This window comes from Dryobates pubescens, chromosome 33 (assembly GCF_014839835.1).
Source record: "Dryobates pubescens isolate bDryPub1 chromosome 33, bDryPub1.pri, whole genome shotgun sequence".
NCBI classification, from domain to species: Eukaryota; Metazoa; Chordata; class Aves; order Piciformes; family Picidae; genus Dryobates; species Dryobates pubescens.
In genome coordinates this window covers 4,663,787-4,780,697 of record NC_071644.1, presented here as the reverse complement: position 1 = coordinate 4,780,697, position 116,911 = coordinate 4,663,787, and the positions used below count along the sequence as shown (strand labels likewise).

Below are 116,911 nucleotides of genomic sequence, written 5' to 3'. Positions count from 1 at the left end.
GTCCTCAGCTACACAATACCATTTAGCAGACTGCAAACAGAAACCACTATTTAACAGAAGTGAAGGAGAAACCAGTAGCAGCAATAATTAATGGCACAGCAGCAGTGCCTACAGGCATGGTTAACAGACAAGGACCCAGAGAGGACCAGATTTCCCCATGGCTCACTAGCTGCTGAAATGATCCCATCAACACATAAAAGACATGGGCTTTATACTGGCTAGGAACAAGGGAAGAGAAAGAAAACTTTGCAAACACTCAATCTCCACCTAACTGAGCTGGTGCCTGATTCCCGCAGACATAAATACTTCCAGAAGCTCTCACATCAGGTTTCCTGCTCAGTTCAGTAGCAAAGGCATGGAGAGTCCATTCTGATCTTAGATCTAAAAAGGTCTGCACAGCCCCAGAATCTGATAAGGCCCCTGAAGCTGCTATTTGCTGCCTAACATTGAAATAAGGAAGCTGATTTAATGAGCTGTAATCCTGCAGACTCTGAGACTGAGTGCCTCCTGCACATACTGGCTTTCCTTTGGCATGGTCTTTGGAGAGCAAGGCCGCTGTGATTTTGGTCCTCAGCACCTGATACAAACAATGCCAAAATGTTGTCCGTATTTCTTTGCCCAGGAACCTTCCACCTCTCAAAGGCTGCTGGGCATTGGCTAGCCAGGTACAGCAGTACCCTGAAAGCACCGATAGCTAACCTCAGCCCCCACAGATGCTCCTCTTGCCCACAATCTCCCTTTTGTCTGGATAGGACTAAGCCAGCCTGAAGGCTGAGTGGACTTCATCCATGTCACTGCAGTTCCCAGCACTCTAACTTGCTGAGTTACTGATCCACTTTAGGAAACCTGGGTGTTATCTGAAATGACAGACGCCTCTTGACAGGTCTGCCCAGCTGCTTGCCTTTGCCCCTGCCTCCTTCCACATTTGAAGGCTGAGGTAGCACAAAGGCAAGCCAGCATTTTCAACTGAACAATCAACATGTGAAAGTCAAGGTTCAGAGAAAAGATTTCTCCTGGAAAATAAGTAATCACCTTGTGTGGAATGAAGGAATGACACAGAGATACTGCAAAGACCTCAGAGGAGTCCACCCTTACTCTCACACCCTGCAGAGTCCCCCAAAAGATGCTTTTACTACTCAAAACTGAGGTCGTCTGTCAAGGAATGGTTTCAAATCCCTCCTGTGGCAACAGCAAATGCAGACAGCTAAGCCAGACACATGAATAAATCAGGAAGAGCAGAGCACCTCAGCCAACACAGTGCCCCTCGGGCTGGAACCACTAAGATCTCAGACCTATCTCCACTTTCCTGCAAAATCAAAGAGCAGCAGGATCCAACAGAAAAGGTGAGAAGGCTGGAAACCAGCTGTGCAGCAAGGGCCTTCATCAGAGTGGTGTGAGATTCAGGCTAAGTCCCAGGGTAGCTCTTCAGTTCAGATTTCCCTCTGATCCCAAGTCTTGAAACTGCAAAAGCATCACCTGAGATAAATTCTGCTAAATCTCTGCCCTGCAGAGAGCTTCAGCTGTGACAGATTCTGAGCTCCTGCAAAAATGAAGTCAATGCATCCCCCCACCCACTTAATCAAAAACATTGCAGACATCTCTGTTCTCAAATGGCCTGTGCAAAACCACACACTGCTTCAGAGGATCATCTTGTGCTGGGGGAGAAAACCATCTCTGGGCCTTTGAAAGGCAGCTCTTGTGTTCCTGCAGCAGTTCCATGAAAAGCACTGCACTGACTGATCACAGCCAGGCACAAATGTTTCAGGGGCAACACAGAGGGCAGTGACCCTCCAGAACTGGAAGAGAGGTATAGTACCAAAGCAAGAGGCTGGTGAATGAGGCAGGAAAAGCATGCACAGACCTTCCTGCCTTCTGAGATGAGGCACTGCAGTCCTCTGCCACAGCAGAGGCTATCCCTGCGTCACAGACCAGGAGAGCAAATGAACGCAATAGCTGCTCGCTGCGATCCCTGAAGACATTGCTCCCCACTGCCCCTTCTTTCTCAAATGCCAGCTGCCTCTGTAGAGCCCTAAGAGATTGCCTGGATGCTTGCTGTTGTGTGGCTAAACCAAATCCTCACGGACTGAGGGGTTCAGAGGACTGGGGGGAGCACATGCAGCAGAGAAGGCGGCATTCTGATTCCTCATTACAAATCAAATAGCGTGACTGACATCAAGACAAGCACACAGACGGAGCAAGCAGAGCATGGAGTGGGGCTGGGGGAAAAGCCTGGCTGCTGTGAAACAGGGGAAAAATACTCATGCCAAGGGAAAAACAGCAAACAGAGAAAGCTCATGAAAGGTGTAAGATAATTCTTCAGTTTGGGCATGCTCTCCTCCTTCCCACGCTGCCAACTGCCACATCCTGGTTTCATACTGAAAGATGGACTCGCTGCCACAGAGTGCTAAGACATTTCTCCAGCAGCAAAAAGTCAATGGACTTGTTTGCTCTGCTCTGCACTAACTGACCTCCAAAGGACCAATTGTACAGCAATTGAGCTGCAATTGTACAGCACCTAAGAGCACTTGGACCTGAGCTCAAATTGTCAAGGAAGACAACAAAAGCACTGGAGTAGATACTGGTCGACAGCTTTGCTCCTCCGGCATGACCAAAGCTCGCCAAACCAAAGGTAACCCTCATCTATCTGTGTGGCTGGTCTCAGGCTGTGAAACATGACCTCTCCAGGAGCACCACAAAGCTCAGAGCGCAAAGCACTCATCTCTGAGCAGGTGTCTCTGTGTGTAAGCACACATTCATGCAGATGGGAGAGCTCCCCCTCAATTTATACACTGTGTTTGTACCCACACTCAAACTGAGCATGTGGAAATACCTGTGTAATCTCTGTTCCACTACAGGGCTGCAGAATCCAACAGACAGCATCTTCACCATGCCAGCCCCTTTCAGCCACTACATGGATGCATGGGAATGGATTTACACACAGGGCTATAGGAACCCCAGGGCAAACCTCTGCACTGCACACACTCATCCCCTAGGGAAGAGAGTAAGACAGCACACAGATAAGAGCTGCTGGTCACATTACTCTGCCTGGAAAATGATCCCACTCTGCCATGGGGAAGCAGTGCAAGAACTGTGTAGGTCAGAACCTCTCCATCCCTCTCCTCTCCCCAGTCCCATCAGCCTGCCTCTAAAAAGCTGAACTAGCTCACAAAGCTGCCCGCTCACTCCCGCCCACATCCTTGGTAGCTGCAGCACGTCTGCTGGGCTGGCTCCAAGTCTGTGACTTCACTGGAGCAGCTGTTTTTGCTGGGAAGAGAATTTGGTTCCAATTCAGATGCAGCTAGAGCCAAAGCTATGAAATACAGTGCTGTCTGCTCTCCAAGCAAAGATGCTGTGCACGTTACAGGCACAGCCAACACACTTTCCCAGAGTAAGTCTGCTCGAAAGAGCTCAGAGGAACAAAGCGGGTGGCTGAGCAGCACACGTCTAATTTATCTCTTGTCCAACATGAAGCCTCAAAGCAGGGAAGGCAAGACTGGGGGTGACAGCAAAGCAAAGCAAGAAAAATATGTCAAATCTCTGTACTAGAGGACACAAAGACCAACCAAGGACCAGCCCATCAGGAATTCTCTCTTGTGAATAGAGTGAGGCTAATCAAAAGCCTCCTCTGAGCCTACCCTAGCTTCATTCAACAAGCAGCTTGGCCCTGCAAAGTAATTAGTAGAGTTTCTGGCTCCCAGAACCCAGCACTGAGGAATGGCAATCTCCTGTAGAGAGAGCAGTTTGGGGTTACACACCTGCCACATCAACTGCAAGGCCTGGAAGACCACTTGCCAGCCTAGAAGAGGCTGTTAGCATGTGCCATTCCTTCCAGCACACAGTCTCCAACAAGAGGATCCACTTGAGCAGTAGCCTCTCTGCAAAATCATTCACTGTCAAGGGAGAACTGAAAAGCAAGCTTGGCAGAACAACTATATCCATCTCCTGCTGGAGTTTCCATATAATCCTCCACTTAAACAAAGTCATAATCCTTAAGAAAGGATTATCCTTCCTTAAACAAAGCTTAAACTCTTTCCACAAAACCAGACTCTGCAGAGTACAGCGACCACCAAGGTTTAGATGAAGCCCTGGTTTTTCAAAGGGGAACCCAGACTTCTCCACACCAAAACCACAGCAGACAAGTTGCTCTCAGCTGAGAGCACAAGCTCTGCCTTTGGAAGTCAGACCTTGGCTGCTTGTCTTTCTGTCCCACTGTCATTTCTTCCTTCTTCTATCATGACTGTTCTTTCTCTACATCCCATAATTAACAATGTGAAGAACTATATTCCGCTCCCAAATGTATGACTTGTGAAGACTGGAGACAGTGAATTCCTGAGGCTCCCTCCCTGCTCAGGTGGAGTGAGAAGCTGAGAAACATGCTGAAGAACAGATTTCAACAGCATTAGGACTGGCAGATTCATTAAACCTCCTTGTCCATATAGACATGCAAATGGATTTTCTACTCCCTTATGATTGACTCAAAACCATTCTTCTTCCTCTGCAATTGTCCATAACCTCATTTTTTTTTCTAACAACGAGGCTATTACTCCACTAATCTAAATAAACAGTAAAGCCAGCCCAAAGCACTCCCAAAAGCAGAGCTATTGCTCAGATATTAAAGAGTGAATATGATCCATCGAAATGGACAAATCTTCCCTCTGGCTAAACCCCTCACTGAATACACACAACCTCATTCCTGCCTTGGAGCAAACAGATTGAAGCCGTGTCAGAGCCAGCAGTCACATCAATCAGAACCTGTATATTAAAACGTCTGCAGCACTCCAGGAAAAACCCAAACCTAGCAAGCAATCAGCTGGGTTATCTTTTGCTTATCACCACAATATGCCCTTACCAACTGTTTCAAATCAACCCCCCTTCAAAGAAGTCTGGGATCTCTGCTTGTTCTCTCCAGTGAGGAGAAACTGGAGATATCTTCTAGGTACCTTCTAGATGCACTGCCTTTTAGAAAGACTGCCCTTACCTAGCTTATTTTTAAGGCAGAAACATCAAATCTGTTTCTGCCCAAAAGACCTGGCAGTGTTCAAAACAAGTACTTTCTTTCAGCCTAGATCTAAGCTCCTTTTTACCAGAATTCCACCCTGAAGCTCTTGTTTCTTGCCCTAGGGAAAAAAACAACCAACCAAGCCCACCGAAATGCAGGGCAAGAGTTCTGTACTGCACACTTTACTCCTCAGCTTCTTTGCTGGTTTTTGCTTCTCTCACAAGAATCTTCACCAAGCTATAACCAGCAAAATATCCTTTTGATCCTGTGTGCTTTTTTTTGGGCAATGTCAAACACTTGGATTTGAGGTGTGATTGCTGTTGTTTCAGAGAGCAATTTAACTTTGTCCTTTAAAGGAGTGGGATGCTTACCTGGGCTTCCTTCTCCTCACTTTTCAACATGGTTAGCGAAATTCACAACACTGAAGTTTCAGCAGGAGTCGTGACTAAAGCTTGAACAATAGAGGGAATCTGCAAAAAGAAAAGAACAGCTTCTAAATACAGTTTTCAACAAAACACAATTAGACAGAAGCATTACAAAGGAGGAGTGAGCTCGTGCCAACACAGCACTGTGTTCTGTCTCAGACAAATCTGCATTTCAGAGACAGGAAGAGCTATAAACCTGGCTGTACAAACCCAAATGCTCAGGTGTGGGCACTGAGATATTCCCTGGAAGAAGAGCCTACCTAACTGTAATTATATATGTGGCTTTTGCACATCTGCTGGACATATTGCCACCTGGCTTTACCTACTACCAACAGGCCCACCACTTGTTGAGTCTCAAAACTCTATGCCGAAGAAAACCCCACTATAAACTGTTGACATACCCTGGAGGCGCTGGGCCTGCTGGCAAGTGAAGGGAGTCTTGGCAGACACTATAGCCCTCTAATTTAAAATTAGGCACAGAGCCTGTGAAAGTACATCCTAAATTGCCACAGCCATCATATCTGCCAGGGACTCCCACTAGTCACCAAACAGTTGCAAGAGCTTGCTTTACTCCACTGGAAAGGCAAACAGAACCATTTGGCTACATGCAGAGTTAATTTGGTACAAGGATATTGGATTTAAACCAGATTCCAACCTGAATGCCAAAGCACTCAGAGCACGGAGTACACTTCATGGTTTCAGTCCAGCTCTGAGCCTCCTTAGCTAGCAACTAAAAATGAAAGAAGAAACTCATGGAGGTCAAAATGAAACTACTTCAGGTACACCTCTGTGGGGCAGGCAAAAGTGAAACACTCTGGCTATAGCACATCTTTATCTAAAGTGGCAAGAGCCACACAGAACCACCAAGCAGCCAGCAAATTAAAAGATCATTGCACGCTAATTTAAATGTTTGGCTGGGATCCCCTGAGGCCTGGTGGGAAGAATCTCTGAGGGAAGGAAGATATTTTGTTTGATGTACGTTAGCAAGGAGAAATCTGAGCCAAAGCACTCGCATGGCTGGAAGAATAATTCTTGCTGAAGTCAGATTACTCTAACTTGTCTGTTAGCCTCTGCTTAGCAGCACTGTAATGACCCAAAATTGCAGCTGACAGATTGGTGCTGAGAGTTTGTCTGGTTGAGGCTACTGCATGTGGATGGGCCATTATTCTTTCAATTTTGGTCTCTGATGCCTGTTAACATACATTAGGTTTTTCCATATGGTGCTTTTTAGCCTGGTGTCCAGGCCAGCTGCCCGGGCCTCTGTCCCCACCCACATGCTCAGGCCCTGCCTAATGAAAATGGATGATGGCCCCAGCTTAGTAATGGGACACAGATGGACAAAAAGCTTTTTCACTTTGAAATGCATTTTCATTTAAGAAAGTCTCCAGACACTGGGAGTTTTTTATTCTTTTATCACTGTAATATTCCTCCCTAATACACTGCAGTCTTCAGTGAGGAATTCAAAGCAACAAACTTTCAGTTTAACTGGATCTGGAAGTCTACAGACCTGTGCCCTGTTCTAGCACTGCTATTCTGCTCATGGCCTGACAGTCACTTGCCTATTCTTTCACTCTTTTCTATCTCATCTGTCTTCTACTCATCTGGAAGATCACCAGCATGAGAAGCAACATTTTTTGGGGCAGATCTGTTAAAAGAAGGCTTGACAAGTTGCTGAATCAGCCTCAGCTGAGGGACTGTACTGCTTCCTGCAATACAGAGAGTAATGATAAATTAAAAACTCTTTTATTGATATGAAAGCCTTGTGCAGACACAGCAAAAGGAGCATCCATAGCCACAAGTGAGAACACAGGGCTGAGGGACTGTGCAATGGGCATGGAAGTCAAGGGGCATTCCCCAGAAGGACTCCTCATGCTTCAAGTTAGTCTTTGTGTTAATAGTATTTGTAGTCCAAGAACAAACTGGCACAGTTGACAACAGTGTAAAACTATACATCTACCAACAACTATGCAGAGTCAAGGTAAGCAGCAAGCAAACACCTGCTGCAAGATGGAGCCATCTCTGTCTTGGGTCCAGTGTCCTGAGCCCCTAAGTTGCCACTGCAAGACTACAGCCCAGTAGAGTTTTGCTAACAGCATCTCACACACCTCCTCTGATACCTTGTTTTCGGTGGGCTAGGGCATCTCATACTAATTCCACACAGACTAAACAGCACTCAGTTGCAAGCTGCATTGCCACAGTGGTCCGGGAAGTCACCCAGAATGAAGTCCCCTGTACTGCTGCTTTGTGACAGACATTCTGCAGTAACCCCTCTAGGAGATGGAGATCCCTTGTGTTCTGTGTCTGCACTCTGCATTGGGAAGTTCCCGAGGGCTCATGAGGCTGTTCCCAGCTTTCCAAAGCACTCCTTGTTATTTATGGTTTCTGTGCTCCTGCTACATCTTTTCAAATAGTTTGGCAATAATCCCCTTCATGCTGGGGATTTCAGCTTGCCCGTGACATCTCATTTAGCAGGCAGTTCATCTCCTCTGAGAGTTGAAACCTAGTTAAATGTTTCTGAGGGACAGGGTGAGCGTCTGCATGTGCACGTGTGGTGATGGGATGGGCCTCAGGAAAACAACTCTCTTTCAACCCCTCAGCCTTCATTACAGTTCTGCTTCTAAGTGCCAGCTCTGATTTATGGCCTGCCATTCAGAGGTTACAAAGGCCTGCAGCCAGAACTGACCAGCTGTCAGAAACAGGAACCCATTAACCTGTCTGCCTGGATCCCATATCTAATACAGGAGCTGGCAAAGATGGGCTGTAGTCAGCACGTGACAGCCACCATCGCTTGGGGCTGTGACTGGTCAAAGGTCTCAGAGACACACAGACCCAGTGAAGAATCCCCAGGTGCGGCAATCTGGACACAGCCCTATCTTGTGCCCCAAGAAAGAGACATCCTGGATTGTGGTCCTCACACTCCTGCTCGTTTCCTGCAGGATCTCTGATACATTGGCTGGCACTGTTTTGCCTCCTGTTCAACAGGAACAACCATTCTTGTTTGATGCACCAGAATACTGCCAAAGATGGATCACCTCACAAAGACTCCTTCATCAAAACTGCTGGTCAAATAAAAGGGGAAGCAACTGCTTCTCTGAAAAGAAGAATATGCACATGCAGACATGCACAGCCACTTCCTCCTTGAAATAACACTCAGTAATTTCATATTTTATATCAAGAAAGAGTAACAACAGAAGACTGACAAAATGCAAGCCTGCCTGTGACTAAAGTGGAGGGAGACCATTCCCTTACCTCACTCTGCTGGGTTTATGCACCCTTTTCTGAGCCAGACACTATTTAGACAGCTTTGCAATATGGAAACATTCAAAGTTTTAGTCTGGAATGGAGCAAAAGGCCACCAGTGGCATTTCTTGAGTTATTCTGCTTCTAGCCCACTCTGTCCCATGGCATGAGAAGCTCTTCCAGCACTGAAGAGGGTTCAGTCATCCTTTCGGAAGAGCAATCATGAGGCACTTTCCAGCCCGCTGGCTGCCAGCAGGGGGTAAATTCATCAGTTCACAGCCCGACATGAGCATTGCTCGGAAGCCAATATTTCAGAGCACAAAGACTGCTGTTTGCTCCCCATGCTTCTGGGCTCCTAAAGTGTAAATCCACAGCTTGTTAGGCAGCTGCATGTCTGTACACCTGCACCTAAGCTTCTGGCGGGGTACTTCTCACCAGGGGACTGATTTACCTCTGACTAGATGAGCCTTGTGTTGGCCAAGGGCAGAGGCAGAGCTTTCAGAGCAAACAAAGCTTGTGTAGAGACACATCCTGACCTCTGAGGACTCCCTGCACAGAGCCTTGTCCCAGTTGTAGGACTTAGAAGCCCTGTGTAAAACATTACCACAGAAATACTCTCCCTTCCTTTTATCTGTTAATTAAGCTGTGGCTGTGCTAGGTTCACCAATACAGACCAACACACCTAGTGCTATCTAGACAACCTGCTTTTGTTCAACCACAAATATCAATCATATTTGAAGACTTTTCCTGCTATGCAACTGTGACTGAAGCTACAGTATGTCTAACATGATGTCTAAAATCATCATCTAAAGGACCAAAAGTGTCCTGAACAATTTCTGGAGTGTACAAACCAGGAGTGGGCAGCTTTCCACAGCATAAATCTTTGGCTGTTTCCCCTGTCAAGAAGAGGCTAAACCACAGGAGCCAAGCACAGCCCAGTGAAACTAAAGCTATTTTAACAGCAGACTTACCTAACCAGTAAACCATCTTACATCAGGAAGCAAGCCTGACCTCGAGCCAAATTCAACATGGTCCCAGCTGTAAAGACTGCTTATAATTTCTTTCCTTTTTTTTTTAAATTTTAAACAGTAAACACTAATTGGTTTAAAACAAGAGACCTCCAGGTCCCCAAGGTTCTGCCAGAACAGAAATTCTTCATTCCCAGCTGAATGCCCAGAGCCCAGGGAAGCAGCAGTATGCTCTCTGCTCTGGCGCAGCTAGCTATTTATTCCCTGGTGTGATGTGGCAACCCTTATCCAGCTCAGTCTACCATTTAAGCCTAAGACATTCTCTGGGGAAGTGGAAGACGTGGATTTAACTGTTTAGATTTCCTTCACCCCCCAAATGCTTCCTCTGAGTGTTTCTAAGAGGGAAGCAGATTTGCTGGAAGGTTTGAATCTAGATTCAAACAGCTCTCTCTGAAGTATCTTAAGGGACAGAAATGCCTTTTTTTCTTCTGGTACTTCCCTCCCAAGTCTTCAAAAGACACAAATCTGAGAGAGAGAACTCAGACTGCTATGAGGAACACCTCTGCCAAAGGAGCTGGCATTATTCAGACTAGAGAAGAGTCCACAGGGACCTTAGAGCTGTCCTGCAATACCTGAATGGATACTACAGGAGGGCCAGAGAAGGATTTCTCATGAGGGTGTCTAGAGAAAGGACAAGGGGGAATGGTTTGAAGCCGAGGGAGAGTAAGGTTAGACTGGATCCTAGAAAGAAGTTCTTCAGTATGAGGGTGATGAGGCTCTGGAACAGGTTGCACAGGGAGGCTGTGGATGCCTCCTCCTTGGAGGTGTTCTAGGCCAGCTTGGATGAGGCCTTGGGAAACCAAGTTTAGTTGGGTGCCCCTGCCCAAGGTGGGGAGGTTGGAGGAGATGGTGTCTGAGGTTCTTTCTAATCTAAGCCATTCTAGGCATCTATGAAGAGCAACAGCAGAATTCACGCAACAGCAGAGAAAAGATTCCATTTTAACCCAGTTACTCCTTCCCCAGTTCGTTCCTGACTGCTTATATACCATCAACCTCAAACCAGACTTTTTTACTGGTAAAATAAATGGACCCCCTGCTTTTCAAACACATGTTCAGTGTTTCTGAGCAGAGCCAAATACGCAACAACCTAAACCAAAAGCCACTGTGCAATTTTATGCCTCATTCTGCCTGTGACACTAGGTTGAACCTGCATTTTCTCTAGCCGTAATCGATGCTAAAGGTCACGAGTTGTTTGGGAATGACAGACAGAGGCAGCACTGTTGTGCTCCTACTACCTTCAACTCCATTTGCCAGCTACCTGCAGACAGACAGCATCTTTGTGAAGTCAAGTCAGATTAGAAATGTCTGTCTGCACACAGGGAAGCACTGACTGATTCCCTGCTAGTTTACCTGACAGTATATATTAAAACCAAGATGTTTGTTACAAACAAGCCAGCATGGAGGGTACTAAATTTCAAATTAATACTTCCCTGGTTCTCCTGTCCTATCTGTCCACATATGCACATGCCTTGATCTTAGAGTAAATCAGATTTACTCTGTTTTCATGGAGGAATAAGCTATATTAGACTGCTTCGCTTTTATCATGGGACAGGATATGCACAGACAGAGTTAGCCCTGTGTACTGAATATGCTGTAGGTTCACAGCTAAGCTTGTCCCCACGACAATTTCTTCACTTGCCTGCAGCTTGATGCATAAGCATGAGCTAGCCTGAGGTTAAAAAAATAATAATTAAAAAATAAATACAGTGAATACCACTGGATCAGGCATTAAAGTAGGTGAGGTCAGCATTATGTGTGCTAGTTGACTTTAAAGGTTTGCCTTCTGGCATATTTTATACTTTTAAATGTGCCTTTCTCATTTTTTTAAAGATCCAGAGATAGCTCATAGGTATTATCCACTTACTCATACACACAGAGAATTATTTTGAGCTGTGACAAGATTTTAAAATGCACTGGCTACTGTATGTAAAAATCCCTACCATACTCTCTCTTCCTTCTCCCTGACAGAAACCATTCTAAGACTCACGAATTCTTTTGTGAAAATTTAAATAGAAAATGCTCAGCAATGACAGGTTCCTGCTGACTCTTTGGTAAGCCCCTCCCACAGCATCTGATTTATCCTGCTCTGCTCCCTAATGTTAAATGCCCTCATTAGGCAGGACCTCACATTGCTTCAGCCTCAGCACGCTGACTTACCAAAGAAACTGCAAAATGAAATCCAACTCAAACACTTATTTCAGCACTGATGAAAGGAGCTCCCTCAACTGCCTTGGCCCCTATCCACAGCACGTGCACTGGCGATGCAGGCTTCCTGCCTGTGCTCAGCCCATGTGCCTCAGCCTACGTTAGCAGGAACCAACTGCAGGGATGAAAGAGTCAGAGAATCGGAGAATTGTTAAGGTTGGAAAAGACCTCCAAGATCACTGAGTCTAAGCATAACCCAACCACCATGACCACTAAACCATATCCTGAAGCATGACATCTACAGCCTTCTTGAACACCTCCAGGGATGGTGACTCCACCACCTCCCTGGCCAGCCTGTTCCAATCTCTGACCACTCTCTCAGGAAAAGTTTTCCTAATGTCCAACCTAAACCTCCCCTGGCACAACTTAAACCCATTTCCTCTTGAGCTATCGCTTGTTACTTGTGAGAAGAGACCACCACCAGCTTCACTACAACTTCCCTTCAGGTTGTAGAGAGATATGAGGTCTCCTCTTAGCCTCCTCTTCTCCAGACTAAATAACCCCAGCTCCTTCAGCTCCTAGTATGAAGAAGAGTTCAACTTCCAAATTTAATTCCAGCCTTGAGAGTAGCTGGACCATTCTGTACTCCAGAAAGCACTAAATAATAAAACATACATCATTTGCTGTACAAGTAGCCCCTGTTAGGGGTGATCCAGGTGCATTATTAGCACAGACAAGATTTAATCGTGGATGATAAGGCAATTTTTATGAGAACACTTCTAAGGCACTAGCATCCTGGTTGGTCTCATTGTGCTAGGCAGGTCTTAATAACAATAATGGCTATAATTAGCTCTTATATAGCACTTGTCATCCACTTATCTTAAGGAAACAAGAGCTATTACCCAATTTTAAAGACAAGGAAATTGAGGTTTTTGAGAGGGAAACTGAGGTATTAAAAAAGAAGTAATGATAAAATGCAAACACCAGCAGCAAAGCGAGGCATAAAACCAGGTCTCTGGCATCCTGGCTGGGTGCTCCAGGCAACACAGTTGGAAAGCTCCATATCCCATTACCAATATACTGAGATGCTGAGTTCCCCCAGCAAAGATCTTATTTTTCATTATGGAGTGAAAAATAAAACAAGCCACAGGGCTCTACTCCTCCTGCAAGCCAGAGACACACAGCCAGAAATTTCGATGGCAAACGATGCAGTGAAAATGCAGTTTGACAAAGAGCAAAGTGGTGGTGGTAAGCCAGCCCACCGAGGCGCTGCAGTGCTTGTACCACTTGTTATTCAGGGAAGGAGACAGGAGAGTTTCTTTAACTGCAGGAAAACAGGCTGACTGCTGATAAATCCAAAATGCTGCTGCACTGAGTGACCTCATGGACACTGGCCTTAAACCAGCAAAATGTAAAGGTTCAAAAGCAAGACATGACACGCAATGACCTTCTGGTTGTCACCAGCGACCAGTCACACCTGAGAAACAAGCTCAGTAACACAGCTGCAGTCTGCTGCGTTATGTGGTCATTCCCAGAGATGTACTACAGCTCCAACTCTCACCTTGTTAATACAAAGAATTAAATTGAATAGAGCAAGATTATTTATTTATTTACTTTGTTTCCAGCCTGTGAGACCAGAGCCTCGGCAAACTCCTTTAGAGAGATGTGCTGAATTCAAATGTGCCTGCTTTTCACCTCCCCATATTACTTGTCAGTGTTAAAACATAAGGTTCAAAAAGCTTCTCAGCAAGCCTAAAGAATTAAGCCAGCAGGCCCTACTACCCTCCAGACAGCAAATGGCACCCAAGAAGATGAGAAACTGAGTGTTTGGTTGGTTTGTGGCTTTTTTTTTCAAGCAAGGTAACAAGACACCAAAAATCAATTTAAGCTGCTGGCCCAGGGATCGCTGCCAGTTTGTTTTGATCACTTTCAGAGGCAGAGCCTAGTATTTCGATGAACATGCAGCCCCAGAGCACCTCGAAACTGCTCTGGAGGTAACTGGGGGCAGAAGTGAGTGGGGCAGGGCCAGGCTCAGGGCGTGTGTCCCCCTCCCACAGTCCCAGACCCTGCCCTGGCCTGGGTGCTTCACTCAGCCACACCCGGGACAGACTGGAAGGAAAGGAGCACATGGGGACTGGTCTTGCACGTACCCTGGACCAAACCACCCTCTCCAACTCGTGAGGCGTCTCCTCATCCCGGCGGGTGGCTAACACGGAGAGGCCTCCCCACAAGCACAATCCCGGCTGCCCAGCACCTGGGTCTCACTTCCCCATCCCCCTGTGGCACAGAAGGGACACACACACACACACCTTGACTCTCAAAGGCTGAAGGGGCAGCTACATCAAGGGTGCTCCATGCCTACTCCCACTGAAGGGCTCCTCCCGGTGGGGCAGGGAGCCTCGCCGCTGCGAAGCCCCTTCCCAAAATGGCCGCCCCCCCCGCCCACCCCTCAAGATGGCCGCCGCCTCCGACGGGACCTGCAAGGCCAGGCCCGCCCCGCACCACCCCGGCCCGGCCCTGCGGGGTGAGAGACGCAGAGACGAGTCCCCGAGGCGCCATGCTTTATTCTCAGGGGTGCAGAACAAAAGGAAGGGAGCTCGGGGGACAGTGCAGCTGAGGGGAGAGGAGGGTGTTTGCAGGTGTGCGGCCCAGTGGGGCCAGGCTGGGGCAGCACTAGCAGGAGGTGAAGGTTTTCCAGAAGAAGTTTTTGCAGGGAGCCTTGCGGTCCCGCTGCGATAGCTGGGCGAGCCGCCCCAGCACTGCCCGCTCCTCCTCCAGCTTGTTCTCCTCTTCCATGTCCGGGGAGGCCACCTCACGCCCTGTGTCCACAGTGTCCAGCAGGCCTGCCAGCATCTTCAGGATGGCATCTTTCCGGACTGTGTTCTGCTCCTGCGGGCAGAGAGCAGGGGAGAGTAACAGACAAAGGCCCTGGCCCCAGTGGCCATCGAGGCAGGGAGTCCCTTCTGGTTTCCCTGCCTCTCCTACTGCTCTGTCCTCAAGAGTTGATGCTTTTCCCATTGGCAGAACTGTGTTGGAGCTGAGCAATCTGTGCCTGCAGATTCCTCTTCTCCCTTGGCCCGTCCAGCTCAGCTGGCACGTGCCATGTTCTAGCTGGAAAAGAGCTGCTAACAAATCGGCACGAATTGGCCGTAAAGTCCCTTGCTGCCTGCACTAATTAAATTTCAGTCAATGCCAAGTTGCCTTCTCTCTTTGCAAGCCCTGCTCCCTCCACAGCTCTGACTGCCCAGTGGCTGCTGTGGGAAGGTCAGGCAAGAGGCAGAGTCCCGAGAAATGCAGCAGAGGCAGCAGCCCACTCTAAAATGCTGAGAACAGAATCTTAACAGGGGAGAGGACTGAGACATCCTAAGTATCTGCAAAATATTTAATCAGTGGCAAGTAGCTTGTATTTCAAGAACAAGACCCCATGTTTCAATAGCCTGACCTTGGGGAAAGGCAGCAAAAGTGGAGTTGCCAAGCTCCATCCCTTTGCCATAGCAGGATACAAAAGAGCAGAGCCTGTGGTTTGGGGCTTCAGGGATTTCCATCAGTAACAAAGCTGTGAGTTTATCTTCTTTCTCTTAATTTTACGTCCAACAAATCTGAGGAATTACCTCTTGCCTGAGCATTCCTGGTCTCAGTGACTCATTAGCACAGACAGCTGTTACTGGACAAGCTGGAATAGATGGTTTGACAGGAACAGATCCCGTTTCCCATGTGGATGGGAATCTTAGAAGCACATTTCTCCCATCACTTTTTACAAATGCCATGTTTACTTCTGGGACTGCGGTATCTATCCTGCTGTCAGCACCAGCATTTGCCAAGGGCCACTTGGTGAGCAGCTCAAAAGATGGATAAATAAAAGGCAGCAACAATTATTTTCAGTTTACATTACAGAATGTTTATGGATATTTTCAATCCCTTTCTCAGCTCTAGTAACTAACCCTGCTTCCAAGAGATACGGAGGCATAAAAAAAATCAGAAAGGTAAAAGACACTTTGTTGACTCTTGTGCTACAAGTACAGAAATGTCTTGAGCCTTTGGGAGATGGACTGGGACTGGTGAACCCACCTAAGTGTGTGTCCTGGGTCATGTCTTCCTTGTAAGCGTCTTTCCTAGCTTAAATGCTACGTTTTGAACTGACCTGCTCCAAGTAGAGCCAGCAGCTCCAGCCTCAGGGCTGGGGAAGGCAAAACTCATCCTGCTGTTAGGGGATATTCCTTCTGCATGATCGGCTGTGGCTGTTAGCAAAACTAGACAGCTCTTCCCCTGCACTGATCCATTGCTAACATCCTTTCTGCTTTTAGCTGTAAGACTGCAAGACTCTTGGGCAGCAGCTAGAGATCAGAGCAGAGGTGGGTTGCAGTACACCTTTGGGTAGCTGCTTAGTTCCCTGTACTGCATCCAGCACCACATCAGAATGTGCAGATTTTTCCTTTGCTGTTGAGCATTTTATGTGAACCCAAACATCCTTCAGACTTAAAACATTTGTATGAATTACAGCAGTGGTGGCTTTAGGGTTTGGTTCATCAGTATCAACAGTTTTTCAGTTTGTTGAATGCTCCAAAGAGAATTATGATATTGATTATAATTAGATCATTATTTTGTAAGCAATGGTGTAGAAAAGACTGAGAGTCATTACACTTGAATTAATTTTTACCAAAACCTTATTTACTGATTTATGCCCTACAACTTGTTTCTTTTTTTCCCCCAGCAACCAGCATTTGCACCAGAAAGAGTACTGGATTTGTTATTGTAAGAACATACAGCTGAAAGTTCACAGTTATCCCCACAAGGGTTAATCCCAGCCAGCTGCAGAAGCCTTGATCTCTAACAGAATGCTAGCCCTAGCACCTCACACTGTGTACGTTTCTTCCTTGCAGGCAGTTTTGTTGTTAATGGGATGTGAGCCCACTCCTGAAGCAGCAAGACACTGATGGATGAGCTGGAGCCAACACTAGGACAGAAAAAACAATGTGGATACGCACAAAAGAGAAGTTAGTGCCTTTGAAACCAACACTGGGATCCTTCCCTTCTCTAGGCAGCTCCTCTGCAGGACTGGAATAACAGCAGCAGCCTTAGGGATACAGCTGTGAACAGGACTGGCAGAGCAGAGGAAGATCAGGGATGGCAAGGAGCATGCAGGTGAGAAAACTGCGGGGTGAGGGCAAGCAGAACAGAGTACTTGCTTGTGATGATGTTATGCTACTGCTTCCTACCTCTTTGGCCTCTTGGGGAAACAGTCCAGCAAAACAAAGTTATTATAGTGCTATAGCCATTATAATATTAGAGTTTTGCCAGTTGGTAGGATAATTATATTGCTATAATAAGTTCTGCCACTGCATTGAGCTGTGCTGGTTCAGAGTGTAATTATTCTAGCAGAACTATGTCAGTATAACCCCCCTTGTGAATACTACTCTGGAAAAAGCAATTTTATTCTGATATAATTACTTCATTTATTATTCCTCTGTTACTTTCCTACTGAACCCATCTTTTAAACATTTGTCCTTCCCAGGAGTCCTATTTAAAATATCATCTCCCTTGATCATTTTACCAATTACAGATCTTTTCTCTCCCTCCCTAGTACTCCGTTTTATTCTCTTGCTGTAGTCTTTCAGCAATATCATTTCCCCCTTTTCCCTGTCCTCTCTGCTCTGCTCTTTTTGCCAGTTTTTTTTGCTTAGCTCAGACTTCACTTTTGCAGTCCTTTGGCATCTGCCCTGGTACCTTTCCTAAATAAAGTGGCTGTTAAGCTGTAGTAATAGCTTGTGCTTCAGCAGTGCATGAGGTGAAGTGCCTTGGAATATATAGGAGTGGAAGAGTTTTCAGCATCAGGTAAAGCCCAGTTGTCCTTTCTACCTTTATGCCCTGGCTCCAGCTTGTTTCTGCATGCTCCCACCTCACCCAGCTCCTGCACAGGCTGCATGATACTCACCCTTGTGCTCTGTATTGCGAGCCTCTCTTCCCCGGGCAGCGCCGTGGCTCTCACACTCCACACCAGCAGCAGAACGGACACCAGGCTGGCCACCAGCTGCATGATGTGCAGGCTGTGACTACTGTGCTGAATGAGGAAGACTGGGAGAGGGAGCTCTTTCTGGGCTCTCTTCTGCCTCAGACAATGGCTGCAGCCCCTTTTATAGCCCTCCCCCTAGCCCAGTGGGTGACGCAAACAATTAAGTCTATATCAAAGGCAAATTAGACTTTGGAGAGGTTGTTAACACTTGGCTGCTTGAGTGGGATACTTCAGTGCCTCTGGGCTTTCCATGTGCCAGACCTGCAGAGACTGAGGGAGCAAAGGTTTGGGACTCTCCAGTAATATGCTGTTTCTTCACCCTGACAAATTGTAGGCACTGGCTGTGCCTCTCCTGCTTGGCTGAATTCTGCTTGGGAACACAATGTTGGATAGAACAGGCCACCAGCTTGCACAAACCCATGGCCAATGCTGGATGAATCAGAGGGAAGAGGTAAAACTTCTGGCCATCACTACTTAGATATGGGCTTGGACCCTCAGCCTGTGTGTCCAAACAGCTCCAGACTCTAGGGGTATTTGGATCTGCATCCAGTGATGCATCTCACTGTGGAATGCCAATCTGGCAATGCCAAATATCCCCTTTATGGTAACATGGGGACATAGGTTACAGCTATGCAGTAACATAATCTGTCTGGCACATGAAACTAACACCACCTGGAAGCCAGTTGGAGGTTACTGGGTTTTGTTCCTAGTATTGTTTGAATACATCTTGAACCTATCCCAGAAACATGGGTCACCACAAAGAATCCTGACTTGGAGATGTTTGCTTTAAATGTGTTAAAGGGGAGGCAGAATACTGAAAGGCTGGTCAGAGCTGGGGCTGCAGAAAAAGGCTCATGGTATGCTGGCTACTGCAAGCTGCTTGGAGTTAAGTTCCTACCATTTCTGATCGCTTGGTTGGCAACTGTAAACGCTGCTTCTCCCTCTGCCCAAAATGCTGTCCTACCAGTGAGGCTGATTTGTGGGCCAGTAGAAGGTGCTACTAAGCACTGATATCTGCTTTGCATTGTCCCAGTCAGGCAGGAATGGCATTCAGTGCCACATGCCTGCGAGAGATGCAGAGATAAAGCTAATATCCCATTTCACCACTAGCCCTTTCTCCAGAAGCACTGCCTCAGGGCAAGTCCTCTTCTGACCCTAACTACAAAAGGTAAATTGTTACCCTAATGTAGCAGATACAAAAGCCCCCCAGGGAGGTGACTTAGCCAAGGGGATGCTGTGGCAGAACTCAGAAGGCAGAAACCCCCACTCCCTGCTTTTACCACTTACCAGAATTAGAGTGCCTGGAAACAGGATGATGAAGCTGTGCCTGCAAATGATCCAGCTGCTAAGCCATCCCCTGGATGCTCCTGAGGGGAAAGATACCATCACTTCCTTGTGGGTTTGAAAAGAAAGGCTGGATTCCTCCACTGAAAGATACAAAGAAAAAGCTGTGTCTGAGTGAGGTGGACTCGTGGGGACAGGTGACAATGTCGCAGTTTCTAGAAATGAGTGTTCCTCTGGAAACTTTGTCTCCTCCTTGTGCTTCTCCCCCCTTGTGAGAGCTGGAAGCCTTATCTGTTTCCTTCTGAACTATCTTGCTAGTTAATCGGAATTGCCTTAGCCCTTGTAATGGATTCTGTCAAACCCTTCCCAGCCAGTCTGGGGCTCCAGACAGAGCACTGAAGTTCCAGGATCCAGCAAGCAGACAAATCACAGGGACTTGCCAAACGACCCACAGCAGATGTGCTCCAGGAGAGGTAAAAGTGGGAGGATAGCAAATGGAGAACGCACACTTGGTTGTTCAAGAGGAACAAAGGGCAGGTACCTGCAAGTGTGAGATGTGCCTGGGCTGACAGGCAGGCAGGTGAATGCCATGATGGTGGTTATGAGGCAGGGCTAAACCTCATGGGCCCAGCAACCCAAAGGCTAGACAGAGAGCAGCAGCAGTGCAGCCAGGTCGCCATGCTGGGGGCCATCTGGTCCAACCAAACTGATAAAACTTGCTCCTTTTAGTAACTGAACAACATGAAGCACCAGGATTGTTCTGCATCCCTATTGTTCCTTATTCCATGTGGCATTAGCTGTCTGACCTTTAAGAAATGCCCATTTGTTTTTTTGCCAACCCTTAAATGCTTATCACTCTGTACAGGAAAGGTTAAAGGTCTTCCCTTAGATGAATAAACATTTCTGGTAATTCTTTCCTTGATTTCCTCTTAACACTTCATTATCTGACTCACCCCTTTAGAAGACTTCTTCCCTGATGTTGCACATGGCCTGGGTGGGTTTCTACCACCTTACAGGGAGGCAGATCTGTCTGAAATCAGCATGCCTGTGAACACATTCATAGGTAGGGGCCTGGTGAGGGTGTGACTGCTCCAGCAGGTGGTTCAGCACACAGTGAGATGAAAAGGTCTGGTTGTGCAAGGACTTTGGTTGTAGCAGACGTGCAGAGGTGGGTCAGAAGTACAGCAGAATGTACTTACACAGGAAGACAACCTCCATCTTCTTGTGATTACGGGTGCACAAGCAGTATGTAATGGGAGAGGTTTTATCTTTTGACAAAGAGGTCTCTGACCTCTCCTCAGTGCAGGCACTGCTGGAATACAGAAGTTAAGGAATGAGAGAATTTCTCACTTGCTTGCCTCTATGGCCTGGGTATTTGCCATCTAATGCCCATTTGTTGCCTGGTCTGGGTTCAGATCACCATGTCTTGAAGCATGTAGTAGTACATCAGGCTGCTACAACCAAGTCTGGTTCCCAGTGGTGAGGCACTCAGCTCCAGCTGAAGGAATGGTTCAAATGCTTCTGCTTTCCTGTTTCTGGAACCCCTTTTCTCTGCCCTCAAGAGTCCCTAGCTGCAAAGGCCAGTGCAATAAATAAAGCAATAGTCAGCTGACGGTTATGTGCCTGCCTGGAAGGGGAAACCAATTTGTTCATGGGCCTGAAATCACAGCTCATTTATCAGGCCAAGCCTGCAGAATTCCCTGGCACTGTGCTCCCCAGGGGCCTCCAAGGAGCATGCAGGTGGTGGCTCCAGCCATGGCTTTTCATTGGCACTGATCTGACAGACCCGAGGAAGAGGCTGCAGGAGTGTGGGCTGGAGCCTGCTGCTCTCCCTCAGCTCTGGTAGGAGCTGCAGAGCAGGTGCAGGGAGGAGGAGGGAGTACCGCAGGGATGCTGCTGTCAGAGCATGCACGACTACAAAGCTGTTACAGCTCTCTGGGGGGATGGAGGGGGGGAGCTGGGCTGCCTTCTCTGTCTGTCAGCCCCAGAGGGGCTGCAGGAGGCTGAAGGGCAGGTGAGCATAACGCTGCAGTGCTGTGTTCAAAGCCTTTTGTTACTCCCAGATGCAAAGTTAAACAGTTCAGTGATTCCACCAAAAATCATCTTCAAAAATAGCTGCTTGCTCTGGAACACTTCTACTGCATCATACCTCTGCTTTCCACCCAAAATGTTTTGCCTGGCTCCAATTAGGAGGCACTTCTGGTGGGAAGCTGGCTGAGGAGCTGGGGTTACCAGCTACTGACATCTCAGCTGACCTCTGGTCACACCAGACTCGCCCCCTTGGTGGCAAGGTGGGCTGGAGAAGACTTGGACAGAATGTTTCTTTACCCCGTGGACATCCTGAGGGATTGCCCACACACTGTGCCTCCTGGGAATTCAGTCAAAGTGCTCTCCAGGGATGTTAACAGCAGGGCTGCCAGCAGCACAGGGAGAGCTCTACACAGGAACTCAGGCACTCCATAGCACAGTTCTGGATCTTCCTCTGCTGCAGATGGAGGGGGATGAAACACACACAGGGTCATCACAGACCTCAGCTTGCCCTTATCCCTGGCACACAATTCACTGTTAAGCACATTCCTTCCCAGAGAAGCCTGACTGCAAGCAGCCTTCAGAACCAAGGAGAGGGCAGTCCCCCTCTGCAGGGTCCCCCTACCCCAGCTCTCTGTGGTTCCTTCTCACCAGCAGCACTTCAAACCCCATTAGCCATGGAGTTGGTGTCCTCAAAAGGCCTTCTACTGGAATCCCTAACATTTGTAATAATCCTCCCCACCTTATCTGCTTCACACATCGCTGTGCTGTAATAGAGATTGCCTGGCTCTAACTCATCACCTTTTGCATATTTTAAAGGCACTTATTTCAGCCTCCACATGGAGCATCAACTAAGCTTGTCAGTATTTAACTTGGTTACATTTCCCATCTTACTTTTTTAACATTTTGTCTGACCCTTCTCCTACAAGTGCACTTTCACACTTCCATCCACTTTCCCCTCTTCTTCCCCACTGTTTTATCACAGGAACTTTCCTCTCTCCCAGCTTCCTGGCACTTGTTACTTTTTTGGACTGCTTGCTTACTGAAGCTGCTGTTGTCTGGTGAAAGATGACTTTTCTCCCTTCAGCAGCCTCTTTCTCCAGCCAAGCTCCATCAATAATTCAGCCAGGCCTTGCTACCATCAGCTCTGGATGGATAAGACACTCATGCCAATGAACTGGCTGAAAGGGCTCAGGAGACCCAGGCAAGTAATTTCTCTTAATCTTTTTAAGCTCTTTTCTGAACTTATAAAAATTGAGTTAGTTCAGTGAGTAAAGCATAGAGCAGGGAGTCTGACACAGTTCAGAAGGTGCCAAGATGCTTAAGCAACTGATGTGCTTTAGCCCATCAGGCTCTGTTCCCTCGCTTGTCTCCACCTGCTCTGGTAGCACCTTGTACATTACTGGGGACAGAGCCCATCCCTGTTCACATGCTCCTGGCTTAGCAAGATGCTGGAACATGACTGCAGCATGTTGAGACAAACATAAGCTTTATGGATCTTTGCTTATGAACAGCCTTGCTTGACTAGCCTTGGGCAAAAGCCAGCAGCTCCAAAAAGGTTACTCAAGTCTTTCACTTGCCCACTTAGAGACTCTGCAGATTGCTTTCTAGTGTTCACTGCTCAGTTCTTCTGTTTGGGCATTACCCAAATGTCCAGCCTCTTTTCAGTCCCTGGTGTCCTTGGCCACAGCAGCCTGCAGCATAATAGCTCAGACCTCATAGTTCTGTGGGAGGGACAATCTGTAGGCAGAACTGCCTGAGAAATGACTGCTATGCCAGACACCATTCTAGTAGCTTAAACAGCATGTGGAGTCTGTGGCAGCTCCAGCACAGGGGTGACCAAGGCATAAAGCTGCTCAGATGGAACCAGCTATAGATGCACAAACTCTTGGTGCATTAACAAGTGCTTGATTCAGGCATTGATCTCTGCAGCTATTGCCAGGCACCAGAGCGCTGATGCTTCCTGTCGAGAGCAGCCATTTGGAGTGACTTGGAAGCTATAGGTAGGACCCTGTGGACAGAGGCATGTGTGACTCCCATGGCAAACAGCCTTGTCTTCCTGCTCTCCTTGCTGGCTACTCACTAAACTTACACATTTGGAAAGAGCTCAGAGAAACAGAAAGAATAATTAGCTGTGTGGAGGGTAGTAACAGGTTTGAGGAAGCTCTTTCCCTTCTGGGCATTGTTGTACTCACCGAGGGTGGGTGGAAGGCTTGAACTTGTTACTAGTTGGCAGCTGCTCTAAGGCTTTCCTGGACTACAGTCATTGTCTTGATTCCCATTCCAGGGGAGAGAAAGTGCCAGAGGTAGTTTTCTGTCAAGGATGAAGAGCTGAATAGGGTTCAGGTCCTACAGCAATTTGAACTGGAGTAGCTAGAACCAGCCTTCATTACTGGTCTGCTCTTTACAGTATAAATACAAGAGTTGAGCAATGAAAATGCCTCCATAGCCCTAACTAATCAGTAGCTGTGGGAGAAGGGAGACAGCTACTCAATTAAGAAACCAAAGGGTGCGATATTCTCAACATGAGAACACAAAGGAGATCCAGACTCGGCTCTGCAGCTTAGCAGTGCTGAGCAAACCCTTACAACCACAAAGCTCTACTGATACTGGCAGTAGAAAGAAGGGGCGAATCTCACCAGAAAGAGGAGAAAGGGAGGCTGGCACTGACACCAATGAAGTGCCTTTCTGTAGGCACAACAGTGGCTGCACCATCCATGCTGTTTGTAGGGTCACAATTACGATAAAAGTCCAACCCCAACCTTTGCAAAAGCCTGATCCTTCTAGTTTCCTCTTTTCAAGCCAAAAAGCCTCCCTTCAGGAGGAACATTTTTGTCTTCTCTGGATGCCACCTAGTGACCGCTCCCAGCCTGTTCAGCTAAAGCTCAGCACTTGGGTCAGGCTGGGAGCAACCCCAATTGTAGAAGAGGGAAGGATGATGCAGCTTTGTGGGGCCAGCGATTGACAGGGATCACATGATGCTAGCACAGAGATGGCAGCTAGAAAACAGCTTGGAAAGCTGTTCAGGGGCAGCATTTGGAGTAGAGAACAGCTTAGTCTTAAGGTTCTGACATCTGCAGCACAGAGGACAAGAGAAGCTGGAGCTATTTTGCAGTCAGGTTACAACACAAACCAGGCAATGGAATCACTCTTCACAGCTTATTTTTGATAGTTACTTGTCCTCCCTAGAGACAATGGAGGGAGGAGGTCAGACCAGCTATGGAGCACCTCTAGCTGTCTTCTGACAAGCACAGCAAACTTTCAGGGACTGTTTCCACCCCAACACTCTCCCCAAAGAAGGACACTGACCCAGCTGATGTCACCTTAACCAGAGCCGAGTGTTTAATGGATTGCAAGGGAGTGAGGCCGTGCAGGGGATGTGCTGGGAAGATCCCCACTGCACAGTGGTGCCACGGAGCCTTTCAAACAGAAGTCAGGAGGTGGAGGCAGATCCATCTCACAACAGAGTACAACAAAAACAGCTTCAGCATCTGGGGGCAGCATTAGAAATAATGATGCCTCCTAAGGACTAACAAATACCCAGGCCTGAGGCATCTCAGCATGACTGAGATCAGAGAAATGTCAGCACAAGTGACTCCCCAATATCAGTACTTAACAGCAGGCAATGATTTAAGGTTTGTTTTATATATATATATATTTATATTTATATATATAAAGCGCCTATCACCATAAACATTCTTTGGAACCACTCTGCAGCAGAGGTAAGAGCAGGGCTCAACCTGTCCCTACCTCAGCAATTCTGCTTCCAACTGATTTAAAAAACAAACAAACAACAAAAAAAAGCCACAAGACTTTGCTGCCAGCCTGCCTGGCTGGTGTTTAATACTGCTACTCCATCAGGGTTGGAGAGAGACCTATTGTGAATGGCAACAGTTTGCACCGTGACTTCTCCAGCTGTGCTGCAGAAGAGCGTAGGTGTGGCAGGAGGGCAGTGGGACAGGAAGGCTCAGACCCATTACCAGCAGCAGGGAGCTCCCAGTAGGAGAGAGCAAAGCTAACCGTGCACAAAGCTCTCGCTCTCTGTGCTTAAGGCTGAGTCAGTGACCCCTCTGGACTCTTCCCAGGTGTCAGAAGATCAGCAGACAGAAATAAGTGTCAGTTATAAATACATCATGTCAGTTGGGAGAGGGCTGGAGGTGGGAGGAGAGAATTTAGAATGGGTGCAGGGAGGAGAGAAAGGAAAAAGACATCTTACGTTTCCAGCACTGGAAAGAACAGTTTTGACCTCACGCAATAAGTCACTGGACCTTTTCAATAGTCTTATCTGGCTTATGCCCCATCATCTTTAACACATCAAAGGGAATGTTGGCTGGCAAAGGGTTAAAAAATCCCACACAGTGGAGAGCAAATCTGCAGTCTGCTGGGAAGGTCCCAACCACATCACTGATGATCTCAGGGTCCAACTTGAAGGAAGGAAGCAGCTTCTCAAGTCTCACACATCGCTCAGGGCCTGGAGACAGCCAAAGGCAAAATAAGTGTCAAGACAGACCTGCTGCACCTCTGCCAGGCTCTGTAACACAACCATGGCACTGGCTTTCATCCCCTAGGATGCTCTAAGGAGGTTTCTTCTGGAACCTGCAGTTGCAGCTCAGTTAGGAGATGATGGAATGATACAGAAATACAGACTAGCCTTCAAGGCACACTGAACCACACCAGAGCATCCCTTCTTTACCCTCTGTTTGCACTAGAAACCACAACCATATCCTGTCTAAGACCTTTAGGGCTTTCCAATGGCAAACACCAGTTCTGCAGACTCTCTGACTTCATATTGGTAGGTAAAGTAAAAGTAATCTGCCATCAAGGCATGGGACATCAATCCGAAGAACAATTCCAAACTGAACTCCAGACTTCCCTGGCTGATTCATACTCTCCTTTGTCATACAAAATGCTGTCCTGCCCTGACTTGCTCACAGCAGCCGTTAGGGCTGCAGTCCTATATGCTCCTACTGCTGCTTAAGAAAATTCATCTTGCTCTTGCTGGGGCAGTAGCACACAGCCTTGCTTACCTTCCGTGCAAACTCTGGTAGAATGAAAGCTGCCCTGTGAATGTCAGAGTTGTAGTACTTCAGATTCCTCTCCTCCACCTGCTGCTGAGAGAGTTGCTGCACAGGCTCCCGGAAATTCGTGTTCTGCAAAAACAAAGCAGGTAGCTCTGTAGCATTTGGGTAAGGAGCAAAAAAGGCTGTGTGACAGACATCCTGATGTGTGGCAGAGAACCAAGAGGGCTCTTATAGGGACACAGATGACCTTCTGTTCTAGTATGAGGTCAAAGGCTCTGCAGAGCTCCAGCCCCAAGGGCTGGAGTTTGCACTCCGTACCTCATGTGCCTAGCCCTTATTCACAGATGCCAGCACATGAGGTCAGGCTTACTGTGAGCCACGTGCCAGATGAAGCTGTCAGACTGTGCCTGAACAACTGAGAAGCAAGGCTTTTGCTCTTCAGAGCAGCATCCACATCTGCATTAAGTCAGGCACAGTGCATGATGGCAGTGCCCCAGATAAATCACACAGAGCAGAAGTGCTGCTGGCTCCCTAAGCCAACGCGATGGTTGCATTACAGGCTGTAGGCAGCAGACTGGGGAGAGAGCAAACCCCACATCCTAACACTGACTCCCATATGGAGGCCTCTGCATGAACACAGTACCCATTGCAAGCCGATTCTTGTCATCAGATGTCCACTTTATATCTGCTGGTATCAACAAAACAATGCCTTAACAGGCTCTGGAAACCGGTAGTGGCTTCCTCCCTTTCAAGCCATTGTACCAGAGAGAGCAATACCCTTTCCTTAGGCAACTGGTTACATCACTGGTCAGTTTTGCACTTCATTCAGCACTGAGCAAGCTGCACTGCAGCTCTGGGGCCCTGAGCTGGCAGAACTGGAGCCCAACATGACTCCAGAAGCCCCAGAACTGTGGGAGCTCAGCACCACAGCTCAGGTTCTGTAAGGGACAGCCTGAGACAGGCTCCAAGGGTGTTTTCAGGGAGTGGAGAAGGGCACTTCAGGTGCCTGAAGCTCACCGGGTTCTTGCTGCAGAGCATGAAGCCAATCTGCCCGCTGGGGTACGTGGGGATGGTGCAGTAGGCGTATTCCACCACGGGGAACAGAGACTTGCAGAACTGACGCATCTCCTTAATGAGATCCAGGTGCAGCCACTGGCACTCACCTACAGGGAGAAGGAAGACAAGATGCAAGGTGAGAGCTGCCCCTCTGCTCTGTGCCAGCTCAACAGGGGTTCCAAGTCCCAACCTGCTCCCCTCCACACAGCTCAGGCGATTTTAGAGGCAAGGTAAGACCCTTGCGCCAGGCTTAGCGAGCGCGGTGCAGCAGGTAACGAGGTGATGCACACAGATCAAACCTGCTTCTATGGCTGGGAGCTGGAATCGTGTCTCCCCCAAGGCCCTTTGTGCCTCACGCTTTGCATGCCAAGATCTGGCACCAGCCTCTGCCCAGAGCATCCTCACCTTGGCAGCAAAGAATCCCATCCTCTCGCAGGGCTGTCTTCATCAGCTGGTAGTAAGATTCTTTGAATAAGCTTTCTGCAGGACCTGCAAGAAAAGTGAGAGACTAAGACAGTGAGCTTCTGAGTTTTCTGAATGCCCAAGCTGCACAGAGAGATTTCAAATGGCTTTTTAGTGATCACAAATATTGGAGATAACCTGGGAGCAAAAAGTTTTTACCCTGGGAGAAGCCCAGGAGCAGTGCCAAATAAAGTCCCAGCAGCTCCCTCTTGCTGCTGTGAGCACCTGTTAACCTGAACTCCTGCTCCCAAGTGCCTTTTAGGGATGACAACACCAAGAATAAATGTGAGTCAGGCACTCACCTGCAGGTCTCTAAAATGAGGCTCTGTAATGTTTGGTCACTCTCACCACCAGTTTTCCCTTTCAGAATGACAGGAACCTCACTACAGCCAACTCTAGGGTAGGCAGCTACAACAACAGCACGTGAGCTGCTGCTTCATTAGCAGGCGCATGTGCTAAGCTGTCTTTGCCAGCACGGGGCTGTGTCCCTCATAGGATTACTGGACTCAAGGATCAGCTCTCTGCCAGAAGCAATAGCTGCTGGAGTTGAATTTTGAGGAGGGAAATGTGACAGCTGGCTTGAAGCCTTGCTAATACAATTTTCTGGTCTTTATTCTTCCTTTTCTCTACCAAAAGAACTAACCCAGTGATGGTCTTTTCACGTGAAAGGACCTGAGAAGGTTGGCACTGCTTCCAAGAGGAAGGCAGAAGAGAAAAGGACAAGGAATGTGGAATATGGCACCCTTTTACAGCCCGAGTTCTTACCCATGGGGTCAGACGAGTCTGTGATAATCACATCAAAGGCTTCTTGATTCTGTTTCATGAACTCAAAACCATCTCCCACGTGCAAGGTCAACTTAGCACTGGAATACCCCACCGCCATCCCTGGAAGGTACTTCTTAGATACCTGGATCACATCCTGCAACACAGAAAGCACAAGCAGGTCAGTAGGGGCTACAAGGAGCTGCTTCTCAGGCTACTGTACAGCTGCAAGAGCAGCACAATGAGCTGCTTTCCTTCCATGTCTTCAGCATAAATCCAACTTGCTAGCCAGATTCTCAAGAGCTGTCAGCATCTTTGGCCAACAAGCTACACTCAGCCCTTTCCTACGGCCCCAGGGTTCAGCGACACTGTTGGTCTGTCCTTGCCAAACTCAACAAGAACAGCTTGGAGCTTCAAAAGCTCCCTGGGGAACCAAGACAACACAATTACAGGTCTAACTACTCTGTGCTCCTTTTCCCTGCAGACATCACTTGCAGAGATGATCTCAGCTAAAGCCTTTTTAAATTCTCCCTCAATCAAACCATGCCAGCAGGTTTCTGGATGCAAGGTGAGAAATATTTCCACCTCTGATCTACACTCGTATCAATCATCCTAGAAGACATAGTATTCTCTAAATGGTTACACTGCCCTAGGCCCAACAATTGCACTGAACATTACCAGCTTCTCACTGCTGGTAGAAACAAAAAAATATACTGGTGTCAGGCTGTGCTTGTTCAAAATCAGGCACACATGCCTACTTAGCGGGGCACTGAGAGGGCACAGCCTCATCAGCCTCTCACAGCAAGCTTTCTAAGAGAGCAAAATATCAGAATAAACGCAGTGAGAGGAGAAGGAGCAGCCCATCTATCACAGAAACAAATCCCCCCTGCTTATTTCCTGCTTCCAGTTGCAAGAGACTGCTTAACAAAGTGACCACCCTGCTCCATGAGGAGCGGACTCTGCTCTGCATGGAGGAAGAGGGGAAAGCAGCACCTTGCCAAAGCCAGAGCTCTGCTTCTCCAGACCCCGTGCTTGGCCCACACTGGCCTGGAAGGGCCTGTACCGTACGTGTGTAAAAGAAATCACATGGAAGAGGCAGCCAGCTGCCACGTAGATGACTCGCAAGGCAAAGAGGTGGCGCTGTCAGTGTCACGCCAGCAGAACCAGCACCGAAGGCGCTTGCTGCTGACAAGGGGCAGCAGGTGAAGCCGCAGCTCCCAGGGATGCTGTAAAGGGGGGCTGCCTGCCCGTCTGGACGGAGCCCCCGGGGCACCTCCGCACACAGCCGGCAGCCCAACGCACCTCATCGATTTCGCACTGCACCACGGACTCCACGGTCGGGTGTTTCACCACCTCCCGCAGCACTCCCCCATCGCCGCCACCGATGATCAGCACCTAGGAGGGAATGAAGAACGCAGAAAAACGACCATCAGCGGGGTCGGCTCTCTCGCAAATATTCACGGCACGGCCTAAAGAGAACGCCTTAAAACCCCGCGATCCCCCGGGCAGGTCCTGCCCAGGAGATGCGCCCCGGGAGCTCACGAGAGCAGCCTACCCAGCTCTGTCAAGCACCGGGCGTAGATGCGCCCGAAAAGCCAGCCCTCACCAGCCTCTTGCCGCCGTAGTCCTAAGGGGCAGGTTGGGAGGCCGGGGGCCGGTCCGCGGGCTAGGGGAGACCCCGCAGAGGAGGCCGGGGTCAACTCACCTTGCGGGGGTTGGGGTGGCTGCAGAGGGGCAGGTTGGCGATCATTTCCTGGTAGGAGAATTCGTCCCGCTCTGTGCACTGGATCACCCCGTCCAGGACCAGGACGTTGCCGTAGGTGGTGCTGGGCAGAGCGGGGAGGCGCGGTTGGAGCCGGCCCGCGCCTCGGGCCGCGCTCCCCCGCATCTTCCCAGCGCCGCCAGGCCCCACCGCATGGCGCTGGGCGCCGCTTTTCCCCCCTCCACCCCCCACCGCCGCCTCCCGTAGACGCCCTACGGGCCTCGCCGCACCTGCGGAAGACGAGTATCTCCTGGTAGCGAGAGCGCTGGTGGTGGAGGAGCTCCTCCACCTGCAGCGACATGGCCTGCCCCGGCCACAGCCGGCACGTCTCCCGGAACCAGCCCTCCTGGATCAGCGCCGCCGCCCCGCGCTCCATCCCGGCCCGGCCGCCGCCGCCGCCTGACCCCGCCGGCGCGGGAGCCGAGCTGAGGGGCCCACGCGCCGCCCCGCCCCACCCGCCAGCGCGCGGCGCCGCAGAGCTCCCATTGGCGGTCCGGGCGCCGCAGCGCTCCCATTGGCCCGCGGCAGCGGCGACGTCGGCGCTAGCAGGGTAGGGCGGCCCGAGCCCCGGGGCCACGCGAGGCGGCGCGGCAGCAGCGGAGCCGCCCCCGCGCCGGCGGGGAAAGGGCGCGTCCGTGGCCCCCGGGGCGCCGGGCCGCCAGGGCACGGTACGGCCGGCTTCCCGCGCCACAAAGGCGGAGCCTGGGTGCAAGGCAAGGCGCTGCCACAGCGCCCGGCTGCGCTCCGCCGGCTGCAGAAACGCGAGGTACCAAGCGCACTCGGAAACAAAGTCTCGTCTGCGTGTCTTAAGGGTTAGAGACTGGAAAAGCAGGCTCCGGTCTACTGTTCGTGCCCCTCTATGTGCAAGAGCTGACTTCAGGAGAAACAAACACACCGAGGTTGCATGAAGCAGGTGGTTCACCCCATCGGGTTCTGCACAAATCTTCAACAGCCGCTGCACCACAGTTAAACAGTCCCAGATGATGGGGTCCTCCTACTGCTACAACCCCATCTGACTCACAGATGTAATCAGGTGAATAAAATACATGTGGACGTACTAGTCATCTCCATCAAACATTTTGAGACCCTGTGGCAGTAAGCCACAAGTCATAAGGGAGAAGAGAGACTAAATGAAGCTCATTCCTGAAACATCACCTTGCTTGGAACCAAGTAGCAGAGTTAAAGAAACTATAGACGTGACACTATCTCTGCAGCCAGCAGGACTTTTGGTAAGCACTGTTCTTTCCTCAAGTCAGAACCAGTGGAAGCTGACAATAAGGGGCTGCTCCTGAAACTGCACTTAGAGGCAACTCCTGCTTAACTGCTTCTTTTCAAACCCTTCTCCAACATCCAGCCCTGCAAGCAGGTTTTACAAGCAGAAAGGAACTCTCTTTTGCATCACAACGCTGCTCAGTTAGCACTGCTCAGACCAAAACACTCAGAGGAAAAACCCTGTTCTATTCTCTCCAGTCCTCAGATACATAGGAAAAGACTGAAACAACCCCCCCAGATCTCCTCAGTCTGTAGAATAAAGCTCTTAGTTTAGGAAGGAGAAGGAAGTTTTGACTGCTCCCCACTCAGTCCCTGCACCTGGCCTAGTGGTCAGAGAAGTAAATCCTGTCATTGCCAAAATAAGTCAGCACACAATGGAAAATCCTGAGTTAGAAAAGGAAAACATGGATTAAGGACAAGGCTCCTAGGAAAGGAGCAAGGTCTACTGCTCAGCACACCAACCAGTAACCCAGGAAGCAGCTCTGCCACTGATTCAACCTGGCTTCAAGCAAAGCCTCACCAGCCTTACCTTTCAGTCCTCCTGACTGGTAACTGCAGTAGCTTTGCCAGGCTTCAGCTGTCAGCATATAGAATAAGCTCTTTCACCCACCCATCCATCCATCCATGCAAGTACAGGCTGACACTCTTTCTACAAAGACTTCAGGATAACTCACTGTAGGTATTTAACTCTTGGACGTGTTAGTACAGCTGTGCTAGACTCAGCTGCAGCACAGAACTTCACTGGCTTGCCCTTAACCCAAACACTGCACTCTTTCTTATTTCTACCTAATGGCTTTTACTCTATGACTTTACAGTCAAACCACTGGTGTCTGATCAAGAAAGCAGCCTAAGCCTTTTTCTCCCTTAAAATCTTTGCTTAAAAATACAAACACTGCCAGGTAAACACACTCATTTTTCACATTACCTTGTCTTGTGCAAGATGAGCTGTGCAGTTCAGTCTGTAAGCAAGATCTATCACAAAAGAGCCTGACTTTATTTCCTCCTCAGGAGTGCTGGGGTTTGAGTCACATGTGCTGAATCTCTCTATTACTTTTGTGCTGGCTTTAGATACCAGGAGGTTGCTCTTATACTCCACTGACATGCTAGACTTGAAGCAGCTCCAAGCAGTGAAAAGTTTCACCTAACTGTGTTAGAGGACACAGGATAAACTTTCAAAATTAGAAACAAAGCAACACTCTGAGTGTAATTAGGAACCCCCCAATATGAACAGAGTAAGTGACATGAATTTAGATGTTTTCCCTTTTGAAATAAAAGGATTTTAATGGCTTAAAAAAACATTTCTGTACAAAAACTGTTCAATGACCAGTGTTTTGCTTTCCTATGGTGACAATACTTCTGACTATTGTTCTGTTCAGCAACTCCCACAGGTCCTGCAACAGGAACTATCTCTTTGGCCAGTGGTGCTTGGAACCCCTGCAAAAGACAGTTACAGAAAGATGTTAACTCATGCTCTGAGTTCATTCAGGGCTGAACACCTGTCCTAGATAACAGTGATTCTTCTGAGAAAGGCTGATGATGCAGACAGCACCTTTCTCCCTCCAGTGCTGCCCTTATGCAGAGTTGCTCTTCTAGGATAATACACAAGGATCACACCTCATAAGCCACACTAAGTGTCTATTCAGACCAAGAACGTTAGCATTTAGCAGTACTGATATTTATCTTCCTCCCAAGCTAGGCAAATGTTTTTCCCACCTCTACTTATCTTTGTGGCCAAAGAAAGCAACTCCCACATCTATTAACACAAACGTTTTCCTCAGCATTTCAAACCTTCCACCCAGACATGTCTTTGATTGCATTAAGCCTGACTAGGCTTTTTTTTCTTTTTCTTTTTTTTCTTTAAACTGACGTCAAGCCCTGATGCAACCTCTTCCCATTAAACATGTGCTTAAGCTCCCAAAGCAATTGAGGACAATAGCTGTGCTCTGCCCATGGCTGCAGGGCACAGGTGTGACAACACTTCAGCAGAGGATCAGGCTGACAACCCACCGATCAGCTTTCCCCACCAGGTATGACATGCTTCGGTTTCCAGACTGTTGAAGTTTGTTTGCTCCAGCTCCAGCAAATTTCTGCACAGAAAGAAAAACACAACCAAAAACCCAATATAGGCACACTGAGGTACCTGCCAAAGACAGTATATTCCATGAGAGTCAACTGCTCTCACACCTCTCTACCTTCCAGGACCACGGAGCGCTTACACCAGAAGCTTTCTGGTTTAGGACTTCTTTATATGCACATGGACCGAATGCTTCTCACTAAGTGCTCTACCACTGGTCTAATCTTTAGGCACCTCTCACTGATGCAAGACCTTACCCATCTATCCAGAGAGATCTGTTCAGGTTGTCCCCAGTTCGCCCATCGGTTTCTTTTTTACCTTCTGAAACGAGTTTGAGGTGACACAGCAAAGGGATTGCACAGGAAGCTGCTTCCCACACTATTGGGCATAAACTTGCTCAGCTTCTGAAAGCTGACTTGTAATGAGTATCCAAGATGGTCCCTGGGACCATTTGCCCTCCAGTGAAATATACAGGAAGGCAGCACACACAGGAGAGGCTGAAATGCAAGAAATGAGCTTCAGAACTTTAACGCTCAAGTTTCCAATGAGCTCACGCATGGACACACCAAACACTCCATGCATGAGCACTGTGCATGGTGTACATAGGACCTTAAAGATCATCCAGCTCCAACTCTCCTGCCATGGACAGGGACACCTCCTACTAGACCAGGCAGCCCAAGGCCCCAGCCAACCTGGCTTTGAACAGCTTCCACAACTTCTCTGGGCAACCTGTCCCAGTGCCTCCCCACCCTCATGGGGAAGAATTTCTTCCTCATATCTGATCTAAATCCAGTTTCTTCCAGTTTGAAGCCATCACCCCTTGTGCAGTCACTACATGCCTTTGTAAAAATTTAGTCCCTCTCCAGCTCTCCTGTAGCCCACTTCAAATCCTGGAAGGATGCTCTAAGGTCTCCCTGGAGCTCTCTCTTCTTTGGGTTAAACAACCTCAACTCTCTCAGCCTGTTTTCATAGGAGAGGTCCTCCAGCCTACTGATAATCTTCACAGCCTCCTCTGGACCCACTCTAAAAGTTCCATGTAGGAGGGGAACCTGAGGGGATTTAGAATCTGAGGTAGCCCAAGAAAGCTTTTCCTGAATGAAATCCAAAGTATGAGTTTGTGATTGGAAGCTGCACCTCAGCACCAGGAGCTGTTAGGGAACATTCTGCAGAGCCCAGAAGTCATTTGCCTTCATCCCCAGCTGGATACCTGGTATCAGAACAATTCTGTTCCTTCTTTCATGCCATGTCCCTACCTTGCCTGTGTGAACTTGCTTGGCAGGATCAAATTGTGAAGACTGCTTTGATTTGCTGCTTCCTAAGGGAGAGAGAAGAGAAGCTGTCACCAGTTTTTTCCATAAAGAAGAGTAGTACATTGCACAGTGTTTCTGTGTCTCCCACGCCCTAATAAACACAACAGTCTCTTAAGGGCAGGAGATACTTCTGAACAGAAACTTTACAGAAGAGTCAAATCTCCTTTGCCTCCTAGTTCCTGGGGTCCAGCTAAACAGACGACTTTCTCTACAGAGAAAAGAAGCAAAATCCAAATCCACAATTCCCCTGGGGGAAAGTTTTCAGGATTTTGTTTCTGAACCAGGAAAGAGATCCCTCAAGTTAACTTCTTTTAGTATTACCCCAGTGTGAATTAAGTGCTTTGTAACAGTTTGCACTGCCTTGGCACCTCCATTCACACACAGGGCTCAGCTGGCAACGTTTTCCACAGCCTGCAGCACTCCAGCAAGAGATGCAGATCTTACCTGCAAACACTTTGAAGTTGGACTTGCTGTAATCAAAGGGGGTGAACTGCTTCGGTGCTTCCAGCTCCTCTGCTTGCTGGGAGGCTTTTGGCCGTTTCTTCTCTTGTCTTGGCAACTCCGTTCCTGTTTCACTCGTGACTCTCTCCCTCTTCTTATTAGCTTGCTCCTGCTGTGAAAGCAACCCATAGGACAGAAACAAGGGCAAATTCAGCAGAAGAGAATGAAACATTCTCCTGTGCAGGCAGGAACACCAGCATGCAGACCAACTGCCTGATGGACCTAGGCCCCAGGGACAGCTGTTGTCTATGGTGGTAAGAGCACAAGAAGAAATCACTCCAGCCCAAACTGTTTATTTCCTCCTCACAGCAGGGCCTTCTCAGATGAAAAGCTAAGTTGTCATTTCACAGGAGGCTAGAGGCTGAGATCTGCTGTAGCCCCACAGGTGGATTTGGGGGACCCTAAGCAAGTGAGGAACAGAGAAGAGCAGCAGTGGAAAGCATTCCCTACTGAAGACAGGGAGGGATGTGAAGACTTGAGCAGCACAGTTGCTAGGGGCCTGCTGCTACACATAGGGCAGAGCCACAGAAAAACTGCTAGCAAAAGACTGACATTTGGGTATTTCACAGTTACAGGGCTCATGGTCTCATTCTGAATTATGCTACAAGGGTCAAAAGGGGCAAAGGCTGGAAGTGGGGAACTCGGTGACGTACCATAGCTTGCTGACGAACAGACACAATGTTTTCTGTTGCCTCTTTATGCACCTTCTGTGCCTGGTCACGAGCAGCTATGGAAACAAACAAGCATTACTGTAAAAGCAGGAGTAAGTTGGCCAAGAGCTTAGAACAAACAAGCAAACCAGCTTGAAGCAAGTCTGAAACTAAACACAGTACAATCAATCTTAAGTCAAACAATCTCATCTGGCAGGAAATCCATCATCTAAGGTTTCCTTCTAACTGGGAAACAACTGGTGTGTACTGGGAGAGGCAGACTGGCCGGTGCATTGAGGAAGGGAAGAACAGATGTACCTGACTGCTGGGCTGCTTTCTTTTTGGTTTCATCCTTGGACTCCTTCTGTACCGGTGTCTGACTCATCAACTTCCATCGATTGCTGATCTGCAATGATAAAAGCAATTACCTGGGATCACTTTCTTTGAAGTGTTATGGCAAAAGGGAGTTTGTAAACTTGCTACCACACGCTGGTCGCAAGAGTACAAAAAGATCAAACTGGATTGTAAAAGAGATTAAGATCTGCTGCACAGGTAGAGTAAACCCATGCACTTTAGAAGTTCTGAGCTACAAACAAGCCATAAGAACAAAGGCAGATACAGACTTCAGTGGCAGTCTGTAGCTTTGACAGACAGGGAATATGCACTGGAATGGCTCCAATCCCTGCATCTTCCAGGAATACGAATGCTACAGAAACAATGAACCACAGATCCAGAAACATGTCAGGCTTCTCAAGGCTTACACTGTTTTTCTAAGAATAATCCAAGGAGCAAAAGAAATGTATTCTATATTGCTGAGGCTCCCCAAGGACAATAATCCACTTATTTGCTTCTTTCGTACAAGCTGGCAGGAAATTTTAGCATGAGTCTTACTTCATAGATTTTTGATGATGGGTCAAACTTTGCAGATTGAGAGACGTAGGCAGGGTTCTGTTCTGAGGGCAGGTACTGTGGAGAGGATAAAAACCCATTTTGCTTTAAACACAGCACATGACATTTACCTCACTGCTAAAATGCTACTTTAAAAGGCTCCAAATCACAAAGTTTCTATTTAAGAAACATTCTACAGACAGAATGAAAGGAGGAAGTTACCACAGCTATGGCCAGGAGAAACGTTTGGAAAAAGCAATTAAAAACCCAAGAAACCAAGCCCCAGCCACACATCAGAAAAAGTGGTTCCTAGTAATTTGCCACTCCAAATCTATGACAAAGTATTCTATTGTTCTGCTGATTCATTAGGAGAGTAAAATCAGCTCACTAAACTCTAGCCATAGAGATGAAAATAGGATGCAAATTAAAAAACCCTCAAAGCTGATTACAAACAAGCAATGAAAGGTCTGTTTACTATGTAGAAAAATATCCAAGAGGCATTTCAGTCAGTTTTGGAAACAAGTCCACACGTGTGTGCTTTGCAAGGACAATCTCTGCTGCAGGAAGAAAGCAGCAGCTGGTGCTGTATCAAGCTCTTTTGGATGTGCCTGGAAAACCATCTCAGAACACTGGACTAGGGCAGTTTGAGTCCCACCAGGAATGTCTGTTGGGAGCTTTTACCATTCTGAATGGATTTTCAAAGGACTCCATTATGCGCTGCGCTTTCTGCTGGGCAGTGGTCAAAGGCTTCTCACTTCCTTCATCTTCATCACATTCCTAAAAAAAAATAAAAAGGAAGAAATAACAACATGAACAATTTGGGGCTTTGGCTACTGCTATTTCATGCAGGATATTTCTCACTCTATCAAAAAATCCATTGATAGCAGCAACTCTTCAGAGAGAAGTAATTAGCTGCTGGTTTCTTAAAGCTACTTGACTTGGTTATGCTTGGCCATCTGCTTGACAGGAAGCCAGGATCATTACCATGCAAGTGGACGAGAGGAAACGGTCTCAAGTTGGACCAGGGGGACGTTTAGGTCAGACATTAGAAGAAACTTCTTCACTGGAAGGGTTCTCAAACACTGGAACAGGCTTCCCCAAGAAAGGGCTTGAATCCCCATCCCTGGAGGTGTTTAAAAGCCACCAAGATGTGGTGCTAAAGGACATGGTTTAGCACCAGGCTTGGTAAGAGTCAGACAATGGTTGGACTTAATGATCTTGTAAGTCTTTTCCAACCAAAACGATTCTCTGTGTCTGTCTCCCACCTTCCTATTACTTGCACTACTTTCACAAGTTCTTATCAGACTATTCAATTATGTTTTCTAACACGCAAATACTGACACCACCACAAACAGGTTGCTTACACTGAATATGCTCACAGTGGTGGTAGCAACAAGACATATGGACTCTGGCTGAACATCCATTGTCCTCTCACTGTCTGAAAAGAGACAACCATGTTCCAGAACTGGGGCAGGCTCTACATGAAAAGGAGACAAAATTTTTATTAGACACTTGTATATTTTACTGCTCTTTTATATAGTAAGATTTCACTGAAAGTTTCCTCAGGGCTGTTTATTTCTCCGTGCCAATGACATGGTGTGGCTTTATTAGCAGAGTTTTCAGGTCATGTCCAAATTACCCAAGGCAGAGCTGTTCTGGATGCCATCCACAGGAACACGGGAACTGTCATGTGGTCCAAAGAAGGTACTCTCCAGCTTCTGCAGAGATGCAGATGACAAACACCATTAGCACACTACTCTGAGTCTCTGGAAGTTTTCACATACTGCAGAGACACATTAATGAAAATTCCAACAAAAGGGTGAAACTCAGACACTGAATACTCTTAAGCCAGCTCACCTGCCAGAGCATGTTGCATCTAACAGCCAAAGGCTCTCTGTACAGCACCCACTGGCTAACAGAGATGCTTTACTTCATACACAAGGAGAGTAAATGACCCAACCTTAAACACTCATCTGAAACTTCTCTTCTTACAGATCAGTCAATACAGACTAACACACACAACACTGCCCAGCAGCCAGACTGTTTGCTGATGACACCTTAAGTGCTGTTATATAGTGGTCTCTAAAGTACCAATTTACAGCTGGTAATGTTGTGAGTCTAGCACAGAAAAATAATGTGAAGCTAAAGTGGAGAGAGCTGTAAAATGGATGAGAGGAAATAACTTACTAGAAGCTAGAATTCTGCAGCATGTGTTTCTGAGTTTAAGGCTTATGTCATTAGGCAACAAGTATTAAGCAGCCAGTACCTCAGGGCTGGTTAGAGGTGCTTTCTTCCTGACTCCTGAAGCGATCTCCGACTGGAAGGGAGAGAAAGGTTAAGTCACTTAAATTCACGTTCCCTATGCCTTCTGTCAGTGCTTTCAACACACTTATTACAAGCTAGCAGACTAATTATATTTTCTTCTCCTGGAGTGCTTGCATATGGACACACTTTAACACCACACACAGAAAGGACACACTCGTGCTCACAAATGGGTTTGTTTCACTCTAGGAGGAAGACTGCACTAACACCAACATGCTGACAATATATTTTAACTAATGAACCTCTCACACCTAGAGGCATTTTTGCTTCACCATAGCTGTAAAAGATTTATGAATTCATTTACATGGCCAAAAAATTCCACAAGGTCCAGTTCTTCCTCACACATTGAAATATGATGTGCCTGCTCTCTCACTGTTCTGTTCTCCAGGAAACTACGATGTCTGTCAGCCAGTAGACAACAGACAGGCAATTAGTTGCAATATATCTCTCTGATCTCATACAGAACACTATATTCACAGTGTTCAAAAAGCAAACTTCAGCACACACATCACCACAGGTCACCATTTAGCTCCAGTCCCTGGCTTATGGAAAGCAAGTGATGAGTCTCTTGTGTGGTACAAGCTACTCCTACCTTGAGAAGAGGCATCTCCCGGGCCTGCTGAATGAGAAGATGCAATTCATTAATCTGCTGGCGAACTAGTGGTGGGATGGGATTACAGCAGGCAATGATGCCCTGGGGTTCTCTAAAGAGAGAGGAGAGAAATGCAGTGTGCTGTATTTACGGCCAGGTTAGGCATTTGCATTCAAAGGATGTGCAACCAGATATAACCATGGTCCTAGCTGTGACAGAGAAAGGCAAGTCAGATTCATCTGTCAGACTTCAATGAGAAATTCTGTACCAAGCCTGTGCAGAGAAGGAGAAACCATTAACTTAACTCTCCTCTCACTTACCTTCTCTGTGGTCTGTCTGTCCCCACCCTCGTTTCATTCCTTGTTCAGTATTCATCTATGGAAACCGAGCCCAGCAGTGGACTTGGGCTTAAAAATGCATTTTGATTGTTCTCAAGTACAGATGTTAGATGGTGAGTGCCAAGTGTCACATAAAATTGGGTGTTCTAAGGGATCTGCCCCTTCCCCCTGCCTCCCAGTTCCTTTAGGAACTGAAAATAGTCCAAATAAAGGCTATGAGGGAACTCATCCCTCTCTTGCTCTCTAATACCATAGGAATCTCAGTGGGACATGTGATATACAGCAATGCAAAGGAATGTGTTTAGTAGTGGAATAAAATCAGAGAGATGTGTCCCAGAAGAAGCCTTCTGAAGGACTGCTATTTATTTCTCTTCCAAAGTGAACAACTATAGAGAAAAGCAGTACTGACAACTGGAAGGAGGGGACCAGCTGCAGAAGTAATTACACACTAGGAAACAACTCATGGGATATTAAAATCAAATAAGACTCCTCAAAGGGTGAACAAAACTTACTTGGGCAGCTCCTCTGCTATCTTCAGTAGCATGTGATTTGGTAGCACATATCTACAACACAAAAAAGTGGGGTGAATGTAACAATGTTAAAAACTTTTACAAATACCTTCCAAGTGCTCAAGTCTGGCCCAGTAACAAGGTCTGAAAACTTAAAAGTAAATTAAGTAGGTCTGATCTAGATACTGGTAAGAATTTACTGGTACTGTAACAGGATTTCTGTGTAAAAAGTAGCCTGAGGTTGTACATGATTAGTCTGTGCACTGATTTCTACAGGTATCAAAGTGGTTCCACCTCAGGGCTGGAAGGGACACAACCCAAGAGACTCACTGAAGTATTAAGACAGTGCCTGTAAGGAAAGACTTCCTACCCTGTGCTCTCATCCTCTTGACGTGCCATCTTGTCTCTCCACGCAAACAGTAACCTAAATGCTGCTAGCTGCTGTGTGTTGAGATGCTTTTTCTGCCTCCTGTACAGCTCAAGGTAGGATTCATCTGAAAAGAGGGGCTTGACATATTTCTGGGCAGGAAAAAACAGAAACACTCATGATTGGAATCAGATTTGTGCTTTCTAGTACACCTTGCTTCACAAAGTCTCACCTTGACAAATTAATTCAGGTATTACTTGTCTTTTACCCTAAAGTAGTAGCCTATTCTTGAAGAACACACATCTCATACATCTTTAGGGGAACAGATTTCCAGGAGCAGCTTTAGACATACAGTATCTTCAAGCTTTAGTACATTAGACAAGGCCTACTTTCAGTGACAATATGTTCCACAAACACAATAGAATTATTTCATAACACAATTGCAGCTAGGCTTTGAACTTCTAGGAACATCCAGCAGAACTGGAAAGGTAACAGCTCTCTTGGAAAAGATATACCTGAAAGCACTGGGAGGGTGAGGAGTGCTAACATTCAAAAAACAGGAAGACAGCCTCTGAATCTGAGGATTTTAGCTAGCAAACAAGTGACTGCACACAACTGAGTCAGAGTTGATACACCCGCTTTCAGACAACCTTGTGTCTATGCAACAGAGGCAGAACAGGCAAAGGGCTTCTTGTTCTACTAAGCCCATCCTTTGATTCAGGTAATCCAACCAGGTGAAGCTATACCTTCAGGCAGATGTCCCTGCTGCGCTGCCACACCACCTGCAACTGTGTGGGCTGCTCGTTGCCTCTCTCCCACAGGGCCTCTCTCACTTTATCATAGATGTAGAGCAAGTAGTGGGTGTCATCACGGGCATAGCGAATCATGTCTGCTGGCAAAGGGCTAGAGAAAGAGACAGAGTTACACTGAGATGTTCTAGCTGTTCCACCAGACTGTCACTTTCCTCTTGCATGGCCTATTAGGGCAAACTGCACATAAACCATTCCAAGAACTAATAGGACAACTTTTCTGTTTCCTCACTGAAGGCTCTTGGGTTGAGCAGCAGTAACATGCTGTGCCCTCTGCAGCTTGGTTGGCACCATGTTCTTGTGCTACAGAGCAGGACAGCTGTGGAACTAAGTCAGGTGGCAGAACTGCTTGCTATGTTTTTTTGTCAGAACTCTCCTGCCTGCAGAGCCTACATAAGTAGACCTGGGATCTCTGTGGTGTGCAGAGTCCATCTGCACAGCCAAGCTCACTGCTCCAAGGGCACACTGCTTTACCTGCTGCAGTGGGGGCTCCAGACGAGCAAATACTGACTTTCTCCATAATACTGCAGTGGTTAAACACTGCTCCTAAGAAATGAGCTTCCAGGAGCTCATCACCTCTTCTTTACTTAATCTTCCCTGACCTTCCCAAAAGAACCCACTTTCTAAAGAAACACAGGGAAAATATGACACTCACAAAAGAACTAAAAGCACAGCCAGGTAAATGCTGTGCTTGCTCACTCTGAGACTAACCTACAACTGTGGGGATTGCAACTAGAAGGATGCTCCTCTCTAAGAATACAAATAAGGATAAGTGCTACCTGCAGCTCCAGCCCATTAATGGGGTCAGTTTTTACCGTATCCTCCAGTCAGCCAGCTGGTACTGCTTGTCAGCATCAACATTGCAATACAGCTTTAGTAGGTGCTCCAAGGAATGCCTGCCAAGATTGAGGAGACGAGCGGCTTGGTGAGTATCAAACATGTTCACCAAGTACAGACCAAAGTCTTTTTGCAGCCACTCCACATCTGAATCAGCACCATGAAGAACCTTGAAAAGCAAAACAAATTGAGAAAGGCATGAAGAATATTTCTTCTCCAGGCTGGCAGTGCTATGGTTTCAAATTCACGTGTCTAGGACCAGATTTGTTTTATCTCTGTCCTTCACTCTTAAGTGCAGAACTACTGCTTGAATGCACTTGGCAAGTAACTCCCCACTTAGATAGGGGAAACAGGCACATGAACAAATTACAATGAAAGCAGAGCCAAGTGACCAGTACAGAGCACACAATGTGCTTTTAAGTATAATAAAGCTGAAACTAAGACAAGAGAATGGAATTCTGCTGGTGAAGTGGTGAGCTTGGCAGCTGACCTTCACAATTGCAGGGTCTGTGAAGGTCTCGTTGAGAATGTTCATCTCGCTGCGCAGTTCCAGTGTGTCGATGATGAAGTCTTCTGTTCGGGTGGAAATCTGCATCAGGCAGGTCAAGCCCAGGAAGCTCCTGTAGGAATGATGCTGAAAAACAGGAAGGAGAGATGTAAGCTAGGATCTATTACAGAAGTAATACTATAAACCAAATAGCACTCGAAATGAAGAAAGAAAAGTAAAAGAGGACTTCTTCAAGAAAAAGACAATTGGATAAGCAGGTTTGGGTTTTGCAGCCACTGACATAGCCTAAAACCCCATGGGTGAACAGAAAGAAGATCAAAATCAGTACTACCACTGGAACCCTGTAATATTGACACAGGTTAATTCAGCCTGCTAGATACTATCTGACAGGTCAGTGGCATGAACTGCCTTTACATGCCAGAAAGCACAATGAGCAGGAGAAAGAAGCCTACAGACTAGAAGAATACAATGGTCTCCCAGGTACTGACAGTACACATGTGACTTTTGAACAGAAAATGTCATTACCTCCAAGTCCAGGGCAAATTCTTTACAGTTCATGAGCTTTTCATTTAGCTCTACCAGCTCATCCAGCGTGGTAACAAAATGGCAGGGTGTTTCCTCCATGGGCCTGTACATCTGGAAGAGCAAATTATCAGGCATGGAATGTTCTCTGTCAGTTCCCACCCCCGACTTCCACTCTCAACTCTGAGATTCAACAAGTACAGGGTCTGTAAAGTTACTGCATCTGCAGAAGATTTCAATTAACATGGGCACCAACCTGGGGTTCTGGTTTCTTCAGAACTCCATCTGGTGGAGAAAAATGTTCCAGTTCGTACTGGTAAGGGTGAGCAAACCTGCCGAAATCAGGAAGACAGGCACAGACTAAATTTCAGTCGTCTTCATGAAGCCAGGGCACAGAGACTTTTGAGAGCTATGGCAGCTCCCCTACTGAGCGAAAATGTTGTCTCTTAGTAAGCAGAGGTTTAAAACAACTGCAGATGTCTACAGCAAATCACACACAAAGTAGTGTGCAGACACAAACACATGCAGAGCCGTTACATGTGAATAGCGTCAGCACAATGGGACCACACAAGTGCATATCTACCAACGGTACTCAAAGCACCTGGCTGTCAGTTTCATTTCTTACATGTCTTGCTCAGTTTGCTGTGTCCTCTGCTGGTGTATGAAGTCTGCCAAAGCAGCTGGCACATCCAGGTCCTCAGGGCGCTCCTTTCGTTCCCGTCCACTTTTTGTGAGGGCTGAACAACCAATATGGAACAACCTGGCTGAGCCCCACACATAACATGTTCTCAGCCCACTACTCTCTCCTCTCCACCCACCACAAGATCCTATTAGAATCATAAAGTATCAAAAAAATCTTAACAATTCAGACTTGCAGCTTTTGCTGTCAGTGACAAGTCTGTGACTAGGTTTTACCAGGCTGCTGTTAAGCAAGACACAAGGTGGTTTTGCTCAAGAGCTTGGAAGGACATTGAAAAACCTTCCAAAAAATGTTTCAATCATTTCCAGTTACTGAAAGCACAACCACCTCAGTGCAGACTAAAGATGAATCACCAGCAGAATGACATGTTGTTGAGACAAGGTGTTATGCTGGTGGCTTTGATAAAGCCCCCAAAGCAAAAGCAGGTCTGACCATAATGCTGCTGCTCTCAGCTGAGGAGGTAGAAGTATCTGTAAAGCAAATTAGACCAGTCCAGACCACTTCTGGTGTCAGAGTGACTCTCATCATGGATGTTCAATGTTGGCAAGGAGAATCTGTTTGGAACAGATTATCTACTGTACACCAACAGCAAAATGCTGTCTGCTGACCTACCCTTGTGTTACATGCACATCAACAACAGTCACAGAGCTTACTACACCTGCATGGTCAATACCTCCTGCTGGTGCTCATTCTTAGTCACCCATTATTTTCTAGACTGTGAGGACAGATTTGAGTCAGACTCTCAAGAGGTTACCCAAGAAAACATAAACCCCTTACCTTGAGGCAAAGGTTTCAAAGCATTTGGCTTGATAAAAAGTTTAGGTACAAAGGGAGTGTTGGAATTGTCAATCTTCTCCCGAAACTTAAGCTGTGGCCGAAGGATGTTCTTGGCGTGAAGCAGTCGGAAAGTTTCAGACTGAGTTTTCTTGTGGGAATCTCCTGCCTATTTCAAACAAGGGCAAACTACAGGTAAAACTCAGCTTTCTTAACAGACATTCAGAGCTGCTTTTAACTCAGCCTGACCCAACATTCAGAGAAATAAAGCAATACTCCAATCTCAAAACTAAGCCACCCTTTGCACTAAGTCCAGCACCTGAGACAGAAAGTTTTCTGAATCAGGATCCCAGATTCCTATGAATAAGACAAAGCAAGGCTGTTATGTGTGTGAAACTGAAATGACAGGTGAAAGCACATAGACTCCAGAGGCAAGTCTGAATAAACAGGGAAAGGAAAAAAGCCTGACAGAATATTTAATTACTCCACTGGAAAATCAGGAGTGCCATTGCTCTAGGAAACCCAGCAAACTGAGCTCCAAGGCCTCACCTTCCGGTTCCAGCTGGAAATGATGGTCTGTGGGGGCTGTAACCCAGCAGGAAGGATTGGTTGCTGGTTTTTGTTCACTCCTGCTGCTTCATCCAATAAAATACCCTAAATTGCAGAAACGTGAGGTGAAAACCAAGCACCTGTTAAATTACTTTGGTCACCCACTCTAGCTAGACTGAATAAAGTCACACAGGTAGATACCTCCACTGTCACTACACCAAATTCTGTTGGATCCCAACAATTCTCTACGTCTACCAAGACTAGTGCTAAACCATGTCCCTCAGCACCACACTTCTGTGTCTTGTAAACACTTACAGAATCATAGAATGCACTGATTGGAAGAGACCTCTAAAGGTCATCTAGACCAACACCCCTGCAGTAAGCAGGGATACCTCCAACTAGATTAGGTTGCTCAGAGCCCCATCAAGCCTGATACAATCAATGTCTCCAGGGACTGGATCTTCGCCAACTCTATAGGAAATCTGCTTCAGTGTTCCACCACCCTCATAGTAAAGAGCATATGCCTAATGTCCAATCTAAATCTGCCCTTCTCTAGTTTAAAACCATTGAGCCTTGTCCTACTGATTCCAGGGATGGGGATTCAACCACCTCTCTAGGGAGTCTGTTTCAGTGAGAATCCTTTCATTGAAGAAGTTTCTTCTAAGATCAAATCTGAGCCTCCTGTGGTAAAACTTGAGGCCACTTCCTCATGTTTGTGAGGCTTGTGTACCAAACTGTATTTGGTTTCCTCACAAGTCATATATCACCCTCCCTCCCCTTTAGACCATAATCCATCTACCTTAGCTTCTGTACTCCCTGCCCCAGTACATGAAAATATTTTTTAAATAAAAAGGAAAACCACCAGAGTGCAGAAAACACTAAATGCAACTGTGAAAACATTACTGATGAAATTCTTGCAATGAAGAGTAATTTGTGGCAACTAAACAGCATCCAGAACTAATCTGCTTACCACTCTTTCAAGAATGACATCATTGGAGTCAACCAGCATATCAAATTTATCTTCCAGCTCTGTCACCTTGCTGCGATCTTTCAGGTGGCTACGACAGCCATGGTATTGCATCACCGTGCTCATGCTTGCAAGAGAGCAGAAGAGCTATTAGCAGTTTAAAGCAGACATGCTGAATACTAAGCCATCCAATTTCCTTCAACTTTCTAAGTCTTCAATGTTCCAATCAAATGCAATACCTATAGATGACAGTACAGGAGCAGCAAACAGCAGAAACACCTCTGCAGCATTAAATGTTAAACCCAATTTCCTACCAGCCACGTGACTTTTAAAATACATAGCCTAATGTGTTTTTGACCAGCCTGTGCTCTGCACAGCTCTTTCTCCAAAGCCTTATACAAACCTCTCTTCTAAAATTGTTACTTAAACTGTCAAGTGCTAGAAAAGTAGCTCAAATTAGGCATGTGAAATAAAACAGCTAATCCACAGCAATTTTAGAGGCCCTAAAGAAGAGTGCTACCTTCTGGTTTGGATTGGAAGCCATTAGCAAGGGCCCAGAGCTGCAAGAGAATCCTTACCAGCGAAGGAGATGATCACCCTGCGTTTCACAGTACGCCCGGAAGCCAGGGAAGCTTCGGTAGAAGTCATACTCATCACCAGGCTGAGGAATCCCATTAGATGCCTTTGTTGCAGCTACCACTGTGCCAAGAGCATACTGTGCAAGAATACCACGTTATTACCATTTGTTCACTCTTTCCTTCCTCTGTTTACCCAGGATACCATTTGGTAGAACTGCATTTTGCCTTTTGTGTTTAACCTGCATGGTTCTAACATCATGGAGCTTTCAAACATGAGTAAGTCTACAGTCATTTAGTTCACACCATCTATTTAGAGACCTTTTAAACGATGGTAAGCTAATTAGGCTTAAAAATCAGTCTAGTGCTCAAGGTCCAAAAGAAAGATTGTTAAAACAGCAGCAACACCGATTATTACTTTATTCTATTAACAAAACCCAACCCTGCCATGCTCCCTGCTCCAGAAGCGGCGGGCGTTCCCTTTCTTGGAAGCAGCGGTGTGCACAGGTGAAACACAACGCTGATGGTGTTGAAATAGGGGCCATGCCCACCGCCACGCGTCCAGCAATGGCACTCGCTTTAAGGACTCGGGCCGGAGTGGCGCCAAATCCCCACCCAGGGACGATGCCCTCACGAACCCGCGACAGGAGGCCTGAGGGCCAGGCAACAACAGGACCTAAGCTGCTGCTCTACCCCCCGGCCCTCGCGGCAGCGGCCCGAACTCTCCCTGCTATCCCCTTCCATGAGGGGTTCCTCTCCAGGGGTACCTTCTCAGGGTTGGGGTCCCTCAGGCACCCCATAGAATAGAACTACAGTTCCCGGCATGCCCCGGGCCGCCCACGGCCCGCCGGGAGCGGTAGTGCACAACGCCCGCCCAGCTCCCCCAGGCCCCGCCGCCGCGCACCTTGACGAAGGCGTCAGCATCGTCGAAGCCAGGCAGCACGGCCGCCACGCTACCACCCTCCGCGGGTCGCCCCGCCGCTCCGCAGCCCCCATCCTGCCCCGCGGTGCTCTCCGCCGCCGTGTTGCCGCTCTCCCCACCGGCGGTGGCCGCCATCTTATCCCCGCAGCCACGCGACACTCACGGTATCGCGAGAACGAGACAGGCGAGGGGCGGGAGGACCGCGCCAGGGCTACCCTCTGGCGCCCCCAGGCGGCCTGGCGGTACAAGTCCCTGGGTGAGCAGACATGCGTGAGGGGATGCTGAGAGACACCCCTCAAGGTTTAAACGTTCCACTTCCCACACAGCACCCACCAGCGTGGCCCAGGGATTGCCCATTGAGTACTCTCCATGACAGTCACACCAGTGCCTGGAAAGGGGCCAAAGCCCCTGACTGCCATTGCCAGTTCCCATTTTCAGGGTGCACTACAGGGACAAATTGCAGGGGGAGCCCATAGAGCCCCGGTGCGGACCGTGGCACACCCAACGCTATCCCTTGAGCTGTGGCTGTGCACCTGAGACCAAGAAAATTGATGTTCTTACCGTGTGGATGACATCACATCTGCTGGAAACTAAAATGCAGGGGCTGACTTCAGTCAGTCCTGGTTAATTTTGCCTCCAGCTGCTATCAGAAGAGAAATAGAGCCAACCACCTGAACTGATGTGGAAAAAGACAAGTCAAATCCATGCCAACTGCAAACTTCAATAAATAAAATTCTTAATCTGCTTCCCTGTCTCTTCCCAGGAAATACTTAAGAATAAACAAAACCACAGGCAAAATGTTAACATTTTTGGTGTAATTTATTGGCACAAAAATATTCAAATACAACATGGCATCTAAACATGGCTACTCTGTTGTATTTTGTGCATTGTTTTTAATATGTTTTAATTCATATATCATGACTTTCTCTTCACCCTCATGTTTAACAGCCATTCTTTCCCATTTCAAGTTATGACCAGTTCTACCTCCACCTGCCTGCTATGCCAAGCACTAACTTCCCCTAGTTATTTCCCCATACAGCTTTTTAATCCAGACACAGGGAAAGTTCCCAAGTGGTATTTCATTTGTATCCTGCATCCAGTTTGCCACCGATCAGTCTGCACAGAGGCACCTGACTTTGCTCAAGAACTTCAGTTCTGGGTCTGCTCCCATATCCTGAGCCAGTTTAGAGCATAACTCCTGCAGAGCTATAATGAGTAGATATCCAGCCTCCAGTTTTGGGACAAGAATCGAGTTTGAAAACAAGGTAACAGGATGAAACGATGGTAAAATCCTGCCTCACTTCTCTTTCTTTCCCATTATCCAGCTCACCTCCTAAATGAAGCCTCCTGCACAAGTGCACTGAGCTCGCTGCAGCCACTCCAACAGGACTGACCAGGGCAAGAATTAATCTGCAAATGACTTGGTTACATTGCAAAGGAAGTCAAAACCCGTATATTGTTATTTTCATGTATCACCAGCTCCCCAAAGACCAAGTGGAACCGTAGACATCTGTGGTACAATCAGTCTTCACTGTCCTGGAAACCCACATCAAGTGTTGTGTTTCAGACAGCTTTGTGTTTTTTCCAACAGCAGCTATACATTGGCTTACACCAACTTTTAATATACAATAACTCTTTTCATTTACATTGCAAAATATTTGACAAGGGCTGTATTTCAGTCCAATGCTCAGTTTGTGTTTGTAGAAGAGCAAGTTTGGAGTGCAAAAGCCTCCAGAATAAAAGACTTGTAGATACTTTGGAATCTTCTGTTACCAGAAAGGACACCTAAAGGAAACAAAGACATCGTAGTGAAGCTGACTTGCATAGAGTTTCACAAAAGCAACACTGAAAAGGCCTGAGGTTCCCTACTAACTAGGTACCCTTTCAGTGCAGAAGTTGACAGGTGATCTCACTGAATCACAGAATATTAGGGGTTGGAAGGGACCTCAAAAGATCGAGTCCAATCTCCTGCCACAGCAGGATCACCTAGAGTAGGTCACACAGGAACACATCCAGGTGGATTTTGAATTCTCAATTGAAGGAGACTCCACAACCTCTCTGGGCAGCCTGATCCAGGACTCTGTCACCCTCACATCACTGAGCAGAGCCTGGCTCCGTCCTTCCAACACTGCCTCACATCTTTATCAACATGAACAAGGTCACCCCTCAGGCTCCTCTGCTCCAAGCTAAAGCTCCAAGCTCCCTCAGCCTTTCCTCACAAGGAAGATTTTTCCACTCCATCATCTTTGAGGCACTTTCAAGCAGTTCCCTGAGGTCCTTCTTGAACTGAGGGGCCCAGAACTGGACACAATACTCCAGATGTGCCCTCAGCAGGGCAGAGCAGAGGGGGAAGGAAACCTCTCTAGACCTACTAATGACAGCCCTTCTAATACACCTCAGGATGCCATGGGCTTTCTTGGCCACAAGGTCACATTGCTGGCTCATGAAGAAGAATTTCTAAGTTTTTTTCCAGCTAACTAATGTTTAAAAGCACTGAAAAAAATCCATTTTCTTAAGCATAGTCCCAAGTTAGCTAACTCTATATGTGACAGTAAATTGTTCAATTTAAAACATGTGGGGCTTCACTTATTGCAAACACTCAAGATGTTGAAGCTGATTGTGGTTTAAATGCTCTAAAGTCCCTGACACTACTTATCACAACTTTCCTCCAGAGGACTGTCTATAGAATCTGTCACAGGCTTGCCAGAGCAGATGCAACACGTGGTAGTGCTCCTACGCATCCCTAACCACACAAGTACCATTTTCTTTGGCTGTTCTCTGCTCAGATTATTCAGAGAAGAATTTTACAAGGTTATCTGAATGACAAACTCACCATCCAATGTAGCACTGGCACAGATTCTCATGAGAAGTAGCTTGCTTAATGAGCAGTTCTACTTGAGTGGGTACATCAAGAGTTTCATCATGAGAGAAGTCTCGACCTTTGAAATGAAAGGGGGGGAGGGGGAAATCCATAAATGGAAGTCACAAATCATATAACATAACTTGCTCTGGGTGACAAGTTAAGGACTGAGAGGACTTTAAACTACCTTTCCCTTTTCCAAACACAGGGAACCTCTAAAGGCTTTCATAGCCCAGAACTTGGTTTTGCCTATTTTTATGGCTTCTTCCTTTTACATTCTCCAAATAGCAGATAAACCAACAACAGACAAATTTCTAGTAGCTGGAATCTTGGTCCTAATCCCTTCAAATATGCTATTTGGCAGGTGGAAGATAGCTCCTTATAAAGATTAAGAGCAGAAATTTTCACAACTAAAGGCTGCAATTGTAAAGCATTACAATAGAAATTCAACTTCCACTAACAAGCTAAAAAGTGCAAAAAGAAGCCCGATTAGTTACAAACACTTCTGTACTTCATAAACCAGGCTCCTTTGTCTCTAACTTGCAGGCACCAGTGCCTGGGTGTTAGACAAAACCTCGTCCACTAAATCAGAATGTGTTAAGTTCAAGGATTAACACAAAACACAAACACTAGAAGCAGTGCTGAGCCATCTCACAGGATTTTCATCTTACATCAAAACATGCTCACCAGTGAGCTTGTCTCGAACCCTGTTGATGATTTGAATTGCCTTCTTGTTTAGAGCTTCTGGCTTCACCAGACCATCTCCTACTAAAAGGCAGAAGGAAGAAAGAGAATTAGAACTTCATCTGAACAATAAAAGCATTTGTACTGCTGTTACATTTGCCCTTCCCAAATACCACAAACGCCATTTTTAGAGCAAATCCAGTTACCAGTACATTTTCTGTCGCTTTGTTTGGAGTTGAAAGCACAGATTAATTATAGTCCTCATTTATGCTGACAAAGAAGTGCATCTGTCCCATCTCAGGTAATTGTATCTGGGTGCCAATGGAATTGTCTGATTGAAGAATCATTTCTCCATCAGTATAGAAACAACAATGAAACTTACTGAAGGAATGGATAGATTCAGGCACTGTGGTCCCAGTTTTCTTATGGGCTGTCTCACCCAACTCCACACTGTCCAACATTTCTGTTGAAAAAAGCATGAAAATGGAAAAGCTCAAATGTAAAGCTGAAAAGCAGATAAAGCCAACAACTGCTAAGATTCAACACAAAGCTCTCAGTGTTCAGATGAATCCTTGCAGGTTTTGCATGCTGATATTTGGTAGCTAAATAAATAGTTGTAATTTATCAGTTGTACCTTGGACTACCTCAGTTCCTATGTGCTCCACTTCCAGCCCTAAAGCTAATGACAATGAGCTGTTTATCAGCCTACTTTTGAGAAAGGGACTGAAAATATCTACCCAGTCTTGTGCACTGCTAGAAAAACCCCACTCCAAACAATCCATGGCATACACCATCTTTTCTACTCACCTACTGACTGACTAGCTGAGTAGGAGTCTGTTCTCGTTCGTGAGCGCTTATTGCCCTTTGTATTTGCTGCAAGAAAACACGGAGTTGAAAAGTATGAACTGGAGTTTCAGTGTTTCACAGCAAGTGTCCACAAACAAAACAGATTTGACTGCCTTTCTCCAGATTTTATGTCACCTGAAAATAGCTTTCAATCTCTTGATGACAATGAATACAAATGCAAGCCAAGTAATCATGCTTGTAGCTTAGTTCTGTGTCTAAAGGCAAAAGGGTTTTAATCACAGATTCACAGATTGCATTGGGTTGGAAGGGACCCTCAAAGGTCATCTTGCCCAATGCCCTGCAGTCAGCAGGGACACCTCTAACTGGATCAGGCTGCCCAGGACCACGTCAAGTCTGATGTTGAATTTCCCCAGTGACAGGGCCTCTACCACATCCCTGGGAAACCTGTTGCAGCATTTTACCACTCTCCTGATGTCCAGCCTAAATCTACCCTGCTCCAGTTTCAAACCATTGCCCTCTGTCCTACTGCTACAAACCCTTCTAAACCACTGTTGTAAACTCAGATTACAATCCCTAAAGCAGTGTGCATGCAGAAATAGCATCTGCAAATGAATGGTTTCACCAGGTTGTCTTCCAACACACATTGGATTTCAGGCTTCTGCATTTCTGGTATGAAGTCAAAGTGATTAGTCTCTCACTGTCACTGCTCAGAATCACTTACTGTCCATCAACCTCCAGTTCAGTAAGGGATCATACACAAAGGCTTCAAGCACAGCCATGACGCTGTCCTTATGCTCACGCAGGACTTCCATCACAGTGTGGCAGGTGATTCGGTAATTGCCATCGAGGCCTGTCACCTTCAGAAGAGAAAGGAGTGAATCAACCACGCTGCTTTGCTCACTGTGCTACTCCAACCCTAACATTCAGGGAGCAGGATGTGGCTTGTGCTCTGAACTGGAATTCTCAATGCTTTGTTCAGTTACAGAACAAGACTGATGTCCATTAAGAGCCAAGAAGCTTTCTTCTGACGTTAAGATGATCTTGTGAAGTCCTAGGCCATTGTCTGTATCTGCTTGATGCAAACACCTATTTAAAATGAGGAAACTAAGGAAGGCCTAAGAAACTAGAGGAATTTCATGATTTTTTAAATCAATGACAGAGTTGCTCTTGACTGTACCACATTGTAAAGATCACAGGTGATATTTTAAAGTACAGGAAACACAGCTACAATATTAACACCTTTGTTTCTTACAGGAGTGGTTACGTTTAGTCGCAACAGATAATACAGGAAAATCTGAGAAACTGGTGCCATTTTCCCTAGGAACAATCCCCTTCATGGTAAAGAGGGGATGCTTACCTCCATAGCATTTGTCAGCATTCTTGTTAACCTAAAAGGAATCTTCTCAGGGAACTTTTCTCTTGTCATTGCCACCTAAACACATGAGGATGGAAAATCAGTAAATTAATAGCTGATTTATTACTTAAGAGTTAATAAGTGTTGGCCTTTTATTTTTTGGCTACCACCTTGAAGGCTGTATTCAGAAATAATATAGGAAAAACAGGGAAATAAAATCCCAACTTTATGTTCCTCAGTTACCACAAATCTGTGAGAAAACCCAGATAGTTACCATAACAGGAAAACTCCCAAGTGTGTGCCCAATTGCTAGTGTCAAGTAACAGGTTGCCTGTCAGCAGTTAAATTGTCCCAAGAAATTTTAGTGGCTTGCTGCAGTGGTTAACTGATGCTCAAAAACATGCTTCTGAGACAAAACATCTATTATTTTCATCTTGCCTGTAGGTAAAAGGAAGCCCAAAACAGAGCCAAAAGGCTTGGCCAGGATCACACTCCAAGGACAGTTTGTCCTGGTTTATAGATTAATTTCTGTTCTACTAGAAAATGTGAACTATTACAGGAAATTCAATGTCCAAATACAAAGATTTACCTCAAAACAGTCCCCAAAGTCGATATGCAGGATCTTTCCACTCAGCCTGTCTAACATCAGATTGGATGGGTGTCTTAGAGAGAGAACAGTGACAGATCATTATAAAAACCCAAAGTAAATCACAGCAGCTCCAGTCTGATATTTATCTTCATGAACAGGAAGAGTCAGCGACAGCTTGTCTGAGATCTTCAATCTCAGGGTGAACAGAATAGCTTCCTGAGAGTGCATCTATCACATTATTTTTGTAATTACCTTTCAGGAGTTAGAGATCTGCTCACCTTGGAAGACAAACAACCTTTTGGAGAAGAGCCATCAGTAATTTCTTGGATATGAACATTTATTTTTCAGTTAGGATAAATCCTTCTACTTGTTTTATGCTTTTTCTTTTTTCTTTCTTTTTTTTTTTTCAGTATAGAAAAAGGTAATGATTCATAAATCACCACAGGTGAAGTAATGCAAAATGGATTTACCACCAGAAGGGAAGAGAATCAATCCAGACTAGCAAACCCATGATGCTGCTGTTTGTGCAGACCTGTTCCAGTTTTGGTTTAATTGTTTTCAAAAGTTTATAATTTCATTATAAAGACCTTTAAGTTCAGGAATAAAAGCTTTCCTTATGGAAAGGGTTTAGCTGTTCTTGCCTTACAAGCCTTAAATCTAAAATATGTTGTCTCCAGAAGTAGTTTGGAAGATATGATGTCCCCTTTTGACATTAAGCCATATATTAAATCAGACATTAGCTCATTCTATCTCTTTTTTCCCCATTATTTACCCAATCCATTTGGATTGTATATATTTCCCTCCAGAGCATGTCTGCACTGCAGACCAGAAGCAGTAGCACATCAAGTAATAGTTAAACCAACATTAACTTTCATTTGCTTCTAGTCCAGTGCAGTCTTTGGGGAGTATTTATGGGGACTTCACGTGTCTCTGCCAACTTCTCTGAGCATGCATAGCACTGGAGGTTCCTGCTTCACAGAATAAACATCCATCAGGTGAAAAAGTATGCAAAATAAGTTACTGAACCCATTGGGAGGAAGAATCAGAAGATCTCTGCCACTAAGTACTTCCTGAATTTCTTTTTGCCACTTTAGGGAACAAAAGCTGATGCTTGACCATGGTGCTTCTTTCCCCCCTCCCCAAAAAGCTGGATGTGTGTGTAGAGCCCTAACAGACTTTGCAAAAAACTTGCCACCTCATATGCATGAAGCACACAGAACCACATAGATTGCTGGCCAAAGCCAACAATATTTCTGTTTTATAGAATGGATGGAGAAAGATTTCCCACTCTGCTGAGTGAAAGGAAAGGACAAAATTAGAACTCTGAAGTAATTCTGTGAGCATTCCTCTCAAAATGGAAGAAACTCTTATTTGTACTTGATACACAAACCCTGTGTCTCATGCTTACAGTGCACAATTACGTCCTGAAAGATGCCATCATTACAAGTCAGCAATAACAATGTAGGGAGTAATCAGAAGAACAGATCCAAGGAGTTAATAGACAGACCTACAGAGTCTGTGTTTTCATTGAAAAGAAACCTGTGCAATTTCATTTACCTGTCCCCAAGGCCCAAAATGTAGCCAACCATTGACATCACAGCTAGTGAACGAGTGTAGTTTGTTCTTCTGTCAAACCAGACCTACAAGTGGAGACAAACCAGAAGCAGTCAGGCAGGCATGTTGCACATTTCAGCTTATGTTTTAATTTATACACCAGCACTTGCAAAACTGTGATCTGCTTAGGTTTAACACACTCTATAGCCTGAGGGGGTTCAGACATCCTCCGGTCTTGAATTAGATGTTTAAGGCAGTAAGAGAGCATAACGAGGCTCCTGCTTTCTTCTCTCCATGCACAGTATATGGAGCACAGTCTGCAGTCTTGGGCTTTGCATTGCACTTCAGCAGTCATTGTGACCTGAGCCCTCTAATGCCCCTTGTGAGGGGACACACGTGTGGCTACTCGTTCTGCAGCGATCCATCTGGAGTCTATGATGAGTAAACACCATCTCCCTCCCCCTCTGCAGAGAAGGCAATTCCCCATTTTGCTGCCTGCCAAACACAAGCCATTATATGAGCTGAATTCACCTCTGAGCTTGGGCTTTTCAACCACAGCAGTTTGGCAAGGTCATCCCCAGCTGTGTTGTTGACAGCATGTTCAAATACTTCTACTTTCTGCATCAGAGTCAGGTGGTCATAATCTGGAGCCATCTGCAATGGAGAAGTGACAGTCAGAAACTGAACAAAGCCTCCAGGAATCCCTACTTGTACCATGAGAAACAGCAATCACAAAAAATTTCATATCAACTTTAGAATGAAGCTATTAGTAGGCTGACCAGTAAGTTCCCAAATACAGTGAGATGACCATCCAAAAGTGACAAAAGTAGTAATTTTAAATGGCAAGCAAATGATTTAGCAACCACAAAGTACTCCATAGCCATATTTAATTAGAATACTGTGAAGTAAATATGTTTCAAACCCCATTATCCAAGTAAGTCTTCATGGCTGGCACACACTTTCCTTTTTGGCAGCCAGCTCCAATTTTTCTAGTAACATTCAGTTTCTCCAGTCTGTCTAATTTTGGCCCTGTTGCTTAGGCACAATATTTGTAGATGCCAGCAGCATGGCACCTTGTACAAGGCACATCATAGGCACACAAAATCCCAAACACATTTTATTCACCAGATGGTAACAACTTGTGGCTGCTGCTAAAAGAGGAAATGAGAAACAAATAAATGTGTGGCCAATTTTGCTTCTTGGTAGCACTTTCTAACTCCTATCTGATATTTTTGCATTTATTACTGGTACCAATAACAACCAGAGAACAGGCAGTTTGTTGCTGTGCACATTATTCTTCATTAAGACACTGGAGTTCAAATAGAATGTACCCCAAAGTGGCAGCTTTAAAGCTCTGTCCTTTACCCTCAGCATGATGCGATGCTCAATGTTGAGCAGGATCTTTTTCTTCTCCCTGTAATCTCTGATGAGTGCATGCAGGGTGTCACAGTGGGGCACCCAACCAATCAAGCCTGAATTTGTAGAGAGGGGAATGACAGCGTATCTCTGGATGCTATGGAAGAACAAACCAAGAGAAGGAGAATCAGAGCTTAAATTGTATGTTGTGAATAATTACATTTTGAGATGCTTAAAACAGATACTACTAAATCCAATTCTGACCCCAAATTCTCTCTTCAGTAGCTGCCCTACTTTTCTTCTTCTCAAACAGATCTGTAGCATCCACTTGGATAGGCTGCTGCCAGATAACCTACAGACATTGTCAGAGCTTACATGGCTTCCACTGCTTTCAGAAGGTACAAGTTATGTCACCCACGATGATCTATTATTTGCACAAGACATTTGATATGTTCATGCTTGAAAGATACTGTACAGAACTGCAGTCAGTGACTATTCACCAACCTGTTTAGTGACTACTGTAAAAAATTGTGGACATAAAAATCTGTTCTCAGACTCCTAAGTCAGTGCTCAAGCTATCTTGAAAAAGGAGTTGCCTCAAAGACCATAATTACCAGGTGGAACTTCAATTAAATAAAACAAATGATCCTCTCAAGATCCCTTTCCATCAAGTTGGAATTCTAAAAACGGGGGCTTTTGTTTCCTTTTGCTTTTGTAGGCGTTGGGTTTTTTGATTGGTTGATGCTGTGAGGGCTTTTTTTTGGGGGTGGTGGGTGGGATGTGGTGATGGTGTTTGCTTTTGTTTTTAAATGAGCTCAGTTCCATCTCCTCACAAACCAGCTGCTTGTGCCAAGAGTAACTTGGCAACTGCACCTGTGTGGGGAGTCACTGTGCACAAGGACCTTCAGTGATTATTCCAAGAGGTACCTGAGGTTTTTCCGCAGAGAAGTTGGGTCATTTGCTAGCAGAGTGTTGACCAACCCAAAAAGCTGCATCACTCTTTCATCTTGGCGAAGGTCTTCATGACCTTTCAGAAGGAACACAAACTCATGCCCATTGCTTCCTGTGAAAGAATTAACATGCAGAAATTTACTCTTGCTGAACAAAGAGATGAGAACAAACACACATGGCATCCAATACTGAAAAGTGTTGCAGTCAAACTGACCAGACCTCTAAGAAACACCTCACTTGAAAGGAGATGTTGGAGATGTTTTACTACCTGCTAAATATGCAGTTTGACCTAAAAGCAACAATTGTTTAAATAGTAGAATAGCTGAGTGCAAACCGCTGTCTCTTACCCATTAATGTTAACTTCCTGGGCCGCTGTTTGGAGGTGATGACCTGCAGCGAGGGAGCGATGGACTGGATGCGTATGATGGGCTGGTTGGGATCGTAGGTTCCTGGCACTGCCAGTTCCAGGTCCCGACACATTAAGAGTTTTGGAGACACATACTGTAGTTCCAAAGAAGTCAGCTACCAAAAGCCAAAAGAAATACAACCCTCAGTTAAATCTCACTGAAACACTGGAAATGTTCATGTTGAGGGACCTGGAACAGTTCCGTTGTCAATACTTCAGATGCGAGCACGAAGTGCTGCATGAGCAGAAAACTTGCAGCAAATCATATGCAGGTGTTTCTGGAATGTTAAATTTGAATGTTTTGAATAGCCCAAAAACATGAAACAAGACTGGTGTTGACGCCTTGCACTGTAAGACCCACAACAGAACTGTCAGTGTCCCCTCACCTGAGGCAGCTGCTTTGAGATACGCCGGAACACGTGGTAATAGAGATCCCAAGCCTGAGTCAGGTCTTTGACATTCCCTGATTTCATGTACTTCCTGCACCATTCCTGAGCTTCCATTAGATCTCTGCCGTAGGCCTAGGGAGGAAGTGAAAACCAACAGAAGAAAAACATTTCTACAGATGGAAGTGGAACAGCTGGAGATGTCTTAACACAAAGAATATCACAATCTATCTTCAAATTGCATGACAAATTCTTGATCTTACATTCTTGTTGCATAACAGAATTAAAGACCCAGAAATTCCTGGATCCAAGAGATACACTCAGTTTATTAGACAACATTGCTCAGAGTCTTTATGATAGGAGGCAACAGAAGGAAAGGTGCCACCCTTTATGGTAGGCTCACAAGCTCAAACTAATTCCTTTTGTTGGTGTGAGAGAGGTCATCTGTACTACCTGTGCTGGTGGTTACTGTGAAGCCAAGCAGGCTAGATTTGGAGAGTTCACTACAGAGGTGTTGTATGTTTTTCAAACCCCATCAGATACCCAGCCAGTATAAGACTCCAGGGCAACCACCATGGCCCCAGTGGTTCTGTGGTCACCAACAGTGACACAGAGATGAAGACAAATGTCAATAATAAAGTCTGCAATTAACATAATGAGTCCCAAGAGATTCATTGTGTATTAGACTGCAAAAGTCCTTGTAACACATCTGGGGCAGGTGGCTATCCTGCCTGGTTTTGAGGGCATGCAGGAGATGATGCTCCTGGCTGTTTGCTGATACCTGATTGAAGGATGTCTCTTTTAAAGTCTGAGGGCCACGCTCCATCATTGCATGAAGTGGTTCCAGCACCTCAAACATTCCCTTCACATTCCTTTCTCCAAAGTACAGACGAGATGCTTCTTCCAGCCCTTCATGCCACATCTCATGCCATAGGATGGCTACACGGATTAGCTCTTCACTCACCTGGTTTAGGACAGGAAGTAAAATTAAACACCTATAGAAAATGCTTTGCCTGTATACTGACTTACAAATTAAACCTTTCTTCCTCAATCATTCCTTGGTTATGAAATAGTTGTTGCTGGCCGCTAGAGGGAGCTACAAGAACTCCTTTTCTATCTGCAAGAAGCTCACCAGGCTTTTCTCACCTCATCTGTTGCCTTTGAAAATGTCTGCGTATTTATGTAGCTTGGCCTTAAAGCATTTCATTTATTCATGAGCATCTTCAGCAAATGAATGAAACTACTCTTTCCGTGCTATGCTCTGTAAGTTTTCTTTCCGCTTTCCATTAAACCAAAAATCTCTCTTTATGGAAGAAAAATGTTTCATTTCCTCTCTAAATTTATTCATAAGGAGACAAAATAACTCAGTGTTATGGTCCTTTTTAAATTAAAATATTATTCTCTTTGAATTATCTCACTACTGTGTTAGCTACCAGTTGCAAAGAAAACCCAAACAAGCCACAGATTAATTCTGTTTGAACAAAGCTAACAACTGATAGTGATTTTGTGTTATTATACTTGTGGTACATCCACCCCTGAAACACAGAACGCTTGATGGCTCCCCAAGAACTCACCATCATTGCCTGCTGCACCAGGGTGTTGCTGTGCTCACACATGTTTTTCAAGATCTTATTTGCAGCATTGTGGCGAGCAGTGGTTGTAGATTTAGAGGCCACAGTCAAAGGATAGATTAAAGCCTACAAAGGAGATCAACCCAAGAGCATTTTAGAGCCACACAGAAGAGCTACATAAATGGGAAGATTAGCAAAGCATTAATAAGTAGCAGCCTTAGGGCTAGACAAGAGAAAGCATGACTGCTTCTGGGAAGAGGTGACAGTAATTTGCTATTCAAAGTCTTCCAATCTGAAAGCTGACAAGACTCTAATTTACTGGGTAGCAGAATGACTTTGAAAGCCTGTATCAGACTGGAAACCCTATTTTCAGCATTTCATGATTTTCCACAATGTATGAAGCAATTCAGAGAAAACATCTGTGAGGCAGCCTCTTAATAGTCATTTAATGAGGTTTAAGAAGGTGATTTGCACTACCCAGTGTTCTGTCAGATGGAGACAGCTTCCCCTTCTGCATGGCTCATCCACCTCTTGTTTGCATTTTTATGTCAACAGCACTGAGGTGGAAGCGGCAGCAGAAATAGTTCCCATCCTCACTATCCTCACTTGCTGTGATTTCCAGTGCAGTCATCTAGCCTAGGCAAAACTGAACAGAAGGAATGCTCCAACTGGCTACCAGTCTGTGGAAATTCCTCCTCCAAGCCAAAGCTCACCTGGGGATGGTAGCGTCCAATGTCTGTGAGGAGCTGGTGAATGAGGCGTCCTACCAACGGCCGAGGGGTGTCAATTCTTGCTATGAGCTGAGGGATAACCTAGCAGCCAGGGTAAGAAAAATAAACATCCCTGTCATCACATGTTTAGTTCACAAGCTCTTCTGCCCTCTGCTAGAGACCTCAAAATCTCCAATGGAGATAGAGAGGCCCACCACTCATGTTTCAGATGGTCAGAAGACAGATGGCCCAGAGTTCCAAACGGTGCCAGAAACACAGAAGAGCTCAGTGAGCTCACAACTGCTCTGCGGAAAACTGTTAGAGGATCCTCTTACAGAAAGAGGAAGATGTGTTTTGAACTGTAATACTCAAATAAGAAATATTTACAAGTCATTCTACAGGATAACCCTGAAACAGACTGACTGTGAATTACATCAAAGCAGCACAGCAGGGGTTTACACTTGATCACCGCTGAATGCACATCATCTTCAGGGTAAAAATTTTCATTCTTTCCAATTCATATGCACTAATCTGCATATAAATACCCAAATGCATGCAAGAGTGTTTCTCATGTCCCTGTTCAAGATGTGTGTTAAATCCTCTACAAATTGTACTGCTCACTGCTCTCACCACTCAGCTACACAGGTTGTTTAACAAAGGATCTCATCAGGAATCTCATCTAATAAAGCCCCAACCACCTCCATAACTGAGATTTGTCTTAGTCCCTTGGGTTCCTTACCTGCAGCCAAGTGTCTATTTGGATTGCCTTGACTCCTTCTACCAAAGCCTCATTCACATCAGGCCAGTGACCATAGTCAAACCACAGAGTAAGGACTCTGAAAGCAAGAAACACGTTCCTTAGGAATGAAACACACACACAAAAATCACCCCCAACATTCCAAACATCTTCAGACCCCTTTACGAGTGACTCGTCTTCCCAGAATCTACAGCGAGTAGGATAAGGGCTAATCCACCTTGCAAATTAGCTTGGACTGAAGCATTCACTTAGTTAAACCATAATGAAAAGCAGACAGGTTCTACCTAGCCTTAAACCACATGTCCTTCTCAGCTGGATTTCATTTACCAACTGCTTTATTACCTTAGAGTATCTTGCAGGTTGTTTCCTCGAGACAAAGATATGGAGCGGAAGAAACCCTGGACAGCAGGGACTGTGTACATCAGGAGGGTCTTGGATAAATCCTTTTGGAATGAAAATTGCTGCATTAGTGCTACACAAGCACATCAGTCCACAAGAATCCTAACTTAGCAGGGAAAAAGGAGAAATATGTAGAAACCCAGATCTGATCCAAGTTATAATTGACTTCTGCTCACAATCTTCACAAGACATACTGCTCCTGGAATTCATATTTTGCTGGACTAAACCTAGGTCTTTCGGCCTGGAAGGAAGCACACTGTGAAGTGTTTTCATACTTCATTTTGTTGGCAAAGCTATGGACAGCAAAGCAGCCTAAAAGCTATGACCCTGCTGTAGCTGGGAAGCAATAGAGATTCCTCACAGTGTTCTATGGAGGGCTTCAGAAGCAGAATTTGTCAATGGACACAATGCACACAATGACAGCCATCCATGCCTTTGCTTGAGTTCACAGCTAACTTGGGATCTTTTGCATTAATTCCTTTAAGCCTAAACTAACCTGAACCTCCTCACTTCTGCTATTAAAGAGTATGTGTGTGCATACTATATACATACAGACAGCTTCCACAAGCCAGCTGCACACAGCAGCTTGTTCTCCACCATAGCATCTTCCTGCATCTAACCAGTAGGCACCAATCTCCCATTACAAACAAGGAAGAAGGTACCTCAGTGACTTTCTTCTGCACTGGAGAAGGGATGGGACTGTTCTCTGCACTCTCTGCATCACTCTCACTGTTGCTGCCCTCTGTGTTGGCACTCGTGATGCTGGCTCCACTAGCATGACGTAGTTTCTTCTTCTCATCTCTGGCCTGGTTTTGATGTTTGTAGTGAAGCACTGCCTCAAAGTTCATCACTGCCCAGGCATGCCAGGCCTGCCAACAAGTGAGAACAAAAGTCAGAAGGAGGATGAATCCGTTCTGCAACCTGTACTTTCTAATTATTAGAGATAATAATCCATCCATTAAACCATCACATCCAACCTTTCTGAGTCTGTAATAACCTGCAGACAACACAATGGTTTGCTTTCTCTAACCACTTGTACTTTTAACTGTCTTATTATTTTAACACCATGGGAAGTTCTCAGCCAGGAGCTCCCTGTTTTATATTCAGGCAAAGGAGCTGTGTAGCAAAAAAAAAAATAAAAAATCCCATTCCACATACACCTTCATTTTTCAAATCTTAAAATGAAGATGAATGTGTTAGGACCAGGAGCAGCACAAGAGGAAGAAACGCAGGAGATGGTGCCTCAGAGAAGGGCTGGCACCAAATATTAATTGAAATTTTACAACCCTGGAATTAAAGGCTCTTCAGAGAATTAGCAACCAGGCTATTTTCCTAGTTCAAATACACTGAGTGAGAACAAATTTCATTTTCCATCCTTTCTCCTTCTCTGTTAACTGACAGGAGAGCAAGAACAGAAACTGAATTGTGGCCTTGTTCTGCAAGTCAGAGAAAACTCTAAACGAGAATCTCACAGTTGCCTTGGGATGCTTTCTCTTGTTTTGTTTTTTCAATCCTACAAGGCAGGTAGTCCTAAAAGATCTTCCTATGAACATCTTCCTTTCCTGCAGCATGGGCTATGATCAGATTTACTGATCTCTCTGCAATGCTGCCTGGAACCTTTCCCTTACCGACCTTGTACCAGTTGCGATCATGCTCTGTTGCAGCACTGTAGTATTGCAGGACTTTGGGGATTGTGCTCTCATTGATGCCTTGCAGGTTCAGCTGCCACTCACCCAGTTTCAGGAAACACCTGGTTAAGCAAAGGGATTATTGACTCAGAAGCTAAAATGACAATGAAGCCTGCTGGATTAAGAGGCAGACTTCTTATCTGAAGTCTGAAAACCCTTCCATGTAGTAAAGGCTCTCAGCATGCCTATTCAGATTGGGAGTGTATGTGTTAAGAGGTAAGGTACAAAACACCTACATCCTGCTTCCAAGTGTGGAACCAACTAGTTAATGGTTTAATTTTTTAGGGGAAAGGAAGGTCAGGGTCAAACTTTGTTCCTCAGTTGTATCAGTTATAAAATAAACTTAAGTAGCTAACAGTGGCATGAGGAGAGTTCATCAGTGTTACCAAAATGCACACAGGATATGTGCTGGCTAACTGGAGTTATCAGCACACAAACCAACCTTCTGGAGAGAACAGACAAACAGTGGAAAGAGAGCAACTGCTCTTCCTCCAAGCCAGAACTCCACTAAGTCATCCCCTCCCAGTGGAAAGGAAAAACAGCATGGTTTTACTGCAGCAGGGTGGAGCTGTGAAGGCTTGTGCAAAGCTCAATACTTTGCTTTAAATACCACAGTTACCCCACTCTCCTTTCTGTAGTTTCAGTCTTCCAGAAAGCACTGTGCAAGAAAAATGTTGTGGGCAACTCCTGACTTTCCTCTTAGCCACTCTGAAAAACACAGGATGGTGTTATCAAGTTGCCATTCTCATAAAAACAAATTAAGTGTCTGCCTCCCTTTAGTAAGCACTATGCAATTTCTTCTCTGAATTGGAAATGACAGATCTGGCACCTCCAGATCCACAGAGGAAAATGGAGATTATCAGATGTGTTTTCATTGCAACAGTATTTTAAGAGCCCATCACATGCTGGGCATCTATTGCCCAGAGCACACACACTGCCAAGCACAGATGTGTTTCTTTCCTGCTGACTGGATCTCCTGAAAACCAAAGGAATAGCCATGCTGGGAGCTCTGCCTTCTGCCAGTGAGCCACAGGGATGGAAAAACACAACCAGCCACAATCACAGGCTTCTTTACACTGATGTGTCCCAACAGCATTTACTGTGGCTGATAAGATAGGTAAGGATGCAACATAAATGGGGCTCTACCAGCTAGATGAGAAATCCCTTGTTCATTTTAACCAAAGCATGGCTCATGCCTGAAACGTGTCACCTGCATGTGTTCAGTTTTGGGCCTCTCACTCCAATGAAGACATTGAAGTGCTGGAACGTGTCCAGAGAAGGGCAACAAAGCTGGTGAAGGGTCTGGGGAACAGGGCTGGTGTTGAGCACCTGAGGGACCTGCGGTTGTTCAGCCTAGAGAGAAGGAGGCTGAAGAGAGACCTCATTGCTCTCTATAGTCCCCTGAAAGGAGTTTGGAGCCAGGTGGGAGTTGGTCTCTTCTCCCTAGTACCAGGTGATAGAAGGAGAGGAAATGGCCTGAAATTGTGCCAGGGAAGGTTTAGATTGGATATTAACAAAAATTCCTCTACTGAATGAGTGTTCAGGAATTGGAACAGGCTGCCCAGGGAGGTGGTGGAGTCACGATCCCTGGAGGCGTTCACAAAACACACAGACATGGCACTTTGCGACAGGATGTAGTGGGCATGGTGGTGCTGGGCTGAAGGTTGGTCTTGATGATGAGCCTGCAACCTCAGGAAAGAAACTGATTGCACTGTAAGCTAAAAGGTGTCCAAGGACCAGGGTGCTGACCGTGCCATGAGCTTGTGGAGTTCCTGCTTGTGCTGCTGGTCCTCAGTTGCAATGGCATGCTGTGCCTGCTGCTGCATTGTCTGCACGAAGTGCTGCATGTGCTGGAACGCATCGATCTGTAATGGGATGAGAGTTACAGTAAGGACCACAGGGGTCAAACACAACTTCACAAGAGAGGAAAACAGTGTGAAAATAATTTTTCACTGAAAGCAAAATCCTCAGTTTTGTTTTCTTTCAAACCTTTTGAGCCATTTGTATCCTTCTAAAATATTTTTTTTCTCTACATATGTAGCACCAAATAAATGAAGAGGTTAGAAATTCTTGATGTGTCAGAAATCCAGCCACTGAATTGCTACACTGAGGAACAGGTAACGGTATCCTTCTGATGCTGAGCACACCTTCAGGTCACACATACAGCCAAAAGTCTGAGAGACCATAACATAAGCTAACACTGTGCTCTGATGTGCAAGAACTTTCCTCTGGCAAAGTGTGATGGCCACAGAGCAGCAGCAGAGAATGTCCTGCTACTACTCATGCAGTGACACTCCAGTAATGATAGAGATGTCTCATTTGCAATTAACCATGCACATGAAAGAAACCAGGTCACAACAGACAGGAGGAGCCTGTTCAGAATTTTCTATGCCCTGAATCAAAATCTCACCAATATGAAAAACAAAGCCTGAAGGAAATCTTGCAGCTTCCTGTTCTTCCAACTCCTCACCTTTGCTAGGCTCACATTACATATTATGGGATGTGAACTTTGCCTTGTTTTATCAAGTTAAAGTCTACATTTATCCTAAAGTTGTTTAAGAAGTACAAATGCAGAGTATGCATGGCAGCAGTGCTAAAGTAACTTGCACAAACAAATTCTGAGGGAAGACTTTGTCCAGAGTGGGTGTGGAGTCTCCTTCACTGAAGACTTTCAAAACCCACCTGGATGTGCTCCTGTGTGACCTACTCTGGGTGATCCTGCTCTGGCAGGGGGGTCAGACTTGATGATCTCTGGAGATCCCTTCCAACCCCTAACACTACGTGATCCTGTGCGTGTGACTTGCACATCCTCACATACAGGCTCCCCAAACTCCTGCATCAGTTTATTTTAGGTACATTCTCTCCCCCCATTCCTTTATTCTTTGTACCTTTTACATTCTGTTTTCTACAGCTGCACTGGCTTCCTGCATCTTGTCTATCCTTTATCCCAGCCCAAACTCAGAAAAATCCACTTCCACTCAAAGAGGGAGGCAGAGAAGGCCCATATACTTCTTAGGTCATTTAAGAGACCATTAGACTGTTTTAGAGAGCCAGCTGAACAGGGCCTCAGCAGCAGCTCCTTCTGGATTTTAAATTCAAATAAAGAAGAGTTAGGTCATGGCAATGTTCTCATAGCGATGGCTCTGCTCCAGTGCTGGCAATCCCAAAGACAGGAAAAATGAAAAAGATGTGGCAGAATGAGAGAATAAATGGAGGCTTTAATGTATATTAAAAAAAAAAAAAAAAAGATAAGTTCTCCAGTCTGGAGTTTATTGGCTGTGATTATGTAAATTTTCCCTGTGTTGCAATGTCAAAAACATTCACCCTAGGCTCTTTGGAGCCAAATTGTCCCCATGACAAAACCCTGTGTGCTTTTCAGCTGCTTTGCAGTTAGAAATTTTCAATAATGTCCTTAATACAAGTCAGTTCTGCTCAACAACTAAGTACAGACTGTTCAGGATATATTTTTTAAACTGGTAATAAAACCTCCTTACTCTTTCAGCATGTCACTCTGGTTGAGTGTGGAGAGCTGGCAATTACAACAGGGGATGAAAAGTCCAGTAAAATCCTTGTGAGGACAGAAGAGCTACTATTCACCACCACTCATCTTGGCTGCATCCCTTGGATACCTGATACTAGTTTAGAAAAATAATCTTTCCACCTAGGACACAAAACCAGGGCCAGGCCTCCCCTGTGCTCCAGAGTTGTAAAGGGAAATTTCACAGGCTTATCCTCTGAATAAGAAAAGTTACTCTAATAAGGACTGGTTACTCTTTTGCAGGTGAGCAAAAAGAAAACCATCAGCCTTGACTTGGTTCTGTGGGGATTATGAAGAGCTAACGTGCATGTCACTGCCCAAAACCTGAGCAATGAAAGGCAGAGAGCCCTCTGCTCTCCTGTACCTTACGGGCGCTCTTCCACATGTGCTTCATGTAGGCGTAAGTCACTTGGGGATGTACTGTGGGCAGGGGGTGATCCAGCTGTCGAGACGGATCTACACCCAAGAGCAGGACAAGTGTCTTATGGGCCAAAGCCTGGAAAAAAGTTACAAAGAGAAAAAGCAGGTTAAACCAAGCTCATTCTTACTTTTTCATAATGACTGCAGAATTACTGGCCACTGAAAAATAGCTCTGACCCTCCAGATAAAACACAGACCGAGCAGCCTTATTACCACTCCCTGGACTTGTAAGAATACCACATGATAAATCATAGGTCTTCATTGAGATTAGAGGGTTAGATTCTGTTTTCAGAAGCCAGTAGAGAGTGTGAAGTCTCTTGTTTCAATTGCTGTTGGTAATAAACCTTGGGGTGAATGTCCAAATAGGGTTGTGATGTTCAGTGATAACATCGCATTCTAGATGAGAGAGAGTGCTTCAGCAGACAGAGCTATCACTAATAACTATCACTACTGCATAAGAACTTTCAGGTATAGCATGCCACAAAAAATTGTCTCTGAGGCAGAATACAAATCCCACAAAACTAGCCTTGGCTACAAGCATGAACTCTATACTGATTACAGTTTCAGCATTTCAACAATTTCTGACCAGTCTTCTCCTCAGAGGAGAGCCCATCCCACTTGGGCAATGAAAGTATTTGGAAACGCTCAAGGTTGAAGCCAGTTGTCTAAAATCCTGCTGTAGAGGGTAGAGCTTGACCATGCTCACCAGTCTCCCACTCTTGCCACACAAGCTGGCATACTTCAGCCAAGTTCTCATGTCCTCATGAGGGTTCACAACAAGAGATCGGACCATCAATATCCTTTGCCAGTCTTCCACAATTCGTTGACAGCCCTGCAAGAAAAATAGAGAGAACCTGTTAGTGTCCTATCTCCAATTTACTCCACAGAGCCTTAATTCAGGATCTGAAGGGACTTTTCCTAAGATGAAGAGCCTTCAGCACCCATAACTCACAGCAGGCCAAGGCTATGAAGTAGATGGCTACTTCTTTAACACTTCAAGAAGGTTAAGTCCTTGACACTCTGCAGCCAGCTCAGTTTGCAGTCTAACAACATCCTCTAAGGAAAAGGGAGACAAGCTTCTAAAGCAGAACTGCACCCAAACCCAGAAGAACTCTTTGTGCAATCCCAAAATGAGTCAAGAGTTTTATAATCCCTCTCAACCTAGTTTTGAAGTTATTTTGGGCTTAAACAGTGACAAATCTCAGTATGGAGATGGTACAAAACCAAATGGTTGCAGAGATATTTTTATTATTGCCCTTTTTCTTCTCCTTGCATGTGTTGCTTTTAGAGGCTGGCACGACTCAACTGATAATTCTACCAGAATCTGCAGTTCCAACTGCTGTGTTGCTTGTGCAAGCATTGTCTGGTTCTTGTCTGTCTGAAGGGAGAGGCACAACATGGTCAGTGAGAGCAGGATGTGAGGCTGTATTTCAGATGTTCAAGGAGGCTACAGAGAAGTATAAGTGTGTGAGAGTAACAAACAAATACATGGTGCTTGCTGTAGTGGCCAAGTGCTTCAAGGCAACAGTGATACTCTGAAGTTTGTATTGATCCAGAGGCAACTTAGACCTAGTTTGAGGTAAACTAAGGAATGGCAGCAAGCACCTTAGCACGGATTTGTCTATTTCTTTGCCCAGAATGGAAGGCTGGGAAGTTAGGCAAAGCTTGTTCCCTGGCACCCAAATAAAGCTCATCCAACAGACATTTACAAATTACTAAAAAGCAGCTCTAAAATGTGCAAGAACTGTATGTGCTGCTCCCAGCACTATTAACAGCTGCATTCTCATCACTCTCAGTTTCTCCACCCCAGTCCTGAGCTTTTCCAGAGAGGAATGCAGATGAGAGACTAAAAGCTTTGTCACAGTTTCCCAAACAGCAAAATATCTGCAGCAGCAACAGCCTTTCTAAGGAGGCAGATATAGCAGTCACAGAGAACAACCCTGCAGAGGGAGAAATTCTTCCCTCAGGCACCATATCAAAATAATGAGAGCATTTACCAGAGGCACCTCTGATACTGCATCCAGTTCTGGCGTCCTCATCGTAAGGACACAGAGCTGTTGAAGTGAGTCCAGAGGAAGGCCACAAAGATGATCCAAGGGCTGGAGCACCTCTGCTATGAGGACAGGCTGAGGGAGCTGGGGGTGTTCAGCCTGGAGAGCAGAAGACTCTGGGGGGACCTTAGAGCTGCCTTCCAATACCTGAAGGGATCCTACAGGAAGGCTGCAGATAGACTTTTCATAAGAGTGTCCAGAGACAGGACAAGAGGGAATGGCTTTAAGCTGAGGGAGAGCAGGGTTAGACTGGATCTTAGGGAGTTCTTCAGTATGAGAGTGGTGAGACTTTGAAACAGGCTGCCCAGGAAGGTTGTGATGTCTCCTCCTTTGGGGGTGTCCAAGGCCAGGGTAGATGAGGCTTTGAGCAGCTGAGACTAGTTGAGAGGCATCCCTGCCCATGGTGGGGAGATTGGAGGAGACAATCTCTAAGGCCCCTTCCAACCTAAGCCATTCTGTGATACTCTGATTACCCTTTGTTAACTTTTTCTTTGCATGAATTACCTCTTTAAAGAGTATTCCTGTCTGCACTACTTCATCTGATGATGTTCCTTTTCATTGTAGGGATGCCTCTTGTAAGGAAATAATGGCAAAATATTTGTCTGATGTAAATCTTCAGAGGTGCTTTGGATTTTTAGTATTTAGAGTAAGAAAAGCACAAACTTGTCTTCTAATACAGGAAAAGCAGCACTGCTAAAGGTCTCTTTGAAGAGTACAAGGCTAATAGGCTAATCATGGAATCATTTAGGTTCAAAAAGACTTAAAGACCATGGAGTCCAACAATAAACATAATGTCAAGTTCACCTCTAAGCCATGTTCCTAAGTGCCACCAATCAACTGGAAATGTTCCTGTAAGAGGTCAGAAAGGGACTGGACAATTTTTAACAATTATGTGAATTCTCTGTCCAGTTTTGTAGCATCTTGAGAGAATTCAATTCTCCTTACAAGGCAGCTAGCCAGGTAAAAAGTTCAAACTGGTCTTATCCAAACCAGTGTTTCCAGGTGGGATCCAACTCTGACATAAGCAGCTTTGGAGATATTACTAGTGTCTCCATTCTGTACACACCTATTTTAAGGTTTAAATCACCCTACTATAGCGTCACCTCAGGAACACTAACAGAAAACTCAAACCCAAACCAACCAGGACAAAGGGAGACAGAAAGCTTGCAGCCACGCAAGCAGATGCGCTGTTGGGATAGAAGGAGGTATGGCAAGACCTGCTGAGCCATCACACTGACTTGGAAGGGGAGCTGTGCATGCCAACACATCAGCATCTCCATCCTTGGTCCTTACTCAGACATACCTGCAGCCTTTCCCACCAGATCTGGCGGATGATCTCACGGCGTTCTGGTACAAGTTTGTACTGGATAACCTCTTCCAGCTCTGACAGCATCTGGCAGGATACCATAGCCTGAAGGAAACAATCACATTCCATCCCAATCACTACAGCACAAATCTATGATTAAGGAACAGTATTTTGGCATCAAAATCTGAAGTACATGTGCTGCCCAACAGGTAAAGAACTGACTGCTAGATACTGGGATCTAGACCATCTGCTGGTTCAAACTTTCTAAATGTCAATTCTTACTTCTTTTGAGGGGGAGGAGCTCACTTCACTGCTTAATTTATCCCAAAGCTGCTCCTACAAAGTTATATTTCTTACCTGACTAGAGCCATTTAGCTTGTGGGCCTACACAGGTCTTATGTTTGACACTAGAGCTGCTCACATGGCAAATGCAGCTTCTAGAGACAGTCTGAAGCAGCAACAAGGACAAGGAAGGCTGAGAGTTAGACACTTACCCCATAGGCTCGACTATAGCTCTCTCCTGCCATGGCAGTCAGCTCAGCATCTAGCAGATCTCTGGCTTTGTCAATGCACTGAAATAAAACAAGACATATGGGGTAAAGATCTTATGTTTTACCTGGAATCAACTCCTGGAACTGCCACATGTCTGTTTCATCTCACAAAGCAAGCTGGCACTGCTCTCATTTTTCCACCAAGAACAAGGAAAGGATGTTATCAGCAGAAAGAGTTGACAGAACAGGTATAGGGGAAGTCAAGGGGGATTCATTTATTACCTACAGCCTGAAGTTTGTCTCTCTACCAAAGTTTGTAGTATTTCTAATCCTGCTTGACAGCAGAGATCATTCAGAGAGAAGAAATATTTAGAGAGAAAAAAAGAAGTTGACATTTTAGTGCAAGAGAGTCTGTTACAAAAAGCCTCAAGAGAGGTATCTTGATAACCCAGAATGACAGCAAATAGCTTGTGCTGCTTTACGTAACCCAACAGGTTTTTACCTCTTTTACAGGACAGCAAATTCCATTTCTCTTACTCCAACTAAGAAATGCTCTTCAGGCATGAAACAAATCCTGCTCTGGTTCCAGTCTTTATATAATGTCTCATCTATAGCTTTTTCCCATTTCAAATGTTAAAGGTTAAGCACCAAAGCTCTACTCCTTTGAATGTCTGGCTAATTTTACTGTGCACATCACCTCAAATCCTATGGATGGGATTTGACAGAACAGACTGAATTAGTTCTTTATCTAAGCTGGCAAGGCAGCACAGAGTTCTGAGAAATGGTACTTGAGCTTCCTTGGAAAGTAAACAACAGACTTTGCATCTGCAGAGGGGAAAAAGTCACTCTGCAAATCTCCTCTGCGACAGACAAGCAGACCAATACAGTTCAATAAACTCATTCCTTGTCTGAGATGAGATTTCTCATCTCAGCTTAAGATTTAAGATTTATCACTGCAACCAGAAAAACCAGAGGGAAGGCTCTGGTACATGATATGTAAGCACCTCACGAAAAAGCTGCAACAGGCAGAAGCGCACAGAACACCAATGAAGAACCTTAGGTGTGTGACTTTGGCCATGAATGCCTTTTACCACACAGTCCTCTGTAGGGTGGAACCTCTGCTGAAATAATCCTTCTGCACTGTCTGTCTAGAAAACAGACATGAAAGTAAAGCAGCCAAATAATGACTAAGGCTTTCTTGCACTCCACAGCACTGTACCACTACTCTTTGTACATAGATTCACTGCTGTGTGTCTGGAAATACAAAGGCAAGCTCAGTCACTGAGGTCTAATCTATCAATGGAAAAAAGTTATTGGGTAATTCACAGGTAACAGACAACTGCTTTAAACTGGGACATCTTTCCATGCAGCAGTATAGCCTAGTTCAGCTTAAATCAGGTATTGGGAAGGCAGCAAAGAAGATAACTACCTGCTGAGCCAGTGAGAAAAGGTCCTGATGAAGAGCCAGTACTGCCCTGTAGAAAGCTCCATCATGGGTGTCCCTTGGGATCATGCAGGTATACTCTTCCATGCTATCCCACTGACCTGCAGAGAAACAGATATCCTTAGTACCACAACAGCTCTCCCTGCAAGATGAGAACAGAACCATGCTATAGTGCTTTGGCATAAGCAACTAGGCCTGAATGTTGTGTGGTGCTTCCAGTCAGCTCTCCAGCAGCTCTCTTTTGGCAGGGACAGTCTGTGTTATGCACTGAAACTCCCTGTGTGCATACACACAGGTAGACAAAAGAAAACCAGATGTATTTTTTTCTAGACAAACTGTTATCCTCATGTAAAAGGTTCTTGCATTCCCTGTGATGAAAAGTTGAAATGCTGACATTTCCAGAACACTTGAATGATTTAGTGTCCTACACAGCAAAGCATGAATTCTCCCTCAGCAAAGGCTGGCAGACAGCAGGTGATTTATAAGCTTCTATAGTAAAATTCTGACTACCAGCAGAATGGATATTTACACCATTTATGGATTTATTCTACTTAAAGACTGTCTACTCAGCAGAAACAACTTACCAAAATGCTCAATAGATATGGTTCTGGCTTGTAAATAAGAGTCTGCCAACAAATCTGAGAAATCCTATTAATTTCATCTTGAGCCTGAGCTCTGTTAACTGTAAAGCTAGGCAAAAGGGACTGGTTAAAGTAACTGATGATCTGCTCAGACCAGTAAGGCAGTCTGTTACTTGAGATCACACTGGGAGATCTTATGTAAATGCAGATTTTTCCAAAGGGCTTCAGTGCTGAACAACTCTTACTTTGCTTCCCAAAAGAAATAGTTTTGTTCCTGATTTTGCCACTTCTTGTATCTTGCAGTTCTGAAGTTAAAGTAATCTGTGCTTCCACGCTGAGGGCTGTCACACCAGACAAGGATACATTACCTAGACCCCAGGCAGCAGCAGCAGCCATCCTAGCCATCTTAGCTTGAGTTTCATCATTGACTTGGGTCCACTTTTCACAGCATTGCTGGTGAAGCTGCCCCCTAAGAAGAATCCACAATTTCTGATCAGCAAAAAGCCTCTTCTAAGAATGTTGCCTTGTTAAACAACCACTTTCCACAAACAAGATGACAACCAGCCCCATCATTCTTTTTATGGAGTGCTGAAAAGGATTCCTCCCCTCTCAACCCTGACAGGTTAAGTCTGATGACAAATATCCCATCATCAGAAAATCATTTAAAGTCAAACTACGCTTTGAAAACACAAATTCAGACAGGTTTGCATTTGTTCCTCAGCAGTTAGCGATGCCTGTTGGCAGAACTGAAAAGGCAACTCCAGACCACAAATACAGAAAAAACCTCAACCCACCCCCAAACAAGGGATGCTGAACATTTTTTGCAAGTACCAATGCAAGAAACATATGATCTGAAGAGCTCGTGGAAGGCTCCTGCTATCAAACACTTTGGATAACACATGACAGACACTAGACAATCGATGCTGCTCTAACCTAGGAAGAAGACTTGTCATGGCAAGATCTTGGAGGGGATCTGAATCTTTCATCTCCACTGGAGAGGAAGAATCAGGGTTTTTTTATATTATTTCCTTTAAATCAGCTGTGAATGCCCCATTAATCAAACCAATTACTGTGGGTGTTGCAGTTCCAGAATTTCTCAGGCTGGATACTCTGTAGCAGTGGAAGAGCTGCCAGCTGTGAGGAAGGCCAAGTGGCCTTCTCTGCTGTCATACCCTCCCAAAAAGGAAGATGATTAGTCAAACAGAACCACAGGCAGGATAGTCATTCTGACAGCTTAATGGCCCAGGAGAAAAAAACAAAATAAACCCAAACCAAATGCAAACCCAAGCCAAACCCAGCAACAGCAGTAAATCAGGATCTCACAGATGCTAATCAAGTAGTATGGCTCTTGCAGACAGAACTGCATCAGGAGACAGATGGCTAGGAATATTTTGGTTGTACTTTCAACACCTCACTGGACAGAGCACTGAAATCATGATGCTGCAGCGTACCAGTTCTAGATTAACTGTCATACTCTGCCAAGCAGACTACAGCAGCACAGTCAGGCAAGCTGAACCCTGCTGAAGTGTATCAACAGCTGAAGCGTGGAATTTCCAGTCTGGATGAGGAGGTCTGTGTAGTCAGCTGCAAGGTAGCACGTATCACCTCGCAAAGGCACTTCTGAATTGTCTGCTCAGGGATGGAGTGCAGTTCCACATGAGCAAGCACATGGATCTTTGTGAGGCTGTGATTGCTCTCATCACTACAGACTATCAATAGATGTATCCTATCTAGCTCCCACAGAAGGGAAATAACATTTTGCAATGTATTTGTTCCTGATGTGAAGAAGCAAGAGGCTCAGAGAGGGCACTTTACACAAACACACATCCTGCAGAGGGGAGAAATTCTATAAATCCCTGGAAAAGATGACTGAGAAATGCTCAGCAAGAGGGTCTGTTCTTCCTACTATGTGGTGGTTTGTGTGTATGCCAAATGTGCCCCATTCCTCATCTAGAAAAGGGCAGACAACTGCTGTCAGAATGAGGTTCCTCAAACAGCTCTGGTTCTCTACCAGTAGCTTCAGTGAAGCAGAATCTCCTTACCCTGTGCCATCCCCTGGGTTCATGTCAGGACCCATCAGGAGAGCACTCTGGTGACATGAAAAGTTCAGCAGCAAGGCAGAACTTGGAGCAAATCAGAGCTGCCCCTGGGCACGACTGCATGCTGCAGTGCACAGGATGCCTTCTCCAATTAGCTTCTTCCAATTGAACACAGAGGAAAACAGCAGCCCACAGCTAACCGGCAAGCTCTAAGTCATTACCAGCTCACCCTCTAACCAACACTGCCTCTGATCAGTTACATGTGGACAACACACATTTAACACAGGGTTTGAAATACCACATGTCCAGAAAGACAGTATTTAATGAATGCTAAGAGAGAGCAATAACAACAAACTCAGCTTAGGGGGGATCTTATGAATGTCTGTACATATCTGAGGGTGGGTGGCAAGATAAAGGTGCCAGTTTCTTTTCAATGGTGCCCAGTAATAACACAAGGAACAACAGGTATAAAGTGGAAGCCAGGAAGTTCCACCTCAACATGAGGAGAAACTTCTTTACTGTGAGGGTGCTGGAGCCCTGGAGCAGGCTGCCCAGACAGGTCATGGATTCTCCTTTTTGACAAGTGCTGCCCAGTCAATGTTTCCTGAGAGGTCTCCTCTATTTACAGTTCCTTTCTCAGTTACAAATGGGGTTGATCTGGCTGTAAGACTGAAGATTCTCTTTCAGAGGGACCTGAACTCATCAGATGGCCCATCCCATAAGGCTCTGACTACAATGAACAACGGGAGAATTTGCTGAAAATACTCAAACCATTAAGTAATAGGAATTCAGGCAACAAAAAAAGTCACCTGAATGCCAGCACCCAGAGAAGAGATAAGCACTATTTTTAAAGACACTGCTTTCCTGAGTCTTTAGTCATTCTCCTCTTACCATTCGCCAAGTGCTTCCAAGCAACGCATCCGTCCCAGCATCAGCTCAGGATCATCTTTGTTTGTGTCCATCTTCTTGTCATAGGCCACCAGAGCATCTTCCCATTCATGAAGCTTTTCATACCAGGTAGCTTGAATTTCCTAAGGGAAGGAAAAAATAAATCAGAATTAATAGAAGGATTAGCATTTATCATTCTATATTAACTACCACAGCTGTCCCTGAAAAGTTCTGTCTGTGGTGACCACCTCAACCTTCTTTCATTCTAAGTATCCTCACAGACTTCTGGGGTACAGAGAAAAGCCCTGAGCTAGATCAAAACAGGAATCCTGAGCACTGCTGAACCTGCACAGGAATGAATTAATGTTACCAGAGGGATCAATCCATCACCATTCCCTTCTTCAGTACCACTGAAATACCAGCTCTGTAGCTGGTACTTTTCTTCTCAGAGAAGGGGACTGAGTGGAACAGGATAAAGGGTAAAGCTATCAAACATTCCACTTCCTATTGCTGCATATGCTTGCATTTAAACAAGGATCACAGTGCTATGCTCAGGAATGGAGTGACCAACTGGAATAAACTCAAACCCCAAAAGCACACTGTGTGCCTGGCTACTGCTAGGCCATTTCTGAACACAGCAGGTAGCTGATGTTGGGGTCTAATCACAGCCCTCACAAGGAAAGGCTGTGGTTTGTAACAAAGACTTTACAAGAAAGCCAAGCACTGATCCTTATCAGCTGCACAAACTTCTCTTCAGTCTTGGTTTCAAGATTTTGTTTCTAATTTTCAAGAAATAAAAGTGCTTTAATGTTTTTTCCATACTTCTCTCTGCCAACGTCTTCCTGCTCAACCCTTGGCAGCTCAAGCCTTGACATAGGCTGCAGAATATTCCTCTCCTCACCCTGTGGGCAGGGTCAGTATAAACCATGCTCTGCATGCCAGCTCTTCCACTTAGGACATTTATACACCAGCTCTTAACTTCTCAGCACAATCACAGTATTTCAGTCAAGTTCCTGAAAGCAGAGCTCACAGCTCCTCTTAATTTCTTTTCACTGCCCATTCTGGCAAATTTTGTGTTTTGAACTCCATTTACTGCTAGAGCTACATTCCTGGTAACAAGTGAGGTCAGGATTAGGTAACACAGAGCTTTACTCAATCCACCCAAGGAATCATAAGAAGCTGTGAGGACTTTTCCAGTCTAAGTCAAACCCACACATCATCCTGCACCAGAGGAATTCCACCATTTTGTGTTTATATGTGTTCCCACCATTTAGTGGTCCCTTACTCTGCTTCCAGGGCTGCCTTCCTTTCCCAAACCACCTTAAGGCACTGCAGAATCATCTTTTTAACAGAGCAGAACTGGTAGGAGACCCAAAAAAACCCCACACCCTAGAAAAAGAGCAAAACATAAGACATGAAGAAGGGAGTTATCCAGCAGGACTCACCAGCTCCCCAAAGTGCTTCATGGCATATTCCAGTACTCCAGCAGCTGCTTCTGGCTGTTGCAGTTTATTGTTAATGCTGAAAAGGTAAGAAGAGAAAGACCATTTAACACAGTTGGCAATTATCAGAAGCTGGTATGAGCTTCTGCTTGCTGATAGCAAGCTCTGTCACTTAGAAATAGCTGTGGACCACCCTCCTTTTTGTTTAAAGCCTCCAAGTGAATGACTGGACTACAGAAGGCACAAAGAGTATGCATTCTCTGCAGGTATTCTCAAGACCAAACCAGTGATTGTATATGATTAACAGCTCTTATGCTAAACCCAAATTTAAGGGGCAAATGAACTTTTTATGAAGCCCCTGCTAATTTATAATGGTTATTTATAAACAGCCTCTGGTTTATGGCTCTCCTCTTTCCCTTGTGGTGCTGGTGAACGAGAAGTGCAAGTTGCTCAAAGCAATGTCACAATACCTGAGCATGATACAACACACTCTGGTTCAATATTAATGACAGTTAACATCTGCAATGGAAAAAGCACAACCTGAACCAACACACATCAACTGAAAGCAATGCAAACAGACTTTCAGTGCCCTTTGAATTTGCTGCTGTAGTTATGGGCAGCTTTCAGGAATGTTCCTTCCTGCCAGCTAGCATCAGTATGACTGCACATTTTTCTCCCCTATAACAGGTTTGTTGATCAGTAGGAGAAAAGGAAATCTATTATAGCATTAAAGGGTATAGTCTGAAAAGACAAAAAAGGAAACATTTTCAAATGAGTGCTAGATTTCTGCCTGTGGAAGTTTCCTTCCCTGACAGCTAAAGAACCAAGCTCCTAGACACACTCTGGATATCTGGGAAGGTGAAGTCTATTGGAAACAGGACCACAGAATGGCCTGAGCTCAATTCAGATTCAGTCAAGCTAAGAATGCAGCACAAGCATGGTTCAAGAAGCCAGGCACCCAAAAATGGGAAGCACTTGAAATACATCCATGCCTTTTTTTAGCAAGATAGTCAAAGAACAAGCTACCTCCACACTTCCCAAGGGAAAGCTAGGCAGCAGTGCCTCATAAAAGTGATAAATGGCTGCCACATTTCATATCCTGATGATTTAAAGAGCCATTGGCAGACATCACTTCCAGCATGTCAGGCAGTTAATAACTTCAACTTATCTTTCTTGTCAACGCTTCCTGACAACATTGGCTGTTAGCTTTTACTCTTCAACAATTATCACTGCTCTTTTGCTGATGCTCCCTGCTGCACTCAATTACTCTTTTTGTTGCTGTTATTTCACACTTTCTTGGCCATCCAAAATAAAATTCAATGTTTTAAAGCTGCCTATGGTTTAAGCACAGGGAGGGGAAAGAAGAGAAGGGGAAGGAGAAGTACTTTGATTAAAAAGAATACACAGAAGTAGAAAATATGTTGTGTTGTCATTATTATCCCTAAATTACTCTGTTGTAACATTTGAGGAAGACACACGGTGAGTAAAGACAGGTAGTTCTATGGACTTTAATAAGCCACTGACTGGAAAACCTCCTCTGCTTCCCCACCCCTTTCACCTTCCTACCATTAAGGCATTGCCCCTCTTGCTGCAGATCTGAGAAGCTCTGCGTTCAGGCAGAGCCTTCTCAACTTTTCTAATACTCAAAGCATTGCAGAGATGTTTTCTAGCTGTGCTGGAGAGTGGACAGAATGAGCAATGCCACAGAAAAGCATCCAGAAGAGGCCCTGAAGGGCTGATATCCCAGGCAGGCAGAGTTGCCAGAGGGTTTTAGTCAGTGTTGCTACTGGAGATCAGGGCAGTTTACTGGATTACAATCAGGAGGATAGATTTCTCCTTGTATTGGGAAAAAAAATAACTATAAAATCTTTCAGGATTAAAGGAGAAGGTGGGAAAACATCTCTCAAGACAAAAACAATGCTGCTGGCTAACTCAGCAGACAGTTAAGTCTTTGTTTACAGGGTGATGTCCCTGCAGTTGTTCCTAATTCAGGATAATACGAAGTTTAATGGTAAGGTGAAGATCAATTACTCCTCATTTCACTGAGGGTACAACACAGGCATGTTTATTTTTGTGTAGAAACTGGGAAAAAAGCCACCACTACCACTTTTTTTACTTGAAGGCTTGGCAGCAGGCCACAAGAGATGACTTCTTTATCTCCTCCCCAGAAAGTTTTTAGGCCACAGGTTAAACACATCACCTTTCAGGAAAGGCCCAAGTACATAGTTGTGCTGCCCGGTATAGACTGGTAGAATCTTCCAGCATCAATGCACCTAAATCTCCTCTTGTCTAATTTCAAACCATTGCCCCTTGTCCTACCACTGCAGGCCTTTGCAAACAGTCCCTCTGCAGCCTTCTTGTAGGCCCTTTCAGGTACTGGCAGGCTGCTATTACATGTCCCTGGAGCTGCCTTCTTCTCCAGGCTGAACAACCCCAGCTCCCTCAGCCTGTCCTTGTAGGAGAGGTGCTCCAGCCACCTGATCATTTTCATAGCCTCCTCTAGATCCTCTCCATCAGGTCCATGTCCTCGTGTTGAGGGCACTGGAGGTGGACACAGAACTCTAGTTGAGGTCTCACCAAACAGAAACCAGGTATGAACTAGGAATGAAAGACAACTTTGCTGTCTTCAGTAGGAAGACAATTCAAATGATGGTGTTTTCTCTCCCACAACCCCCAGGCATAAATATCTAATGTTTACTAGAAATACTGTCTTTTATACAGTCCTGGGAGCTTTCCAGCCTTCCATTATCTCTGAGGGTCTCTAACATCATTCTCTGCCACTCAAAATACATTTCAAATTTTCAAGAACTCAGAGGTAAGGGAGAGAACCCTTCCCTATCTTCCCATAAAAAATGAAAACCTCTCTTTTACCAGAGTCTTTTCAGGGGGTCCCAAGCCTCTGTTGCTAGAAACCTTCATTTTTTGCACTACAGCAGCTTGTGTGCAAAGTCCAGACAAGAAGCCAAGTCTTCCTAAGTTTGTTTAAAAAGCTCCTCTTGTGTGGCAGTTAAATCAAGTTTGGTTTTCCTTCTGAAGCACTGAGATCTTGCTTCTGGGCTTAGAAATGGAAGGCACTGCTACTTTGTAGATACTTTGGGGAACAGATAATCCTCTGGCACAAGGAATTGGTTTTGTTGGCCCGGGTGCCCAATTCTACAGTTTATTTCTGTTCAGGCATCCTTCACTCCTAGATTCAACAAAGCTCAGAGAACAATCAATTGCCCCTCAAACAGCTCCAAACCCCAAAGCACTTCCATCATGCCACTGAAAATTATTCCCATGCTGGGAACAAATATGTTTGAGAAACCAACAGTGGCAAAGGACTGCTCTCAATCAGCAGCTGTGATGGTTGACTGCTGCCAGGTCAGAGTAGCAGCCCCTTCAGCTTTGCACAGTGAGGGCACACCACATTGCCCACAGGCATTAAAACTCCAAATCCCCAATTTTTATATAAATGTTCACAAAGTAAATGAAAAACTTCATGAGTTTTGAAAGGCAAAGCAGTGAAAACTACTACAGCAGTGAGAGGGTGAGGGGCAATGGTTTTGAGCTGGAAAAGGGAGATTGAGACTGGAGATTAGGAAAAAATTCTTTACATTGAGGGTGCTGAGACACTGGAACAGGTTGTCCAGGGAGGTTGTGGATGTCCCCTCCCTGGAGGTGTTCAAGGCCAGGTTGGATGAGGCCTTGAGCAACCTGGGCTAGAGGAAGGTGTCCCTGCCCATGGCAGGGGGGGTTGGAATTGGATGATCTTTAAGGTCCCTTCCAACCAAGACCATTCTGCGATTCTATGAATCTCAGGCTGCAAAAGGGTTTCTGTCACCCAAGTCTTTAATAACCAGATTCACTGACACCCAAGTCTTTAATAACCAGATTCACTGACACCCAAGTCTTTAATAACCAGATTCACTGAGGACAGAGAAGGGAAAAAAAGTAAGTAAAAAAAAATAGCAAAAAAAGGTAAAACAGAGCATCTCCAAAGCCAGAGGTCAAGTTTCACATACTGTGGGAGGGGAAAGCAGTGCTTCCAGAGCTCTGACACAGTATGGACTGCTGTGACCTGCCAGCAGAGAACTGAAGAGCCTTTGCCACCTCAGCAAGCACCAGGAATGCTGAATGCTAAGCATTTGCCGGATGCCTGTTGAGGGTTTTGCAATGACTGCCTACCAAATAAATAGCCACAGGGTACTGAGCTTTTCTTCTTGTCTCAGCTTCACATACACCTGCCAGAACAGCTTCCCAGACCTCTGATTTAATCTGGCCCTCCAGGGACATGAGATCTCTGGTTCTAATCACATAATACTAACACACTTGTATTTGTAACATCACCCAACACTGTAAGCAGAGGGTACACACTAACTGCAGCCATGGTTAGGCTCAATTCTCCCAACCACTTCTACATCATTCACAAAATCAGAAAGGATTTGCCTCATGCTCTTCACATTAGGGTCTTATCTTTTCAGCTACCAGGTAGCAGAATATTTCCACACACAAAATATAGTAGAGGAAAAATATGGTGATGGATTTCAGATGAAGTGATACTGGATTTCTCTATCAGTACTGGGGGAAAGGGAAAAAAATAGGACTAGGATGCACTCAGTAATCACAGAACTAGTTTCTCCCTAGATTCCCAAAATGTACCAGGACCTGAATTGTCAGTACACAATTACATAACAGTGGCATTGCTTCCAACAGCCTGCCAGCTTCAACAGCTGATCTGATCTGGCAGTGACTAGCATCAGTAGCTGTTGGTGCCTGAGAGCCTACATTCAGTTCTTCATGAAACAGGAGGAGATTCATCTTTCAAACACTCAGAAAGAAGTCCAATTCCATAAGGGTAAGGTCTCTGCCAAGACAGACCTGTCTGCCCAAAGCTCTCTTAATGCTTCATCAAAAATAATGACAGAAGATTTGTGCTCTTTTCTATTCCTGCATAATTTGTCTGTTGTCAGCACCAGAATGAAGAAGCATTATGTCTGCTTTAAATCAACTAAGTATGCAAAACAAAGATGGCTTGCATTAGGATACACACACCAGAGGCTGAACCCAAAAGAAAACCCTGGCTGCCTCATTTCCAATTAAATACTCCACTTTAAAGAGGGCATTTGGAGGCTTTTCTGCACTGTTTCATAGAATACATAGAATAAACCAGGTTGGAAGAGACCTTCAAGATCATCGCGTCCAACCCATCACCAATCCAACTCCGCCCAAGCAACTAACCCACAGCACCAAGCACCCTGTCAAGTCTTCTCCTAAAAACCTCCAGTGATGGCGACTCCACCACCTCCCCAGGCAGCCCATTCCAATGTGCAATCACTCTTTCTGTATAGAACTTTTTTCTAACATCCAGCCTGAACCTCCCCTGGCGCAGCCTGAGACTGTGTCCTCTTGTTCTGGTACTGCTTGCCTGGGAGAAGAGACCAACATCTGTCTGTCTACAACCTCCCTTCAGATAGTTGTAGAGAGTAATAAGGTCACCCCTGAGTCTCCTCTTCTCCAGGCTAAGCAACCCCAGCTCCCTCAGCCTCTCCTCGTAGGGCTTATGTTCCAAACCCCTCACCAACTTTGTTGCTCTTCTCTGGACTCGTTCCAGCAAGTCAACATCCTTCCTAAACTGAGGGGCCCAGAACTGGACACAGTACTCGAGGTGCGGCCTAACCAGTGCAGTGTACAGGGGCAGAATGACCTCCCTGCTCCTGCTGGCCACACTGTTCCTGATGCAGGCCAGGATGCCATTGGCCCTCTTAGCTGCCTGGGCACACTGCAGGCTCATGTTCAGTCTACCGTCAACCAGCACCCCCAGGTCCCTCTCAGCCTGACTGCTCTCCAGCCACTCTGACCCCAGCCTGTAGTTCTGCATGGGGTTGCTGTGGCCAATGTGCAGAACCCGGCACTTGGATGTGTTAAATCTCATGCCGTTGGACTCTGCCCAACTGCCCAGCCTGTCGAGGTCCCTCTGCAGAGCCTCTCTACCCTCCAGCAGATCAACTCCTACGCCCAGCTTGGTGTCGTCAGCAAATTTACTGATGATGGACTCGATGCCCTCGTCCAGATCATCAATAAAGATGTTAAAGATGTTAAAGAGCATGGGGCCCAGCACATTTCATAACATCTGTGTGCAACAGTTTGAATTTTGGATCCTTCCAAAATCTGTATCAAGAGAGAATGCATGGACCTACAAGTGGCTTCACTCTTCCGTATCTGCCTCTCTTGATGTGTGTGAAATTCAAACTGTACAAGACAGAAGAGTTTGAGTGAGAGCAGCAGCAGAATGAAGTCCTGTGTAACACGATGGGGGTGTTAGCAGGGTGGCTTTTTGGGGTGGAGAAGCCAAAGTCTGGCCTGTCCTGTTCTTTGTTCCAACTTTGACAAAAACATGTTTCTCATCACAGGAAGCCTGAGAAGAATTTGCCCCTGGGAATGACAGAAGCTCCAGCTGGAAGAGGGCTCAGACAGGATTAGAGGCAGAACAAAAAGGTCAGGCTTTCATCTGGGTGCAGTGACACTTTCTGGTCTGAAATATAAAAAGCAATTTTGCTATGGAAGGTTTCTGGAATGCCCATGACAAAAATGTGGCTGAAGCCCACAGTCTGCTCTGGAGGTAACCTCAATGCTTTCATCAAATTGTACTTGCATATCTTGGGCAGCATCTCCACACAGCAGCCTCACCAGCTGATACTCCAGGCTGCAGCTGTACCTGAAGCACAGCACACAGGCAGGTGCCCACAACAACTCAAAATGCTCAGTGCTGCCTCTTTGATCTTTTGGAGGAGGTCAGAGTTGGAGATCATCTCTTCCTCCTCTAAGAAATATCAGATTTATGAAACATTTCCATTCATATTCTACTCCTCCAGCGCTTCCTAAATCTTTACACCCTGGGAAGTCTTTCCTTACTGTTCTGCAAAAAACCTTCTAGCCAGCTGTAGTGCATGTCAAGTGCAAATGGAGCAAGATTTGCTTTGTTTTCTTGGACACCAAGAAGCTTTTTACCCCAGGAGCATTTACCTGAGCCATTTACTTCATTTCCACCTTAACTCTGCCAGTTACCACAATCAGCAACTCTGCAGAAGATGCAAGAAGCCACACGTTGGGCAATTACAGGGCAGCAGCAAGAAATTCTCTGTAAGGATCTAGAACAAAAGTTGCAAACCACCTGCAAAAGGTTGTACCATTGCTGAAATGCTTCAACTTTGGGATCAAACAGCCATAATCAGCTGTTGAACTGTTAAAAGATAGCAATTTCTAGTCTCCTCTCATATCTCAGGCAGCCAATACTTGACCTATACTCTGAATGCCTAAAGATTTAAAAGTAAATCTTAAATCTGCACTTTATGTAACTGGACATTTTAGTTAGCCATAGATTTTCTCTTCAAAGGCTGTTGTTAAACTGGTCACCATAATCCTGCTGTGTGACAGATCATACTGCCTGTAAAAACTCAGCTCTTGTCAGTTTTAAATAGACTGTCCTTCAGCATGATATAATGTCCCCTTGCTTGTCCACTCTGAACAAACAGAGGCATGGGTGCTGACTTACGTATTTTGCAGAGTTCTCTCCATTCCACCCTCAGATATCCCATCTCTAAAGAGGACAGCACTGAATTCCACAAAACCAACAGTGCAGAAGCATCAGTGTGCAGAGAGAGGAGGATTAGGTGCTGAACTGATGAATTTGCTACAATATTCTCTAAATTAAGAAACACTGCAATTGCAGAGTTCCCCCTACACCTTCTGGGGAATGTATTAGTAGGACTCATTGCAGCCAGGGCTACCTGATAGGGAGTTACCTTCCTTGAACTTCTATAAACATACTCTCTTTGGAACAGTCTTTTCACATCCTGGACCTCTAATATTACTGGAGTGCCAGAGCTAGTCACCAAGAGGGCTACAATCCAACAGGCAATAATTGTTGGAAATTCTCCTCACTGCCCAGTCCTCTCCCACACCCCTTTCAAGACAGAACTGAGTGAATTCTCTCCTGCTTTCCCAAACCCTTCTTGGCTGAAACCTCTTCCAATTTCACCCTGTAAACACCTGATATGAGCAGCTGAACTGGGAGGGGCCAGAAAGCTCTTCATAGCTTCAGGGGGGTGGAGGTAAACAGAAAAACTGTATATATGGAGCTTTGAGACAGATTTCCAAAGTACAGAGACTGACAGGAGAGGGCTGAAAAAAAAGCTACTTCTTCAGGCTCCACCTTCAGAGACTGACTTCACTGGAAGGAAGTTAGGTACCAGTCTGCTGGAGGACTTGCTGAAAGTTTCATAGCTACCCCAGCTGCACTCAGACTACTCACAGGCAGCTGGAAGTTTTCTGTTGCTGTAAGCAAAAATGCCAGCAAGATCCAGTGCCCAGCTGGCATGGCTCTGCTTTGTCACTGTGTCTGTGGCAATCTACCCTGCAATGCTGCAGAAGCCTCCTAAAAGGAGAACAATCAATGGGAATGCACAGTCCAAGATGACAGCCTGCTGCGACGAGATCAAGGAGCTCAAGCTGCAAGTAGCCAACCTCAGCAGAATGCTGCAAGAGCTGAGCAAGAAGCAGGAAGGTGACTGGGTGAACGTGGTGATGCAGGTGATGGAGCTGGAAGGGAGCACCAAGCAGATGGAGTCTCGCCTCATTGACGCCGAGAGCAAATACTCCGAAATGAACAACCAAATAGACATCATGCAGCTGCAGGCGGCTCAGACCGTCACACAGACTTCAGCTGGTAAGCAGGGAGTCACCAAGCTCCCGACACACCTCTTAATGCACAACATGAACTAACAACTAGGTCTTGATGCTAGCGTGCCCCACTAATGTGAATAGCAAGTATGCAGACTGGATGTGTATGCAGCACTGCTGTTGGCAGGCGATCCTGAGAGAACCAGGTGTGAATTCATCTGCCAAAGCCCAAAGAGGCAGCTGTATTTTAGTATCTGTGTGTCTGTTATCAAGGAGGAGAAAAACTGAACAGGTGCTGTATGTGTACAGTGAGGAACCTGGCCTAGTCTTTCATTTTCTGACAGTACAGTACCAATCCAAAAAGAACAGGATCTGGCTGTGTCAGGGAATGGCTCTGGCAGTAATATCCTGCAAGTTCACAGTGCTGACAGGAGACTTGAAGTTGGCAAAACACTTAAAAGTGCTCTCCAAGCACTACCGAAGATTTCTAATTGTATCTTTATGACTTCCTCTGAACCAGAGTGAAAGAGTGACCCATAATTTGAATGGTCATTCTCAAAACCTCAAGGCTTTAGATGAGGCATGATGCAAATTTTGTATAAGCCCAGGCAGAACATAGTTAAATTGTTCCAAATTCTCTTCCCCGAGGGAGAATTTCACTGCGCAGTAATTGCACAGGCCTGGACTCACCGTGGAATGCAGGTGCAGTTTGTAGGTCAGCTCCTGTAAAGCTGCATCTAGAAGATGAAACTGTCCTTTTTGTTGACTTTTCTCCTCAAATGAAATCACTGCAACAAGCTTAAAACTTGCTTAAAAAGAAACTGCTGTTGGCTGGGATAATTGGGGTTGACTGGCTTTGCCAGAAGGCTGTTTTAGATGCCAAGGAAGAACTTCTAAGTCTATTTACTGAATTCTTCCTACAAAATTAAAACAAAAAAATTAAAAAATGCCCTTGGCTGTGGTTTTGACACACTACTGTTTACAGTGTGTCTTAAACTATTGGGTTTTTTTGTTATAATGAATCTCTGTGGAGGTTTGGAAAAAATAAAACATCACACAGAAGAAGGTGGCCCTGAAGGGTATGTAAAGCAGACACATCTCACCTCACCAGGTAAGAGATGTTCAGGTATTACAGTGAGAACTGTCAGAATGGATAAAGCCTTGCTTCAGCTGCTTTATCTTCCTCAGAAGGAGATGGTAACATGCACAGCAATTCAAGTCAGCTCCTGCATTGACAGGAAAGGAAGCTTGCAGAAGCTAACAGACTGACTGCAGCTAAAAGCCACCACCTCTGTCACAGGCTCTAGCGTAAAACGTGTTAAGCAAGTATGTCTCAACCCCAAACTCAGCTAACCTGCTCAGGCACACAAAGCAAAACAAATCTGGCAGCAGACAGCCATTCTAGAAGATATGCCTTTGTTACCTGGGAGGGGAAGGAAACATGCACTTTTAACCTTCTAACAGACACACAGCAACAATGTGAAGAGAAAGGAGAGAGATGCCTCTTGGGATAGGGAAGGTTAACAAGACAAGGTCCCAGTGCTCCACTCTCTTTTCCTACCACATGCACAACACTTGTGGGAATCTTCTTCACTTAATTATGCCTTGTATTACAGAAAGCTTTGCAGAAATCACTCATATAGGGCCGTTGTTGCTGTTCAGATTCTTACTTTCTGGTTCTGATTCAAGTAGATGCTGTCTATGACTGCTCATCACTCTACCAGAGGAACTACAGAATTTCTGGTGTTTACAAGCTACCTCCTGATGAATTTTTGGGGAGTCCAGATCTGGAGGTAAGGATGTTAAGTACAAAATGTAAGCTATAAGTACTTCTCAAATGTAATCAAGAAATAATTGTCTATCACAGAAATGAAAAGAGCATATACTGAGTTATGACACTGCACTTGGAATCATTATCTTTATGCAGTCAAACTTCAAGGAAGGGAAGAGTGAACATTTAAGAGGGAAAATAGAAAAGGGTTAAGGATTTTTTTCCCCCCCATTACTTTTAAACAGAACAGGAATTTCTCCAAGTAGTGAGAGAGTGTTAAGAGAAACAAACCTTCCTAAGTCTACCGAGAAGTAAACACTGCCTTTTGTCCTGTCCTAGGTGTTTTGTGACATGGAAACAGATGGAGGTGGCTGGACTATCATCCAGAGGCGTAAAGTTGGTTTGACATCTTTCAACAGGGACTGGAAACAATACAAGGATGGATTTGGCAATATTAGGGGAGATTTTTGGCTGGGAAATGAAAATATCTACAGACTCTCAAGACGCCCCACTGTTCTGAGAGTGGAGTTGGAGGTAATTAATAAGCTCTAAGTTTCAGCAGCAAAAGGGTTTTTTGTACAAAGTGATTGCCTAGAAGCAGAAACCATCTCAACAGGAGACCAAAAGAATTTGTGTGCTTTAATTACAGGAGAATAAGGTAGGATGGACTTTGTGATCCATTCAAGTATTAGATGGAATTGTGTCCTCCACTGTGCAAAGTCAGTAGGACAACTTTCTGTCTGCACAGAGATTGTATCTTAGGGAACATGTGGGACTCTAGAGAACCTTGCAGAACTCACTGCAGGCAGACAGCAAACTGCTGACCACCTCAGATTTCAAGACTCACAGAGTCTTTGGCCCCATGAAGTTTAAGGCTCTGGGTGTTCTCCTTTTGCATCACTTCCTTCCAGCATGTGTGCAAAAGAATTTACCTTGTATTACCCCAAAACAACTTACAACAGTCTGCTAAAGGCTTGGGTTTATCTTAGACTCATTTATAGTTGGTCAATACCTTTGAGGGGTGGGATATATACAATCCAAAGAATGAGTTGAATGGCTTTGGATCTAAAAGCCACTGTTTCAGAGAGGGAAGAAAATCACTTATGGCAGTGCTTTGAGATAAGGATGTTGAATACCAGAGCTGCACACCAGGTTTCCATATGCATTGTTTACTACCAGTGCAGGCAAGACCTGGAAATATGATGCCTTGCTGTGGGAATTTTAGGCTGCCCAGGGAGAAGGTGGAGTCACCATCCATGAAGGTGTTCCAAAAATATGTAGACATGGCACTTTGGGATATGGTCTAATGGCCATGGTGATGTTAGGTCAGTGGCTGGACTGGATCTTAGAGATCTTTTCCAACCAAAACAATTCTAAGTTTCTGCAGCCTGTGTCCAAAACAGAACATAACTTGTGAAAAATCTACAACTGAGAAAAGACACACAACTGCACTGTATGGAACCACAGATGGTGGAATCTTCTCCTAAGTGCTCTCACAGGACCTGTTTCTTCTTCCCTGTTGCGTGGCAGGACTGGGAAGGCAACGTCCGCTACGCGCAGTACCAGCAGTTCACCCTGAGCAACGAACTCAACAGCTATCGGCTCTTCGTGGGCAACTACACCGGCAACACAGGGCGCGACTCCCTGCGCTACCACAACAACACAGCCTTCAGCACGAAGGACAAGGACAATGACAAGTGTGTGGATGACTGTGCCCGGTTCCGTAAAGGTAAAGCACTCACAAACACCTTCCTGGCCCCACAGAGCTGCCTGGGTCATGCAATCATAGAACTTCTTTGGTTGGAAAAGACCTCTAAGATCATTGAGTCCAACCTTTGACCTAAGACTAGTATTAAACCATGTCCCACAGTGCTGTGTCCATAGGTTTCTTGAACACCTCCAGGGATGGGGACTCCATCACCTCCCTGGGCAGCCTGTTCCAATGCCTGACCACTCTTGCAGGAAAGACATTTTTCATAATCTCCAACCCAAACCTCCCTGGCACAATTTCAGGCCATTTCCTCTTGTCCTATCCTTGTTCCTCTTGTCCTGATACTAGGGAGAAGAGACCGCTCCAGCCTCCTTTCAGGGAGTTGTAGAGAGCAATGAGGTACCCCCTCAGCCTCCTTTCCTCTAGAACAAATAATCCCAGGTCCCTCAGGTGCTCAACACCAGCCCTGTTCTCCAGACCCATCAGCAGCTTTGTTGCCCTTCTTGGGACATGCTCCAGAACCTCAACATTCTTCTTGGAGTGAGGGGCCCAGAACTGAACACAGTACTTGAAATGCAGCTTTGCCAGTGCTGAGTACAGAGGCATGAGTCCTTTGTAGAGAGCCTAAGGCTCTCTTTCCAAGTGACAATGGCAAGCAAGGGAGAGGTGACCAACTCTGGAATACACACTTCTGGGTTGTGTGGGAAATCTTGCAGTTAAGACTGATTTACAGAGAGCCAGGCTGCATCAGTACTTGCCAAATGATTTACTGTCTGTTCTCACCTACACACATTTATCCAGCCCACTCTGTGCACCTGACAATCTGCCAGACTATCCCAGACATTGATGTAACCCAGAGACACAGAAAACTATTTTTCTGAAAGGTCTTTATTTTTTCTTCTATTTTTATGAAGCTTCAAGCTCTAGAATTAAAGATTTGTAATTATTCTCCTATATTATCCTACATACACCTCAAGATTCAACCTGAATTCTAATCTTTTATTCCTAGTTTATATTAAGAGCTTCTAATGAGGTTATTCTCTTCACCCAATTTACCATCTTTATATGAGGTCTGTCACAAGTAACTGTCTTCATTGTGTCTTGACCTTTATTTTTAATTTCCCCACTGTGCCCCCACATGGCATGCAAACAAAATTGCTGTCAGTCTCAATAAAATAGTGCAGCCTCCTTGCAGAGTCCAGAAACCTTTTAAACACTGTAAGATGCCCACACTAAGAACCAAAACTGTTCTCCATGCTCATTTTGAGTCAGAGACAGAAACATGTCAAGGAGCAACCTGGTCTAGTGGGAGGTGTCCCTGCTGCCAGTGCCTGGGGGATTGGAACTAGATGATCTTTAAGGTCCCTTCTAACCCAGACCATGCCATGAATCTATGAAATACTCTAAGAGGAATGAGCAAGTGGATGAAAAGCTACTGGACTAATTTGACTATGGAACTGTAAAGGCTTTGTGTGTTCAGTATCTATCTGAAGTTCTGAATTTATCTGCAATCCCAGCTAGCAGGACCATAGGGTCCAAGGATTAAATGCTGCATTCTGGTCTCTCTCCTCCAGAAAAAGCAGTCATTCTTAACACAAAGCATGCCTGTTTTAAGTAATTGGCTCACCAGGAATCTATTCATTTTCTGACAAGGTGGCTACTGGTACAACTGCTGCACAGATTCCAACCTGAATGGGGTTTACTACCGCAAGGGAGAGCACACCAAGAACATGGATGGCATCACCTGGTATGGGTGGCACGGCTCAACCTATTCATTGAAGAGAGTTGAGATGAAGATCCGGCCAGAGGACTTCAAACCATAGAGGGAACCAGGATTTGTTTGTACAGCTATGTGATGCCACTGGTGAAGGTGGGCAACGGAGAGCTCCAACTCACCCAGATAAACGCTCATTTCATCTAATATGTGCAACAGCTACATACTGGCTATGAACACAGAGGCACACTAAGCACCTGCCACAGCCACTAGTGTCATCAGGGCTCAAAATTATTTCCTCCTCTTATGACTCTTTCCAAAGGGAAAAACGCTGTATTAGAATAGGTTAGGAGAGAATGCACTTACAGCACCTTCAGAACACCCACTGCTGTATTAACACTAGCATTGTGACTGGTGAGTTGCCTTAGCATTAACCAGCCAGACAGGGACTGAAAAAAGGCCTTTTTGTCACCTTTACTTTAGTGTCTAAAAGAAGCATCCCTCCTTCCAAGCGGGACTCACATCACAAAATATTCATTTCATACCAGAGGAATCAATCAGAAGTGCCCCTGATGCACCTGTTTTTAGTGTACAGTAAGTGGCTTACATTTCCACGCAGGAAAAAAGCAAAGCTGAAAAGTTTTGGATCAATTAGGATTGCCCAGGTTCCCTCCTGAAGTTTTACTGCCATCTCCTACTGCTGCCTCAAGTAGGTCCCCACAGAAGTCTGCACCCAGAAGACAGTAACCCTGGAGGAAGGATTTCTCCTGTATGCTCTGTGATGCTTATTCCTATCCACAGATCACCCAAAGGCTGGTGAATTACAAAGCAACTTACTGGGCTGTCACAAAATTGTGTTCAGGTTAGACAACAGCAGGTCAGCAAAAAAAAAATAAAAATCTCCAGAGCCAGCCACATAGCCAAAAAACTCAACAATTAAAACCACTGCATCCATGAGCAAAACACTAACACACACTAGAAAATCCATTAAGTGGCAGAAGTTATTCCAACCTAAGGGTATATGTGCTAGCATACTACGCTAAGGAACATTAACATCTGTTCTGAAGATCACTCACTTACAAGCTACCTAGAGATGTTCTGTCACCTATCAGTATCCTTACATAACACAGTGTTAAAAAGAACAGTTACAAAAGAGAGAGACTCCTCCTGTAGCCATATCACTCTGAGTGTGCTGGAAAAAATAGTCACAGTTAATATATCTATTTTTATTCATCTGAAAGAGAGTTTGAATCTAATTTAAATTGTTCAGTCTTGTGTGAAATGGGAGATTAAGGTGTCTTGGGAATTGCCTTAAATATGTTTGATTATTCATGCTGTAGATTTCATCTGTGTGGAACTATAGCTGGAACTATTTTAACTGTGGTCTGTCAAATGAATTTTTAAAGGTTTCTAAACTTTTTCATTTCTAATAAATTGCCTTTCATTTTTAGTCCTGCTTGACTTTTGAGTCTTTGTGTATTAAAAAAGCACATTAAAGAGCAAACAGCTGCAAAGTGATTTGGGCCAAGAAGGAATACACTGAATTCTAGATTTTCCTCAGAAAACCAAGAGAACGAAAACAAGGTATGAAAGAGAGGGGGGAAAAAAACCAACCAAACAAACCAAAAAAGGAAAGCACAACTCCAAGGAATTATAAGGCCTGAAACAAAGCTAAGGTTTTGCTCAACCAAAATCAATTTGTCTAGCTCAGATAGCAGAGTTAGCATTTCTGTGATATGAAACTGATTCACCTTTTAAAACAGTTTAGCCTTGTACCTAAGGTGTTTCAGGGTAACATCTGTCTTGTTGACAAAGCTCAGGAAACAATCCACTCTTGTTCTATCTTCTATTTGATATATGAAGAATGAACTCTTCCTGAACTAGATGAGAATTTTTCACCAAGAGCTTTTCTTCCTTATTTACATGTAGGTGTAGAAATCTCTGATCTAGCTTACAGCCACTCCACAGCATTCCATATTGAACTTGACAGGTGAGAGGCAGAAAGCAGAAGACTCTGCTTTTTCCTGTACATCTTTCCATGGCTTCTATCATAATTTTGAGCACGTAACAGAAGGACAGAAGTCAGCATCTAGGAGAGTGCAAGCTAGTTAGCCTACAGCAGTCTTGTGGTAGAGAGTGGAATCTTAAGAACTGTCTAGATTGATCCTAATGCTGTCCTAAATCTGGCAGTGATGTAAGAGCAGAAATCTCATCAGTTGTGGTCCTACCTGATAAGAGACTCCAGAATGGCTGGGGTGGGGCCCTTCTGAAATTCCAGCTCCTTGTAGTGAAGGGCCTTGGCATATGCTCGACACTTGGCAGCACGTTCCCCCAGGAGCACAATGCCATTGTCATCTCTCAGAGGCAGTGGACCCTGGGCAGAAGCACGTGCATTAAAAGCAGGATGAGTATAAAAAAGAACAAAGTAGACATAAACCCTTCAAACCCATTCTATAAACTAGGCATTGGGAAAGAGTTGCTTCATAGCACCTCTACCTTGTCACTGTGCTCCATGAATTCTGCCAAGTTCAGCAGTGTCTGAGTGACTTCTGCAATGTCCTGAGAAGTCAGGGCCAATTCAATACTTCGGATCAGCTCGTCCTGCTGGTCCTCATTCAGTTCAGACCAGCATGAAACAAAAGCAGCATTGAAGAGATCACTGAGGAGGAAAACAGAAGAGAGTGAGAGGTGGGAATTCATTATTCATGAGAAAAGTCTGTTTGACAGTGTACTTGCCCTTGCATTCAGAGAAAGAGAGCTACAAAATGTGTTTATATGTCTGCCTGCAATAGAGAGGGATTAGCTTTTACACAGTTAGTGAAACTTGCATCTTAAAAATACCCATAATAGGATGCTACAATAGTAGAAACACTGTGCTATCATATGCCAGCAAGAACTTTAGGCAAGAACAAACTCTTCACAGCAGCAAGGATGCTCTTCTCTGCCTGGTTTCTCTTATATCACAAATGAATGCAGTAAGAAAGGTGATTGTACATTTCTCTGGACAGAGGCTACAACACTTGTGCCTTCTCTGCTCTCCAGAGAAGTGTGCTACCTGGAGCTTGCAATGGTGGCAAAGCTTGAGGAGAAAAGGCAATGAAAACCAGAGAGTGACAGCCCTAGTCACTGCCAGTACTGTGACAAAATACCGTGAGAGGGCTTTGAGATGCATGGAGCACACATGGAGGACACCAGCATCACCTCTGCCCACCTAGGAACTGCTGACTTTCCATCATGCTGTTTGCCCTTCTACTTCAACAATGGTAACATTCACATTAAGACAAGACTAAACCAGGAATGAATTGCTTCTCCAACAGCAACAGTCAATTTTGTATGCACTCTCAAGAAAAGGAAAATGGGCAACCGCTTCCAGAAACTCAAAGTCTCTCCAGACATACTGGTTACGAAAAAACCCAAACCACTGCAGTTTATTCCACTCAGAGGCATTTTTATGCATCCACAGTAGATCCTCAAAACTATTTCATAGTCTGCTGTTTTTCCAGCTTCCCTTTCATGTGCTTTATGTTATTTGTAGACCAATATGCAGAATTCTACTGAAAGATTTTGTGCACATCATGGAGCAGCCAACTGGGAAGGGTGAAAACAAAATCAAGTTGCCAGCTATTTGATTTGTCCCATAACAGGAACCATCTCTATTTATGGGATCTAAGAGCTTTTAAGTAACTTTCTTTCTCCTTGTAGTATCTGGCTTGCAGCTGCAATTTGAAGTGAAGTGAAAAAACCAGAATTACCCTACCGAGCCATGGGATTATAGGCCTGAGCCAGGGCCCAGCACGAGCGCAAGGATGGTGAGGAGGAATCTTTCAGCAGCTCCAAACTCAGTCTTCTTAACCATTCCAACCAGTCATCTTTGGAAACTCTTCTAGCTGCTCCCCAGGCCTGCAGTACAAAAGAAGACAATTCAAGTACCAAAGGAAGCACTACCCCAAAGCAGAAGAATCCATCAGCAGGCAGCATTATGTCTTTACAGCTCCCAATCACATTGTTGAGATTCCCTTTTCAACTCCCTGAAATCCGTTAACTTCGCCAGAAAAATTGCAGCACTTCAGTCTCATTTCTAAGAAATCTTCCCTAAATGTATTCCTGTCATGACCTGCCAAGTATTTAACATGAATAATTCTTCCTCTACAAAAATACATCAAGAGATAAAGCCACTATTGAAACATCAGCTTAAAAATACTTTATGCATTTAGAATTACATTTTAAGTCCAGCATTTTCAAACTAATCCATCCCACCACTGAACTGAATGCCACATGCATTTACTGTTCAGATTAGTCACTGCTTAGCTGTTAAGTTCTATACTCCCTTCAGGACATAACAGCAGTAAGATAGCAGAGAAGTGGCTGACAAATAAGGCAGAAACTCTGAAGAACATGTCTCTAGAAGCTACAGATGATTCTTTGTGATCTAGGAAGTCTTGTTCACACTTCACATAAGAAGAAAGTGTCAAGATGACTTCATGGCCATCAATACCCTAATAATCCAGCTGTTCCTCTTTTAAGTTGCCTACCACCTTCTAATTTTAAAGAGTCTCAGACACTACTTTGACCTCAGTTTTGTACAGAACTTGCAACAGAAAAGAGAAGAAAATAAATGCAGTTTAGATGCACAGGACAAACTCCATAGATGTGACACAACAGCTCCTCCCTTCAGCAGCAAACTCATGCTGTCCATTCTTACCTTCTGCAGGTTGATGGTGCTAACATGCAATTTCTTCATGGGACCCGTTTCCACAGGACCACTGGCCAAAGTTTCTCCCTGGTTGCTTCTCAACATTCGATGTTGATAAATCAGGGGATCCTCCTCTTCATCAGCAAGAGTATAGCCCTACCACAAAATGGCTTAAAATGAAGATCACACCCACACAAGCCAAACAGATGATAAGGTCATGCAGACAGTTTGTGAAGCAGTTGTGTTTCATTATACTAATTACAACCTTATAAAACAGACAACCCAAATGATATCCCATTTCTATTCAATGTAACTGGTAGAAAATCTTAGCTCCTAGTTACAAAAGTCAAAATAACACCCCTTAAAACAAGTACTCTTTCCTCTTTGACTCACTAGTAAGTTACAACAGCAGTGTGCTACTTGTTCCAAGCTAATCACACCGAACAGCAGTTACTGACTTTTTGAAATGTGGAACATGCTGCAGAAAATAAGGGGACCTTGTTATCTCAGTCTTGGTACTGTGGGAAAAATAAGGGAAATCCACATTTAAGAAGTACTGAAAAAAAAAAAAAAGGCACTGGCTACAAGTCTAAGTCCTTGCCTAGAAACTTGCAGTGATGTTTCTACAGGAAATAATTGCAACCAGTTGACAATTTCCCAATGTAATCTCAAAATCTCCTTATAAAGCTGCATTTAACACACAACACTGCAACAACTCTTCATTTTATGAGTAACTCAAAGTGAAGTTCACAGCTACATCTGCTTCCACAAGAAAACATCCCCAAAGTGCCCTTCTACAAAGAGCTAGATACTTGCCAACTCACCTTTACAATCCTGCAGATGAGAACATCATAGCGTTGATGGTTGATTCTGTGTCGCACCAGAACTTTGTTCACCATCGGGATAAAAATCTGGTACTGTACAGGGGAAGGCATCAAAAGCTAGTTACTCAGTGGCACCAAGAGCAGCTAAGTACCACTTTTCTTTGTACTCAGTGTCACCAAAAGCAGTTAAATTCCACCTTTGTTTTATTGACCTCACAAGAAATCAGTTCTGAAATGTTGATTTCAGTAATTCCTGATTCAAGAAACAACTAAGAGAAGGAAAAAAAATTACGTTCTTTAAAATACAGAATGCAAATATTCAACTTCAAAACATCAATCTTTGGGACAGTTCCTCCTTCTGTGAGCTTTCAAGCCTAAGGCGGCTCTTACCTTCTTTCCTAGCTGGAATACCAGAGAGGAGAGGGTGTCCATTGCAGTCGTCCGTAGCTCAGGGCTCTGATCTAGCGTCCGCACAATGGGATGAATAATCCGTGAAGCGTAATCGGTGAAATCCAGGGACTCGGTCAAGCGGTCGACTGTTTCTAGAGCAGCTCTAAAGTCAGAGCAGAAAGAAGGGAGGACTAAGCTCTCATGAGAGAACACAGCAGAAATGAGATGTAAGAATATACATGTGATTCGTGCTCAGGCCTCCTCGGCATCAATAGTAATAGAAGAAAAGGTGGTGAGGCACTGGAACAGATTACTCAGAGAAGTTGTGGAGTGGAAGTGTTCAAAGGCAGGTTGGATGGAGCCTATAAGCAACCTGGTCTAGTAGGAAATATCCCTGCCCATGGCAAAGAATTGGAGTTAGATGATCTTTAAGGTCTCTTCCAACCCAAATCACCATTCTATGGTGATTCTATGAAAAAGGTCACCAGAACTTTGTTAATGCAGCTAGTACCTGCAGGGCAGCTTGCAAGTTGCAGTGACTAAAATTCTGGAAGGTGAGAAGCAGAAAGTAATAGTCTGTGCCCAAGGAAATCTAGTAACAACCTTGTGACATCCAAGCAAAGCCAGCCTTCCACAGTGATTTCACAGAGAAAAACCACAGTAGGAATCAAGTGGTATTTCATTCTACATGTGGTCAGGGCAGGTACTGCAGAACTTAGATATCGAAAGGCAAAAAAGAAAAGAGGACAGACTGCAAAGCCAACACTTACTTGCGAGCCACCACTGGGACATCTGGGGCATCAAATAGCTTCACAATAGGAGGTAGTAACAAATGAAGGTAGTCATCCAGGTTAGCTCCAAAGAGCTGGATCGCATTCAATAGCTAGAGGGAAAAGTGACCCAGTGTGACTCAGTCATTGAAGAGATGAACTTTAGGTAAGGCAGCATCTAGTGAAAAGTTGCTTCCACCTTGCATTTTCAGCAAAGCACTGTCTGCAACATTTCACACCAAGCCACTGCTGAACTGCACCTATCCCATCTGCTTGCAGCACACAAACAGAAGCTCTGCTGGAGCCCAGCACATTGAGCATTTACCCAACTCAACACTGAACCCAGCTCAGGAAGTGCAGTCTCCCACTCACTCACCTTGACGGAGACAACACGACTCTGACTGTTGTCATGCATGAAGACCCGTAACATGTGAGGAATGAGCTGAGGCAGATAAAGTTTGAATTCACCTCCCAGAGCTACCACAATTTGCTCAATAAGTAGGATAATGGTGCTCTGTATGGAGTTGTTCATGACCCAGAAGTCCTATAGAAGGAAAAAAAAGGGGGAAAAAAAGACTCAGTTCTTCAAGTGAGCTGTACCAGTTACAAGAAAAGCTGTAGAAGACAATCTCCAGATAAATCCCAGATCACAAGGAGGGGCTATACTAGACTAATATAAATTGGAAGTTTTGGTCTGTTTTCAAAACACCCTGTGCCTTCAGGATATTTATAGCTGTCATAAACAACCTTTAGGCAACTGATTTTTCCTATTCCTTCTAAGTCTTTGCAAACAGTAAGTGAAAATGAAGTGAAATGTCACCTATCCATGAAATCCAAACACCTCTTACTAAAACTGTTTCTGAAAGTAGTAAGTGCACAAAGTTCAAGCCCTGAAAAGAACTCAGGGACTAGCAGAACCTAGGAGCTGATCATATAGCAGTTACTAATATCATAGAATGGCTTAGGTTAGAAGGGACTTTGGACATCATGTACTCCAACCTCCCCACCATGGGCAGGGACCCCTCTCAACTAGACTGGCTGCCCAAGGCCTCATCCAGCCTGGCCTTGAACACCCCCAGGGAAGAGACATCCACAACCTCCTAGTGGAACCTATTCCAGAGTCTCACCATGCTCATGATGAAGAGCTTCTCCCTAAGATCCAGCCTAACCCTGCTCTCCCTCAGCTTAAAACCATTCCCCTTAGTCCTATTGCTGGACACCCTTATGAAAAGCTCCTCTGCAGCCTTCCTGTAGGATTCTTTCAGGTACTGGAAGCTCTAAATTCCTCCTGGAGTCTTCTCTTCTCTAGTAATAACAGATACTACTGTTTCAAATAGGTATTTCAAAATCCAATTAGTACTTCAAATGTATGGAATTCTGCACTTCACATGAATGTATGAAGTAACCAATACATTGATAATGACAGAAATTCTGTCCACCTGTGCTGGCAGCAAAATGCTGGCATAAAGTTTACACTCACTCTCATCAGGGTGACAATTTCATCCATATAGGGCCGAATATGACTTCTCACAAAGGACACCAACATCCCCAGCTGCTGGAAGAGGAACTGGAAGGAAGAAATGAGCAGTGCTCAATGCAGCTTACTCAAAACATCAAAGCCATGACAGGTACACGTTTCACAGGCCAACTGCAAGCTCATTTACCATACAAACAGCATGCATAGCTCTTGTATGCTCAAAATCTGGGGCTACATTCTTGGCAGCTTCAGCTCAGTGGTTTGGGGTTTTATGGGTGAGGAGTAAGAGTAGTTTGGGGTTTTTATGGTTGGCTTTCCCCTCCTCAACTTGCATCAAAAGTTTTATAAGCTCAAAGCCTTAGAGAGTAAAGCATACAAATAGGGGTTTATAATGTGTCAATAGACTTGCAAGTACAAGCCACTACAGAGTGTGGTAATTTAGGTTTGAAGGATGCTGCCAAAAAACTTTAGCCCCACATCTTTTCCCCCTGCCTGTAAACTTACGCACATTTGAAGATAATCTTTCTGTACTCTTTCCCATCCCCACCAAGATACATTGGTGAAAAGTTACTGGGGAAGAGAGTTTGGTCCTTGCCAGAAATATCCTGGTTTTTGAAAGATGGTTGATCGTAGCACAGAAGAATTGTGACTGAAACAATTTTATTTGCACGTCTGATGTCAGTTTTGCAATGCCTTTTGCCCCAATACAATCTTATGCCCTCACTCATGCTGATGAGTTTACTTTTGAGACTGGTATGAAATAAGAAGGGTTAAATAGCTTTGTCCACAAACTAAATGCATGTAGCTTTATTCCTCTAGGAATAATTCAAGTTACCATATGTTAATTTCATTTCTTCATGCAGTATTTGAAGACTGTAGTGACAAATACAATGTGGAGCTCAGGCAGAGAGATAATTGAGTTTTGTGAAAATTAATTGAGAAAGAAATAACATCAACTTCTTCAGTGAGAGCAGTGCACCCACATGTACCAAAAAAAAAGAACCATGAGCTCCTCTGTTGTGCCTTGTTTTGGTGTTGTGAGAGGATGCTTACAGACAGGACAAGGACCAGCCTCCTTTAAGCTTTAGTGTCATGTGTACCCACCTCAGCTCTTCTCCCCAGTACACTTTCACCATCTTCTTTTACCTGAAAATTTTTAAACAGAGTGTGCACAACTGCATAGCTTTCAAGCAAGTTAGATCAGTCAGGTCTAGGAGTTCGGCCAACCCAGGCGTGTGAGATGTTTTCCTTCCAATCTGAGTAGTAGTTCAGTCTGGGAGAAAACAGGGGTTCTATAGCAGGGTTGGGATTCTGCTAAGGGAGCACCCATCCCACCTACAAAACACAGCACCAATGAGAGTATAAATTGCCCTTCCCACCCCAGAGATTATTTTCAGCTGCCTGAGGAAAAGGCTTGGCAAACAGCAGCCATCTCTGGTTAGGTGAACCTTAAGCCTCTTGTTATCTTCACACAATTCTCATTTCCTTCTAAAACTGTAACTTCAGTGGGAAGGAAGAGAAAATGCTGCTGTAGAATCACCACCCACGCTGCTCTGAATGTTAGCAGACTGTGGCAAATTGAATTTTCCTTCTCTTGGATGAGCCAAAGTACATGGTTCCATCAGAAATTTAAAGAATCCCCCTCTATTATTTAATAATACTGTTTGCAACAGCACATGAATGCAGGGATCACTGAAAGCTCTGGAAGCTGCACAGGCTGTTTTCCTGAACAAGACCAGCTTGATAATAAAAACAGAATCAAATATTGGCCTTCCAGGGATTATGCTCAGAAGTAGCTGATTTAATAAGAAGCAGGAAAATTGTTTCCACTGGATATTCTACCAAATGCTCACAAGAGAGAAATAGCAAAGCTGAACCTCACTTCTGCAGCATGCTTGGCAGCAGCACATAGCACAGCAATGCCCAAAGCCAGGCACATTCTCTTTTCAGTATGGATTCTTGTTTCAGGGCGGAGGTACAGGAAGGAAGAATTGGTCCCTTGCACACTCACCTCTCGGATGGCACCATCACAAACCCGGATTACATTAAGGAAAGTTGGCATGACCTGGGGCAGGAACTGCACACACTTCAGCCCAAGGGATTTGAAAATAAAAGTGATGGCCTGGACTACCATTGTGTGGTGCTGGGACAAGGACTGGTCTCGGAAAATTCTCATCAGTGCCACCATAGAGACAGCTGGGTAGAACTCATCCAGAGGGAGGTTTCCCATGTTCACCAACATCTCACTGGTGCTGTAGTCCGCTAGAAGAAAGAAAGTAGCATCACAAGCTGCAAATTGTTCATAGATCATAGAATCATTAAGGTTGGAAAAGACCTTTAAGATTGAGTCCAGCCACAACCCAGCTACCATGACCACCAATTCATGTCCTGAAGAACCACACTTCTTGAACACCTCCAGAGACGGAGACTCCATCACCTCCCTGGGTAGCCAGTTCCAGCGCCTCACCACTCTCTCAGTAAAGAAGTTCTTCCTAATGTTCAACCTAAAACTCCCATGGCACAACTTAAACCCATTTCCTCTCATACTATTACTAGTTTCTTGGAAGAAGAGACCAACATCCCTTCAGGTAGCTGTAGTCAGCCTCCTCCAGACTAAACTCCACCAGTTTCCCCAGCTGCTCCTCATATGACACCCTCCAAACACCTCACCAGCCTCGTTGCTCTTTTCTGGATAGGCTCCAGGACCTCAATGGCTTTCTTATATATCATTAATCTATTCACTTGAAAATAAATTCAGGTGCTTACAAGAATCCTGGCTGGATTTGGACTCTGAGAGGCTGACAGCTGAAGCATCTCGTGACTGATCAATCATGCCAATGTTCACTTTGTGTTTGTAAGGGTCCAAAGCACCCAGCAACCCTAGCACACGAATGGCCTGGTAAGACAGAAACAAAGACAAAATTCATCAGAGCTTCATCATCACTTGGACAGAAGTCAATGCATGAACTCATGTGATTGGGAAGGTTCTGAAGATTAAAGAGAGAAGATGTGGAACTGAACAGACTGCCTGGAGAAACTATGAATGCTTTCCATTCAACTGCTGCAGGACTCAAAACTTTCATCCTTGTGAATCTGTTTACTGTACACTTCTAATCAGCCACAACAGTGCTCTTTCACCTCCCTTCCCACCGCCCCAGATCTATGAAGATACATTTATTTGATAAGTCTCTCTTCCCCAAAACTTTCAGTAATGGTTGTGTTAGCTTCCTGTTCATACCTCTCTACGGGTGCCCTGGTTCTGCTCAGTCTTCAGGAAGTTCAGAAGCACCTCCAGCAAAGTTGGGTACTTCCTGTATGGTTCCACCACATAACCAGTGCTGGCCACTAGCTGTCCCAATGTCCAAAGAGCCACCTGGAAAGATCAAGTCAAGAGAATATTAGGTTTGACCAGGAAACTTATTATGTCACCTCATTCACCAGTCAAGTTTCTTTGAGCATTTCAGCATCACACTGTAACCCATAGCCCATGGTTTGAAAGCCTCTATAAAGAGTGTTTTAAAATAAGTAACAGTAAAGCAACTAATAGTCAACAATTGCTTAGACTGACAGCCATAACTGCCCTCACTCAGAGACATAATTCAAATAGGTTTTCAGTTCAGTGGGTCCAAGCCTGCAATAAAAACTGCTTCCTTTTTTCCCCCCCTCTACTTTTCCTTTAACAACTATGTCACAGCAGACAGGCACTGCAGTCCCTCACCTGTGTGCTACAAGCATGACCATATGCTCCACAAGACAGACTTGTGGAACCTTTAAATCAATGATCCACACAAGGACATCTCGCTGCAGCTTCGGTCACAGCGGACAGCAAGTTCAGTGCAGCGGTCAAACACTTACTTGTCTTTTAGCCAGCAGAGAAGAATCCTGTAGCATGTCCATAATTATAATGAAGAGCTCATCCACCCACTTCCTCATTTCCAGCCCACTGACCTATTGAAAGAGAAAAATCCTTCATCTAGCACTGCCAAAAACAACTGACTAGCAGGGCAAAGAGGTATCTGCAGTATCCCTACCTGTGCAAGCTCTCCTATTGTAGCCAGGACATTGTTAATCACCCCTGGATTTGGATCTGGATCAGGATCTTTCAGTTTCACAATCAGCGCCTGGTTGGTGACAGAGGAACAAATTAGAATGTGCTCAGAAGACTCCTCGCTGTACAGTACTCAAAATTATCTTTTGTTTATGTCTGAAATTGATTCCACAGGGGCTCAACTTGCATCATGGTGAGCATTCCAACAGTGAATGAAACTTCAGTTTCACAAACTTCATGCAAATCCAGAATCAAGGCTGGCTACACTGTCCCCTACAGCCATTACTGTGGGTAACATCCACAGCAATCTTTTCGCTGCTATGAAGAAGTAAAAGGACTGCAGCTCCTGGGGGCCATGTATCTACTTGCTGTACCATCTCACTCTGAAGTCACCAGGAACTGTACAGAGACTCTACCTTAAGGATAGGCTCCATGTATGGACGAATGAGGCGTGGAGCATTGGAAACAAGGTGACCCAACATCCTGGCACTTTGCTCTTTAATCCTGCCAACACCACTGTGTTCCAGCTCTGTCAGAATCTGCAGAAAAGACAGTGGAAGTGTGAGAACAGGGGAAATTAAGGTGGGCAAAAATTCTTTGGATTTCCTTCTTCCCTGTCCAATGACAACAAATCTCAGCACTCGTAAAGGATGTTCTAGATTTATACACCATCCAGCCATTCATGTCTAAATGAAGCTAAAATGAATGAGCTTAAAGCTGAACAGATGGCTCCAAACCCATGTAGGTTTATAAAGTGGTGCTATTCATTCAATTAAAAAAGCACAGACCATCCTTCCTCAACACAGCACTGCAGCATGATGAACGTGAGGTGAAGTCAGGACTGCTATCCTTATCCTTTCCTTTGTAGTACATCCTTAGAGCCTCAGTTGAAACATCTATCACTAGAAAGATCTGCTGAAACCTGCTAAGCTGGGCAGTATTTTCCAAAGGGGAGGTATTACCCCACTTTCCCACACATCAACTACAGCTAGACAGCCCAGTTCTTCAACACCATCTTAGTCTCAATACCAACTATTCTCTTTCCACTGCAGGCATCCCTCTTTGTTACCTGGATTAACATCTTGCGCAGGAAGGGCATGACAAAGGCAGGGTTCATGCTGCTCAGGCGACCCACGGTGCAGATGGCCAGCTCTCGGATTTCAAACACTTGATCATTCAAGGCCACAAAAAGAGCTTGCAAATTTTCAGCCTGAGCCAGGTGAGCATCGAATCGCTCATCCAGAGAAGCCAGCACACAGAAACGTATGTCAGGGTCTGCAAGAACATGTTTATTTCTCTTTAGATGCAGTACACTCCTGGGATTTATTGCCTTTATTTACAAACTGGCCTCAAAAACTTCTCACAACCTCAGGGAAATGCTAAGAGCTCCCCCACCATGAGATGCTACATCAGTGTTTTACAATGAGAAGCAGGGCAGGTCAGCCCAGCAGATTTAGTGCTGCTCAGAACTGTCCCTATAGGCAGATCAGCACAAAGCTGACCTCCTGCACCTAGAGGCACATTTAGAGGCAGCATGAAGAAAATTAAAGCTCATTTCAGGCTGCCATATTGCAACTGAAAGAATTAAAAACTACCCATCAATTAGGAAGATTCAACAGAAAGGACCAATTCCTTCCCAACCTACAAAGCTTAAGGCCACAACAACAAAAGACATCTCAGGCTCCACCTAGTTCAAAGGATTACCAAGGGCACAGTTTGAGCATTTTATACTAGTGTTCTATTAATACATCAAAAATATGTGGGAAGAAAAATTAGGAGCCCTTTTAAATTTAAGAATGACAGCTTCAGTTGCTAGCAGGTATGCGCAAATTCTACCACAGCCTTAATGTCCTGACTTGCTCACACACCAAAAACTAACGTGGTAGAACTCTTTCCTCTGTACCCCACACTGACCTGGATCAGTTATTCCAACCACAAGCAGTTTGCTGAGAACATCAGCCACAACCTGCACTGCTGTCTGACTGACCACGTGGGCATGGCCACTGATCAGGTGGATGGAAGGCGTAAGCAAGCGAGAGCAGGTGCGGGCTGCTTCCATCCGGATCTCCTTGTGCTCGCTGTTCAGGAAGTGGTCTGCACAGTGCCGAACAAACTGGGTCAGAGAGTGGCCTAGAAAGAAGATGAGGAGTTTTACACCTCAATATTGGACTTACCAGAGAACAGAAGTTTGAATAAAGCTCTCCGAGTTCTTCTGCTACTTGGACTCTTCTCCAATGCACTCGTGCTTACATCCCACATACCCCACATCCCTTTGCTGCTTGCTGCTTTATTTCCTCTTACCTTCAAACTCAAAGCTACCCAGTGTACGAAGGGCTAGGGTGATGCTACCCACATCACTGGCCTCTGGGATGTTGGTGAGGCTAGGGGAGGCAAGCTGGTGGGCCAGGCCCTTTGGCATGCCTGGATGTCGTAGAGGCTTGTGCATTAACACAAGGGAGAGCATTTTCAGCAGCCCATCCTGGATATCCTTCTTCAGCTGGGGGATCTGGCGACTCAAGTCATACAGCACAGCTGTCAGAGCAGGGCTGTGGGCAAGAAGCAGACAGAGAGTCATCAAAACACAAACAAAAAAGGTGCATATTTCACCCTTTTGTTTATGCTTTTGCTCATCAGAGAATTGTGGGCATTCATGTATCACAGCAACACCTGCCAGCACAGCACAGGGGTCCCAGTGTGAGCTCAGGCACCTGAGGTGACCTTCTTGGATGAACTTAGTGAGCAAACTGCTGGGACTGTAGCACACATGGCTACATTAGGCAATATTGGTAGAATACTGTTACAAGTCATTGTGAATCCTCCTACTTGTGCTTTTTAGACACAAATTCACTTCCTAGTGGTAACATTAATCTAAACAGCTTCCTGCCTCCTGGATACTTTCTCTGTACCCTCTCATACTAACAGCTAATGAGCCAGGGAATTCCCAATAGAAACTGATAGCTCCAAAGGTGAAAGAAAATAGGAGCAAATTCTCCTTCCCTGCCAGCTGGATAGTGAAAAGTAAAAGAGATTGCTTTTGAATTCACCAGTTGTTCTACAAAATGATTTCTTCACACAGAAACCAATACACTTAAGTGTTAATGGCTGTTGAGTTACTTGTTATTCTTCTGCAAGAGCCATATTGATCTTCTGAAGGGTCATTTAAAAGTAATAATCTTCCTTCTCACTGAAGACTGTCAAAGGCTCATTCTGTATGGCAAACAATGCCATCCAGTGGCTAACAGTAAAATATGCTCCTATGCCTTGTGCTCACCTTAAGCCCACAGCCAGCATAGGTTCCAAAAGCTCTTTGATGTCCTGCTGGATGCTGGGTCCCATGGCTCGTGCCAGCATACTAATGCAGGTGAAGACTGTGGCATCAACCTGTACAGACTTCTGCCTCCTGAAAAGGGACCATACAAAAGTTCATTAAGAGGAGTGGCTCTTTTTCAAACATCTTTCCTCACCCCACTTCTGTGTTACCAGTCTCACAGAAACACCTCTGATTTTAATACAATAATTTGCTCCCACATCACAAAAATTATACAAAGAACTAGTTTTTCAGTTTCTTCCCCTAACTTTCACATACTTACTTGTGGGCAAAGTCCTTTGGTGGAAGAGCTGCTTTAATGATTTCAAGAACTTTTGGCAGGTAAGCTTGAAATTCAGACCTCACAGCCACAGAAAGCAAACCCAAAGCCTGGAAGGCTGCTGTTCGCTCCTTCTCCTTCTTCACACAACTCAGAACATGATTCATGGTGTCTGGAAGATACTGATCAGCTGCCCAAAAGAAAGAACAGCACAGGTATTGGAACTCATTCAGGTTTGTACAGCTGCATCCCATTTGCAAGTAAACCTTTACAAGCATAAAACTAAGGAACAGACAAAACCATATAAAATTTGCTGGCACAAGCAGTGGCAAACATCACCATATAATGAAGCTTAGGAAGCTTTCTTTTTTGTAATAAAAAAAAAAAAATTTAAAAAATCACTAAAATAAGCTATGAAAAAACCCCACAAAAACAAACAAAACACATCACTGCATTGGATTCCACACACAAATAAGATCGAAGCACCTTGATTGGAAATTTGGAATGATAAAGTTTGTCCCAACCTGTTTAGAGAAACTTGGTGACTTGCCTGCAGCTCTGAAGCTCTACTAAGCTTGCTTGATAAATCAACTGACCTGCTTTAAAGCTAGCAAGTATTTCCCAGCACATGGAACAGGGGAAAAGGAAGACAACTCTGCCGATATTATTGGGATACACTGAGTGGAAGCAAAAGAGCAGAGTTCAACCCCAACTCTCTCACACTGAGGGAAAAAACACACAAAACAAAACCAAAAACCAACACCACCAAAAAACCCAAAAAGGTTCAGTCTTTTATAGTGTTGACCAGGGAATTCAGATAATGGTTGGCAATCCATTTTCTTCATCAGAGCAACATTCTGCCATCAGCTATCAAATCACATTTATCCAGAAAAAACCCCAAGACAGTCCTCCTACAGAGGAATTTGTTCATCTTACAAGCACCATTTTTGTGCTGCTGCATTGCCTGCACAAGCTCATCTGGACTAAAGAGAGCTGGATAGCTTCCAGACACACTTCTAACATCCAACCATCTGTCTCATCACCTGTGAACGCTGAAGGACGGAAAGCTGCCAGCCGTGGTAGCAGATTGAGAACTGTCATCTGGATCAAAGAGTTTTTGCTGGTTCTGCACTTGAGAACCCACTGGCACACCTGAAAGGAAATAGATTGGGCTTTGAAGGATGACCACTGCCAGTGTTACTTGGGTGCTTTAAGGCATTCTACTGACATTTGGCTTCAGAGCCCCTTAGAAAGATGGATGATAAACACTGCTTCAAAGAAAGTAAATCACTTGCTCTGAGTGACAAAGACAGGATAGTTGTAATTACTGAGTTTGAGGTCTCTCTTCAACGCTAGGCAGCATTATCTGCTAAGTAAGGACACAGAGGACAACTGCTCTACAAAAATCCATGTTGTGAATGTTGATAGACAACTTGAAGACCAAACACTTACTTGATCAAATTTCTCTTCCATTAGATCCCTGCAGCATCGACTTTCTACCAAGGTAGACTTTGCTGGGACTGGGGAGGTTGCAAAACCCATGATTCCTTGGTGGGCACTGTAGCCCAGAAGACCAGCCAAAGCATTTGACTGAGAGGGCTGAAGAGACTGGAAGCTAGTGAAGGGAGTGATGTGGCGAGGTTTGGTACTGAAGCCCATCAGGTCTTTGCAGTACTTGTCATGCACAAGCTGCTGCTGAGTGATCTCTTCCATCTCCTCTCTAAGGCGCTGGACAAAGAAGAAAATCATAGGCTTTAAGGAAAAGCTGAATAAGAGATTCCCAGCACAGTGCTACTCAAATCTCCTGAGCAGTAGCCTGTGTAACTGATATCCAAATGGCTGTAAAACAACAACTAAGCAAAATTCAGCAAAAATATCTGGGTATTTAAGGTGCAATAAAGAGTCCTCATTCGGTGTAAAAATCTTTATCATTGTAATGAATCCAGATCATAGCACTTTCCATCAAAGCTCACAACCTGCTCAGCCCAGACCTGTCGCTGTTTTTATTCTGCCACGCTGCAATTTGTAATAATCAATGCTCTGACAACACTTTCAGGTGACTTCTCAACTCAACAACTCCATTTCACACACAATGGGATATTTCCAGGTTGATGAGTTGTTACACACTGTCAATCAACGTTGCAAGCAAAAGCCATAATCCCCAGTTTGTGCATTTGCTCACCTCTCCTTCCATACTGCTGATTCTCACTAGCTCATTGAGAATCAGTAAGGCACCGTGGATTCGGTCATCGCGGTTCATTCCTTTCTCTTTGGCCAAAGTCTCATCAAAACCCTTCTCAGCCTCTTCATATGTATGCTTGGAGGGAAAACAAAAAAGCAGTTCAGTGATGATGCAGAAACTAAACCTCTGGAAATAAAGTAATCCTGCCAGTCTAGAGCTACTGATGTCCTGCAGTTTTCAAGGGTAGTCACAGAGTGCAAGACTACAAAATTCAGATTCACACAGAAGCTGTGGACTTTGCTGTAGAGTATTTTCAACAGCATTAATCAAACAGCTAGTCAACCATACCATGGTAAAGATTCATCACTATTTGCATCACATACTTGACTGTGAGGAACCAAAGTTCCCCACATCTGACTGCACTGTCCAAGCCTTATTCGGTATTATGAAGCTTGAATTCATGTGAAAATGGCAACAAAGCTAAGGTTCAGAGCTCTTACTTTTCTCACTCATGTTTTATCAACATTAACAAAACCATCTGCTAGTAAGAGAAGACAATAGAGAGATGATTACATGGCTATAAAACTAGGTCAGGCTCAACAGCTGAAAATGAGCTGCAGCTAGAGCAATAGATTCTTGGTGGAGGTAAGTCTCTTCCTTATTTTTACAGTGGAATAAAGGTACTACTCATTTTGTAAGCCATTATATTCCAACCCTTTCAAGGGAGGCAGTTTTCTACTGACTCTGAGACATACTGACAATGGTGACACAGGTTCTTGGCTTAGACAGCTCTTCTAAGAACTGGCACTTGATCATTTGCATTGCATTATGAGGAGCTGCTTCCAAGCACAGTTCTTTTCTTACTCTGTACCACTGGGGCTTCTGCATCTCTTTTGGCTCCCGCTGCGTGGTGAGGATAAGGCAGGCTCTTAAGGCAGAAACAGCTCCCTCTCGGATGGCCTGTTTGGGATCCCACACAGCCACAAAGATATTGTCAAAGAAGGGCTGCACTTGCTGGAAGAAGAAGGTAGGCACGCTGATTGCCAGCTCACGCAGGACAAGAACCTGGAGGTGGGGAGAGAAGCAGCAACAGTCTGTTAAAATGAGCACCCACAGAAAAACCCCATAATTTCTAGACCATAGTATCAGTTATTTAGACTGTCGGTGTCTGTGAGCGGAGCTATTTCCACCTCCATACTTTCATAGTTCCTAGCACAATGGTGTTTCAATTTCTTTAGTCACTGGGCTAAGCAATGAAGAAGCATTAGAGCATCACAGCCTCACATGTGGACTGGCAACCATTCTGATCCTGACCAGAGCTTTCTGTGCCTACTGTTAACCAATCCCAACCATCCCATTCCATGGAAGATGAAAAAAAAAAGATCACTTACAGCTGCATGTCTTCGACCTTCATTCCTGTCAGCTCCCAACCATTCCAGAGCTCTTTTCACCTCAAACTCCACATACTCAGCTGTGAAGGTGTCACCAGCCATCGCCAGCCGCCCGATAGCCTTGGAGGCCATCTCCATTACAACAGGGTCATTGGACGGCAAGAGGTTCCTCAGGTAGTTGGCAAACCTGCCGATGCGGGTGGCGTTCCCTCCTTCAACACCGATGAGGCTCGCTACAGAGAAAAGGGAGCAATGCTGCAGGTTCTCCTTAACAGTCAGTGAGGCAGACAGTAGGTAGTCCCTGGATGAGTTAGTATTCCCTATCCATTCCTTAAAGATTCCCATTAACTCCTCCTAAACTGCAACTCCACAGAACAAAAAATAAAAATCAAGCAATAGGAAAGGGCCACCATTCTTTCCAGCCTGAACTTGCTAAGTGGGCAGGAAAATACATCCAGCAGCTTCACAGCTGTTCCCCAGTTGTAGTGTAAAAAGAGAGGGAAAAAAAAAGTAATCCACCCTGGGATGACAGATCCATTCCCAATAGAAAGGCATCCATCCACATGCAACTACTACAGCTGGTCCACCTTAGCAGAGAAGTCAAAGACTGAATGAACCAAGGAAATTGCTCTCCCCATCAGCTCTAGGGATGGTCTTTCCAGGCCAGAGTGGAGGCACCTTGGCAGGCAGTAGCACGGCAGAAGCTTTCACTGCCAGTGCCTGGGTTGTACCTGCTCTGTAGATAAAGAGGCCATCAGTGTCCAGGGTTGTCAAGCCAGCACCTTTCAACAGCACTAAATTCACAGAAACAATTTTAAAGTGATACTGTCAGCTTAAAAATCAGATGTTTGACAACAAAAATTTCTCTAGCTAGGAGACCTCCATTGTCTTCAAACATCTTGGGAGTGGAGGATTATGTCTGTGAGCCAAAACCACCTCCTAGTTGATTACTAAAGAAAGGATTGCTACGACTCAGGCCATTTGCTTGGAAGGTGAAGTATTTAAGTGAGCTGATTTCACTAAGAGTCAAACTGGGGGCAGCTCTGCCATGACACAGCAAAAGCACAACCAATGCAACTGATGGAGCAGCTGAGCAGAATCAAAGCAGATGCTATGTGAGCCCCTTCAATGGATGGAAGCTGCTGTTATTGAGCCTGTTACAATTAAAACAAGAACTAACCTCTTTGGACAGAAGAGAGTTAAGCAAGTCAGCCTACGCTGGTACATACAAATGAACAGCACAAACTTCACAGCTGAGCTCAAGATCAGAATTTTCACGTGCTCAGCACTCACATTTGATGCTTAGCTCCCAGAAGAGCTCAGGGCCCATTAAGCACCAGGTTTTCAGCCACTCTCAGCAGCTCCAATGCTGACACTTACAGATTTTTAGAGCCCAGCAGCTAGCAAGCACCCAGCATATTGAGCAGTCAGAAAGAAGGCTGCAATGATAAAAGCTCATTCCTTTTAAAGATCTGCCCCTGAAGATGGATGCATGAAGAGAAAACTCATCAGAGGCACAAAGCACTTTCACTCACCTATAGCCAGAATGCCACCCTTCCTTTCATTTGCATCAGAGCTAGAGACCAGCTCAAATATGTGATGGTTCAGCTGATCGTAAAACCTGGTAGACTCTTCCTGACTCATCTGTAACAGCAAAAAGTTGGAATCAGGTCTCAGCATTCCTTCTCTCCTTCCTGCCCACAAAACCTCCATAAAGAAAACTCTTCCTAGGTCACTTAAACAGAAAGGCACTACATAAACCACACATTACAAACACAAAAATGTATGTCTGTTTTGTGCCCCAGACAGGTCAAGTTTATTTCTTCTGATGCATGACCACCCAATCTTTGTCAGCAATGCATTCTAAGCTCCTTGCTGTGTCCCACCTCCCCTCTAAGACCACCTTCCACATTCCTGAAATCGCCATCCCCAAAGCATGCAGCCCATGCCCCACATGCATATGGGGATAAATCATCTCCTTTGCAGCACTCACCTCACGGAGCTCCATGGTGACATAATGCTGCAAGTCCTTGGCAGCTTTGGCCCTCGTCTCCTCACTGCGGCTCTTCAAGCCATTGGCAAATTGCTGGAGAATGGACACGGTGCCCGACATGATGGTGGTGTGCTGGGGCTTGGGGGCATCAAGGCCTGTAAGTTCTTCAAAGAAGACACTTTTTTTACTGCTTTCAGCTATTGAAACCTCTGAGCTTCTTTCTTAATGTGCTCCTGTTGCCTGTTCCCTATTGCATGCAAGGATGCTGTGCCAGTAGAGCATAAAATTACAATGACTATGTTCCTTAGGTCTTATAGTCCCTTAACAGAACTGTAACACCACATAACTTGACCCCCAAATTATTTGCTCTGTAGTTCCTCAAATATCAGAACATGTTCCAATAGGTCAGGTTCCCAAACCCATGGTGATCCAGCTCTAAATCCAGGGTCGGGCAAAAGCTGAGAAATAGCAGGGTTGGACTGGGGTTTCCAATTGCCCTATAATAAGAGGCACTATCAGTGCCATGATTACATCGTTATTGTATCTGACTCCTCCTTGAACATTTTCATCCAAGATTCTCCACAGACATTCTAGTGTTATGCCAACAGAAGAAGACTCAGCACTCAGGGCCTGGCAAGTGTTACATTCTCCAGTAGATATTTAGAGATGGGAAGTCTACTTATAGCAACACTAATCATTGCAGCAGGATATTTACTATCATAACACGTAGACCAACTGTCTCAGGAGTCTTTCCTTATGAGGAAAATAATTTGGAGGTTTGAACCCCTTGATTTCCAGATTACATAAGCACAAACCAAGCACTTGACAGAAGGGCGCACAGCGACACAGACGCCAAAGCCTCAGCTCCTTCTTCCCCAGATAGCCCCAACGTGGTCACAAAGATCCATCGACATTACACCGTGCTGGGGCTTAGGGGCTTCCACACTGCTGGGAGCCAGAAGCTCTCCCGGGCGACAACAGCAGCCTGTAGCTGCAGCCCCATCACCGCCGGTCGGGCTGCCCCTGCGCAGGGGTTCCCTTACAGCCGCACCCGTGGAGGGACGCGACAGCCGGTGGGTAGGAGCTGGCGGGCAGGAACCGACAGGCCCGAGCCCGCGGGGGATCCCGCCGCTGTCGCTTCACAGGCCGGGAGTGACGGAGAGGTGAGGCAGGGCAAGGCGGGCACGACCGCCGGGGCGTGTGCGGGGCCTTTAGCGGCAACGCCGCGGGGGCGGGGGACTCGGGCAGGCTGCTCCGGGCGGGGAACTGCGGCGCGGGGCCGAGCCGTCCGCGGGAGCGCCGGTGCCGCTGACAGGGCGCAGGGCGCCAGCCCGGCGGGGGCTGAGGCGGGAGCGCGAGGAGGACCGTGGCAGGAAGTGAGGATGAGGGGAAGGCGATGCCGAAGAGAGGCTCCGGAGCCGCACTCACCGCCTCCGCCCCGACCGCCGCCGGCTCCCCTACTCCGGGCCCCGCGCCCTCCCCTCCCCCGCGCTTGCCGGACCCGCGAGCCGCCCGTGGCCAATGGACTCTGGGAAGTACTTTGATAGACACACCTCTGACCAGTAGGAAAAGAGCAAAAGGAAAGGAGCGCTCGCAGCTCCGCCTTTTCTCCCCAGGAACCGCAAGTAGAGACCGTCTCCTCCCGGCCAATCATCAAGCCAGTCGGGCGTGAGTGGCAGTACAACTAACCAGTGAAAAGGCAGAATATATAAAAAAAATAAATAATAAAATCCGAGCTAGACCCACCCTCCAGGCTCCGGCTAACTTCCGCCCTCCCGGAAAGCCTGTCCCCGTGTGCGCACGCGTGGAGGAAGTATTGCGGCGCCCTGCTGCTCGCGCTGTGTATCGCTGAAAGGTGTCCGGCTGCTCACGACAGAACCAAAGGCAGCCGACTCGGTGCCCGGCTGTGGGCGCTCCGTTGCCGTAATACCACATATAGCAGTGCGTACTTCATAGTGACCGCAGCCGTGCGCAACGACGTGGAGAGTTTAATGTTTACACTGGGACTCGGAAGGTGCTGCCGAGTCGTTCCGGTACACGACCTTCGGCGGAACCTCTTGCGCGGGGCCGCGGGGTGGGAGGGCGGAGAGAAGGGGCGGGAACGGCAGTCTTGGCGCGGGGCGGTGGCGGTCGAGGCCTGTCAGGCCGGTAAGGGCGGTGCTCGCCTCCCTTCAGGAGTGGCCATGGTAACGGCGACCCATCCGTGCCGGGACCCGCGGCAACGACCGGGCTAACGCGGGGCCCTTCCCCTTCCAGGTGCAGCTACTGTGAGACGGGGCCGCGGGGGCATCATGGGGCCGGGAGAGCCGGTGCAGAAGATCAGCATTAGCGCCGAGAGCCAGCGGGGAAGCGAGAGGAACGGCTCTGGCGCTGCCCTGGCAGGCCCTGAGAGAGACCCACCCGGCAGCTGGAGGCAGAAGTGTGCGGCCTATGTGCTGGCGCTCAGGCCTTGGAGTTTCAGTGCTTCTCTCACCCCCGTGGCCCTCGGCAGCGCCCTGGCGTACCGGGCCGAGGGGTCGCTAGATCCAGGGCTCTTGGTTGGAAGCGCTGTGGCTGTCCTGGCTGTGCACGGAGCTGGCAACTTGGTGAATACCTACTACGACTTCTCCAAAGGCATCGATCATAAGAAGAGTGATGACAGGACTTTAGTGGACCAGATTTTGCAGCCTCAGGATGTAGTCCGGTTTGGAGTCTTCCTTTATACCGTGGGCTGTATTTGTGCTGCTGGGCTCTATGCGGTCTCGACGCTCAAACTGGAGCACCTGGCCCTGATATACTTTGGAGGACTTTCCAGCTCTTTCCTTTATACTGGAGGTTATTATTTTGTTTTCTATATTTTGTTGTTATTCTGTAGATGGAATTTCATTGTGAGCATAGAACAGTTTGTGGTTGCTTTTAGTAAGAGGATATTTTTTACTGTCTTACTGTGTTGAGTAGATAAAAATGTGATTATTAGGAAAAGAAAATCAAGCTCAGTTTCAAACTGTCAAACTTTCAAACGTTTAGAATCAGAGAATGGCTTAGGTTGGAAGGGACCTTACTGCTAATCTACACCAACCCCCTTGCCATGGGCCTGGACACCTCTCAACTAGACTTGGTTACTCAAGGCCTCATCCACCCTGGCCTTGAACACCTCCAGGGAGGGGGTATCCACAGCTGTTCTGAGAAACCTATTCCAGAGTCTCATCACCTTTACGCTTCTTCCTGCGATCTAGTCTA

General features: G+C 45.5%; 6 protein-coding genes across 6 annotated transcripts in view; 2 read left to right on the top strand and 4 right to left on the bottom strand.

Annotated features, from left to right (window-relative positions):
* Positions 1 to 14,388: 14,388 nt before the first annotated feature.
* On the bottom strand, positions 14,389 to 18,915 carry CORT (cortistatin). The gene is made up of 2 exons (XM_009906758.2): positions 17,770 to 18,915; positions 14,389 to 14,726 (listed from the first exon to the last, which is right to left on the bottom strand). The coding sequence occupies exons 1-2, from the start codon at positions 17,869 to 17,871 to the stop codon at positions 14,511 to 14,513; spliced, it is 318 nt and encodes a 105-aa protein (XP_009905060.2). The 5' UTR covers positions 17,872 to 18,915; the 3' UTR covers positions 14,389 to 14,510.
* A 5,563-nt stretch (positions 18,916 to 24,478) lies between these two features.
* On the bottom strand, positions 24,479 to 30,667 carry SRM (spermidine synthase). Its single transcript, XM_054175926.1, has 8 exons — positions 30,453 to 30,667; positions 30,166 to 30,286; positions 29,763 to 29,855; positions 28,464 to 28,617; positions 27,642 to 27,725; positions 27,198 to 27,343; positions 26,187 to 26,309; positions 24,479 to 25,630 (listed from the first exon to the last, which is right to left on the bottom strand). The coding sequence occupies exons 1-8, from the start codon at positions 30,596 to 30,598 to the stop codon at positions 25,613 to 25,615; spliced, it is 885 nt and encodes a 294-aa protein (XP_054031901.1). The 5' UTR covers positions 30,599 to 30,667; the 3' UTR covers positions 24,479 to 25,612.
* Positions 30,668 to 32,751: 2,084 nt separating this feature from the next.
* On the bottom strand, positions 32,752 to 48,402 carry EXOSC10 (exosome component 10). Its single transcript, XM_009906835.2, has 25 exons — positions 48,191 to 48,402; positions 47,290 to 47,426; positions 46,715 to 46,838; positions 45,745 to 45,849; positions 45,199 to 45,364; positions 44,347 to 44,458; positions 43,978 to 44,053; positions 43,725 to 43,835; positions 43,182 to 43,325; positions 42,670 to 42,860; positions 41,792 to 41,948; positions 41,049 to 41,197; positions 40,682 to 40,732; positions 39,832 to 39,943; positions 39,184 to 39,234; positions 38,557 to 38,635; positions 38,282 to 38,394; positions 37,599 to 37,694; positions 36,921 to 36,995; positions 36,348 to 36,435; positions 36,033 to 36,106; positions 35,323 to 35,491; positions 34,822 to 34,883; positions 33,502 to 33,581; positions 32,752 to 32,928 (listed from the first exon to the last, which is right to left on the bottom strand). The coding sequence occupies exons 1-25, from the start codon at positions 48,341 to 48,343 to the stop codon at positions 32,898 to 32,900; spliced, it is 2,706 nt and encodes a 901-aa protein (XP_009905137.2). The 5' UTR covers positions 48,344 to 48,402; the 3' UTR covers positions 32,752 to 32,897.
* Positions 48,403 to 49,021: 619 nt separating this feature from the next.
* MTOR (mechanistic target of rapamycin kinase) lies at positions 49,022 to 111,932 on the bottom strand. The gene is made up of 55 exons (XM_009906757.2): positions 111,700 to 111,932; positions 111,173 to 111,373; positions 110,309 to 110,443; positions 109,579 to 109,854; positions 109,170 to 109,278; positions 108,130 to 108,316; positions 107,811 to 107,939; positions 106,841 to 107,085; positions 106,454 to 106,669; positions 105,609 to 105,814; positions 104,956 to 105,078; positions 104,523 to 104,612; positions 104,347 to 104,439; positions 103,730 to 103,864; positions 103,258 to 103,387; positions 102,503 to 102,753; positions 100,495 to 100,581; positions 99,391 to 99,558; positions 99,015 to 99,127; positions 98,245 to 98,407; positions 97,855 to 97,947; positions 97,040 to 97,186; positions 96,095 to 96,237; positions 94,834 to 94,996; positions 94,566 to 94,711; positions 78,484 to 78,559; positions 77,042 to 77,181; positions 74,480 to 74,580; positions 73,516 to 73,631; positions 72,090 to 72,167; positions 71,593 to 71,700; positions 68,945 to 69,070; positions 68,183 to 68,314; positions 66,030 to 66,145; positions 64,225 to 64,342; positions 63,255 to 63,461; positions 62,536 to 62,636; positions 62,176 to 62,272; positions 61,440 to 61,538; positions 60,730 to 60,852; positions 59,937 to 60,119; positions 59,156 to 59,290; positions 58,711 to 58,885; positions 58,340 to 58,475; positions 57,422 to 57,569; positions 56,588 to 56,710; positions 56,060 to 56,142; positions 54,503 to 54,575; positions 53,917 to 53,991; positions 53,281 to 53,416; positions 52,560 to 52,625; positions 52,135 to 52,215; positions 51,756 to 51,836; positions 51,042 to 51,147; positions 49,022 to 49,993 (listed from the first exon to the last, which is right to left on the bottom strand). The coding sequence occupies exons 1-55, from the start codon at positions 111,835 to 111,837 to the stop codon at positions 49,978 to 49,980; spliced, it is 7,242 nt and encodes a 2,413-aa protein (XP_009905059.2). The 5' UTR covers positions 111,838 to 111,932; the 3' UTR covers positions 49,022 to 49,977.
* Positions 86,399 to 93,199, top strand: ANGPTL7 (angiopoietin like 7). The gene is made up of 5 exons (XM_009906756.2): positions 86,399 to 87,187; positions 88,834 to 88,934; positions 89,252 to 89,446; positions 90,443 to 90,641; positions 92,277 to 93,199. Exons 1-5 carry the CDS (start codon positions 86,809 to 86,811, stop codon positions 92,444 to 92,446), a joined length of 1,044 nt encoding a protein of 347 aa, XP_009905058.1. The 5' UTR covers positions 86,399 to 86,808; the 3' UTR covers positions 92,447 to 93,199.
* A 4,027-nt stretch (positions 111,933 to 115,959) lies between the features above and the next one.
* UBIAD1 (UbiA prenyltransferase domain containing 1) overlaps positions 115,960 to 116,911 on the top strand; it is a 2,602-nt gene continuing 1,650 nt past the window's right edge. The window contains exon 1 of the mRNA XM_009906755.2: positions 115,960 to 116,506. Within this exon, the coding sequence (XP_009905057.2) occupies positions 115,984 to 116,506 (523 nt within the window). The 5' untranslated portion in view covers positions 115,960 to 115,983. The remainder of the gene's footprint in view (positions 116,507 to 116,911) is intronic.

Bases quoted from the DNA above. Each gene is read 5' to 3' on its own strand.
- CORT (XM_009906758.2), bottom strand. From the start codon at position 17,871: ATGCAGCTGGTGGCCAGCCTGGTGTCCGTTCTGCTGCTGGTGTGGAGT. The intron at 14,727-17,769 runs GTGAGTATCATG...CTCTGCCCGCAG, and splicing joins TCGCAATACAGAGCACAAGG to GAGCAGAACACAGTCCGGAA.
- SRM (XM_054175926.1), bottom strand. From the start codon at position 30,598: ATGGAGCGCGGGGCGGCGGCGCTGATCCAGGAGGGCTGGTTCCGGGAG. The intron at 30,287-30,452 runs GTGCGGCGAGGC...CGCTCTGCCCAG, and splicing joins GAGATACTCGTCTTCCGCAG to CACCACCTACGGCAACGTCC. The intron at 26,310-27,197 runs GTGAGCTTCAGG...TTGTTTTTGCAG, and splicing joins TGCTCTGCAGCAAGAACCCG to AACACGAATTTCCGGGAGCC.
- EXOSC10 (XM_009906835.2), bottom strand. From the start codon at position 48,343: ATGGCGGCCACCGCCGGTGGGGAGAGCGGCAACACGGCGGCGGAGAGC. The intron at 46,839-47,289 runs GTAAGGATTCTC...CTCTCTTGCAAG, and splicing joins GGTGATCATCTCCTTCGCTG to CATGAGCACGGTGATGCAAT. The intron at 45,365-45,744 runs GTGAGGCCTTGG...TGTTTGAAATAG, and splicing joins TTTCCAGCTGGAACCGGAAG to GCAGGAGATTCCCACAAGAA.
- ANGPTL7 (XM_009906756.2), top strand. From the start codon at position 86,809: ATGCCAGCAAGATCCAGTGCCCAGCTGGCATGGCTCTGCTTTGTCACT. The intron at 87,188-88,833 runs GTAAGCAGGGAG...TGATTCAAGTAG, and splicing joins CGTCACACAGACTTCAGCTG to ATGCTGTCTATGACTGCTCA. The intron at 89,447-90,442 runs GTAATTAATAAG...GTTGCGTGGCAG, and splicing joins TTCTGAGAGTGGAGTTGGAG to GACTGGGAAGGCAACGTCCG.
- MTOR (XM_009906757.2), bottom strand. From the start codon at position 111,837: ATGGAGATGGCCTCCAAGGCTATCGGGCGGCTGGCGATGGCTGGTGAC. The intron at 107,940-108,129 runs GTAAGTATGTGA...GTCCCTTTTCAG, and splicing joins CCAAAGGACTTTGCCCACAA to GAGGCAGAAGTCTGTACAGG. The intron at 69,071-71,592 runs GTATGTCTGAGT...TTTTTCTTGCAG, and splicing joins TCTGGTGGGAAAGGCTGCAG to GGCTGTCAACGAATTGTGGA.